Source organism: Ranitomeya imitator, chromosome 3, assembly GCF_032444005.1.
Source record: "Ranitomeya imitator isolate aRanImi1 chromosome 3, aRanImi1.pri, whole genome shotgun sequence".
Taxonomy (NCBI): Eukaryota; Metazoa; Chordata; class Amphibia; order Anura; family Dendrobatidae; genus Ranitomeya; species Ranitomeya imitator.
The window spans coordinates 175,767,016-175,911,194 of NC_091284.1; the positions used below are offsets into that span (position 1 = coordinate 175,767,016).

At 44.6% G+C, this 144,179-nt stretch overlaps 1 protein-coding gene across 2 annotated transcripts; it reads right to left on the reverse strand.

Annotated features, from left to right (window-relative positions):
- Positions 1-460: 460 nt before the first annotated feature.
- MED14 (mediator complex subunit 14) lies at positions 461-88,446 on the reverse strand. 2 transcript variants are annotated; one of them, XM_069761627.1, is made up of 31 exons: positions 88,082-88,428; positions 83,130-83,156; positions 81,307-81,412; positions 77,812-77,985; positions 77,494-77,623; positions 77,249-77,377; positions 76,578-76,685; positions 74,131-74,263; positions 63,499-63,649; positions 63,307-63,418; positions 61,773-61,898; positions 55,878-55,956; positions 47,094-47,253; positions 40,976-41,170; positions 40,718-40,852; positions 37,197-37,273; positions 35,264-35,424; positions 35,028-35,174; positions 34,844-34,935; positions 34,600-34,752; positions 30,460-30,729; positions 29,919-30,053; positions 20,488-20,596; positions 19,920-20,045; positions 10,598-10,780; positions 7,615-7,850; positions 7,267-7,446; positions 7,009-7,116; positions 5,718-5,843; positions 2,422-2,611; positions 461-883 (listed from the first exon to the last, which is right to left on the reverse strand). In XM_069761627.1, exons 1-31 carry the CDS (start codon positions 88,264-88,266, stop codon positions 810-812), a joined length of 4,317 nt encoding a protein of 1,438 aa, XP_069617728.1. In that variant the 5' UTR covers positions 88,267-88,428; the 3' UTR covers positions 461-809. The 2 variants fall into 2 exon arrangements, with proteins under 2 accessions (XP_069617728.1, XP_069617729.1); XM_069761628.1 differs by lacking the exon at positions 10,598-10,780 and having other exon boundaries at positions 88,082-88,446.
- Positions 88,447-144,179: the final 55,733 nt, after the last annotated feature.

The window sequence follows — 144,179 nt, forward strand, 5'->3', positions numbered from 1 at the left end:
AATGCTGCCGGAAGGAATAAAGTTCAATTCCCCTCTAAGAGCAAGCGCCGAGAAGGCTCAGAACGCTATTCACCTGCAGATTAACCCCATATCTGCAGGTTAATAATAGGATTTTTTTCATAGGACAAGTTCTGTTTAAATGCATGACCTACTTTTTTTTTTACCCCCACTGGAACACACTGAAACCAGAGCATGAGTCATGGTCGCAAATAGTATTTGGTTTTTCCCATGGGTCACGACATGTTCAAACTTTTCGCTTTGCCCTAGTTTATTAAATATTGCTATTTTTGAGGGCATGTTCTTAACACGCCCAGATGCTTTTCTATTACGATTTTAAGCAGTCATATTAAAATACAGTTTCAATATAAAGTCTGTCACAGTTTTACAGTATCCAAAATGACAATTGTTCTTTCAAAAAAAAAAATTCTCACACCAAAGAAAACACATTCACAGAAGAAAGAAAAGTTTGGCATTTTCATATTTCATTCAGTATAAAACAGAATATTAAACATGTTCCTGGGAGGTGAATATTAAGTTTTCATCATCACTTGAAATGTGCTATAGTAAAACACACTATACAACAACAATATACAAAAAAAACAAAACAAAAACGTTTTGATCAATTATATATAATTTCTGGTGAAGTGCATCTTTGAAAAATATCTGCTAGTTTTTGCGTCATTTTTCATACAAACAAAAATATCAAATAGGAAGCTGTCCCTTGTCCAATCCATATTTTCATGTCAACGAAAAAAAAATATATATATTACAAAAAAATAATATTAATCCATGCGACTTTTGAATAGTGTTCAAGGTCGTCCACCCGGTGGCAGTGTAAGATTCGCCATAAGATCACGTACTGCAGCAAATATTGTGCATTCCCCTGCGGACAAAGAAGGGCAAAGTGTTACCAGATTATGTGACAAGTATATTGTCAAGTTAGTAGGATAGGAGCCCTGGCTGCTTGTGGGATCACAAGACAGATCCATCACATAGATGGCAGACAAAATAAGTTACACTGACATTCACACAGCTGATTTCTGGTGCGAATCCGGAATGTCAGAGGATTTCATTAGGAGTTTGTTGTTGCCTCCATGCCTAAATATTCAGCAAATCCTGGACCCGTGAAAAAGGCCAAAAAACTCCTCAGAGCAGAGACTCACCGAATTTTTGGATTCAGAGGGTAACAGTTCCTCTGCAAGTAGTAGGGAGACAAAAGATTAACAAATATGGCACTGTAATAATGTTGGGACTAGATTCTACTTAGAGGATCACAAAATGAAAAGCCCTGTTTATTTTATTTTTCGGAAAAAAAAAATTACCCATTTTTGTAAACCTGTCAGGAATTGCAGCCACCTCTGTTGCCAATTTTAAAATGGAATCTCGGAAACTCATAGCAATCCGGCTGCTTTGCTATTAATATAACACATTGACAAAATGACAGGGGATTTTACAATGCTACCATCATGGCTGCCCTGCCTGTAGGCAGTTCCTCACCCATAAAAACCCTTTCTTGGTAAGTTCATTGAAGGATGTAAAACTGTGGTCTAGGCTGCTGCCACCAGGAGGCAGACAATGAACTAAATGCATTAACTTCTGCACTGCCTACTCCCTTTCTGCAGACACTAAACAGACCAGCTTGTACACCAGCATTAGGAGCAACCAGATGTTGCCAATAAAGAGAGAAAAAAAAACACCATCTCTATAAACAGAAAAAAGGATAATTAATTATGCTCTGTATTTACGGTGTTAGCAGAGCAAGTTTATGCCGGGAGATTGCGGTGCATCCATTAATTAGACGCATAGGCGCACACTCATAAGACGTATGTAATAGGAATGCTTTTTAAATTAAAGCAGAAGAATAAGCTATTCCATATAGTGGCATGCAGAGATAGATACAGACAGACAGACAGACAGATAGATATGGGATAGATAGATAGATAGATAGATAGATAGATAGATAGATAGATAGATAGATAGATAGATAGATAGATAGATATGAGAGATAGATAGATAGATAGATAGATAGATATGGGATAGATAGATAGATACATAATAGATAGATAGATAGATAGATATGAGAGATAGATAGATATGAGAGATAGATAGATAGATAGATAGATATGGGATAGATAGATAGATAGATAGATAGATAGATAGATAGATAGATAGATAGATAGATAGATAGATAGATATAGATACATAATAGATAGATAGATAGATAGATAATAGATAGATAGATAATAGATAGATACATAATAGATAGATAGATAGGTAGAGAGATGATAGATAAATAGATAGATACATAGATGATGGGTAGAGAGATGATAGATAGATACATAATAGATAGATAGATAGATAGATAGATAGATAGATAGATGATAGATAGGATAAGCTAAAACTGAATAGCAGCTGGCTCACCTGGACGTGGTTGATTCATCTCCGCAAACCTCTTGAGAATGTTGCTGACCATCAGAGGAGCGGCCACGGAGGAGTTCTGCTGACGAGGGATGTCTGCTTGTTGAGTTGTTCCTGACGCCATGTCGTAGATGATTGGAACAATAATACTAACTGGTTCTGGGGGCACAGACGTCTTTTGGGTTAATTGGAGCTGTGAACAACAAAAAACAACACACAATTACAATCTGTGCCGTTATCAAACTCATAATCAGAAAATAGTCACAAGTCTGTATACGGTATGCAGTAACTTCCATCCTGAACCAGTCCTTTTCCTGACCAGGCACATATCGCGTATGTCCATAAATGTGATTTAAAGGGAATCTGTCAGCAGGTTTTTACTACCTAGCAGAGTAATGTAGGCAAAGACGCCCTGCATACACAGCCAGCACCTGCTTTTAGCAACTGGACCTAGCTCTAATCACTGCTGTTTAACCACGTAACTTCCACTGTTAATGTCTGCTATATTTAGGTCGAGCAAACTCAGTGAAGTGTCAGTTTTGGTGCCCACCGAGCATTTCACCACAATCCAGCAAAAAAAAAAAAAAAAATTATTTTGCTATTCTGAAAATAAAGAAATAAAAACACATTTTCAGTATCAGTGTCCATAAAAGAGCAATCTACCAAAATATATAATTTCTTAACTTGTACAGTAAACTGTGTAAAAGGGAGAAAAAAAAATCATATAGTAAAAAAAAAAGTTGCATGTACCCCAAAATGTACCAATACACACTACAGCCCATCAAAAATAAGTAGGTCCACACAGCTTGATCGACAGGAAAAAAAACGACAGGTCTCAAAAAATCAGAACTTTACAAAGTTCTGAATTTCATTAATCATTAAAATTCTAAAAAATAAAATAAAATAATATATATAAGGAAGATTTTCTGAAAGTGTATTACCCTCAAGAATCATGTTGCCAGGTCATTTTTACCACACTGAACGCCAGAAAAATTAAACCTCCCAAAAAACAAATGGTGGACTTTCATTTTTATTCCACCCCCCCTTTGATTTTTTTTCTCCAATTTTTAGCACATTATATGGTAGAATAAATTATATAATTCAAAACTAAAAACAAAGCATAGACTGTGAATCTATAATGTAACCTGGACCTCCTTAGAGATACCTCATTACTTTAGAAAAATTCTAACATGTTTAGGATTTTTAAACCACTGCAGAGACAGCAGTAACATTCTTTCTTTCAGGAAACATTATATATATACAGTGGGGCAAAAAAGTATTTAGTCAGTCAGCAATAGTGCAAGTTCCACCACTTAAAAAGATGAGAGGCGTCTGTAATTTACATCATAGGTAGACCTCAACTATGGGAGACAAACTGAGAAAAAAAAATCCAGAAAATCACATTGTCTGTTATTTTATCATTTTATTTGCATATTATGGTGGAAAATAAGTATTTGGTCAGAAACAAACAATCAAGATTTCTGGCTCTCAGAGACCTGTAACTTCTTCTTTAAGAGTCTCCTCTTTCCTCCACTCATTACCTGTAGTAATGGCACCTGTTTAAACTTGTTATCAGTATAAAAAGACACCTGTGCACACCCTCAAACAGTCTGACTCCAAACTCCACTATGGTGAAGACCAAAGAGCTGTCAAAGGACACCAGAAACAAAATTGTAGCCCTGCACCAGGCTGGGAAGACTGAATCTGCAATAGCCAACCAGCTTGGAGTGAAGAAATCAACAGTGGGAGCAATAATTAGAAAATGGAAGATATAGAAGACCACTGATAATCTCCCTCGATCTGGGGCTCCACGCAAAATCCCACCCCGTGGGGTCAGAATGATCACAAGAACGGTGAGCAAAAATCCCAGAACCACGCGGGGGGACCTAGTGAATGAACTGCAGAGAGCTGGGACCAATGTAACAAGGCCTACCATAAGTAACACACTACGCTACCATGGACTCAGATCCTGCAGTGCCAGACGTGTCCCACTGCTTAAGCCAGTACATGTCCGGGCCCGTCTGAGGTTTGCTAGAGAGCATTTGGATGGTCCAGAGGAGTTTTGGGAGAATGTCCTATGGTCTGATGAAACCAAACTGGAACTGTTTGGTAGAAACACAACTTGTCGTGTTTGGAGGAAAAAGAATACTGAGTTGCATCCATCAAACACCATACCTACTGTAAAGCATGGTGGTGGAAACATCATGCTTTGGGGCTGTTTCTCTGCAAAGGGGCCAGGACGACTGATCCGGGTACATGAAAGAATGAATGGGGCCATGTATCGTGAGATTTTGAGTGCAAACCTCCTTCCATCAGCAAGGGCATTGAAGATGAAACGTGGCTGGGTCTTTCAACATCACAATGATCCAAAGCACACCGCCAGGGCAACGAAGGAGTGGCTTCGTAAGAAGCATTTCAAGGTCCTGGAGTGGCCTAGCCAGTCTCCAGATCTCAACCCAATAGAAAACCTTTGGAGGGAGTTGAAAGTCCGTGTTGCCAAGCGAAAAGCCAAAAACATCACTGCTCTAGAGGAGATCTGCATGGAGGAATGGGCCAACATACCAACAACAGTGTGTGGCAACCTTGTGAAGACTTACAGAAAACGTTTGACCTCTGTCATTGCCAACAAAGGATATATTACAAAGTATTGAGATTAAATTTTGTTTCTGACCAAATACTTATTTTCCACCATAATATGCAAATAAAATGTTAAAAAAACAGACAATGTGATTTTCTGGATTTTTTTTTCTCAGTTTGTCTCCCATAGTTGAGGTCTACCTATGATGTAAATTACAGACGCCCCTCATCTTTTTAAGTGGTGGAACTTGCACTATTGCTGACTGACTAAATACTTTTTTGCCCCACTGTATATATATATATATATATATATATATATATATATATATGTATATAAACTCAGGATCAAGCCTTTTGACCCAAGCGCAGATGAATTCAAGTTCATAGATTATGATACATGGTTCCACTGATCGATGTACACAAAGTTATTTGTTGTATGAATTGCTATTACTTGAAGAAGGTAAGAATAGCATAGATTATAGACCTTATTAGTCAAAGAATTAGAAATAATTTGTTATGGATGCTGGAAAACCAGAAGCCCATATGGTAGCCTGAAGGCGCCATTAATTTACTGTGGCACAAATAAATGTCACCATTACTACCTGGAGGTTACTGCACTCTACAGGGTAAACTCAATAGATATCAGTACAGTCATACAAATTGTATTTTTTTTCTAGACATTAACAGATCGATCTTCACCTTTACTAATTCCCAATACTTACAAAGAACAGCATTTTAGATTTAAGGACAACCGCAGGAGTCCCTGGAGGAGCAATCGGTGGAGCACTTGGAGGGATGGTCAAACAGAACTGCACATTCCACTTCAGTTGCGTTGCCTGATCTGGAAACTGTTTCACAGAGGAGTTAGAGTCCGTAGAACAATTTTCAAAAATAAAAAATTAACAAATCATGCCCCAACATGCCACTGAATTTTCAGGTCATAGAAGAATGTGCCAGTTTCCATTAGTTCATGAAAAGACCGTGAACAGTCACGCCAGAAAACCTCTAAGTTCCATAGCACTGACCCCAGCGTGGAGTGAGCACTGTCAATTAACCCCTAACATGCCATAGTCATTAGTGACCGCAGAATGTAGAGTTTGACAAAGGAAGAGTTGCTATGGCACAGTCAGACAGTGCAAAGTGGTGATCTGGTTTGGCTTAAAGTCTCCTCACCTCGACATGCTCATCATGTCACTCTCCGCAAGGAGAAACAATACTTCTTGGATCCCGGTCAGACGCCTCTCAATCAGCCAAACCAGATCTCCACTTTGCACTGACAAGGGGCAGTACCCGGAAACACAGTGTCTGCAAATTGAGATTCTGGTTTGGCTATTATCCTAAGTCATGTGACAAGGCTTGTTAAAGAGTCGACATTGACTGTTAGGATTGCTACTTCCAATAGGTGGCACTAGAGTTCTAGTCTTCTTCCTCTCTGAAGAGACAATTTGCATTTTTTAAAAAAAGTAAATATAAAATTGTTCAATCCAATAAGAAACAAAGACACTAATAATAAATGGGGAAAAAAATCTGACATCACCACGTGCACAACGACCAGTACAATAAAACTATACCATTATTTAACTTGTACGCTGAATGGTGCAAAAGAAAATGGAAAACAAAAATCTGAAAACCTTCGCCAGGATTGCCATTTTGTTTATGATGAAAAAGTCTTTTGTATATCAAAATGGTGCCAATAAATCTATGGATCATAATGTAAAATACACACCCTCACATAGCTCTGTAAACAAAACGAATAAGTTATGACTTTTACAGCATAGGTATTTGCTTTTTTTCTATGTTTTGCTAAAGTCACTTCACCTCACAAAACGTATACTACAGCCCACCTGAACTGCAAAACAAGACACAGCTCATGATCTAGAATGGCAGCATTTCTACAACCCCCTTCATTTTTAGATACTATTTACAGAATAGTGTCTTTTATAAAACATACCATGTCTGCCATAATGTACGGTGCGATTGCCCATGGAATAGAGAAAAGCATTGGATTCTTACCAGCTCGAGCTTCATTATGTGCACACAGTCTCGGAGTATGTGCGTCGGTGCTCCTAATAACTTTGTAAAAGCTATAAGTGTGTTTGCTTTGAATGGTGGACCTGCAACCTAAAGTGGTAAAAACAGATTTTATTACGCTTCATTTCAAAACAAAATCCACAACATGTTGAATAAAAACATTTTATATCTGGACAGGCTTTTATCTATATGAACCTTTGCTTGAAAACCATTAATTTGGTGAATACTATAAACACATACCCTGGTCTCAAAGAACTTCTCAAGGACCTGCAGCTCCTCTGGCTTCCACTGTCCGGCATTTTCAGGAGTCACTTTCAGCTGCAGTGTCTGGTTCGTGGTTGGGTTAAGAGCCACGCGACACTTTAGAACTTCTGTCTTGAACATAATAACTCCTGGCTCATTGGAGTTTATGAGCTGCAGCTGAAAAGGATGAAATACATATCGTAAATACACAAACACGTACTGTCTAACATTTCTCAACGTAAAGGAATGACTCCATTTTTATACTTTAATCTAAATAAAAAAAAAACAGTTTTCAGAATTAGATCAGCTCTTAATAGGACCAAATATGTATGAGTGCATACGTACAGTTTCCTGTTGGATTATCCTTTGGAGATGCCGCCTCATGTTTACAGAGCCGAGAAACCTCTCCAGAGGAGAACACAGGTAGCTTCCTGCCAAGGCTGGTGCTAACCCAGGCGTTGGAGACGGTAGTAGAAGTACGTGCAAGGCACTGTGCGTGAGGATCGTAGGGATAGATGCAGCCCAAGGACGTTGAGGTAGCTTGCGAGGTGGAGGCATATTCGTTGGCAAAGTTTGGGAGCCTACAATGAAATAGAAAAAGAAAAAAGATGGATTTAGCTAATTTTTTGTTTAACATGCGGGTAGAATTTGGAGTTCGTTAAAATTTATGATTACCGTATATGATTTCATAGTCATTGTATAAAAGCTCAATACAAGAAAAGGAGACATGAGGAAGCAGAAGGATAAGATAACCTGCCCAGTATGATGTGCTGAAACCAGTTTATATGTCAAAAACCAAAGAGGAAAAATTGAGATCACGCAATAGAATAATAAAAAAAAATATAGTAAGTATATTATATCTACGTTAATGAAACACTTCAGGCAAAGCACCTTAGAAGTCGGCACAAGCGCCAAGTCTTCCCAGGCAAAACCGCTTTGCCATCGTTCCTTAACTCTATACTAGGTAGTAGCAGAAGCTGCCCGAAAAATGAGCATGTCTCTTTTTTTCACTGCTTCACAGTTTCTCTTTGCGGTTTTTATCAATCGATTTAATCAATTGTATATTTTGATCAGATTTTTATTGACAAGTTTTTATTTTTAATGAGGTAACTCAATTTTTATTGTTTTGGTTTTTTATTGTCTCCATAAAAGGACATGAACCTGCTTCATCGCCAATAGCAAATAGTAAAAAAAAAATCATGGTCTGCTATGAAGGTCAGCCACAGGCTGGTCTAAACAGAAGCCTCGTCATGGCAAGCAAGGTGATCTTTAAAAGACACCTGGCTGTCATGGCAAGCACCAAAGGGTGCTTTGAAAGTTGGACCCCTCCCTTGAGCCGCAGAATGTAAATGTTAACAGTAGCAAACAGAGCTCAACTCCACCCGCAGCTGTTAGAGGCAGGTGATGGATGAATAAGACAACAATCATATGCCGGGAATTATATGGGCTCATCTCCAGAGCCATTCCAAACACCTGTTAGAGGGAATCGGACATCAGGAAATGAGGTATTGTTTGAATCAGGTTTTTTTTTTTGTTAAATGTATTTACGGTATTTTAAATTTAAGAATTTCATCAGCAAATCCTCTTGTTCTCCACTGCCAGAAACGTTTGGCAGTGGCTCTTTCATAGAAAACTCAAGAGTGCTCAGCTGAGCCGAACATTCCTGTGTATGGGCAGTCAGGAGAGATAGATGTAGGCTGACAGCTATCTAATGTGTATGGTGCCTTAACAATAATGTTTTATACAGGAAGTATTGTAATCACAGCCAGGATTACAATGAAAGGTAAACATTAAGTATACAGATAACACTGGATCCACCATTCATAATAGCTCACCTCCTCCAACCTCCCAAAAAATCTCTCCTGTAGAAGGTCAATTAATCGGTCTATTGCAGCCTATTGCCCATATGGCTGCTGAAAAAAACAGGAAGTATACTATTATGCTTAGTTGCCAGTATGAAAATGGCAAGATTACTTTACAAAAAAAGGGGGGGAAATTAACCCTTTAAAGACTTGGACATTTTTCTACTTTCATTATTTTTACTGTTGATGGAAGAGCTTTGAATTTTTTTTCCCCCATCAACATTGCCGTATGAAGGCTTGTTTTTTTGTGGGAGGAGTTGCAGTTTTGAATGAATATTTTAACAAATAATAAAACTAAAAGACAAGAAAAAAAATCAAAATTGTGAAGTTTTTAATTGATCTCATTTTGTGTCATATATGACATTTTGCTTCTCACCCTATTTCTTTGTGTGAAGCTTGACAACCAAAACAAAGGCAATCTTTGATCTATGGTTTAAGTGCTTTTAAATTAGACAGATGGAACTTATTCAGACACCACAATTAAAAAAAACAAAAAACATTTGGTCATTTGTTTTTTGAGAGATTAAAATAGGGTAATTTAAACATTTTTTCTTTATTTAAAAAAATAAATGTTTTACTATATTTTTAGTCCTCCTAAGGGTCCTGAACTTGTGATTGTTTAGATTGTATTCAGTAGAACCACAAGATTGATATGGCTGATCTTCACAGGAGGACTAAGATGGCAGAAAGGGACCTTCAGCAGGTCTTCAAATGCCAAGGTAACCCATCAGCTCCCAACGATCGTGTTGCAGGGAGCTGATGGGAAGTAGTGCGCGCATTTAAGTGGTTAAACTGCAGTTATAGTCGGAAGCAAGCTATATAACAGCCAGCATGTGCTGCATCTGAAGCGGGCTCTGCTCCTCACTGGGCATTATACAGCCTTTAGTGACCTATGACGAAATTGTATGGGGCTAATATAGTGAGAACACTGTTCATTTTAAAAGAATTACATTTAACATAAAAACCTGATTTCAAACAGCAGGCCATTTTCTGATGCACATTCCCTTTAAAACAAATCATGGCCCGATGGTATTCAGTATGATAGTATAGGCATTGCACATTACGGTAGCCCACATTGAATGTGTTCTGTTGTCATACAAATCGACTGAACAGGTACAACATGCTGCAGCAGCATGGCGGTGGGCGGTCAACACAGCTAATTGTACTGCAGCTCGATGTGGCAGGCAAGACGGGCAATGGAAAACAGGTTTTTGCATTTATTTTGCATGATCGCATGGGCTGAAATGATTTGAATTATTGTAGCATTTCTATTAAATCTGTGATTTTTCTGGACATGTTATGGTGTAGTGAATGCAATGCTGGAGAGCTGTTAATGCCCTAACATTGAATGGCAAACCGAGATGTAAAGCAAATATGCAATCCTGACAACTGTGCTGTAGAAACATCTCTAGTAGAGCGATGAACTAGAATCACTAAATGAGAGCATGATTGGAACCACAACATACTTGTTCCAGCTCGAGGGGAGTGAGACACATCAGGGACAGGAGAGTGAAGAGATGGATTTGCTGGTGAAATTCCAGGCATGCGAGCAGCTGGAGAAGGACCAGACACTTGCGGAGACCCTGGCCAATTCCCTGCACGCTGGCTGGGTGACATCATGGTGTACGGAGAGCTAGGGTCTAATGTACCTGTGCAGGTTGCAAAATGAGATTTTGTCACATTTCCTCCTCTTCTACTTTCGATTTGTAGGAATTTGGAAAACAATATGCCTTCAGATTCATTTTCAATACATATAACAACTAAGTCTATTAGAAGTTTCTTTGACAATTAAATTATTTCAAAAAGATGTGAAAGATCAAAGTATATGCCACAAGGAGAAAAAAGGACATTCTAGACCATTACTGCAGCATTTCAGACGCTAATGTACACCTGATGTCCAGCAATGAGCGCTGGTTATTGAGTTCCTTGGGAAATACGTGTTCACAAATTTCACACATAATCATATTAGAACATTGATCAAATTTATTTTAAAGTGTCATTTATTTCAGGGAGCTGTGCATATGAAAAAAGGGTTAAAGTGCAAAACAGAAGCTTACCCAGTGACTGAATACTGCAGAAGGGGAGAAGACCCTGCCCATAAGGGCTTACAATCTACAGGGGAGGAGGAGGTAGGTAACAGCAGAAGCTGCTCATATGGCAGTAGGTCTGATTACAATCGATGAGGTATCAAAGAGATTAAGTTAGAGATGTAGGGGGCAGGTGATACACAGCACTAGTCAGAGGTAACATTAAGACTGGTTTCTCTGTACAAAGGCCATGCTTTTAGTCCGTAGCCTTTGGAGTAGGGCCCTTCCAACCTCCTAACTGCCAACACCTCCGACACTTTTGGATTGCTAGGCTCAACATTGCGTCATCACTGTGGTGTGACACAGGCACTGCACCAGGTCAATCAATCACAAAAGGTGACAAAGACCAATGGACCAGGGTTTTTTGCTCAATTCTAGTAGCTGGCGGAAGGTTTGGGAAAGTGAAGAAGTAGAGGAGAAAAAGGGGAGAGAGGGTTAAAGGAAATCTGTCAACATATTTTAGCTACGTAATCTGAGAGCAGCATAATATAGGTCAAGAAAGCCTGATACCAGGGATGTGTCACTTACTGGACTGCTTGGTGTAGTTTTAGTTTTGATAGAATCCCTGTTTTGTTTTTATGTAGATGTAGCAAAGCAAAGACTTCTGGGCTGTTTATAACCCCGCCCCCACCACTGATTGGCAGCTTCCTGTGTACACTGCTAATCGGTGTTGGGGGGCGGGGTTACCAAGGTTAGCCTGACTGGTGTGCACATGAGAACCAGTCAGTCAGTGATAATTTCTGCTGAAATAGCGATTGTATTGAAACTACAACATACAGCCTAATAAGTGATATATCCCTGTAATCAGGCTCTCGTGGCCTATATTATGCTACTCTCAAATCTAATAGCAAAACTGATTCCCTTTAACTGAGCAGCAGGATTGAGGGTAGGTTTAAGGGATGCAATAGTGTTAGATGAGCAGACAGAAAAATGATGCAGTCGTCTTTCCGGGACTCAAACATTAGAAAGGAGTACATTCGAGAAATGCTACGAAATTAAAGATGGCAAACCATCAAAAGGTTTGGATGTAGGTTTTGAAAGCAGTAGAATCAAAAGTTAACCACAGGCAGATGACTTTTGAGACAGAGAAAAGTGTGCAGCTATGACCTTCATTAGGTATGGTAGGGAGTAGAGGAAATGGTAAAAGTATATTAGATTCAAGTTTTTTTCTTTTTTTGGAATTCTGGACAGCAGAGAGGCAACATAAAGGTCCCATATGTTCAACTCTGGCCTGAGGGCTAAATCTGGCAGCCGGAAGAGTATATTTGGCCCACGATGCTGGGCGCGTCACCTGTCCGGCATCACACTTACAACTATATCGGCATCCTAGATACAGATACAGTTGAAAGCAATGATGGATGAGGGAGGACCAGCTAACACTCCCTTCTCCCATCAGCCAACACTCCCACTCCCATCAGCTAACGATCCCTCTCCCATCAGCTAACGATCCCACTCCCATCAGCTAACGCTCTCTTCTCCCATCAGCTAACGCTCCCTTCTCCCATCAGCTAACGCTCCCTCTCCCATCAGCTAACGCTCCCTCTTCCATCAGTTAACGCTCCCTTTCCCATCAGCTAACGCTCCCTCTTCCATCAGCTAACGCTCCCTCTTCCATCAGTTAACGCTCCCTTCTCCCATCAGCTAACGCTCCCTTCTCCCATCAGCTAACGCTCCCTTCTCCCATCAGCTAACGCTCCCTTCTCCCATCAGCTAACGCTCCCTTCTCCCATCAGATTGAATAGAGAAAGCGGAGGGCACCACTGAATGTAAAACTAATGTTGGGGCTCACCGTGGACTGAAGAACAACAGAGATAACCCAAGAAAGAAAAGAACATGTCCACATGAACGGGAGCTCCTCAAACAATTACACAAAAGTTACAAAGTTTTTATTGAAAAAATACCACAATGGTCAAAGATACATCACACAAAAAATAGGACTAAAAACATTTAAAAATGCAATGCACAGAACAAACGTGCACAACAGACATTTCCTAATATAGGGAAAATGCCTAACCACATCCCCTTCCCCTCCCAAAAATTGAAATGGATATATTCAGCGCAATGGCCAATAATTTAGCCATATAGCAGTACATACAGTGCAGATAGTCTCTATACAATACTAATAATAACTGTGAAATACTGCTATATCCCCGCTATCAAAAGATGCAGTGCATACTTATATATGGACTCACCAATATCACAGTGCCATATGGTCCCACAGACAATTAAAGCCAAGGAACAATTGATGAAAGCAAACATGTAACAATCAATGCCTCAATGGCTGCTGGGACAAAAAGCTCATGCCCCATTAATGCAGATGCAAATGTACAAGGTAATCAACATAATGGTCTGAGATTTGCCTGGATAGTACATAATACACCTGTGCCTAGAAAGAGCCGCTGACACAAAATGGATCAGGACCCCAAGACAGCCTAGATAAAGGGGAAAGAGCAGCAAAAAAAGGGGGGGAGGAGGGGATGTGGGGTGCGAACCCACGCGTATCGCCGCAACTATGGCGGCTTCCTCAGGGAAAGAATAGCAGCATGCTATTTCCCCTTTATCTAGGCTGTCTTGGGGTCCTGATCCATTTTGTGTCAGCGGCTCTTTCTAGGCACAGGTATATTATGTACTATCCAGGCAAATCTCAGACCATTATGTTGATTACCTTGTACATTTGCATCTGCATTAATGGGGCATGAGCTTTTTGTCCCAGCAGCCATTGAGGCATTGATTGTTACATGTTTGCTTTCATCAATTGTTCCTTGGCTTTAATTGTCTGTGGGACCATATGGCACTGTGATATTGGTGAGTCCATATATAAGTATGCACTGCATCTTTTGATAGCGGGGATATAGCAGTATTTCACAGTTATTATTAGTATTGTATAGAGACTATCTGCACTGTATGTACTGCTATATGGCTAAATTATTGGCCATTGCGCTGAATATATCCATTTCAATTTTTGGGAGGGGAAGGGGATGTGGTTAGGCATTTTCCCTATATTAGGAAATGTCTGTTGTGCACGTTTGTTCTGTGCATTGCATTTTTAAATGTTTTTAGTCCTATTTTTTGTGTGATGTATCTTTGACCATTGTGGTATTTTTTCAATAAAAACTTTGTAACTTTTGTGTAATTGTTTGAGGAGCTCCCGTTCATGTGGACATGTTCTTTTCTTTCTTGGGTTATCCCTTCTCCCATCAGCTAACACTCCCACTCCCATCAGCTAACGCTCCCTCTCCCATCAGCTAACGCTCCCACTCCCATCAGCTAACGCTCCCTCTCCCATCAGCTAACGCTCCCACTCCCATCAGCTAACGCTCCCACTCCCATCAGCTAACGCTCCCTCTCCCATCAGCTAACGCTCCCACTCCCATCAGCTAACGCTCCCTCTCCCATCAGCTAACGCTCCCTTCTCCCATCAGCTAACGCTCCCACTCCCATCAGCTAACGCTCCCTTCTCCCATCAGCTAACGCTCCCACTCCCATCAGCTAACGCTCCCTTCTCCCATCAGCTAACGCTCCCACTCCCATCAGCTAACGCTCCCACGCCCATCAGCTAACGCTCCCTTCTCCCATCAGCTAACGCTCCCTCTCCCATCAGCTAACGCTCCCACTCCCATCAGCTAACGCTCCCACTCCCATCAGCTAACGCTCCCTCTCCCATCAGCTAACGCTCCCACTCCCATCAGCTAACGCTCCCACTCCCATCAGCTAACGCTCCCTCTCCCATCAGCTAACGCTCCCACTCCCATCAGCTAACGCTCCCACGCCCATCAGCTAACGCTCCCTTCTCCCATCAGCTAACGCTCCCTCTCCCATCAGCTAACGCTCCCACTCCCATCAGCTAACGCTCCCACTCCCATCAGCTAACGCTCCCACGCCCATCAGCTAACGCTCCCTTCTCCCATCAGCTAACGCTCCCTCTCCCATCAGCTAACGCTCCCACTCCCATCAGCTAACGCTCCCACGCCCATCAGCTAACGCTCCCTTCTCCCATCAGCTAACGCTCCCTCTCCCATCAGCTAACGCTCCCTCTCCCATCAGCTAACGCTCCCACTCCCATCAGCTAACGCTCCCATGCCCATCAGCTAACGCTCCCACTCCCATCAGCTAACGCTCCCTTCTCCCATCAGCTAACGCTCCCACTCCCATCAGCTAACGCTCCCTTCTCCCATCAGCTAACGCTCCCTTCTCCCATCAGCTAACGCTCCCTCTCCCATCAGCTAACGCTCCCTCTTCCATCAGCTAACGCTCCCTCTTCCATCAGTTAACGCTCCCTTCTCCCATCAGCTAACGCTCCCTCTCCCATCAGCTGACGCTCCCTCTCCCATCAGCTGACGCTCCCTCTCCCATCAGCTAACGCTCCCACGCCCATCAGCTAACGCTCCCTCTCCCATCAGCTAACGCTCCCACGCCCATCAGCTAACGCTCCCACTCCCATCAGCTAACGCTCCCTTCTCCCATCAGCTAACGCTCCCTCTCCCATCAGCTAACGCTCCCACTCCCATCAGCTAACGCTTCCACACCCATCAGCTAACGCTCCCACTCCCATCAGCTAACGCTCCCTTCTCCCATCAGCTAACGCTCCCTCTCCCATCAGCTAACGCTCCCACTCCCATCAGCTAACGCTCCCACGCCCATCAGCTAACGCTCCCACTCCCATCAGCTAACGCTCCCTTCTCCCATCAGCTAACGCTCCCTCTTCCATCAGCTAACGCTCCCTCTTCCATCAGTTAACGCTCCCTTCTCCCATCAGCTAACGCTCCCTTCTCCCATCAGCTAACGCTCCCTTCTCCCATCAGCTAACGCTCCCTTCTCCCATCAGCTAACGCTCCCTTCTCCCATCAGCTAACGCTCCCTCTCCCATCAACTAACGCTCCCTCTTCCATCAGTTAACGCTCCCTTCTCCCATCAGCTAATGCTCCCTCTCCCATCAGCTAACGCTCCCTCTCCCATCAGCTAACGCTCCCTTCTCCCATCAGCTAACGCTCCCTCTCCCATCAGCTAACGCTCCCTTCTCCCATCAGCTAACGCTCCCTTCTCCCATCATTCCCCCTCTGCGTCTGACGTCTCAGTACAGCGGGCGCGATGACATCATTACAACACAACGAGGTGTGCAGAGGATCTGATCTGAAGAGACTGGTAGAGCAGGGGAACGGGCAGAGGAGAGCTTTTTTGGGGCTCATTATACTGTATGGTTCATTATACTGTATGTAGCACTATATGAGGCAATTATACTGCATGGAGCACTATGTGGGGCCCATTTTACTGTATATATCACTATATGAGGCCTATTATACTTCATAGTGCATTATGTGGGGACATTTTTTAATAAATATCAAGGTTGGCCCATGACTTTGTCCAAGCTTTTCATTTTGGCCCTGTGTGTATTTGAGTTTCACATCCCTAATCTAGGTCAAAGAGTGTTGTCACCATGAAAGAGGTGCTGAAAGGCATACAGAGAGAAGCATAGTGAGTCACAGGACACGAACAGAGAGTCAAAAAGGAGGTGGTGAGCAAAATGTTCAGTTGGTGAGATAGGAGGATGCAGGAGTGAACCTAGCCTGTGACTGGAAGGGGTGAGAACATTTACAACAGAAAAAGAAGGCAGACTATGTTACAAGCAGTGGACAGATCTACCAGGCGCATGGACGAGATGCATGTAAAATTATTTCAAATACAAAAAGGTTTTGCAGTTCCATGTATCAATCTCTCTGGAAGTCTACAGTAGTGACGAGGCTAATGCCTGCTTTCTAGTAGTCCCGGTAATGAAGATATTAACGCCTGCTCACCAAGTAGAGGGGGATATTGCATTTACATTGGGAGTGCACCGATTTCCTTAATTCTCCAAGCACCAGTAATGTCTCGTGTGCTGTGTCTCCCTACCCTGCATTGCTCACAAAAAGCCATCTCTAGGATCTATGGCTTCAGCCTCAAGAATTAAAACTCAAATTATACTAGAAGAATGCAGATGATTTTACTTATTTGATTTTTTTTTATTTTTTAACAAGAAACCAGAAATTCCCTGTCTGTGTATTCTGGCTCTGGAAGAATAATAGTTATTAAAATGTAGACAATTCAATTACTGTGAATTCAGAAACTCTAGATTTCTGCTCTTTAAAATTGTAATCGTGACATTTAAATAAAAATGCTGTGGAATTCGGGGATGATCACACTGCATCTTTTTACGGTAGTCAATAACATGTTTTTCAGGGGAAAGACACTACAGGAACGGCTCTGTGACTCTGACATTTTCTCTGCATTCTTTAATCCCATGAGTATTTTTTAGGGTTTCTGGTGGTTTTCGGGAGGTCTTTGTCAATATTTTCAGATTTTTATTTTTGGTTAACATTTTGCCAACTTTTTGGGAGCATTTAAAAAATAGAATAAAGGGAATCTGTCACCATATTTTTTGCCAGCTTATTGTAGGGGCAGAGACCTCTGATTCCAGTGATGTCAATTACTGGGCTGCTTGCTGTAGTTTTGATAATATCACTTATATCAGCAGGAGATTATCACTAGAGGACTAGTAAACCTGCTGCCATGTAGAGTCCCGCATATTCATGAGCTCTATATAACCACGCCCCCAACAATGGCAGCTTTCTGCCTAGGCACAGTGTACACAGAAAGCTGACAATCAGTGGTGTGGATGGAGTAGCACAGAGCTCTGCATTCAGAGAACGGATAGATCTGCAGCAGAAAAAAACAGTGATTTTATCAAAACTACAGAAAGCTGCTCAGTACTTCATGGTGCCCCTACATCAGGCTGTTCTCAGTTGGGGTAGTAAAACCTGGTGACCGATTGCCTTTAAGGAATTAATAAACTAATTGTGTTTAAGGCGAAAATGCTTACAAAATGCTCAAAAAGATGCCTGTGTATCCAGCATTCCCATTGACTTCTATTGCATGGTGTGTTTCTTCCTAGTAGAAAACATCTGAAGAATGAATATTACTTCTTTTAAACACATGGCACCTTTGAAATTCTCAAGTGTTAAAAAGACGCTCAAAAGCCTGAACATTTACACAGCAAGCAGTTTATACATAAAAATTAAGAGAAAGATTGCTTGAGCGCTCTCTTTACATTTTAGGAATGGAAATACTCAAAAAACACTAGAAAAAGACGCAGCGTGAGCATATTGTAAGATTCACTATAACGCATTGAAAATATTACTCAGCAAAGACACAGACTAACCAGAAATTAAGTATTGAGTTATGTCTACCACGAGCTACTCCTCTGCTAGACAAAGTGCAGCTACAATGAATGAAAGCACCTTGTGATGTCAATATGGTAATGATTTAAAGGGAATCTGTCAGCACGATTTTGCTAAATCATCTGAGAGAAGCCTAATATAGACAAAGAGACCCTGAATCCAATGATGTTTCACTTACTTTACTGGCTGCAGCCGTTCTGACACAATCAGAGCTTTTAGATATAGCAATGCAGCAAAACTAACAAAGCTGACCCCACCCAAACCACAACTGACCCCGCCCACACCACAGCTATCCCCACCCACACCACAGCTGACCCCACCCACACCACAGTTGACCCCGCCCACACCAGGCTCTCAGTGTATATAGCTATAGACAGTGAGCTGCATATCAGAGGGGGCGGAATCGGACGACTGCCCCAGTGCCTGATAGTCACAGCCATGTTAATCACCAGGTGATTATTAATCCTTCAATCTAAGTAAACAGCACACAGCCAGATATGTGACACATCGTTGAATTCAGTGTTTTAACCCCTACATCATGCTATCCTCAGATTACATAGCAAAAGCCTGCTGACAGATTCCGTTTAATTTCACTTCTAGGCACAAAACACAATTCAACTACTACTTCAGCTAAATCAGGTAACTTCTGTTTTCAACAAAGAAACCTACATAAGGTTACATATCTGCTTAATAGTTTTTTTGTTAATAAAAAATAAAAATAAAAAAGCATTTATGGTACTAAGGGTTCATATTGAAGCTCTTCTGATGATGACCGGATGAGTCAATTACCAATTATTGGATCACAGTGTGCGTTTTTTTTTTTTTTGTTGGCCAAACCTAAAAGCGACCCTGCACGGCTACATTAAATATGAATATAGGATTACTAATGTATAGTCACTGTCATAACATTCCATGTTTGGAGATCGATGCCCCATTTAGCTTCCTTCTAAAATGCTTCTGCAGAGGCAGTGAGAGCGCTGTGAAGTCTGAACCATGCTTTCCCTCCCTGTTTCCTGTTGCATCGGCATTGATCCATCCCACACTAATGGAATGGCAGAGGAGGTATGGTTCAGACTATCCACAGGACCTCCCATACTTCTGCAGAAGACTTTTAAGAGATGAAATGTACTCACAAATAGAGATGGAGAAATTCACATTAATATTAAAAGATACATTTATGTTTGCGCATCTTTAAAAAAAAAAATGTTCTGTAAAAGTGAAAAAAAAAAGTAAATAAATAAATATATATATATATATATATATATATATATATATATATATATATATATATATACATACACACACACACAGTTAAAAGGTATTTGCATTCTAGATCTTTATTGTCTCTTGACGGGCTATCCCATAAATGCCTGGAACATGTAGGTCCCATCTCTGGAACCCACACCTATCTTCACAGCATGTTACTGCCAAAAATCTTCAAAGTACAAAAACGGAAACAGAAATGATTAAGTTGTATAATAAATACTCACCATGAGGACTTGAAAAATTAGGCGTTGGAACCATTGTAATTCCAAGGGAGGAAGGAGATTGTGTGGTACCAAATGATGCAGGAGAAGGTGCCCTTAATGCTCCGCTAGGAGAACTCTGTAAGTTCCCTAAAGGGGAAAGACGGGGTACATGTAACATTGACAATGAGATTTAGCACAGCTCTGCACAAGCTACAGACCCTTCATCACGATCCTTATGGCTTCCCCTGCCCGTCATCGGTTATTAGCAAATAAAACTGCGTATAAGATCCCATCCACCCTAAATCAACATTTCTTGTAAAAATAGCTGTCATTACATAAACATTCCCTTACTAAAGCAATCACTGTATCAATCAAGAAAGGTCCACCCACACCCAAATCCACTTTTTAGCAAGGTTTGTGATGTTATATTATGTAATCCTAATAGGACTCGAGGGAAAGTGCCCGCAAACTATGAAACTTTACTTCTGGCAATGAGAGCAACGACACGGGAGTTGGTGGGAGATGGAAGCAAGCATTGCAAGCAGTTTAGAGGACTCATGTGCCCTTGTAGAAGTCCACAGCAGCTCACCTGGCGATTGGGAGTGCATCATTACCGGGGAAGGAGTAACAGTGTTATGGTAAGAAGATGGCGGAGACGTGAGAGGATAAGCACCTGACGTTCCAGACTGCTTTGCAAACTGTTAAAGGGAAATACAGAAAGCCAAAGTTAAACTTGTCCCTGAGAGTTAGTGTTAATCCACCTTTAGAGTACTTTTGGTTCACATGAATATAGAGGACTGCATGAAGGGAATTTGCCTCCTATAAAGTGATGGCATTTGCTTTAGGGTGTGCTAACACGATTATAAATACATGGACATTCTTTGGGACTACCACTCTTAAGGAGAATGAAGAGGTTGCTGTCACACGTCACTGCTGCTTCTTCCCTGCACAGTAGCACTAAGGCTACATTCACACATCAGGTTTTTTGCTTCAGGCAGAATCCGGCAAGTTTTGAAAAAAACAAATCCGTTTCCTTTTTTTTGCGCAAGACCCGTTTTTTTCTCATAGAGTTGTATAAGCGCCGGATTGTGCCTGATGGCCAAACGTTTCATCTGTTTTTTTTTTCCAGATCCGTCAAAATAGTCTTTTCCAATTGTCACGGATCCCTTCTCCGTGATGTCACTTATTCGTCACGTGCCCGCTCTCACACGTGACCTGGGGTTGTGCCTGCAAGGGTTAATCTATCTCCCCACTCTCAGTCCCAGCATTCAACCTCTGCCCTATGCTGTAATGGGAACATAAATCACAGACTGACCCAGGCCACACACCCGCTCATACGCGCTGCCACCACTCATCGAATACACGGGCGATGAGTCCCAGACTAATAATACTAATAAAAATATGTCTATCACTCATAAGGCTCTCACACCTTTAGGCTATGGATTCTTTTAGAACATTCAAGATTCAACTTGTTAAAGTTTTATACTTTATTTACAAAAAGTTCAATGCTTACAATAAGAAAAAGGTATAAAAATATGATAATAAAAAGACATACAACTTATGCAAAACAGTATCAAAATAAACAGGAGAGAACTTACAGAAATTATCTAACTGGTAGTTGCTTTCTGCTCCCTGAGGGGGGGTGAATGGAGTTGGTGGAACACATCAGCTTCTCAGGCTGCCCTCACATGTGAACACAATTCTCTGTCTGCAGCCTAAATTTATAACTTTGGTCTGAGGTCAGGTTTCTAGACCGGCCCCTCAGGCCAATATCATAACTGCTGCCTGTTTGATTGGGCCACGGCCGCGCCCCCAATGAATATATTATTTTCTCTCGTGGAAAGGTTCTCAGGGATAGATTCCCTCAGGCCGCAATTAGCGTCTCCCCTCCAAGACCTAGAAGGTGCCAAATGTTGCTTTTCTTCTCGGCCCTAGCTAGACCCCCTGGTGAGATATGGAGACAGAATTTCTACTAGTCCCAAGGAAGTACCTATTAACAACTAGGTGCGACTTGCCTTCAGAACAGATGTTACATTATCACTAGTCACACATATAACCCTAGACATATGTCCCTACACACATATAGATTTATACACATATTTCACCACACCTCCCTCCTTATGAACGTGCATGGGGGTTGACTTACAGGTCAGCTCCCGAGCACGTATCTGGTTCTGCCCCATCTTGGCGAGACAGGCCATCGGCATTGCCATGATCAACTCCCTTCTTGTGCCGAATTGTGAAATCATATTGCTGAAGTATCAAACTCTATCTAAGCAATTTCCCATTGTCCCCAACTACTCTGTTAAGCCAACTCAATGGGCTATGATCTGTGATCACGGTGAAGTTGCGCCCATAGAGGTATGGTTGCAGCTTCTGCAGAGCCCACACAATTGCCAAACATTCTTTTTCAATGGTGGCATAAGCCACTTCTCTGGGCAGGAGTTTCCTGCTTAGGTACAGAATTGGGTGTTCCCCTCCTTGTTGGTTCACCTGGCTGAGAACTGCACCTAGCCCATAGGTGCTGGCATCTGTCTGCACTACAAACCGGCGAGTGAAATCTGGGGCCTGCAGGACGGGTGAACTAACCAATGCCAACTTTAGGGCAGAAAATGATTCCTCACACTGAGGACTCCAGGAGACAATTTTAGGAAGTCTCTTCCTGGTCAGATCAGTTAATGGTTTGGCCAGAGCACTATAGTTTGGTACAAACCTCCTATAGTAGCCAGCCGTACCCAGGAAGGACAGTACCTGATTCTTGGTTCGTGGGGTGGACCAGGCTGTAATGGCTTCTACTTTCCCTGGCTCAGGTTTTAGCAGCCCTCCCCCCACCCGGTGTCCTAGGTATTGTACCTCCCGCATGGCTATCTGACACTTCCCTGGCTTAACTGTAAGACCTGCAGTTTTAAGCTTTTACAACACCTGAGAAAGATGAACGAGGTGTTCCTCCCAAGAATCATTAAAGATGGCTATATCATCAAGATAAGCGACGGCAAAACCATCACATCCTTCCAATAAGTGATTGACAAACCTCTGGAAGGTCGCAGGGGCATTCTTCATACCAAAGGGCATCACAAGAAACTCAAACAGCCCAAACGGCGTTATAAAGGCAGACCTCTCCTGAGCTTCTCTGGTCAGGGGTATCTGCCAGTATTCCCTACTCAGGTCCATGATGGTAAGGTACAATGCTTTAGCTAGCTGCTCTAACAGCTCATCTATCCTCGGCATGGGGTAGACCTCACATGTAGTCAGTACATTTAATTTCCTGTAGTCTACACAGAACCAGGTAGTACGGTCCTTTTTTGGGACAAGAACCACAAACGAGGCCCAGGCACTCTGGGATTTTTGTATCCCCTTGAGTTTCAGCATCTCCTCTACCTGTTCCCTCATGTGTGCCTTCACCTCTGCTGAAACACGGTACGCAGACTGCCGTACTGGGGAATTAGTACCAGTGTCCACATGGTGAACTGCTAAGTGTGTCCTCCCAGGCTCCCCTGTGAAGACTTCAGTGAACTCGCTGAGCGCCCCCATCAGCTCAGACCTCTGACTGTGGGATAGCTCAGGGTTAAACTCTGCTGACTCCAGGGACTCCATATACTGAGTCCCGGCCCCCGCATCCAGTAACAGATCAGCCTCCCCCTCTTCAGGCAGGCTACAGACAGGAAAGACACAGGCCTCCCTGGCATGATGTGCCTTCAACATATTTACATGAAACACTTTCTGACACTTTGCATGCTCATCTAGTGTCACCACATAATTAACATCATTTAGCCACTTATGTACAGTATATGGTCCCTCCCATGCGACCTGCAATTTATTTTGTAACATAGGTACCAACACCCAAACCTTCTGTCCTTCCTCGTAGGCCCTTAGTCTGGCATTACGGTCGTACCAGACCTTCTGGTTGATTTGGGCCTGGGTCACGTTCTCATGGGCCAGGTTGCTCAGTTTCTGCATTCTCTCTCTGAGCCGCAGTACATATTCGACCATTGAGACTCCAGTAGTTCTGGGGTCGTCCTCCCAACAGTCCTTAATCAAATCAAGTGGCCCTCTGACCCTCCTCCCATAAACCAGTTCAAAGGGGGAGAATCCAGTAGATGCCTGGGGTACCTCTCCTCTCTGTAGGCAAACAGCAGATGGGGGAGGTACCGCTCCCAGTCTCTCACTTCAGTCTCCACCAACATTTTGAGCATTTGCTTTAGTGTTCCATTAAAACGCTCGCAGAGTCCGTTGGTTTGGGGATGATAGGCGCTGGCCACAAAATGCTGTACTTGTATTCTTTCATAGAGGCTTTCCATCAGATCAGACAAGAACTGGTTTCCCTGATCTGTCAACATTTCCCTGGGGAAACTCACACGAGAGAAAACAGTCCGTAAAGCATCCGCCACTTCCTCGGATGGAGGATAGTGCCACAGCTTCCGGGTATCGTGTAGCATAGCCCACCACTGTGAGGATGTACATTTTGCCAGAGCTGCTAGGGATTGCAAGTGGCCCTATGATATCCACAGCCACTCGCTGGAAAGGTTCATCGATCACAGGCAGTGGTATCAATGGAGCTTTCTGTATATTCCCAGACTTTCCAACTCTCTGACAAACTACGCACGATCGGCAGTAATTGGCAATATCTGTCCCCATCTTGGGCCAATAGAAGTTATGTGTCAGGCGAGCTTTAGTCTTTTGTATTCCAAGGTGTCCGGCCAAAGGAATTTCATGGGCAATTCTCAATAATTATTCCCTAAATGGATAAGGGATGATCAGCCGCCGTTCATAGTCCCAAGATTCTGTAGTATCCGTGGGGATAGTCTCTGTATACAGTCTGCCCTGGTCCCAGTATACTCTATCTTTGTCAGAAGCAGCAGGGAGTCGGTCTGCAAGACATCTGAGCTCCTCCAGACTGACATCTGTCTGCAGGACCTCCTGGAAGCTCTGACGATCAGCCTGCAGGCCCTGGCCTAGTGTGACTGCCAGGCCCTGGTCTGAAGCTGAGTTTTCAGTGTCTGTTATCAGGGACCTTGGTGGGTCTGCCATGTATGGAGGCTCCGGGACCACAGTATGGGCCTCCTGTCCTAGCAGTTCTGTCTGAGGCTCATCCTCTAATCTCTGGGCCTGAGTCTGAGCCGCAGCCTGACTCCGGGTCACAGCTGCCACATAATTACAGTCCTGTGCATTGGGACATTTTCCCTCCTCGCACGGGATCTCAGGTGGGTCTCTTTCTTCCACCATCTCTGCATCATTTACTTGCAAGGGAGGAACATAGTGGGACACCATCCTCCCCAGGTCCGTGCCTAGCAACACATTGGTGGGAATAGCCTCTGATACTCCCACTTCTCCCAGTCCTTTCCCTGCTCCCCAGTCCAGGTACACACGGGCCATGGGACGGCAGGGCTGACCCCTCCAATCCCAGTTATAGACATAGTCTTTCCTGGCATGATATCGGCAGGGGTTATCATGGCAGGACGCACCAGGGTCACCTCTGCCCCAGTGTCTCTGAGACCAATGGTGACTTTATTGCCAACAGTGACAGATTGACAGTTCTCATTTGCCCTCGCATCAGAGCCGGCTACAAAGAGGACAGACGGTGCGGACACAGACTGCTTTGTGGTGGCAGTTGGGCGTTTCTCCCTATCAGGGCAGACAGCGCTAAGATGTCCCACTTTGTTGTAGGAGAAGCACCGGCATGCATAGCCTAGAGAATGTCTATTTCCCGGGGCCCCATAGAAGGTGGGCTTGGACAGCACTGGTGATCGGCCGGCAGAGGGAGAAGGGTCCCCGTTTGGCTTACCTCCCCTCCAGCTGAATCCCGATGGCTCCCGCACCTCAGGCATCCTGTTAACCACATAGCTGTCCGCAATCCTTGCAGCCTGATCCGCAGTTTGTGGCTCCTGATCACACACAAATTGTCGTACATCCGTGGGGCACATGTGAAGAAATTGATCCTTGACCATAAGATCCGTTAAGTCCTCAAAACTGTTAACAGAAAGTCCCCTAATCCATTGGTGGAACATGGTCCTCAAGGTGCTCACAACATCCACATAGCTGTCCGTTGATCCACGTTGTAGGTTCCAGAACTTTCTACGATACACTTCTGGTGTCAGGTTGTATTTCCTGATCAGGGCCTCTTTTATGGCCTCATAGTTCGCATCTAGCTCTGGTGGGAGGCCAGCAAAAATTTCCAGGGATTTGCCTTTCAACCCTGGGGTTAGATACTGTGCCCACTGCTCACAGGGTAGATGGTACTGCCTGCAGGTTTTTTCAAATCCCCGCAGGAAAGTATCTAAAGGTACCGTCTCACAGTGGCACTTTGGTCGCTACGACGGCACGATCCGTGACGCTCCAGCATCGCTCCATTATCGCTCCAGCGTCGTACACTGCTGTCACACTTTGCAATGCACGATGCTGGAGCGATAATTTCATGACGTGTTTGCGATGTAGAAGCTGTTGGTTACTATGCGCACATCGTATACAATATCGTGCACACCTTTGTTACACGATGCGATCATGCCGCCACAGCGGGACACTTGACGACGAAAGAAAGTTTCAAACGATCTGCTACGACGTACGATTCTCAGCGGGGTCCCTGATCGCAGTAGCGTGTCAGACACAGCGAGATCGTAAGTATATCGCTGGAACGTCACGGATCGTGCCGTCGTAGCGACCAAAGTGCCACTGTGAGACGGTACCCTAAGTCCGTATCCTTCCCCATCACAGGGAAGTTTTCAAGACATGGCCTCCTTGGATTTATGTCCTGGGAGGGGGGTTATCTGAGGACTGAAAACCCGTTCTATTTGAGCCATCTGAAGCTGGAAAGTGCTCTCCTCCTGGCGTTCTGCAGCCTCTCTCTCAGCCTGACGGTCCCGGCGTTCTACAGCCTCTCTCTCAGCCTGTCGGTGCTGTAGAATCAGCTGCATGCCCAGATTGGGATCACTTGTTCCCAGCCGTTGTAAGTCCATTTGCAAAGTACAGTCCATAGGCTCCTCAGCACTGGCATTGCTGACATTTCCATCAGGTATCTCCGGTGCGAGAGCTGGCATTGCTGGGTCTCTCTGAGATTTCCATCAGGTATCTCCGGTGCTCGACCAGGGCGCGTATCAGCAGCTCCCTGGATCGGTCGGCTGTCTCTATTCCTCTCTGCTCACAGAGGCCGGTCTGCTCACAGAGGCTTCTTTGCTCTGCTTCTTGTACTGGGCTGCCATATCGATGAACAGCCTTTGCCAAATAAAAGATAGAAAAGAAAAACGGGAAGGGGAAACTGTTTGAAAGTATGTCTAAGTAAGCACTGAGTTGAACCTTAAAGAACTGGTGCTCTCCTCGCAAGGATACCAATTCTTTAGTACAGGGAATAATTGCTTAAACCATGCACTAATGCTCTAATAGAAATAATTCTATCCCACCGCTCGCCACCAATTGTTACGTATCCCCTCTCCGTGATGTCACTTATTCGTCACGTGCCCGCTCTCACACGTGACTTGGGGTTGTGCCTGCAAGGGTTAATCTATCTCCCCACTCTCAGTCCCAGCATTCAGCCTCTGCCCTATGCTGTAATGGAAGCATAAATCACAGACTGACCCAGGCCACACACCCGCTCGTACGCGCTGCCACCACTCATCGAATACACGGGAGATGAGTCCCGGACTAATAATACTAATAAAAATATGTCTATCACTCATAAGGCTCACACACCTTTAGGCTATGGATTCTTTTAGAACATTCAAGGTTCAACTTGTTAAAGTTTTATACTTTATTAACAAAAAGTTTAATGCTTACAATAAGAAAAAGGTATAAAAATATGATAATAAAAAGACATACAACTTATGCAAAACAGTACCAAAATAAACAGGAGAAAACTTACTTAGAAATTATCTAACTGGTAGTTGCTTTCTGCTCCCTGAGGGGGGGTGAATGGAGTTGGTGGAACACATCAGCTTCTCAGGCTGCCCTCACATGTGAACACAATTCTCTGTCTGCAGACTAAATTTATAACTTTGGTCTGAGGTCAGGTTTCTAGACCGGCCCCTCAGGCCAATATCATAACTGCTGCCTGTTTGATTGGGCCACGGCCGCGCCCCCAATGAATATATTATTTTCTCTTGTGGAAAGGTTCTCAGGGATAGATTCCCTCAGGCCGCAATTAGTGTCTCCCCTCCAAGACCTAGAAGGTGCCAAATGTTGCTTTTCTTCTCGACCCTAGCTAGACCCCCTGGTGAGATATGGAGACAGAATTTCTACTAGTCTCAAGGAAGTACCTATTAACACCTAGGTGCGACTTGCCTTCAGAACAGATATTACATTATCACTAGTCACACATATAACCCTAGACATATATCCCTATACATATATATATATATATATATATATATATATATATATATTCACATATTTCACCACACCAGTGGACGGAGAAAACGTCCAGATGAACTTTTTTCGTCCGGCAAAAAAAAGTGCACAGTGATGGAACCGGCCAAAAACGTGTGAAACAGATGTGAAAAGATGAATCCAGTTTTCCAAGCATTTTCAATTGAAATCATGCAGTCTCTCTCTCTTAAAACCGGATCCGGCAGAAAAACAGATCACGATTTTTGAGACATTAGCCGGATTCTACCTGAAACAAAAAACCTGATGTGTGAAAGTAGCCTAAGACACCAGCTATGCCAAGGAAAGGATGTATCGCTCCATTCAAGTGAATGGGGGAAGCTGGGGCTCCCTACACATCTGGGTGGCCAAAAGCACGTTGCGTAGGAAGTAATAAACTTACAGCCTCTATATTCTCAGGACTGTGGGGCTCTGAGCATTCAGAACACCAATGATACATACAACAACGGCTTATCCAAGCAGTTACATCGAATTTACATTCTGAGTCTGTTCTCACAAAGTACCATATTTACTCAAGTATAAGCCAAAATTTTCAGCCCATTTTTTAGGCTGAAAGTTCCCCTCTCGGCTTATACTCGAGTCATTGTCCCAGGAGTTGTGGGCGGGGGAGCGGCGGCTGTGACATACTCATCTGCTCTTGGAGTGGTCCCTGCATCTCCGATGGTCTCCGGGAGCTGACAGCTTCTTTCAGCGTTGAACGTTCACGAGGTACCGCTCATTACAGTAATGAATATGGACCCGACTCCACTCCAATAGGTGTGGAGCGCATATTCATTACTGTAATGAGCGGTACCGGTGAAGAAGAAGAAGCTGTCAGCGCCCAGAGAAGACCATCAGGGAAGCTGCCAGGGAGCAGGTGAGTATAATGGGGAGGGTGAGCAGCATTGCGTGATATTCACCTCTCCTCGTTCCACCGCCGGGCTAGGTCTTCTGCGTCCTCTGCTGTGACGCTCAGGTCAGAGGGCGCGATGACGTGGATAGTACACGCCCTCTGCCTGAACGTCAGTTCAGAAGACGCTGAAGACGGAGGTGGTGGTTTCACGGAGGTGAATATTGCAAGTGTCAGGGACCTGAGCGACGAGAGATGAGTATGTCATTTTTTTTTTAATCACAGCAACAGCATATGGGGCAAATATCTCTATGGAGCATCTTATGGGGCCATAATCAGCAAAGTTAGGGGTCTTGGCTTATATTCTGGTATATACAGTAAATGTAATTTTCGCAAACATAGTAATATACAGCATGCCGTCTCTGCTGTGGATGGTTGCTGCAGATTTTAACACAACTGGTGAAATTTGTGGCCAAATTCAATCAGATACTGGTGTATTAGGGACAGCATGCTGCAACCACAACTTCCAGCATGTCCTCACAGCCGTAGGCTGTAATGCGACGGTCAGGGAGCTGGAAGTTATCATTGCAAACCAGCAGAAGTGCCCCAGGTAGCGGACCCTCGGTGTAAGTTTTCAGGCATGACATGGCACATAAATTGACCATTTTGACAATAGAACAGCTAACAACCAAACTTCATAGATCCTTAAAAAAAAAAAAAGATCAAATCTTCAGTCACATGATCGGAATTATTTTTCTCATTGCCTACAATGTAACATAGGCTGACAAATGCACCAGTTTTGTCACTTATGTGTATATTACCTGCTGAGCTGGCTGAAATTGGGATATTAAAGAGTCCATCATATCACCTCCAATCGGTGAAGGTGGATTGTCATCTTCATTAACCGATCGTCGCCTTGCGTCCTGATTGCTGTCCACAAACATGTTTAAGAAAGTCTGAAAAAGAAGAAAAAAATAAATAAATCTACAGTATACACAAATGAAAATGTTTGATTCAAAAGTAACATTAAATGCCTCTTTTGTTCTACTACTTTCTATATATACATATATAATAATTTTCTTTGGGCTTAAGATTTAGGAGACCCAACATGATCCAGCAGTCCGAACTCTCATAGTATGCCCATGTCCTTCTGGGTTACAGAGTCTGATACATACTGATGTGTATTGTACTATAGCAGCAACACAAAGATATGTTCTAATGCTATTTTTTGGCCATTCATATCATGTGTTCAGACTAAAAAGTTTCCCTTTTAATAATACATTCATAGCAGGCTCTCCAAGGCTAATATTAGATGAAAAAATTGTAGAAAAAAACAAACTAAAGCACCCCGACAGTACCCACCTTTAGTCCTGGTGCAGGATAAAAGCCTTCAACAATTTTACTGTTATCAAAGAGACTGTAGGCTCCATCACGTATTGCCACAACGCCTCTGCTCCTACAGTAGATGTCTATACAATACATGTTTCTGAAGGCCAAGCGAATGTGCGTAGGTGACTGGGGAAGTATAGAAAAGCACTGGTATGCAGTATTTATCCGCTGGGTGAGTCCCAGCATCGGCACTGTTGGAAGTTTGTTGATGGCATTTAAAGGAGCTTGAGTATCAAACAATACCTAATCAAAGAAACAAAGGAAAGTGGTCAAATTGCTGATATCACAAAGTTTAATATAACATAAAATGTAACACTACATTGAATTCCCCAATAACAGAACACAAACTAAATTTGAATACAGTGATAAAATGCACACCGACAAAATTATTGCTCAGTGACATAGATTTCATCCATTTTTACCCTACAGGAAGTAAATCCAGGCAAAAACACCGACTGAAACAGGAATGAAGCACCTAAATATGGCCACGTAAGAGAGTACATATGTTTCTGAGTGTGCCTACTATATCATTTATACAGAATTGTATCTTTCTCACTATGTTTGTATAGCTCTATACACCAATCTGTAAATTTCCTTATTCCTTTCTTTCCAGAAGCTTTTACTACCTGCAGCACAGAACTTACAACACACCAGAATCTATCCACTGAGCAAGTAAGGAGAGGAAACCAAAAAATAAGTGAGTCTACACTTACAGCTCATTTTGCTATATTGTCTAGTTCAGTTTTTTTCCCACTTTCTTTATACCACATGCAAAAGATGCGACAGGATGGCTATAACGTTGTGTCCCTGTTGCTACTTAAAAAATAAATAAATCTGGATTCTGGCAGCGTGATCACAGCCGTATAATATACACTGCTCAAAAAAATAAAGGGAACACTATAATCCCACATCCTAGATATCACTGAATGAAATATTCAAGTTGTAAATCTTTATTCATTACATAGTGGAATGTGTTGAGAACAATAAAGCCTAAAAATGATCAACGTAAAACACAACTAATATCGCACGGAGGTCTGGAGTTGGAATGGTGCTCAAAATCAAAGTGGAAAATAAAGTTACAGGCTGATCCAACTTCAGTGGAAATGCCTCAAGACAAGGAAATGATGCTCAGTAGTGTGTGTGGCCTCCGCATGCCTGTATGACCTTCCTACAACGCCTGGCCCTGCTCCTGATGAGGCGGTGGATGGTCTCCTGAGGGATCTCCTCCCAGACCTGGACTAAAGCATCCGCCAACTCCTGGACAGTCTGTGGTGTAACGTGATGTTGGTGGATGGTGCGAGATATGTCCCAGATGTGTTCAATCGGATTCAGGTCTGGGGAACGGGCGGGCCAGTCCATAGCTTCAATGCCTTTATCTTGCAGGAACTGCTGACACACTCCAGCCACATGAGGTCTGGCATTGTCCTGCATTAGGAGGAACCCAGGGCCAACCGCACCAGCATATGGTCTCACAAGGGGTGTAACGATCTCATTTCGGTACCTAATGGCAGTCAGGCTACCTCTGGTGAGCACATGGAGGGGTGTGCGGCCCTCCAAAGAAATGCAACCCCACACGATTACTGACCCACTGCCAAACTGGTCATGATGAAGGATGTTGCAGGCAGCAGATCGCCCTCCACGGCGTCTCCAGACTCTGTCACATGTGCTCAGTGTGAGCCTGCTTTCATCTGTGAAGAGCACAGGGTGCCAGTGGCGAAATTGCCAATCCTGGTGTGCTGTGGCAAATGCCGCGCGTCCTGCACGGTGTTGGGACTGTTTGGGCAGACACATGCACATTTGTGGCCTGCTGGAGGTTATTTTGCATGGCTCTGGCAGTGCTCTTCCTGTTCCTCCTTGCATAAAGGCTGAGGTAGTGGTCCTGCTGCTGGGTTGTTGCCCTCCTACGGCCCTCTCCACGTCTCCTGGTGTACTGGCCTGTCTCCTGGTAGCGCCTCCAGCCTCTGAACACTACACTGACAGACACAGCAAACCTTCTTGCCACAGCTCGCATTGATGTGCCATCCTGGATGACAAACAACCAACAACCCAGCATAGCCAGCCACTAGACTCTAAAACTTAACATTTAATATGTATACCTCTAAAATTATGTGTACTTTAAAAACAATTTGGTGCTCATGTTTAACCGTGCACTAGACAAGAAAAATGGCATGATCTCACCCAATTGCTGTCTCTCTTCTTGTTATAGATTCTTGTGCTTATTGAGAGCACGGCATGGGACGGAGACCAATAGACCTCTTCCAATGGGGGGGGGGAGAAAAAAAAAAAAATATATATATATATATATATATATATATATATATATATATATATATATATATATATATATATATATATATATAGAGGTAGGTGGGGGGGGAAGGGTTTGAAGCTATCTTCCCTGTCGTGCCCCGTGTATAAGACTCCCGCCCTAACAAGGGCAGTCCCCAAGTTTGAGCCTACTTAGTGAAGCCCTTTAGTTAATATAACCACCTTGGATGATATGTCCTCTTTCTCTTCCCAACGCGTTTCCCTCCCTGTTACGGGGGTTCATCAGGGGAATAAAATGTCCAGGTTAAATGTCCAGGTTAGTGGAGGTATTCTGCAGTGGCAGACATAACCTCATTCAGCGGCGTCCTCCATGTGAGGATAAGGCAGGGACTGAATGAGGTTATGTCTGCCACTGCAGAATACCTCCACTAACCTGGACATTTAACCTGGACATTTTATTCCCCTGATGAACCCCCGTAACGGGGAGGGAAACGCGTTGGGAAGAGAAAGAGGACATATCATCCAGGGTGGTTATACTAACTAAAGGGCTTCACTAAGTAGGCTCAAACTTGGGGACTGCCCTTGTTAGGGCGGGAGTCTTATACACGGGGCACGACAGGGAAGATAGCTTCAAACCCTTCCCCCCCCCACCTACCTATATATATATATATATATATATATATATATATTTTTTTTTTTTTTTTCTCCCCCCCCCATTGGAAAAGGTCTATTGGTCTCCGTCCCATGCCGTGCTCTCAATAAGCACAAGAATCTATAACAAGAAGAGAGACAGCAATTGGGTGAGATCATGCCATTTTTCTTGTCTAGTGCACGGTTAAACATGAGCACCAAATTGTTTTTAAAGTACACATAATTTTAGAGGTATACATATTAAATGTTAAGTTTTAGAGTCTAGTGGCTGGCTATGCTGGGTTGTTAGTTAAAAGTGGTCAGACGTGATTAGGAACGATACGTTCTGGTTTCTTTCTTTTTTCCTGCTGAATTCATGCCATCCTGGATGAGATTGTAGAGTCCCGTCTCATGCTATCATGAGTGTGAAAGCACAACCAACATTCAAAAGTGACCAAAACATCAGCCAGAAAGCATTGGTACTGAGATGTGGCCTGTGGTCCCCACCTGCAGAACCACTCCTTTATTGAGTGTGTCTTGATAATTGCCAATAATTTACATCTGTTGCCTATTCCATTTGCACAACAGCATGTGAAATTGATTGTCAATCAGTGTTGCTTCCTAAGTGGACAGTTTGATTTCACAGAAGTTTGATTTACTTGGAGTTATATTCTGTTGTTGAAGTGTTCCCTTTATTTTTTTGAGCAGTGTACATATTACAGCTGCTCAAGATGGACTTACTTTTTTTTTAACAATACATTTTACATAAGCATTCCATTCCAGACATGTATGGAATATCATATGAATATCCCGTAAATGTCTGATAGAAGCTTACTCGACACTCGCATAGAAGTGAATAGAGAGAAGCAGCTTTGAAATTGAGACAGGTGTAGACTTTAGAGGTGGAACCCATCTCAAATTGGACATTTAAGGAATATCATATGATAATGCCATAAATATCCATTATGGGAATACAACCTTCAACAAATATCCAATTCAGAACCAATCCGGGTATAATTGATGTCATTAACCCGGGAGCAGGTTTTTTTTTATCCAAGTAATAATTTAATGGTTCAGCTTCTGACTAAACCTCTCCAGTCCAGTGACTTTGAGCTACTAGTATTTAATTGTCCTGAAGTTACAACCAACTATCCAAAGTCTAAAAAAAACACCCAAAAATTACAAAAAAACACAAACAAAAACACAAGTATATACCTGTAACAACTGCACTACATTTGGTACTTTGTTGAACATTTCCTGCAGCTGGTGAAGGATGATATTATGACAATTACTGCACCCCGAATTAGGTCCCGTTGTCCCAAGTGATATGTGAAATTTATGGTGAACAGAATTCCACTGAATACTTATCTGCAATGTGGATGAAAAGAAATTAAAGTTCAAAACATGTAGGAGAATGCAGCAAAGCATTACGTATGTCAGGTGTGTGCTTTTCACATACCGAGCTTCCCTTGGTTTGCCCGTAGCACAGGATAAGTTTGCGATAATTGTATAATCTGACCTCAGAGAACAGGTTTAGATGGGGTGGTATGTCTGTAAGAGAAAAAGGAGAAAGAAAAATAAAAAAGATAATACACTGTAGAGTTAAATATGCTTCAAAAATAATGCTGAGAAATAAAGATTACCTTGTAAACAGCGTGAAAATTCCAACATGCATTCATACAATCGAGCAATGCTATTCCAGTCATTCAGAAACATTTCCACCACTTTGCGCCCACCCACTGGTTCAGAAAGGGGATTTTCATAGGTCAAGTAGACATGTCGTGTTGGACCTATACATTAAAAAGAAATGATTATAGGGTTACTATTTCTTAAATTTGACACAATAACAATCTACAAAGAGTGCAGGATTTACACCGACCTTGCTCCCTAGAAGTACTGCTGTTTAGAGGACAGTTTGCAAATACAAGTTCGGCTACCCATGTGCGATTATTCCTGCCTTGCAAACGAAAAGTGCAATCGAGAAGTGACTGTTCTAGTGCCTTTTGGGTTTCTTCACAAATTCCTTTACATGGGGGTATTCTTTAAATGTAAAGAGAAAAACGGAAAATAAAAATCAGTCCAACAACGTACAGAAGTGCCAAAGAAAATGCTACTTTAAAAGATCCCAAGATCTGAATGTCAGCTCCGTGGCCCTATATGTAAAATTAATAAGCTTTTCAAATATAATAATAATTTTATTTATATAGCGCCGAGATATTCCGCAGCGCTTTACAATTAAGAGGGGATTTGTACAGACAATAGACATTACAGCATACCAATAATCACAGTTCAAAACCAATACAAGATGAATGAGGGCCCTGCTTACAAGCTTACAATCTATGAATTCTGTAAAGGATCGTTTTGTTTGTCCCTTCCACTGTCAGTCAGGGCACGAGCTCTGAAAGTATACCGTGTGAGTAGTTCTCCAAGTCCAGATTCAGCACATTTACATTCCCTGTTCCCCCTGTGCATGGCGAGTGTATGCCCTGTACAGTGGTCACTACTGCTGAGAATCAGAAGTCCGAGTAACCAGGGGGAAAGGACCTAGCAGGTTTATATGATAATGTAGCAACAAACTGGGCTATAGAAAAACAATATTTGTGAGAAAACCCCTCCAAGGAGGGCTTAGGGCGGGTAACATTGGACCAGTGCAAAAGTTTTGGGGTCGACAACATCAAATTTGATTCTAACAACTGGATTTAAAGTCCACACAGAACATCCGGATGAGCAGCTTCCATTGTAATGATTGGGGAAGACTCCTAAGTGTCGTGGTGCTTTACTGGTAAAACTAGCATTCTGTTTTGCACTTAGTTAAAGGGAGATCATGTCAGCTGCATTTTACTAATAAGTAAAGTACAGACAGAGCCATGTTGGCGCTGTCATACTGATTAAAATGATACCTCATGTGAAATCAGGTTTGTAAATTTTCTTTAATTAGTGTTTGGAGTTTCCTTGTATTCATCTCTTTGTGCATTGGGGCAGGACCTGTGGGTAGGGTCTTCAGCTCTGTTCTGTCCTTGCCACTCTGTCCGCGTGTCTCCTCCACTTTATTTAAAATTTCATGCTGTCGCCGTCCAAGACGCGGGTGGTGCTTGCATAGATTCAGCTCCTGGAAGTCTTTAGGAAAATGGCGCCAGCCGCTGTGCATGCATAGATTGCGAAGTACCACCGGCGCCATTTTACTGTAGCCCATCATTTGTCCTAGCCGCAGATGGAGATTAAGGTCCTGGAAGTCTTCAAGAAAATGGCACAGTAACCTGCGCATGTGTACATTGCTCAGTTCCACCAGCACCATTTTACTGAACCTCACCATTCGGCCTAGCCACAGGCAGCACTGGTGCAGATTGCGCTCGTGGAAGTTTTTAAGGAAAATAGCGCTGGCAGAGGTGCATGCATAGGTTGCTCAGTGCCACTGGCGCCATTTTACTGAAGCCCACCATTAGATCAATCTGTCCATCACCGCTTGCGGCTAGGACGGCGCCAGTGCAAAATTTTAAATAAAGAAGAAAAAAAGAGACACCCAGACCCAGCAAAGGGGACAGAACAAAGCTGAAGACCATACCTGCAGTCCTGCCACTGTCCCGACCCGATGCACGAAGATATGAACACAAGGAAACCTCAAACAATGATTTTAAAAAAATCTACAAAACAGATTGCTTCGCCTGCTCTAACAGTGACTGATTTTTCTTATGCACAATATCAAGAAAGAAAATACAACGGACAAGACCGATTCCTTTCAATGTATTCATAATAAGCAGGCCCTTTTTCACACATGAAATAAATAAAGCAAAAAAAAAAAAATATCAACTTACCTTAGTATTCTAATAGCGTGACTGAAGCCATCCCCTTCTATCTGGACACCTTGATGGGGAATGTCCATGTTGGATAACTGTTTAAAAAAAAATCATGATCAGCTAAAATAAAAAAAAGTGTTCTGCTACAAAACCTGGGGAGTGCTGTGTGTGGGATCATACTGTATAAAGGGGGCTCATACAGTTTATAGGGGGCGGTGTTAGAGCTCATCTACTATATAATTGTCTAAGGGTCACTTCCGTCTGTCCTTCTGTCTGTCTGTCATGGATATTCATTGGTCGCGGCCTCTGTCTGTCATGGAATCTGATTGGTCGCGGCAAACCAGCCACGACCAATCAGCAACGGGCACAGTCCGGAAGAAAATGGCCGCTCCTTACTCCCTGCAGTCAGTGCCCGGCGTCCGCATACTCCCCTCCGGTCACCGCTCACACAGGGTTAATGCCGGCGGTAACGGACCGCGTTATGCTGCAGGTAACGCACTCTGTAACCGCTGCTATTAACCCTGTGTGTCCCCAACTTTTTACTATTGATGCTGCCTATGCGGCATCAATAGTAAAAAAAAATGTAATGTTAAAAAAAAAACAAAAAAACAAAAAAACAACTATTCTCACTCTCCGTAGTCCGCCGAGCCGCACGCGCCTGCCTCCATCTTCCGTTCCCGGCGATGTATTGCGAAATTACCCAGAAGACTTAGCGGTCTCGCATCCTGTGAACGTAAGATGGCGGCAGCCGCGCGCGTATTGCCGGAGTTTTGCTGGTTCCCACGGGTGAGTATGTAACTATTTTTTATTTTACTTATTTTTTTTAACAGGGATACGGTGCCCACACTGCTGTATACTACGTGGGCTGTGTTAGATACTACATAGGCAGTGTTATATACTATGTGGGCAGTGTTATATACTACGTGGCTGTGCTATATACTACGTGGGCTATGTTCTATACTGCATGCTATATACTACGTGGCCACTGTTATATACTGCGTGGGCAGTGTTATATACTACGTGGCTGCTATATACTGCGTGGGCTGTGCTATATATATTACGTGGCCAGTGTTATATACTGCGTGGCCTTTGTTATATACTACCTCGCCTGTGTTATATTCTGCGTGGCTGCTAAATACTGCATGGGCTGTGTTATTTAGTACGTGGCTGTGTTATATACTGCGTGGCCACTGTTATATATTGCATGGCCTGTATTAATGCATTGGGTATTCTACAATATGTATGTATATAGCAGCCACATAGTATATAGCACAGGCCACATAGTATTTGTCTGCTATATACCGTATTTTTCGGACTATAAGACGCACCGGACTATAAGGCGCACCCAGGTTTTAGAGGTGGAAAATAGGGAAAAAAAATATTTGAAGCAAAAAAATGTGGTAAAATATTTAATAACATAAATGACATACTATTATATGTGGTGTTATTATATATAATAGTATGTTATTATGTTGGAAGCTGCGGGACCAGTGTTGTGTCTGTACAGTACTATATGAAGATGCTGGAGGGTGAGTACAAGAATGGGGGCACAGGGCTTATATTTAAACCACCACTCCAGCACTGCAAAATAACACTGGAGTGCTGCTTTAAAATCCCATGGGAGAATTATAACTCCCAGCATGTCCTGCAGATCCTATGACATGCTGGGAGTTATAGTTCACCAAAGGAGTGGCAGAGTGCTTTATTGTGTTTTGTAAAGACTAACCTCTTAAATGTGGCAGCCAGCTACACTGTGGTGAGGTAAAAGCATCCCATGACTGCACACAGAGCCTTCCCTCGTTTCCTTTCCACAGCACAGGTTATGAGGAAGCTGCAGATTCTAGTGGAGAGCCTGAAGGACCTGTGACGATGTCAAGAAGAGGGAGGGCTCTGAGCTGCCATGTGATGCTCCAGCCCGCCCACTCCTGACATCAAACAGGTCCTGTTTGTGCACAGCACTTGGCGTCCAGCCCAGGCATGGCAGGCAGGTATGCAGCGATCTCCTCTCTCCTCTGGCCCCTGCTGCTGCTGCCTCCTCCTCCCCCGGACACACAGACCTCCCCAGCTGCTGCAGGAATCAGCGCTGGAGAAGCCATGTGTGTCCCTGCTTAAGTGCAGTATTCATTTGCTGCTCCCAGCTCACCTCTCAGCTGATAGGTGGGCGGGGAGCCGCTAATGAATATTCACTGCACTTAATAATCGGGACCACATGGTTTCCCCAGCACTGATTCTGGGCAGCGGGGACATCCTGAAGTGCGATCCCACTCACTGCTGCCCCCCTCCCCACATGCTACCTCCGCACCATAAGACGCACCCACACTTTCCTCCCAAATTTGGAGGAAAAAAGTGCGTCTTATGGTCAGAAAAATACGGTACTACATGGCTCCTATATACTACGTGGCCTGTGCTATATACTATGTGGCTGCTATATACATACATAAATGCATATTCTAGAATTCCTGATGCGTTAGAATCGGGCCACCATCTAGTGCTGTATATAAAGAAGCTGTGTGGGGGCTCTTGATGTATACAGGTGGGACGGTTTGGCCTCATACTGTACATAGGGGGTGCAGTGTGTGGACTCATACGGTATATAAGGGCGTGTCAACAATTATTTCTACTCAATAATAAGTGATAGAATTATAAATTTATATTGATATTAATTGTAATTAATATGTTAATATTAATATTGAACAGAATTCATTTTGGCCTATTGGTTCGGCCCTCCACAGCAGTCACGGTCTCATGTGGCCTCTCAGGAAAATGAATAGACCACCCCTATGGTAAACAATATACATCACAGTGCTAAACTCTTCAATATGCCAATGCTGCAAAGCCCTGCCATCTCACTTTACAGCAGCAATCATAGGGCGGTAGCTGCAGCACTACTGGAGCATTACTACATAATTAACCCTTTAACTACCATGAGCTATAGTGACCACACCATTAGTGCCCCATATAACCACAGCCTGCCTGTGGGTTATTAGGGCTGCTGGCGGTCTGACACAAACCCCAGGACTGTAATGGCTTCATTGCTATAGACTATTATCTTTCAGTGGTTCATTAATAGGCTACAATGTTTGCCAATGATTGCACTGCGAAGCTCCCAAGCGTGACCAAATAAACCATTTGATAATGCTAATGAAGTTCTTAAAAAAAAAAAAAAAGGATTTCACTGCAGTAGTGTGAAAATGAAAAATACAAATCATACAAAAAAGAATAGCCTCGTTTTAGCTGTCTGAATGTGCAAATACTAATTTAGTACTAATAAATGAAGTACTAAAATAGGGCTATTCTGGTATTCAGAGGTGATCAGGCAGCATGCTCCATCAAAGGATTTATCACAACCATAATCCCTTCACACTAAAGCCAATGTAGTCAGAAAATAAATATACATAAGTAATTAGTGAATTGCAGGCAAACTGATTGGAATTTGGTGTCTGTATTTAGCTACTCGTGGTAATCTGCTTTTAGTTCTGTAATTAACAAGACTTTTGTACAGGAAATACTGTCTGTTAACGAAGCCCATCATCACTTACTTCAGTTCGAAGTCCAATAAACGGCATGTTGGAGTCACACATGGCCACAAAGTGAGCGAGCACTTTATTAAAGGCACACATTTCTCCTGTCCGCTTTGGCTTCTTAGACGCCGGAGAACCCTGATCACCGGAGAGCTGCAAGAAGTTAATGACATTTAGCAATTTAACAGTGAAAATCTCAATAACGGATGAGAGATTTTTCATGATGCTGCTGTGCTCGGCTTAGCCTATTTTTCTATATGATGCTTAAATATTTACTTTGCGTTTACAGCCTGCTTTGACTTGCTTTCGCCATGTTCCATCGAAAGAGAGCTCATCAACATTTGTCTTGAATCGCTGCAGCAGAAGAGCGGTCGGAGGGTTCTCTTCTCCGTCTGGGTGACTGACCGACAAGTAGTGGTAGCTATATTCCAACTCTGTTGGGTTACTGGGAACCTCGAGCATCTCCACCACCTAGACACACAAAAATAGGGATTTTTGTGTACTCACCGTAAAATCCTTTTCTCCGAACCACTCATTGGGGTACACAGGACCGTGGGTGTATGCTGCTGCCACTAGGAGGCTGACACTAAGTAGATACAAAAAAAGGTTAGCTCCTCCTCTGCAGTATACACCGCCCACTGGCTCCGGATAATACCAGTTCGTAGCCAAGCAGTAGGAGATTAACAAGATTTAAAGGTAGTAACAACATGTCAAAGACTAAAACACTCGTCAAAGGCAACAAGCCAAAAACAATGGTGGGTGCTGTGTCCCCCAATGAGTGGCTCGGAGAAAAGGATTTTACGGTGAGTATACAAAAATCCCTATTTCTCCATCGCCACATTGGGGGACACAGGACCGTGGGACGTCCAAAAGCAGTCCCTGGGTGGAGAAAAACAACCCAACAGTGTAAACTTATGGCACCTGCTGTCTACAGGTGCGCAACCGCTGCCTGCAGAATACACCTGCCAAGGCTTGCATCTGAGGATGCCTGAGTATGGACATTGTAACGCTTTGAACATGTGTGCAGGCTAGACCAGGTTGCAGCTTTGCAAACCTGCTCTGCAGACGCGTGATTCCGAATGGCCCAGGAAGCACCCACCGACCGAGTGGAGTGTGCCCTGAGGCCCGCTGGGATAGGCTTGCCTCTGACTCGGTAAGCCTCTTGAATGGTCGACCAAATCCATCTGGCGATCGTTGACTTAGAAGTGGCCAGTCCCTTCCGGTGTCCCGCCGGGAGCACGAACAGAGTGTCCGTCTGACAAAAGGATGCCATCCTGGAAACGTACTTCCCGAGAGCTCTGACAAGATCAAAGGAGTGAAGAGCCGTCTCCACGCGGTGCGTTGGAGTAGGGCAAAGAGACAGAAGTACGATATCTTCATTGAGGTGGAAGGAAGACACCACCTTCGGGACGAAAGTAGGGGATGTTCTGAGGACCACCTTGTCTCAGTGGAACGTAAGGAACGGCGTCCGACAGGAAAGAGCAGCCAACTCCGAGACTCATCTGATCGAGGTAATAGCGACGAGGAAGGTCACCTTCCATGAAAGAAGAGATAGAGGGATGTCCTGCAACGGCTCGAAAGGAGATTTCTGCAGGACACCTAGGACCAGATTAAGGTTCCAGGCCTCTAGAGGCGCTCTGTAGGGAGGCACCACATGAGAGACTCCCTGAAAAAAAGTTCTGACCAAGCGATTTTTCGTTAAAAAAGGACTGACAAGGCCGAGACCTGCCCTTTAAGGGAACTCGGCAAAAGCCCCAAGTCCAGACCAGATTGGAGGAAATCCAGGATGGTAGGGATGTTGAAAACCATCAGAGGGCGACCTCTGCTTCTGCACCAATCGAAGAAGATCCTCCAGATCCGATGGTCTATATTAGCCACAGCCGTGGCATTGTCCGACTGGATACGGATGGGGCGGCCTGCTAGGAGATGATGGAACCGCATTAGAGATAGACGAATCACACGTATCTCCAGGATATTGATGGGGAAGGCATAACTCGTGATGAGTCCAAGTTACCTGCGCAGGGTGATGGCAAAAAAACGCACCCCAGCCTAGGAGGCTGGCATCGGTAGGGACTACCAACCAATGGACTGGGAGGAAAGACCTCCCTTGGAGGAGAGTGGATCGGAGCATCCACCATTGGAGTGACTGCTTGACCCGAGGAGAGAGAGGACACAGTCGGTCGAGGGAAAAGGGACTCACGTCCCAAGCGTCCAGCAGAGCATGCTGTAAGGGACGGAGGTGCAGTTGCTCAAATGGAATAGCCTCCATTGCGGCCACCATCTTCCCGAGAATCCTCATGCCGAAACGGATGGAACAAGGGGACGGCTGAAGAAGCTTCCCGACCCCTGTTGAAGAGCCAGGACCTTGTCCCGAGGAAGAAGCACCAGGGTCCAGGGTCATGCCCAGAAAGGAGATCCGTTGAGCTGAAACAGGAGATGACTTTTAGGTTGTGCGTGATGACACCGGCTTTCAGGCATTGATCAAGGTGGAAACTACCTCACGGGAGAAACCCGCTTGAGTCAGAACCCAGGATTCAACAGCCATGCCGTCAAACACAGGGCTCCTGAGTTCTGGTGGTAAATCGGGCCCTGAGAAAGTAGATCTGGACAATCTGGTAGGCGCCAAGGAACGTCTGCGAGGAGCTGGATCAGCTCTGCATACCACGCCCTGCAAGGTCAATCCGGGGCAATGAGAATCACCGGGACACCCTCTGCCTTGATCTTCCTGATTACTCTGGGAAGCAGAGTCGGGGGGGAAGAAAGGTAAGGGAGGCAAAACTGACTCCAAGGAAGGACTAGCCCCGATTGCTCTGGGGTCCCGGGACCGGGCTACAAATTGAGGTACCTTGGCATTGAACCCGGAAGCCATCAAGTCTACGTCTGGAGTACTCCAACGATGGCAAATCTGTTGGAATATGTCCTGATGGAGAGACCACTCTCCTGAGGCGAGACCTTGCCGGCTGAGGAAATCCGAGGCCCAGTTCTCCACTCCTGGAATGTGAACTGCCGATATGACCGAGAGGTTGTTTTCGGCCCAACAAAGCATGTGCTCTACCTTGCGCATTGCAGCACTGCTGGGGGTTCCCCCTTGATGGTTTATATCAACCAGCCCAACCGAGAAAGAGTAGCCAAGGAAATGCGGACGCACTCCTCGCAGGCTCGGAAAGATGGGCCTTTGACCAGTAAGTCGTCTAGGTAAGGAAGCACGAGTAGACCCCGAGAATGCAGAATGGCCATGACAGCCGCCATGACCTTTGTGAAAACTCTGGGGGCGGTGGCAAGACCGTGAACTGAAAATGTTCTTCTCCGATGGCGAAGCGAAGGAACCTTTGATGAGGTGGGAAGATTGGGAGGTACGCATCCCGAATGTTGATGGATGCTAAGAATTCGCCTTGTTCCATCGAGGCAATGACGGAACGGAGAGATTCCATCCTGAAATGACGGACTTTGACAAATCTGTTCAAGAGCTTTAGGTCCAGGGTGGGCCTTACCGTTCCATCCTTTTTGGGAACCATAAACATTTGAATAAAAGCCGCGGAACTTTTGGTCTTCTGGGACAAGGACAATCACTCCATCTTGCCGGAGCGATTGAATGGCCTTGGAGAAAGCCCGAGCGCGCATTCTCGCTTCGGGAGGGCGGGAAGTAAAAAAACGGGTCAGGGGGGGGAGGAAAAATCGATTTTGTAACCGGAGGACACCAGATCCCTGACCCACTCGTCGTGAACGACTGCGAGCCAGACATGATGAAACAAGAGAAGGCGTCCGCCTACTTTGCTGGTGTCGTCCATAAGAGATTGTGAGTCATTAAGAGGAAGACTGTTGGGGTCTGGATCCCCTGGACCTAGACTGTGTGGGCGGTCCCTCCAGGAATGGTTGGGCCTGTACGGAGCCTGAGGGCTTTTGTCTCTGCCGGCGCAGCGCCCCGAGCCAGGGGAATTGGCTGAGGAATGCCATGCGTAAGATCCACGAAAGGACCGAAAACGAGCTTACGGCTGTCGTCGGAACGGTTGTCTGAACCTCTGTTGGGGAAGGGAAATACTTTTTCCCCCGTAGTATCTGAAATCAGTTTGTCCAGCTTTTCGCCAAATAGACTGCCACCGATATATGGCAGAAGTGTGAGGGATTTTTTTTTTTTTTTTTTTTTAGAGACGGAGTCCGCTCGCCAATTACTCAGGCATAGCGCTCTTCTAATCGCCACAGCGTTTGAAGCCGTAAGTGCAGAGCAGTTCGCAGCGTCCAGGGAAGCATTTACTAAGTAATCGCCCGCCAGGGAAATTTGATTTGCTAGCTCTACCAAGTCAGAAGGAAGATCACTGCTTTGTAAGGCCTTGTGCAGGGAGTCTGCCCAAGAAGTCACGGCTTTGGCTACCCAGGAAGCGGCGAAGGAGGGAAAGAGTGCCGGGCCTGAAGCCTTGAAAGCTGAACGGGCGAGACTGTCAACTAGGCGGTCTGAGGGATCTTTGATAGAAGATCCGTCCGGCACTGATAGGACAGTTTTAGAGGACAAACGTGAGACAGGAGGATCCACAGGAGGGGATTCTGTCCATTGTTTGCGGTGATCAGGAGAAAAAGAATATTTGGACTCCAGAGATCTCTGGCCCAGAAAATGTTTGTCTGGACGCTCCCTATGGCGCTGGACTATGTCCTGGAACTCCGGGTGATTGGCAAACACCTTGTGAGTACGTTTGGTCCTTTTAAAAAATATTAGAGGTCGCCGGTTCCTCATCAACCTGAAGGGACAACACCTTGTGAGTACGTTTGGTCCTTTTAAAAAATATTAGAGGTCGCCGGTTCCTCATCAACCTGAAGGGACTGGTTGACGGCCTCGATGAGACTATCTATAGTGCTCTGATAACCTGGCGACTCCAGATCTAGAGGCCCATCAGACTCTGGATCAGAGTCCTGGTCAGAAGAGGTACCTGGGGAGTGAGAGCGGGAAGCGGAGCTAATGGACGCCGAGGCACCGGAGGGCCTGGGGGACGAGCTACGGCCGCTTGTGCCTAGAGTGAGAGCGGCCCCTACAGGCTGAAGATTCCGCAGCCGTAGGGGAAGCATCCTGAATAGGCGGATTAGTGGTCCTGCTCCTGGTTGGATCCCGGAGGGACTCGACAGCTTTAGTCAAAGAAGCCATAGATTGCGAAAGTGACAAAGCCCACTCAGGGGGACTGGTCACCACGGGCTCGTTTGCGGCGGGGGGCTCCTGAGCGCATTTAGGGTCACAAGCATTACACAGGGGAGCAGTATGTCTGCTTGGTAGCACAGTCTGACAGGAGGTGCAAGAAGTGAAGAACACTGTGTTTTTGCAGACTTTTTGGGTTTATGCAGAGACATGCTGTCAGTTAACCTCCATGCAGGGCTGTGGGCACCTGTGCAGCTAGTGAGCGGAGCACTGTGTGCAGGAGTAGGAGGGCCTGTGTCAGTGTGCAGCGCACCTACCCAGGTCCTGTGTCCGGATGCCGCAACGAGACCGGAGAGGGACGCACTCCCTGATTTGGTGGCGTTCTGAGGCTCCTGAGAGACACCAAGATGGCCGCAGAGAGGTGCTTCTCGCAGTGTGCGAGAAGCGCTGAAGCGGTGGGCGGGGCCTCGTGCGTGACGCGCGCAGTGGGCGGAACACAGCCTAGCTAAGGCCGAAGCCGGGGACTAAATTAGCGGTGCCCGGCCGCGAAATGCGGCCGAGCCCGCGGTGCGCTTGGGAGCCCCCTTACCCTATCAGACTCACCGCTTGTGGTCCTCTTCAGGTGAGGTACGAGGGAAGGTGCAGTCAACCTCAATCCACCGCCCTCTTGAAGAGGAGGTGGAGAGGGACTGAGGAGCTCCATGCAGCATCGCTGTTCCACAGTGGTGGTGCAGCGGGAGGGCGGCCGGACTGTGTTCATTGAAAGTGCCTCTGTGTATCCTAAGGGTTCACTCCCCTAGGATTTGACAGGGCTAGGTCACGGCCAAACATCCCACATCGCAGGAAAGGATACAGGGAGTAAACTCGCCGTGCTCGCCTGTTGGTGTTTCGGGGGAGATCGGCCCCCTTAAAAGGGTCTGTCGCCCCCTTCATCCTCTTGCGCAAAGACAAAAATAAAAATTTAAAAATGAAACGTCTGGAAAAATTCAGACGCAGTGTGCCTCCTACGGACACTAAGCAAGAACTGGTATTATCCAGAGCCAGTGGGCGGTGTATACTGCAGAGGAGGAGCTAACCTTTTTTTGTATTTACTTAGTGTCAGCCTCCTAGTGGCAGCAGCATACACCGACGGTCCTGTGTCCCCCAATGTGGCGATGGAGAAAGAAGAGATTTGGAGAGCATTTTCTGTTACCATCCTAGTGTGATTGTATCATACATGTACTCTTATTTATGTGACAGAAAGGTGACATAGAATAAAAAAAATAAAGGACTTACTATGTAGTACTGTGGAAGACGAGTAAGTTTGATGAAGAGCTTGTGTTTGGAAAGATTGCTAATAGGATGGTTGGCAAAGTTTGTCAAATGCAAAGATTCACTGCAGACAGTGGGCAGATGCTTCACAGAATGCTTACAACGCTGCTGTCCAAGCCAGAACCTAAAGGAGAGAAGAAAAAAAATCATAGATCCCGAGTGGGCTCCTATAAAGCAAAAGCTCGCCAATGGAACTGACACAGTAAGTATAAAAGATAGCAAGCACAGATCATACACGACATGCCATCAGTAATACAATTAAAGGGAAGGTGCCATCAAAAAAAAAATTTTTTTCAGAAATTGTAAAAATGTAAAGAATTAATGATTACATTTTCTTAAAAAATATTATCATTTGTTTATAATTTAGTAAAATATGAAAAATAATTTGAAAAGTTTTGGAATTTCCACTTTTAAACACTAGGGGGAGCAGCTGCTGAAATTTCAGAAAAACCTAGTGTACAACTAGCTCACATTACTGCACTGCAGTAATTATGGGCGGAGTCTGCTGACCTGTGTGATGTCTCCTCTCCTCTCCTTATGGGTGTTTGCTAAGGGATTAGAGAGGATGATATTCAGGAACCCAGTGAGCAGCCATTTTGTTGGTGACTGCAGAGTATGGCTGCCGTCACACTATCAGTATTTGGTCAGTATTTTACATCAGTATTTGTAGCCAAAACCAGGAGTGGAACAAATAGAGGAAAAGTATAATAGAAACATCTGCTCCACTTCTGTATTTATCACCCACTCCTGGTTTTAGCTACAAATACTGAGGTAAAATACTGACCAAATACTGCTAGTGGACGGCAGCCTTAGGCTACTTTCACACTAGCGTTGCTGGCTGTACGTTGCAATGCGTCGTTCAGGAGAAAAAACGCATCCTGCAAAGTTGTCTGCAGGATGCGTTTTTTCCCCATAGACTAACATTATCGACGTATTGCCACACATCGCAACTGTCGTGCGACGGTTGCGTCATGTGTTGGTGGACCGCCGCCACAAAAAAGTTACATGTAACGTTTGTTTGTGCGTCGAGTCCACCATTTTCGACCGCGCATGCACGGCAGAAACTCCGCCCCATCCTCCCCAGACCTTACAATGGGGCAGCGGAAGCGTCGTAAGACTGCTTCTGCTGCCCACGTCGGACATTTCTTTCACAGCATGCGTCGGTACACGGGCCCGTACCGACGCGTGTGATTATACTTGACAAGTAGACGGTCACCGAGGATGGCAGGCAGCAAGGATTCTGGGAGATATGTGGTGGAGGGAGCAGGGTGACAGCAGCACAGAGTATTTCAGGAGAGCAGTGTGCTGGTCTATAGGGGCCCCCTGTTTGGTGCGCGGAGCAGCCAGGGATTGTACATAGAGCGCTGTCTTTTATACACATAAAACATTTCTGCGGATTGATGGCCTGGTCTGATCCAGACTTTGCATACAGACCCCATTCCCCTCCTCACCTCCTGTCCTGGTGATGTGTGAAAGCGAGGCGACAGGCGCAGTCTGGGGTGACGCTGGGAAGGAAATGTTGCCATATAGTAACGATAAAAATGAGACCCCTCTCTTCAGCCGCCTCACCAGCCTTCCCCTGACTGCATCTAACTGGAGGTCATGCTTTACCCTCTATTACCCTAGACCCGCGTGCAGGTGCTCAGCCAGAACCACCATAGAATGGGTCCGCTTTCTGAAGATAATACTGCCATAGTGTTCTCACATAATACCGCCATACAGATCACACAATACCACCAGTGTTCTCACATACCGCCATATAGATCACACATAATACCACCAGTGTTCTCACATACCGCCATATAGATCACACATAATACTGCCAGTGTTCTCACATAATACCGCCATATAGATCACACATAATACCACCAGTGTTCTCACATACCGCCATATAGATCACACATAATACTGCCAGTGTTCTCACATAATACCGCCATATAGATCACACAATACCACCAGTGTTCTCACATACCGCCATATAGATCACACATAATACCACCAGTGTTCACATACCGCCATATAGATCACACATAATACCACCAGTGTTCACATACCGCCATATAGATCACACATAATACTGCCAGTGTTTTCACAATATCGCCATATAGATCACACACAATACCACCATATAATTCTCACAATACTGATCAAGCATAATACCACCATACAGATCACATAATACCGTCATATAGATCTCACGTAACGCCATAATACAGCATGACGCCCGCAGCTCCTGTTATCGCACGCATTGAGTTGTGTGTGCAATGGGGAAAGATATGCAGGGGGGAGAGGAGTGCATAGGAGAGGATTAGATACACGGTTCACCAGACAGTATCACACAAGAGAGGATTACATACACGGCTCAGCATAATATCACACAGTATAGGATTAGATACACGGCTCAGCATAATATCACACAGTATAGGATTAGATACACGGCTCAGCAGACAGTATCACACAGGAGAGGATTAGATACACGGCTCAGCATAATATCACAGGAGAGGATTAGATACACGGCTCAGCATAATATCACACAGGAGAGGATTAGATACACGGCTCAGCAGACAGTATCACACAGGAGAGGATTAGATACACGGCTCAGCAGACAGTATCACACAGGAGAGGATTAGATACACGGCTCAGCAGACAGTATCACACAGGAGAGGATTAGATACACGGCTCAGCAGACAGTATCACACAGGAGAGGATTAGATACACGGCTCAGTATAATATCACACAGTATAGGATTAGATGCATGGCTCAGCATAGTATCACACAGGAGAGGATTAGATGCATGGCTCAGCATAGTATCACACAGGAGAGGATTAGATACACGGCTCAGTATAATATCACACAGTATAGGATTAGATGCATGGCTCAGCATAGTATCACACTGGAGAGGATTAGATGCATGGCTCAGCATAATATCACACAGTATAGGATTAGATGCATGGCTCAGCAGACAGTATTACACAGGAGAGGATTAGATAGAGGGGCCAGCAGACAGTATTACACAGGAGAGGATTAGATACATGGCTCAGCACAGTATAGTGAGATGCACGGTCTGATGTCCTGTGAGGAGCTACAGTGAGGCAGGGTCGGAGCAGCACAGAGCCTCCCCCATCCCCCTCTGTTACCTCTCTGCAGCTCCAGATAGAGGACATCAGATGGCAGCACTCCTTCACCCTCTCTAGGGATTACAGCCACACACCAGAGGACAGGGAACGCCGCTGAGTGTGAGGGGAGACAGATGGAGCTGCCCCTCTAACAGCACAGCTCTCAGTCACAGTGGAGCTCACAGGTACACTCCACTGTAGGCTGAAGCAAGATGGCGCCGATCTCCTGCCTCTGCTGTGATGTGGAGACAGCCCAGGGGGCGTGGCCACATCACAGCACAATGATAGCTATGGGGTCGGCTCCCGACTGCAGCCTCCTATGTCCAGGGCAGCCGTATTTTGCACAGTGTAAGTGTCGTGCTGGGACTCTTACACTGCTGCAAAGCAAAATGGCGGCGCCCAGTGGCTGCAAAAATAATTAATAATAAAAAATATATTAAAGTTAAAAAAAATAATTTTGTATTAAAAATAATTGTTTATATAAACAATTATTTTTAATACAAAAACAAAATTGCGGCACCTTCCCTTTAAAAGGAATCTGTCAGCAGGTTTTTGCTATGGAATCTGATAGCAGCATAATGTAAAGACGGAGAGCCTGTTTCCACTTTACTGGACTGCTGTAGTTTTGATATAATCCCTGTTTTGTCTGATGTAGATAAAGCAGATCTAAGGCTATGATCACATGCTGCATTTTTTTTCCACAGACAAAACCTGCCCTCCTGGCAGTAAAGAAGCTACTTACAAAAATCAGGTTTTGTCGTCTCTTGTGCAATACTGATAAGGTTTAGTGCCCCCCCAAAAAAGCGTGATTTTACTTCCTTAGGTTTTTGCACCAAAAAGGCAGCAAAAACTGATACCTGTGTTTTTTGCTATGTTTTTGCACCTACCCATTGTTTCCTATGGGTGAATAAATGCTGCAAACATGCAGAAAAAAAACTTTGAAAAAAGTGACATGCTGCAGTTTTCAAAAACGCAGCAGTTTTCCAAATCAGTCAAGAAAATAAAACCTATGTGTATGCAGGAGATTTCCGAAATATCATGAGGTTTAGCTGGTACTGTAAAGTTCAAACTAAAATTGTAATTAAAAAAGGCAGCAAAAACACAACGTGGGAATGTAGCTTAACCCCTTAGTGACAGAGCCAATTTGGTACTTAATGACCAGGCCAATTTTTGCAATTTTGACCACTGTCACTTTATGAGGTTATAACTCTGGAACGCTTCAACGGATCCCGCTGATTCTGAGATTGTTTTTTCGTGACATATTGTACTTCATGTTAGTGGTAACATTTCTTCGATATTACTTGCGATTATTTATGAAAAAAACGGAAATATGGCGAAAATTTTTAAAATTTTGCAATTTTCAAACTTTGTATTTTTATGCCCTTAAATCAGAGAGATATGTCACGAAAAATAGTTAATAAATAACATTTCCCACATGTCTACTTTACATCAGCACAATTTTGGAAACAAAATTTTTTTTTGTTAGGGCGTTATAAGGGTTAAAAGTTGACCAGCAATTTCTCATTTTTACACCACCATTTTTTTTTTAGGGACCACATCACATTTGAAGTCATTTTGAGGGGTCTATATGATAGAAAATAATGAAGTGTGACACCATTCTAAAAACTACACCCCTCAAGGTTCTCAAAACCACATTCAAGAAGTTTATTAACCCTTTACGTGCTTCACAGGAACTGAAACAATGTGGAAGGAAAAAATGAACATTTAACTTTTTTTTGGAAACATCTTAATTCAGAACCATTTTTTTTATTTTCACAAGTGTAAAAACAGAAATGTAACCATAAATTTTGTTATGCAATTTCTCCTGAATACGCCAATACCCCATATGTTGGGGTAAACCACTGTTAGGGCGCACCGCAGAACTTAGAAGTGAAGGAGTGCCGTTTGACTTTTTCAATGCAGAATTGGCTGGAATTGAGATTGGACTCCATGTCGCGTTTGGAGAGCCCCTGATGTGCCTAATCAGTGGAAACCCCCCACAAGTGACACATTTTGGAAACTAGACCCCTTAAGGAACTTATCTAGATGTGTGGCGAGCACTTTGAACCCCCATGTGCTTCACAGAAGTTTATAACGTAGAGCCGTGAAAAAAAAATTGCACTTTTTCTACAAAAATGATCTTTTTGCCCACAAATTTTTATTTTCACAAGGGTAACAGGAGAAATTAGACCACTAAAGTTGTTGTGCAATTTCTCCTGAGTACGTCGATACCCAATATGTGGGGGTAAACCACTGTTTGGGCGCACCGCAGAGCTTGGAAGAGAAAGAGTGCCGTTTTACGTTTTCAATGTAGAATTGGCTGGAATTGAGATCGGACGCCATGTCGCGTTTGGAGAGCCCCTGATGTGCCTAAACAGTAGAAACCCTCCACAAGTGACCCCATTTTGGAAACTAGACCCCCCCAAGGAACTTATCTAGATGTGTGGTGAGAACTTTGAATGCCCAAGTGCTTCACAGAAGTTTAGAATGCAGAGTCGTGAAAATAAAAAATATTTTTTTTTCCACAAAAAAGATATTGTAGCCCCCAAGTTTTTATTTTCACAAGGGTAACAGGAGAAATTGGACTGCAATAGTTGTTGTCCAATTTATCCCGAGTACGCTGATGCGCCATATGTGGGGGTAAACCACTGTTTGGGCGCACGGCAGAGCTCGGAAGGGAAGGAGCGCCTTTTTGGAATGCAGACTTTGATAGAATGGTCTGTGGGCATTATGTTGCGATTGCAGAGCCCCTGATGTAACTAATCTGTAGTAACCCCCCACAAGTGACCCCATTTTGGAAACTAGACCCCCCCCAAGGAACTTATCTAGATGTGTGGTGAGAACTTTGAATGCCCAAGTGCTTCACAGAAGTTTAGAATGCAGAGTCGTGAAAATAAAAAATATTTTTTTTTCCACAAAAAAGATTTTGTAGCACCCAAGTTTTTATGTTCACAAGGGTAACAAGAGAAATTGGACCCCAGAAGTTGTTGTCCAATTTATCCCGAGTACGCTGATGCCCCATATGTGGGGGTAACCCACTGTTTGGGCGCACGGCAGAGCTCAGAAGGGAGGGAGCACCATTTGACTTTTTGAGCGCAAAATTGGCTGTCGTGTTTGGAGACCCCCTGATGTACCTAAACAGTGGAAACCCCCCAATTCTAGCTCCAACCCTAACCCCAACACACCCCTAACCCTAATCCCAACCTGATCCATAATCCTAATCACTAACCCTAACCATAATCACAACCCTTACCCCAAAACAACCCTAATGTCAACCCTAACCATAACCCTAATCAAACCCTAAATCCAACACACCCCTAATCCTAATCTCAACCCTAACCTCAAACCTAACCCTAATCCCAATACACCCCTAATCACAACCCTAACCTTAACCCTAATCCCAAACCTAACCCTAATCCCAAGCGTAACCCTAATGCCAACCCTAACCCTAATACCAACCCTAATCCAAACCCTAATCCCAGCTCTAACCCTAACTTTAGCCCCAACCCTAGCCCTAACTTTAGCCCCAACCCTAACCCTAAGGCTACTTTCACACTTGCGTCGTTTGGCATTCCGTCGCAATCCGTCGTTTTGGACAAGAAACGGATCCTGCAAATGTGCCCGCAGGATGCGTTTTTTGCCCATAGACTTGTATTGCCGACGGATCGTGACGGATGGCCACACGTCGCGTCCGTCGTGCACTGGATCAGTTGTGTTTTGGCGGAGCGTCAGCACAAAAAAACGTTCAATGAAACGTTTTTTTGTACGTCGCATCCGCCATTTCTGACCGCGCATGCGTGGCCGTAACTCCGCCCCCTCCTCCCCAGGACATAGATTGGGCAGCGGATGCGTTGAAAAACTACAGCTGCTGCCCACGTTGTGCACAATTTTCACAACGTGCGTCGGTATGTAGGGCCGACGCATTGCGACGGCCCCGTACCGACGTAAGTGTGAAAGAAGTCTAACCCTAAGTTTAGCCCCAACCCTAACCCTAAATTTAGCCCCAACCCTAACCCTAAATTTAGCCCCAACCCTAGCCCTAACCCTAGCCCTACCCCTAGCCCTACCCCTAACCCTACCCCTAACCCTACCCCTAACCCTAATTTTAGCCCCAACTGCTGTTCTCCTGCCGGCCGGCAGATGGAGGCAGATGGCGGGCGCACTGGGCATGCGTCCGCCATGTTCTTCTGCCGGCGGCCAGGAGGAGCAGCAAGAGGATCCAGGGACCTAGGTGAGTATGCTAGGGTCCCCGAATCCCCCTATTTCTCTGTCCTCTGATGTGCGATCACATCAGAGGACAGAGAATTACACTTTACTTTTTTTTTTTTTTTGCGGTCGCCGGTAAACAGTTAATTACCGGCGATCGCAAAACAAGGGTCGGTAATACCGACCCCGATCATGCTCTTTGGGGTCTCGGCTACCCCCGGCAGCCGAGACCCCAAAGATTCTCCCGGTGCCGGCCGGCGGGCGCACTGCGCATGCGCCCGCCATTTTGAAGATGGCGGCGCCCACCGGGAGACACGAGGAGCATCGGGGGAGCTAGGTGAGTATTGGGGGGCCACCTGGGACCCCTTTTCTCTGTCCTCCGATGTGCGATCACATCGGAGGACAGAGAAATTAAAAAGAGATCGCTTTTTTTTTTTGCGATCGCCGGTAAACGGTTAATTACCGGCGATCGCAAATGCGGTGTGGGTTAAAAACCCCCCGAATCATGTTCTCTGGGGTCTCGGCTACCCTCGGCAGCCGAGACCCCGGAGAAAATTGGCCTCTGGGGGGCGCTATGGACTTTTTCCACAGCGCCGTTAATTAACGGCGCTGTGGTTTAAGCACCCTTAGCGGCCGCCGTTAAAAGGCGTATCGGCGGTCGCTAAGGGGTTAAGACATTTGGGTTGTGGATGACTTCGCCCCCACTAATGATTGGCAGCTTCCGGTGTACACCAAATCAGTGGTGGGGGATGGGTTACACAGATTAGTCTCAATGGCCTGCACAAAACATCTAAAGGTACCGTCACATTTAGCGACGCTGCATCGATATAGACAACGATGCCGATCGCTGCAGCGTCGCGGTTTAGGTCGCTGGAGAGACGTCAAACACTGGCAAGGCAGAACGATGCAGGAGCGATCCAGTGATGTAACGGCGACTCACTTATCGTTCTCGCTGGTTGTTAGCTCCATGTAAAAACATTGCAGGCATCGTTGCTTTTGCTGTCAAACATGACGAATCACGCCGACCTGACGACCAAATAAAGTTCCAGACTTTCAGCGATGACCAGCGATGTCACAGCGGGATCCTGATCGCTGCTGCGTGTCAAACACAACGAGATCGCTATCCAGGACGCTGCAACGTCACGGATCGTTGTCGTTCTCGTTGTAAGGTTGTTGAGTGTGAAGGTACCTTAATCGAGTAGTTTCATCTCCTGCTCATTAAACATTGATTGCATTTAAACTACAGCACACAGCCTAATAAGCGACACATGCCTGGAAACAGGCTCACTGCCTGTACATCATGCTGCTCTCAGATTGAATAGCAAAAACCTGCTGACAGATTCTTTTTAACAAAATAATAACTGAAAAAGATAACATTTCCTTTCTGTATTCTTGATCTAGTAAACTTGATATCGATAACACTTACTTAAGCTGCTGTAGCCAAGGGATTATTTTTTTCATCTCATCATTGATGGATTTCTCAATATCATCTAACGTGGTCTGGTCTACAGTAGAAAATATTATATTTTGTTAATACAATCATTTAACACATGTGTAATATATATATATCTACTATATAATTGTCTAAGGGTCACTTCCGTCTGCCTGTCTGTCCAGGAAATAGGGATTTTTGTGTACTCACCGTAAAATCCTTTTCTCCGAGCCATTCATTGGGGGACACAGACCGTGGGGGGTGTATGCTGCTGCCAATAAGAGGCTGACACTAAGTGATACAAAAAAAAGTTAGCTCCTCCCCTGCAGTATACACCCTCCTGCTGGCTCTCAGCTAACCAGTTCGGTGCAAAAGCAGTAGGAGATCAATAACAATATATGAGCGTATAGCATGTCATATTCTAAAAAACAAGCATAAGCTAATAACAGGGTGGGAGCTGTGTCCCCCAATGAATGGCTCGGAGAAAAGGATTTTACGGTGAGTACACAAAAATCCCTATTTCTCCTTCGCCTCATTGGGGGACACAGACCGTGGGACGTCCCAAAGCAGTCCCTGGGTGGGGACAACAATAGATCAGGCCCTGTTTAACCGCTACTTACAAGTGCGCCACCGCGGCCTGCAGAGTCCGCCTGCCCAGACTCACATCTGTGGAAGTGTGGGAATTATAGTGCTTCAAGAATGCATGCGGACTGGACGAATCCGCAAGCTTGCAGGCGTGCCTTGCTGACGCCTGGTGCCTAGAACCCTTGATAGACAGGGAGATAGGCTGACATCTAGCATGGAAGGACTCTTGGATGGTGAAAAGAATTCACCATGTTATCATGGTCAAGGAAACGGCTAAACACTTCCTGAAAATGTCAGGAAGATTTCCTCTACCGTCAGGAAGCCCAAATAAAACGTCCAACCTTCAGAAGGACGCCGTCCTCAAGACGTACCTACTCAGAGCACTCACTTCGTCCAGAATATGGGTGATCTTATTCTATTTTGTGGACTGGAGCCAGAAGAGATGAGGGAAGAACTATGCCCTCATAACAGTGGTAATACAGTACCACCTTGGTAACAAGGGATGGAGATGGCCTGAGGACAACCTTGCCTCGAAGGTAATAAGGGAAAAAAGTCTGAAAGAGCAGAGAAGCTAGCTCCGAAGACTCGTCAGAGTTAGAATATCGCAGAGGAGAACGGGACGACTTTCCCTGATAGTAAAGTCTGCCCGGATGAAAAACAAGCCTACTGTAAGGCTCCTAGGAATAATAAGGTCCCAATGATCTAACGGTATGCGATAGGGAAGAACTACGTGTGAAAACTCCCTGTGAGAAAGTCCCTACTTGCAGTTGTGCTGCGATAAGGCGAGAAGATACTAGCTCCGCAAACAAAAAACGGACGTGGTCAGTGCGGATCTCTGAGGATCACTGGGGCCCCTTTCTGCTTCCGAAAGGCTTTCGGAAGCAGTGGAAGGGGAGTTATGAAAACTGGTACCACGGCAGAACCAGAGCATGGAGAGCGATGGCTCTTGGATCTCGAGGCCGAACCACGAACTCAAGTACATTGGCCTTCAGTCTGGATGTCATCCCACCTACAACTGGAGATCTCCAGTAAGGACAGATCTGATGGAAGACTTCGGGGTGAAGTTCCCACTGACTTGAGGCGGAACCCTGACGGCTGAATTTGTTTGCCGTTCAGAGTTCTACTTCTGGGGTATATACTGCCGAGATCACCGAATAATAGACTTCGGCCCATCAGAGAAAGTGAGGTACCTCGGTCATGGCGCCTGACCGTGGGTACCTGCTAGATGACTGACGTAAGGCACCGCCGTGGCATTATCCAATTGAATTCGGATAGGGTGACCCGCCAGAAGGCAGTGGACCTGCTGTAAGACTACCGTTCGGATCTCCAGAACAATGATGGGGAGAAGAAGACTGGCATTGGTAGTTACTAATAACCATTGAACCGGGAGAAAGGCCCTGGATGAAGAAGGAGCTCAGAGACTATTGTCTGAAAGTCTGCATGACTTCCGTTTTCTAGATGCCTGTATGTTTCTAGACGCCTGCACGTTTCTAGAATACTTGCGGCCCCTGCTAGCCGACGGCTCCCATGTAGGAAAGGGACCATGTATATTGGTCCTGCGAGCACTCCAAACACAGAGGGTACACAGAGGGATTCAATCTCTTGGTCAGATAACCATGGATTGGTCAGTGAAGAAGTCCACTGAGGGGAACTAGAGGATAAAGCTGGGGTCGGCGGCGGAGGGCTCCTCGGACTGATCAAGCGCCATTAAGACCAGGGAATACGGGTCATGCGCCTTTAAGACCGGGGAATACTGGTCATGCGCCTTTAAGACCGGGGAATACTGGTCATGGGCCTTTAAGACCAGAGAATACTGGTCATGCGCCTTTAAGACCAGAGAATACTGGTCATGCGCCTTTAAGACCAGAGAATACTGGTCATGCGCCTTTAAGACCAGAGAATACTGGCCATGCACCTTTAAGACCAGAGAATACTGGTCATGCACCTTTAAGACCAGAGAATACTGGTCATGCACCTTTAAGACCAGAGAATACTGGTCATGCGCCTTTAAGACCAGAGAACACTGGTCATGCGCCTTTAAGACCAGAGAATACTGGTCATGCACGTTTAAGACCAGAGAATACTGGTCATGCACCTTTAAGACCAGAGAATACTGGTCATGCACCTTTAAGACCAGAGAATACTGGTCATGCACCTTTAAGACCAGAGAATACTGGTCGTGCACCTTTAAGACCAGAGAATACTGGTCGTGCACCTTTAAGACCAGAGAATACTGGTCGTGCACCTTTAAGACCAGAGAATACTGGTCGTGCACCTTTAAGACCAGAGAATACTGGTCGTGCACCTTTAAGACCAGAGAATACTGGTCATACATCTTTAAGACCAGAGAATACTGGTCATGCACCTTTAAGACCAGGGAATACTGGTCATGCGCCTTTAAGACTGGGAATACTGGCCAAATGCCTTTAAGACCAGGAGGTACTTCCTTACCCGGGTACTGATGTAGAGTCGATGTGCCCCTTTAATGCAAAAATACTGACACCCCAGTGTGAGCTGGCCGGGTGGACCAAGATGGCCACCGGGAGCTGCAGAATTGATAAAATCTCGCAGAGAGCGAGAAGCGCCAATTTGGGGGGCGGAGCCACAGACACGATGTTGAATAGGCCTAAGCCGGCGGACGTCACCAGTGGGTCGTTCCAGGCAAGACTTCCAGGATGCGGCCTACAAATCAGCCGAAGCCAGGGGCTACATTTTTGCAGCCATCCAGAGCGTTACCTCAGAGAGGTGGGCCACAGGGAAGTGGCTGAGGCTGCCTGTCAGCATGTGACTATCCCACTGAAGATGGATCCACTCACCATTGGTGCGCGTCCCGGCATGGAGCCGCCGCGGAGGTGGGTTTCAGCGCTGTTCTGTGCAGCGTGGACGGTGCAGGGATAAGCCTCAATCCATCATCCCTTTGTTAGGGAGGTGGAGAGGAACCGTCCGCCTCCTTGTGCCATCCGCTTTCACAGTGGTGGGACAGTGGGGGCCGCTCGGACGCCATAGAGAGGGGCCTCTGTACAGCCACGGAGTTCAGTCCGGGTGGACAGGGCCCGTTGTCCGGCATTAGGCCTGGCTCCAGAAGAGGATACATGGAGGCGACACTCCATGTGGTCACCTGCTGCTGGTGTGGGGAGATCGGGACCATGAAAGGAACCGTCGCCCCTGAAGTGAGCTCAGGCATGGCTTCCCACGTCGCAGGAAAGGGTACGGGAAGGTGACACTCGCCGTGCTCGCCTGTTGATGGTTCGGGGGAGATCGGAACCTTGAAAGGAACCGTCGCCCCCTTCACTCCGTTAATTAAAAAATAAAAATTTACAGAAAAGTAAACAATAAAATAAAAACGTTGGGGTCTGAAACAGACCCATGTGCCTCCTACAGACACTAAGCAAGAACTGGTTAGCTGAGAGCCAGCAGGAGGGTGTATACTGCAGGGGAGATCACTTTTTTTTGTATCACTTAGTGTCAGCCTCCTATTGGCAGCAGCATACACCCCCCACGGTCTGTGTCCCCCAATGAGGCGAAAGAGAAATCCCGCGTCGCTGATTGGTCACAGCGACGGGCACAGTGTGGCGGCAAAATGGCCGCTCCTTCCTCCCCGCAGTCAGTGCCCGCTCCATACTCCCCTCCAGTCAGCACTCACACAGGGTTAATGGCAGCGTTAACGGACCGCGTTATGCCGCGGTGTAACGCACTCCGTTAACGCTGCTATTAACCCTGTGTGACCAACTTTTTACTATTGATGCTGCCTATGTAGCATCAATAGTAAAAAGATCTAATGTTAAAAATAATTAAAAAAATACTTATATACTCACCCTCTGACGGCCCCCGGATCCAGTCCAGGCATTTCCCACTCCTCGCGCGCCGCTACGGTCCTCAGAATGCAATGCAGCAATGACCGGAGATGACGTAGCGGTCTTGCGAGACCGTTACATAATCACGTGTTATTGCCGCTTGGGACCAGAGCGGCGCGCGAGGAGCAGGAAAGGCCTGGGCTGGATCCGGGGGCCGTCGGAGGGTGAGTATAGAACTATTTTTTATTTTAATTCTTTTTTTTTAACAGGGATATGGTGCCCACATTGCTATATACTGCGTGGGCTGTGTTATATACTATGTGGGCAGTGTTATATACTGCGTAGGCTGTGTTATATACTACATCGGCTGTGCAATATAATACGTGCCTGTGCTATATACTACGTGGGCTGTGTAATATACTACGTGGCTGTGTAATATACTGCGTGGGCTGTGTAATATACTGCGTGGGCTGTGTAATATTCTGCGTGGGCTGTGTAATATTCTGCGTGGGCTGTGTAATATACTGCGTTGTGCAATATACTGCGTGGGCTGTGCTATATACTGCGTCGGCTGTGCAATATACTATGTGGCTGTGCAATATACTACATGGGCTGTGCTATAGATGACGGGGACTGTGCAATATACTACGTGGCTGTGCAATATACTGCGTGGCTGTGCAATATACTACTTGGCTGTGCAATATACTACGTGGGACTACGTGGGCTGTGTTATATACTGCATGAGCTGTTTTATATACTACGTCGGCTGTGCAATATACTACGTGGGCTGTGTAATATATTACATGGCTGTAATATACTGCGTAGGCTGTACTATATACTGCGTGGGCTGTGTAATATACTACGTGGGCTGTGCAATATACTACGTGGACTGTGCTACATACTACATGGGCTGTGTTATACACTAAGTGGGCTGTGTTATATACTACGTGGCTGTATTATATACTACGTGAGCTGTTATATACTACGTGGCTGTGTTATATGATATGTGGGCTGCGATATACTACTTGGCTGTGCTATATACTACGTGGCCGGCCGCGAACAATCAGCGACAGGCGCGAATTGGCGCAGGATTTGAACCACGCTTCGCTAATTGGTCGCGCCCTGCCAGCTGAATTCTGTGTATTCATTGTATTATTCTAAAATCTTCATAAATAAACTACACTTATATTCTAGAATACCCGATGCGTTAGAATCGGGCCACCATCTAGTAATATATATATGTAATATATATATGTAGTATATGTTATATATATATATATATATATATATATATATATATATATATATATGAGTATATGTATGTATGTATATGTGTATATATATATATATATATATATATATATATATATATATACATATATATATATATATATATATACATATATATATATATATATATATATATATATATACACACACACACACACACACACACACACACACACACATACACACACACAATCCATACATAAAAGAACCTAATTCTTACCAAATCCATAAAGCATGAGCTGGAACATTCCTGAATGGAGATCTACGAATACATGAAGACACTCTGAACGTCCGCATGGCTCTAGAATGGGGATGACTAGGGTTGGCAGGGCAGTTTCCACAAATGCTGCAAGACAAAAAGAAACCCTTGATAAAAACTATAAGTATATATTATGTATAAATGTAGTCATTGCCAGAACAGATATTCCTACTGGGTTTTAGCTCATCATAACAGCGGATGTTTATTTACTGTACTAAAAAGATGGATTTATGGGGGGGGGGGGAAACAAAAGATTACATTTACATTTTACTAGTTTCTACAGTACAAACATAATCCAATGCCCTTTTCAGGTAAAGGTGTTGACTTTTATTTTTCAATCATTGCAGAAGAATGAAATGAAGTATAGACATCCACATGTGGACAAAATCGTTGGTACCCTTCTGTTAAAGTAGGAAAACTCCACAATTGTCACTGAAATAAACTTGAACCTGACAAAAGTAATTTTCAATTTACATAAATCCAATGAAGGTGGCCTTGACAAAATGAGGATCCCCTAAGTTCTTAAAAAAAAAATAAAAAAAATATATATATGGCACACAATCCCAGCGGCGTACAAGCGCTGGCTTCACTCTCCTCTTCTATGGACATAATTGACTGCAGCCACAGCTCTCACTACCTCCGAAAATCTTGATCTGTCTGAAGGAGAGGGGAGTGAAGTCAGCGTTGATTGACATGTCCCACAAGCCCTGGGAGAGCTAGTACTGGAGTTAGAAGAAGTTGGGACACGGCGAGCCTATGACTGCCCATCAGATTCTTCAAAACTGGTGACGTTTCGTAATCCAGAAAAGTAACTCAAGTCCCTGAATGGAATAACATTTCTGGAGAGAGAGGTGCACACCAATGAATCGCCAACTTTAATTATTTGGGCCAAGGATACTAATGAATTTTTATTAATTGTAAAATAATTCAGGTCTTGGCACCAATTTGGTCAAGTACTGTATATACTCGAGTATAAGCCAACCCGAGTATAAGCCGACCCCTAATTTTGCCACAAAAAACTGGGAAAACTTAATGACTCGAGTATAAGGCTAGGGTGGGAAATGCAGCAGCTACCGGTAAATGTCAAAAGTAAAAATAGATACCAATAAAAGTAAAATTAAGTGAGACATCAGTAGGTTAAGTGTTTTTGAATATCCATATTGAATATCCCCTATGGGAGGTGGAGCCGCATATTCATTACTGTAATGAGCGGAACCATGTGACCGCTCAGTACAGGAAGACGTTGGGGCGCCGAGAAGCCAGGAACTTGCAGGGACCGCGCCAGGAGCAGGTGAGTATAATTAGACAGCCCCCGCTCCCCCACCGACCCCTGGGTATGACTCGAGCATAAGCCAAGAGGGGGACTTTCAGCCAAAAAAAATGGGCTGAAAATCTCGGCTTATACTCGAGTATATATGGTAAACTTGTAGGTGTTATTAAAGGCACATATAAAAATAAAAAGTAAATCAAGAACATTAGGTGTAAAAATACCTACAGTTGTCGTTTGGGTTAAAATTCTTTAAGATGGCTTTTAGCTCCTGTAACTTCTGATGTGATCGAGCATGAACACTGTCAATTAGCAGTTTTTCTATAGACAAATGGTCAATCTATAAAACATGAAAAGATGATTGATAGGTAATCATACTGCATAAATAATAAAGAAAACAACTGATGAGAACCAACGTACCCGCATGGCTCTTTCTATTAATTTAGAATCACAAGTTGGCAGTGGAGGCTCATGGGAAATTTGCAATGGTTTCGAACCATCGCTTTCATCAATCTTTATGGTGACCTTGTGAACAGAAGCTGTCCCTGTTTTTCTTCCCAATACCTGTTGGCTATAAAGAAAAAAAAAACAAAAAAAAACAAACATTATAAAATAAAATGAATTACATGTAAAAAAAATATAATAAATTAACTGATGCATCATATCCTAATACAAAAAAGTACAACTCTGCAGTTTACCTAGAAAAAGCATTAAGCTACTTACTGGTAGCAGCATTTTTCGGAGGCCCATGACAGCACTACGAGAGAGGGGATCCGCCCTTCAGGAACAGGAAACCTACAGATACAAAAGGGCGGCACCTCTCCCCATGCATCAGTTGTATATTAGAGCCTGAGAGGACTACCGCGGTTAGTAGCACACAAACATACATTATATACAGTTTATGTACAAAAATAATCCATCATATTGAACTATATACCACACGTGAGATCTATCTATCTCATTATATATACTATAGGAAGTGCAACCCCCACGTGAATAGGGAGGGAACTAAGGGTGCTGTCATGGGCCTCCGAAAAATGCTGCTACCAGTAAGTAGCTTAATGCTTTATTCGGACTCCCATGACAGCACTACGAGAGAATTACAGAGATGTAAACTGCCTTAGGGAGGGACTATAGCCTGTAGCACCCTTAACCCGAAGGTGAGATCAGAAGAGCACCCCAAGTCCAACCTATAGTGCTTGAAAAAGGTGGAAGGGGATGACCACGTAGCCGCCTTACATATCTGGTCGATGGAAACTCCAGATCTTTCAGCCCAGGATGTAGCCATGGCCCGGGTGGAATGTGCCCTCAGATTCTGCGGAACAGGACTTCCACCTGCAGTATAAGCCAGAGAGATAGCCTCCCTAATCCACTTCGCTAACGTGCACTTTGACACTCTAAGACCTTTTCTGGGACCTTGGAAGGATAGAAACAAAGCCTCCTCTCTCTTCCAAGCATCAGTGACTGATATATATTCTAAGAGACATCTCCTAACATCTAACGTATGGAGTAACTCTTCTTTGGAATTAGAAGGATTAGGGAGAAATGATGGTAGAACTATCTCCTGAGATCTATGAAAATCTGAGGCCACTTTCGGTAAATAAGCTGGATCTGGTCTGAGGACTACTCTGTCCTGTAGAAACTCTGTATAGGGGGACAGCCTAGAAAGAGCCTGTATGTCTCCTACCCTACGAGCAGATGTAATTGCCACCAAAAATGCTGTTTTGAGGGATAGTAATTTAAGTGAGGCTGAATGTAAAGGCTCAAACGGTTCTTTAGTCAAAGCAGAGAGGACTAGATTGAGATCCCAAGGCATTGACCTATTCTTGTGTATAGGTCTGGACCTACTAGCTGCTTTGATGAACCTTGATACCCAATAATTACCAGCAATGTTACAAGAAAATAGGGCCCCTAGGGCTGAGACTTGTACTTTTAGCGTACTCGTGGATAGATTTAGCTCTAGCCCTCTCTGCAGGAATTCTAGAATCTGGTTAATTGGTAAACCCTCTTCGATATTAAAATTTGAAGAGGCCAGAAACTTCCTCCAAGTTCTAGAGTAGATCTTAGTTGTTATGAGTTTTCTACTCTTCATAAGGGTATCAATGAGATTTGGAGAAAATCCTCTGTTTTTTAACAGTGACCTCTCAAAGACCATGCCGTCAAATGGAGACCCTTCACTTGTGGATGGTTGATCGGACCTTGATGAAGTAGGTCCGGGATGTCCGGCAGTACCCAGGGGTCTTCCACCGACATGGTCCTGAGCCAGGAGAACCAAGCTCTTCGGGGCCAGAACGGAGCGATCAGTATGATTCTCGCTTGATCCTCCCTTATCTTTCTGACCACCAGAGGCAACAGGTTTAGCGGGGGGAACGCATAAGCCAACCGGAAATCCCATCTGATCAGGAAGGCATCCACTGCCAGCGGATATTCCCTGGGATTCAAGGAACAGAATATTTTCGTTTTTCTGTTGTCCTTGCTGGCAAATAAGTCCACCTCTGGATGACCCCACCTGCGGACAATTTGGTTGAAGATTTTTGAGTTCAGAGACCATTCTCCTTGTCTTAAGGTGTTTCGACTTAGAAAGTCCGCCCTTATATTTTCCTTCCCTTTTATATGCACTGCTGTTAAAGATAGAAAATGGTTTTCCGCTATCTGGAGCAGGCGGTCCGCTATTTCCATCAGGAACTCGGAGCGTGTTCCACCTTGGTGATTCACGTAGGCCACTGCCACCTGGTTGTCGGAGAGGATTTTGACATGGTGACCCTGTAGATACACGAGGAGTTCCTTAATTGAGAATTCAATTGCCATCAACTCCTTCTGATTGGAAGAGGCTGATGTTTGGGGGTCCCATAGACCCTGGACTACCACGTCACCCATGTGAGCCCCCCACCCCATGGGGCTGGCGTCTGTTGTGATTACCCGAGTCACCTGAGTCACCCAGGGAACTCCTGCTGACAGATTGTCTTCCTCTAGCCACCATCTAAGAGATGTAAGAACCCCTGGACTCAATGTCATCTGACCTTGCAAGGAACCCTGTAAGACCCTATCATAATGTAGTACGTCAAACTGTAAAGGCCTGGAGTGGAACTGGGCCCAACGGACGGCGGGGATACAGGAAGTTAGGGAACCTAACAAAGACATAGCCTGTCTAAGGGTCATGGATGGTTTATTAATTGCTTTTAACACCTGTTGTTGGATATGAAGCAATTTATCAGGCGGAAGACAGCATTGTTGGGACTCGGAATTTAACAGCAGCCCTAGGAACCTCTGGGTCTTTAGGGGTTGCAATCGGGATTTATCATAATTTATGATCCAGCCCAGATTTTCCAGTTTAAATATAGCTGTTTTAACCTGAGCCAGGCAATGGTCTGCTGAGTTCCCCACTATTAGGAAATCATCCAGATAAGGAACAATGAGAATATCGGATTCACGTAAGTGCGCCATAACCTCCGCAACTACTTTAGTAAATACCCGGGGAGACATTGAGAGGCCGAAGGGAAGGGCTCTAAATTGAAAATGGCGAACAATACCTCCCATAGACACCGCCACACGTAGAAACTTCTGGAAGTTTTCGTGGATAGGAACATGATAGTATGCATCCTTTAAGTCCACAACTACCATGAAGCAGTGTTTAAACAACATCTTTATTGCGGAACTGATTGACTCCATTTTAAACGTGTTATTAACCAGGTATTCATTAAGGGATTTAAGATTGATAATAGTCCTGAACGACTTGTCTGGTTTTTGAATCAAAAAAAGAGGAGAGTAGAATCCTCTTCCTCTCTCTGACTCCGGAACCTCAATCAGTACATTTTTACGGCATAAAGTCATGACCTCTGACTCTAAGGCCGTCTGCTCAATAGTGGAGGAACGCAAGGGGGTTAGCATAAACTTATCACGAGGCCAATGAACAAATTCCAATTTTAGGCCTTCCGATACAATACCTCGGACCCAGACACTATTCGTGATGTTAGTCCAAGCGGAAGAGAAGGTTGACAATCTCCCTCCCACAGGGATTGCTAGTCATTGGTCTGGTTTCTTACGTTCTTTTGAGGAACGGCGAAACATGTAACCCGTACCTCTCCTGCGTCTATCCTCCCATCTAAAATTTTCTCTAGAGGGTGAGGATGCGCGCTTCCTTCCACGACCAAATCTCCTTCTGTTAAATGGACGCCGGTAAGAGGCTGATGACAAATTAGGAAATTTCTTCTTATCATCTCCAGCCTTTTCGAGCAGCTCATCCAAGGTTGGCCCAAAGAGATATTCCCCTTTACATGGGATAGCGCATAATTTGGATCTTGACTGGATATCCCCCGACCAACACTTCAACCATAAGGCTCTACGAGCCGCGTTGGAGAGTCCTGCTGCTCTGGCCGCCATTCTGACCGAGTCCACCGACGCGTCCGACAAGAAAGCCGCAGCATCCTGAATCACTGGAAGCGCACCTAGAATAGAATTCCTGGAGGCGCCTTCTTTAAGCTGGGATTCCAACTGTTCCAACCAGACCATTAGGGATCTGGCTGTACAAGTCGCAGCCACTGCTGGCCTCAAGGATCCGGCTGCCATCTCCCACGTACCCTTAAGGAAGATCTCCGCCTTCCTGTCAAGAGGGTCTTTAAGGGACCCCATGTCCTCGAAAGGTAAAGCTGCTTTCTTAGATGCCTTCGCCACCGCCGCATCTAATTTAGGGGCCTTGTCCCAGGTATCCACATCCGTATCTTCAAAGGGATACCTGCGCTTTAAAGCCGGTGGCAAAGAACCTTTCTTCTCCGGTTTTTTCCATTCCCGGAGAATCAGGTCTTGAATCTTATCAATCACCGGGAAGGATCTGCGTTTCTTGTGTTCCAAGCCGCTGAACATTAGCTCCTGACGGGAAAGCTGAGTCTTAGGCTCTTCTAGGCCCATCGTACCTCTGACCGACTTGACTAACTTATCCACCCGGTCCAGAGGCAGACAGAATCGGCCAGATTCCTCTTCTGATGACGAGGAAGAGAGATTTGAGCGAAAAGAACCTTCCTCTTTATCTTCCTCTGACGAATCAGAGATCACCGAGGCTCTCTGTTTTGAACTTCCCGCCTGGGACATAGACCGCAGGGATTCCCTTACTTCTGTACGGATCATCTCACGCAGATTAGCCGTAGAAGCAGATTCTTCCGCTACCTAGGGGAGGACAATAAGGGAGATACCATCTATCTAGCCTGATGTCACTCAACCCTTCCACTCCTGTAAACCTCACCGTCTGTTGTATACAGGAGGCACACAATTTTTTAGGGTAGGAATCTGGTAAGGGAACTTCACATAGGGCACACTCCTTATGTTTCGACTTTGCACTTCTCTTCCCCTAGAATGACAAAGTATAAGGGGCCCGCGTCACTGAGTGAACATTCTCGTAGATCACTTACCAGTGTACGTCAAAGAGGAAGGTACCGGAACACGAGGGGGCTCCTTGCCAGTCGAAGCTCTAGATCCTTGCCTGGACGAGCTTTTACGGCTGGACTGGTCACTTCTGATATGCTCCTTTCCCACGGCTTCCTGCCGTACTTTATCCAGAAGTTGAGGCTGCTGCTCACCATCATCTGCCATGATGAAGCTGTGGCCAAAAGCAGGGTTCTATCGCCAACACCTGCTTATATCCCCCTGTATTCCGGTCAGCAGGCCACCTGGCGTGTTCCCCATTGGTTCCTGATGATCAGGCTGCAGCTGGGAGGTTAGCGGTGGTAGCACAGAAGAACCGGCGACCGGACCATGGGCGCCGCCATTTTGGAAAGACCGCGCATGCGCAGTCAACCCGCAAACCGGAAGCGCCTGCCGGCTCCACCCCCGGCGCCCCAGCGTTCCGGAAACGCTCAGTGAGCGATGCAGGACGCCGGGAATGCCCAGCAGTGCTCCGGACGGCGCTCCACATCCGACGCCGCAACCACACCACCGCACCTCACTGCCGCCGCTGCTCAGGAAGGGGAAATGAACTTACCAACGCCGGCTTCCGGAGACAAGGAATCCTCCGGACCCTGCTCCCTGCTGCCAACGCCACTGACGTGCAGTCCAGCCTGGACCACCGTGGCGTCTCCAGGACTTTCCGCACCGGTCGAGGTAGGAGACCCCCCCGCTACCAGATTCGACCGGCCGGCCTGGGCTCCTTACGAGATGAAATCTGTAGGATCCTGTCCCTCCAGGAACAGGAAACCAACTGATGCATGGGGAGAGGTGCCGCCCTTTTGTATCTGTAGGTTTCCTGTTCCTGAAGGGCGGATCCCCTCTCTCGTAGTGCTGTCATGGGAGTCCGAATAAACACTAAATCAACCCATGGACTATGTGGCATTGCCATTTATGCATATTTAAAAGGGCTGTCCACTACCCAGGCAATCCTTCTTAAAGACTATATTCCTAAGTGTAAAATAAAAATAACAGAAACCCACCTCCCTGTGATGCCAGTGACGTCTGCGCCTGGTTTCTCAGAGCTCACATTAAAGTATGACTCTTGTGCACTGCAGCCAACCAGAGGCAGTTAATTGATTGCAGCACTCACACTTGCTTGGGAATAGAGATGGGCGAACCCGAACAGTAAAGTTCCGAGTCCGTACGAAACACCTTCTGTTCGGGCACAGACCCCGACCATGAACTTCACCAGGAAGCCCGTGTTACTATTCAGGGAAGTAAAAAGTTTACCTACTGTCACAGGTGTCAGCTGATGGGACTACTACTCCCATCAGTCTATGCCTGCTGCCGCTAACAGCAAGATGGCAGGTGATTGGAGTATTCAACGGCCGACACTATATATACATATTTTTTTAAATGGAGTGGGTTACCCTATATTTTTAAAAACCAGCATGGCAAAACTAATAGCTGCGGGCAGCAACCCTCAGCCGTCAGCTTTAGCAAGGCTGGTTTTTTTTAAAAAAAGGGGTCCCCACGGCGTTTTTTTTTTTAAACATTATTTAAATAAATAACTTAAAACAATGCCATGGGGTCCCCTCCCATTATTGACAACCAGCAAAGATAAAGCAGACAGCTGTGGGCTTGTATTCTCAGGCTGGTAAGGTGCCATGGATATTGCTCCCCCGGCCTAAAATTAGCAGCCTGCAGCCACCCCAGAAAGGGCGCATCTACTATATGCGCCAAATCTGGTGCTTTGCCCAGGTGTTTCCACTTGCTCTGTGGCAGTGGAAAGTGGGGTACATATTGTGGGGTTGATGTCATCTTTGTATTGTCCGGTGACATCAAGCCCATGGCTTAGTAATGGAAAGTCGTCTATAAGGGATATCAAAGAGGCAATGGCGTCGGGAGGCACACAGGGTCAATCCACGGCTGGCTAGTGAACAATGTGGAAAACTAGCTCTCTTTTTCTCCATACAGGGATTCGAGCTTCTTATTGGTTTACATAAATGCTTAATATGGTGTGATGAATGTCATAAATGATTTGTTCCCAAAGAGAGAGTTGAATTATCCGCTATCTGTATAATTTGTGTGTTGGTAATATTTGTTCACATAAATTTTATTGAGGTGTTAGTCATCTTTTTAAAAACTGACTAGTAAAGGTTAAGTTTTAAAAACCACGCTGTTGCCATTATTATTTCTTTTTTCATTCTATTTGTACACACTCATACCAGTGGCGGGGGAGGAATATAAGGGTGCGGTCATGGGCTCGGGAAAATACCCATTTCCTTTCCATTAACAGCACCACATGAGAGATTTACAGAGAAAGCAAATTTACCCTACGGCGGGACCACCGCTTGTAGAGCCCTTCCCCCAAAAGATAGATTAGCAGAACAGGTCAGATCAAGCCTATAGTGCTTATAGAAAGTTGAAGGAGAGGGCCATGTTGCCACTTTAAATATGTGGTCGAAAGAATGAGTAGTAGAATGAGCTTTTATGTTCTCTGACACTAAACTACCAATAGAGGAGTAGGCTAACTTAATGGCTTCCCTAATTCATCTAACTGGAGTACTTTTCAAGACTTTTAGACCATTCCTAGGGCCCTAGAAGGAAACCAACGACTCTCCTCCTTTATGTTTTTTTTTTTTTACTAATATGGAAATTCTTAAAGACCTACTAACATCCAAGGTATTAAGTTTTTCCTCCTCCAGGTACCTAGGATTAGAGCAAAAGGAGAGAAGAATAATCTCCTGACTTATATGAAATTTCATGGTTACTTTTGGAAGGTAGGCTGAGAATAACCCTATCTTCCAAAATCTGTGTAAAGGGATTAACTGACAATGCCTGAACCAGACACATCACTTTTATCTCCAGGGCTAACTGTTCCTCCCAAGATTTTCGGGGAATTACAGCAAATGCCTTCAAAGGAACAGCCCGAAATTGTAACCTCAGGCTTGACTCCCCTATACCTAGAATCCAGCCAATGGATGAAATTCTTGCCGATGCAGGGGAGAAGAGCTAAAGCTGTCCTCCTACCCTGGGAGTGGCGTCACTGGGATGACACTCTTTCCCCTGAAAAGAGACCCCAAATATCAATCCTCTCAAATATCATATCAAAACCATCTTTTGTCTTCCCATTTCTCTTGATCCTTGGAAAGGCTTTTCCAGTAGCACATTCTCCTCCGAAAGAAGATTTTATACTTTGGGATAGACAAATTGGAAAATCCCTTCTTCCCATCACCAGCTTTGTCCAGGATGTCATTCGGAACCTAATCAAATACTCTCCATCACACGGGATGTAACAAAATTTGGTTGTAGGGAGGAGATCACCCGACCAGCAGTTGGGCCATAGCACCCTCCGGGCAGCATTAGAAAGGCCCGCTAAAATCAGGCAGCCAACATCATTGCGTCTGTCGAGGCATCTTCAAGAATGGCTACTGGTCCCTGCATTAGTGGTAGATTGGCAAGGATTTTTCTCTCGGAACGTTATCCTTTAGTTGACCCTCCAGTTTGTCCATCCAGTTCATCATGGATCTGGCTGTACAGGTCGCTGAGATAGCTAGTTCCAGGGCCCCCGAGAAGATTCCCAGGTATGGCTTAGGTATCCATCAGCCTTCCTACCTTAGGAATCTTTTAGGATTTCCATGTCTTCAAAAGGACAAAGTAGATTTTCTGGACGATTTGGCCAATGCAACATCTATCTTCGATACTTTATCCCACTGCTGTCTCCTCCTCCTCAAAGTGTACCTCCTTTTTGAAGACGAGGGTAGCCAACCCTTCTTTTCTGGTTTCTTCCATTTCTTATTAATGAGAGCATGAATTTGTTCATTTATTGGTAATGTTCGACATTTCTTCTGCTAACCCGCCAAACATAATATCCTGTACTGATTTGGGGGTATTAACGTCTAAGTTACCCATAGAAGCCCTTACAGTTTTGACCAATCTTCCATGTCTTCTACAGTGAAGCACTGTTTACACCTTTTTACAACCATCAAATGATGAAGAGTAAGAAGTATCAACCCCACATTCACCTTCTGACTTCACGGATTCATCCGAATCAATGGCAACTTCCTGGTTTTCCTTTTAACCAGTCTATCACCTTCTTGATAGATCGGGGTCTTAAGGAAATCTTTAACTTCTGCCCTAATGACTAAGTCCATGGCGAAATTCAGGGATTCCTCACAAATAGTTTTTTGGATACAAGCTGAGCAGTTTCTTCTGCTATGATCTGGGTAATGTAGCCTGCAAAGGCACACTCCTTATTTTTAAGCTTTGAACTACACTAGATCTTTCCTACTAATTAAAGTTGCGCGCTGCAAGTTCGAAGGGCAGTGCAACTGCGTTTTTTTTTTTTTTTTCGGGCATGCGCAATTGAGCTGCCCTTCGAACTTACAACACAGGCGCCGGGGACGCTAATGAAAAAAGAGGAGACGGCGCCCGGCGCGCAGAGGCCCTGAGTGATGGCTGTGGTGCGTCTGTGTTAGAGGGGAAAGACCTGCCCCTGTAGCGATTTCAAGGTATGAGGGACAAATTTGATAAACGATTCTTTCAGCAGTGGCAAGAACAAGATCTAAAATTGCCACCTTGTTAGAATGCAGCATTAGTGCTGCACAAGGTGGCTCTTTTAGATACAAACGCCTGGGGGGGTGACAGGTTCCCTTTAAATAACAAAAGAGACCATGGTAAACGTTGACAAAAATCACTCACTAGTCAGTCGCTTAGTAAGGGTACCAGATCCAGTGGCAGGATCAAATCACACGAGTGTTCTCCCCTGGAGGCAGTGGATCCATCCTGATACACTCTGCTTCTCTAGCTGACCTTACTGTTGTTATCTGTGCTCCTTCTATCACTTGTGTGATTGCCAGTGACGTTGTTCCTGCTGTTGTTGCTCCTCCATAACCCACAGTGGGAGAACGGGCCAGAGCAAAACTCGCTCTCTGGCGCTCAGAACCCCATTTAAATGAGGGACAGGCCAACAACTACTCCCTCCATGAGGATGCCTCCTCTGGATCTCCCCGAAAGTGAAGTTACCACACATAGAATATCTCCGCCATTCACGTCCAACACCAGCACAAGCCCCCACTGGACATGCGGCAGCAAGTCCAGGACCAGACACTGGCGCTACAAGCAGAGCCGTTCTTCCAGGAGACTGGGGAAGACCTGGGCAATCCTTTTTTTCCCCTATCTTCCACACCTAATGTTCAGATATAAATTCTCCTCAAAGGCAGGAAACCAACTGAAGCAGAGTAGAGTTACTGCCCTTTTTATTCAGTAAGCTCCTGTCCTTGATGGGTGGATCCCCTCTCTCGTGTGGTGCTGTCATCAAGGAAAGGGAAAAAAACATCAAAAGTCACAAAGTGCAGTACAACGGGTGAAACCCACAGCGATTCCCCAATATAACTGCCCGTGGAAAGGCCAGTTTATGATGTGGCTTTTCTGTTCTTAAAATCTTATCCACAATGTTGGTGCTGTAAAACGTAGCAGATATTTCCCCCTGAAAATACCCTAAAGGAGTTTTCATAAAAATATATTTATCGTATGAACACAATTTCATCATTGCATGGTTAGTTAGATGCTGCAAGGAATTTACTGAAAAAGAATTTGTTAACCGCAATACAAAGTTAATAAATTTAGGTGAAAATACCATCCTTCCTTTAAATACAAGACGTGAACACGTACTTCCAAACAGCCAGGATCAGACATTTTCCTGCAATGTATCTTTCAATCTGAACAAGATCTCCCCATCGTTCCCGTATTAGCATTTGTGCCTGTGAATGCAGGACTTCCAGTTGAAGTGATAAACAGAAGGAATCTACATAAAATAAAATTAAGGAAACCACAAAGTGCAAAAACAGCAATACACAAAATATAAGAGTACATGGTACTATTTACCACCTTCCCCCAAAAAGCATAGTTTCCTCGCTTTATGAAAATAGACGTTGATCTTGGTATAAGGAGACTATCTTCATTAAAGGGAATCTGTCATCCCAAAAATTGTATCTGGGCTAAGCCCACCGGCATTAGGGGCTTATCTACAGCATTCTGTAATACTGTAGATAAGCCCCCGATGTAACCTGAAAGATGAGAAAAAGAGGTTCGATTATACTCACCCAGGGGCAGTCCGGTCCGATGGGCGTCGCGGTCCGGTCCAGCGCCTCCTATCGTCATTCGATGACATCCTCTTCTTGTCTTCATGCAGCGGCTTCCGCGCAGGCGTACTTTGTCTGCCCTGTTGAGGGCAGAGCAAAGTACTGCAGTGCGCATGCGCTGGGCCTCTCTGACCTTTCCCTGCGCACTGCAGTACTTTGCTCTGCCCTCAACAGGGTAGACAAAGTACGCCTGCGCTGGAGCCGCAGCTTGAAGACAAGAAGAAAACGTCTTCGTAAGAAGATGGGAGGCAAACACATTTTTTGCAGCTCTCTGCTGTATAGCAACAATATTGCAACCCTGTCTGCCTGTGAGATGGAAACAGAGGAACCTGCAGAGGTGTCTGGTATAATCACACAGGTCTGAAGTGAGATCAGGAGAGCAGAGAGCGGCCATCACACATCACACTGGCAACTCCCCCTTATATTGAAATCAAGCTCTGAGGCAGAGTTATCTCCCTGGCACCATCCGCCCCAAAGCCTGGAAGAGGTCATTTACAAAAAGTGATAAAAGAGGATTTCTCAACAAGAATGCATCTGGTATAAGACACACAGGTAGGGCTTTTTTCCGCAGTCTATAACCTGTATGCCCATATAGTTTAGATACGTCAAATGTGGTGACAGAATCCCTTTAACCATTTTCAGCATGCCGTAGAGCCATTAGCACCACATGTGTTGGCTTGTAGAAGTTTAGTGAGATGTGGGCATAGCTTACTGCTTGGACAGAATTTAACCCCTTAATCCCATATGACGTACTATCTCGTCAAGGTGACCAGGGACTTAATTCCTTTGGCTTTTTCGCCGGAGACAAAAAACGTTGCTATGGACGTTTTTTCAAGAAACCGGGAACAGCATATTTGCCCGAATCGGCAAAAACCGGACGAAACGCAAGGTCATCAGGCGCAATCCAGCACCAATACAAGTCTATGGGAAAAAAAACGGATCCGTAGGCAACATTCGCCAGTTCCGGTTTTTTGAAAATTAGCCGGATTGAGCCTGACGCTGAAAACCTGATGTGTTAAAGTAGAGTTAGGAGACGAGTGAAATACCGTAGTACATATGGAGCAGAATAGATTCCAACAGAGGCTGCTCTATCCATGTATCTGTACTCCACTGTTCAGTGGAGACAGCAATAACGCAAAAGAAGCCAGCACTGAAATTCAAGCACGAAGGGGAGGACATGGCCTGAAGACATGTACATGGGAAGGTGCAACAAAACAAGCACCTTCTTCGCATATTGTAATAAAGGACAATTTAGTGAAAATTAGGGAATTTTACAAGAAAACTAAGATTTCACGCAGGACACGGCCTCTACAAGGTGCGGTACTTGGTGTAAAGTCTGATTGGAGCTGAGAGACACCCTTTAAATAGTACGCGATACAATTCAACAGCCCACAGATTCACAAAGGAGATTTTGGTGTGAGTCCAGTCCTTTTCTAACCCTGGCATATGAAGTAGATGACTAATTAATAGGGAAAAATGTCAGGAGCGCTGGTGTGTTAACAATTGTGGTTGTTGGCCCTGGCACAAGCAGATGGTGTGTACCACATATACACCACCATCACAACTATTACAGCAATAGGAGAGTTATAATAGGAGAGTTAGCCCACACATTAGAGACATAGTCCATGTTGTATTTTAAGAATTTAGTGTTGGGCATTTCACGTTATTTCTTTTAAATAATTACTAATAAAAAGTGCTGTATTTATAATGCCAGTGCATTCGGTCCATTTAAACAATTGTATATGCAACTTGTTTACTCCCCGCCACCATTGTAGGGTCCGGACCCTATTGTTATTGTATGTGGAACTCATGGTCAAGCACATTACTTTTCTCAAAAACACTTGCAATGCTCAATACGAATACTACTGGTAAGTCAAAGCATTATGCAAAGTATATACAAAAGTAAAACAAAAAGTGTGAACAAAATACATAAAAAAAAACAAATTACAGAAACTATAAGTTAAATGGAAAGGATACGCAAACACGTGTACATGTCCTGAAGAGGTTTATCGTCAGAGAAGAGCCTGGATTGAACCAACTGGTGAATGAAGTTTATTTGCATGCTATGAACTAGTGCGCGACCATCTGGAAAGGATAAGAAAAATTGTTTATAATCATCATAATATAAAATACAGGACATATGTGTAAAATAGAAAAAAAATAGCATTTTAATAGCTTTGCAAACTGCAAGTAAAAAAAATGCATTCCCTTACTACAGTCATTAGAACAAACAAGAGAATGTACTAGAACATTTCATCACAGACAACATCAGTAAAAGGGTTATCCAGGACTTTTACAGAGAGTATCTTTCCTTCAAGTTTGCTCTGTCAACCGGGCATCATGAGGGGAGCCAGCTACCAATCAGCATGACATCGGCAGTGGTGCCCTGTTAACAAAGCAGAGCGGAAGAGAGGAAACTGCTCTGATTGGTCCGTGAGCACTCTGAGCTGGCAGAGAAGGCAGATAGCGCCATAAGGCTAAATGATAGTCATACAAGTCCAACTGTTGTAAGAGGATATTAAATTGCACTTTGGGACATAAATGCCTCATCACACCAATACACACAGGTAACAAAAAGTTGTTTTGCTGTAAAATGTAGTATTTTATTTTAAGAAATCCATAAAATTCAACATAGGTTTATTAATTACCTCCAGTTTCTTTATCCTCCACCAGAATTTCAAGTTTTAGGAGTCTCCATGGAACATCAGGATCATCTCCCATTACTGTAAGAGTAGCTTCAAACTCTCCCTCGACCCGAAATTTCACTCTTCCATTTGCTATACAGTAATTGTTCACAAAAATGTAGAGAAAATGAGCAAATGTCTATTCTCCTGTAAACCACCTGTAAATAGACATAAAACTACAAATACAATAAAAAGGCAGCCATTCATACCAACTGTCAGATTTGCTAGCTGCGGAGGGAGGTCTGTAGTAACCAGTCGATGCCTCAGGATTTGGTTGAGTTGATGAAGTGTTGATTGTTTTTCAATTTTGGTAATAGGATCAGGAGGAATTATTTTATCCTGTCAGTTAAAAGAGTCAACTAGTTAGGCAACAGGTATGATAATCATAGATAGAACTGAATAGTCATTCCAATAAATAAGATACAATCAGAGAAAAGCAGCGGGCGACGCCGAGCAGTGACAATGCAAATGGGAGAAGCATTGGAGATTGACTATTTGGTCCCTTTTTTTTGTTCTTAGAAACATACCCTGATACACGTTGGCAGTCGTGGATAGGACCCTGTTGTAAGAACATCAATTGCATAAGGAATTGCAAAGCTCGGCAAACGAGCGTGCACCAGGGCATCTCTCGCCAATGAGGCCAATCTGTCGGCAGTGTCAACAAACAAGATGGTTTGCTGATCAAGAAAGCTTGATATCATCTGCAAAAGAAAAGAAGGAACACTTAAAGTAAGAACTAAACAGAAATCATCAAGATTAAATTGCGTCTCTGGGCCTTTAAGGCAACCTGTAACCAAGAATGTGGGTATAACACCATGGACCCCCAAATACCTTTTCACACATCCCAGTGTTCAAATTGCTACCAGGAGGTAGAATCTGAACCCAAAACACGATGCGCACCCCTCTCATCAGGCATCTCGCTTGTGCTTTAGAGGAAACCCAGTCACCGTTTCCTTGCCGTTAGCATGCCCACCCTGATTGCCTTCTTTCCTTCTTTCCTGGCACAGCTGGCATTGACCGTCCAGGCACACCATCAATCAAGGCACAGTGGGAAAGCCAATAACAAGAAGACTGTGGATAGCTCCCCCCGGATGACTAGTGAGAGCGGAGCGTGGCTGTTTAATATGTCCAATTCCTCTCGCCTGAGAAAAAAAGTGATTTTAAACACATCTCCTTTAATTCTGAAAGACTGTGCAAACATTTGGCCAGCATTACATGTAAATGGGGTATTTTATGCTGCATTAACATACCACTAAAAGTATCTGGATGGAATAAGGAATGTGTCACAATCCATAAAATGTCCAGTATTAAGGCCTGATCCACATTTGTACATCTGCAGACCTATGTATCAGGTGTATAGATCAAAAACATAAGCACTTATGTGCCATACATCAAACTAAGGCTCCCTGAATTTTGCCGAATAGATTGAATGTATGGAACACGTCTGTGTGTGTATACAAGGTGGGCCATGTATGGATGCACCTAAATAAAATGGGAATGGTTTGTGATATCAACTTCCTGTTTGTGGCACATTAGTATATGGGAGGGGGGGGAACTTTTCAAGATGGGTGGTGACCATGGCGGCCATTTTGAAGTCAGCCATTTTTTTATGCAACTTTATAAATAAGTGTATCCATATAAATGGCCCACCCTGCATATACATGCGCACACACACACATATCTATACCTACATCTACATATATATATTTAATTTTTTTCTCAAATAATGTATTCATGTCTATGAAAGTAAAAACTGTGTGTTGTGTTACACTTATTGAAAATGTGCTCCTACATGGTTCAGTACATCTCACATTAAGCAAAAACAAAAAAAATGTATAAGTCTCAGACTTTTTTATTTTTACAGAGGGAAGAGGGAGAGGGAATAAAATTCCGTCTAATTAAAAAAAACAATATAACGTAAATTGGAGAAAATGGTCAAAACTGTTTTTTTTCTTTACTATATTTTGAAATGTTTAACTTCTTTTCAAAAATTTACTGTAGATTTACAAGAGAAAGACAGGTCCATACCCAAAACACTATGTGAGGCAACAGATAAAAATGGTAGTCTGACTCCCATTCAAGAAAGAAAGACTGAAAACGTAATATCTGTGCATTATGCCTGACATGCAGTGTATGTGCACACGTCAGGATTTCTTGCAGAATTTTCCTGAACAAAACCGGACATTTTCTGCAAGAAATCCATATGCGTTTTTTTTTCCGCGTTTTTTCTCGCGTTTTGACGCTTTTTTTGTGCGTTTTTTGTGTGTTTTTTTCTGGAGCTTCTCAATGGATTAAAATAGCAGGAAAAACGCAAAAAATCCGCAAAATTAATGAACATGCTGCGTTTTTTACCGCGATGCATTTTTTTTCGCAGAAAAAAAAGCATGTGTGCAAAAATTGCAGAATGCATTAAAAATGATAGGATGCTTATGTATGCGTTTTTTAAGCGTTTTTCCCGTGGAAAACGGCAAAAAAAAAAAGAGAAAAATCCTGAACGTGTGCACATAGCCTAAGGAGGAATACTACACACATGCATATGTGTCCAAATAACAATTTAGTTTTGAAGACCCTTATACCTACTGACAAAAATCACGTTTGGGATCTCAATAATAGTGATAGAGCACAAATATTACTTTTAGGCCGTGGTCAGACTAGCGTATGGCATCTGATGTGAGATCATTGGATGCGATATGCTAACGATCCTTGGCTCCTGTTCTGCTGCGAGCGGGAGTCGAGTGTCATGTGCTCCGAGCCTCTCGCCCAGAGAGAATCGGAGCACAGCAGCGGAGGAGGCGGAAAAAGTAATTTCTCCATCTCCTCCAGATGATATCTCAGAGATGTGCACTGTGTCACTCGCACCCATAGACTTGTATGGGTGCGAGTGAGCTGAGACTCGGCCGAGTCTCGGTGCCAATAGCAGCATGCTGCCATTGTTCTTGCATGCTGATTTGTCATGAGAAAATAGTCGCAGATGTGATCTGCCCCATAGACTAACACTGGGCCGAGTGCTATGTGATGTTTTCTCGCATAGCACTCGTCCGTGTTATACGGTAGTGTGACCCCGGCCTAATACTGAAGATTTGCCTAGTGTGAACATATACCCAGAGTGAACAATTATAATAAACATTACAGAGAGTCCAATTGGGCAAAAGGAAATCTAATGACCATTTAAAACCAGTTTTACTTTTACAAGCTGAAGCCTTCCTATAATAAACCCAATTGAGTTTTTTTTTACCTGTGAGTCAGCAAAATGCAGAGCGGCTTTATGTTGCATATGATACATTATTATCTCGCTCTAATAGGAAACCGGAAAACCACAGCACTTCAGTGGTGAAGGCTGAAGAAAATGAGAATTGCTTTACTGAAATTATCAGCATATGGTGTTCCACAAGACAAGTCAAGGTCCGACATGGACCGAAACATTGGTCAATCTACTTCTTGTGAAGCAAGAACATGCACCATATGCTGACTAGTTCAACAAAGCAATCCTAATTTTCAAGAAACTGCAACACTGGAAAGCTGTGGTTTTCTTTGAAGTGTGTGAAGGAAGATTATCCCTACCACAGCAGCACGCATCCTAGCCAAGAGTGCCAACCATACTGTCAACAGGACAAGAGAAGGTGTCAGAAACCTGAAAATCCCAGAGTTCACTATTGCTATGAAAAGATTCACTTCTCTCCAAAAAGTAGAAATTATGAGGACCAGGACATGTTAGGGAACTGAAGCTTTTATATAATGCCCAAAGAGAAGGCCAGTACAGCTCACAAACTTGTCTGTCCTCTCCTTCTGTCTGGCGATTTTCATTACTTCAGGATTAGACTACATATATACTTGTTTGTAGCCAAAACCACTGAGACAAGCTGTGCACAGGGACTGAGATACAAAAAGGAAGTTTTGAATCAAAACCACTTAAAACGTTACGTTTTTATCATACTTGGTCCATAGCGATGAGATGATACAGAACGCACAGTCTTTGTACCAGAAAGGTGATGGAGGTAAAAGCTTATGTTAGTAATACTCACCGCACATTTCTCAACTTTGCCAGCATTGTTTGCCCATTTCACTAGACCTAGCAATCTAACGAAGAGCTGACGCGTACGGCTAGCAAACTGTACAATTTCAATTTTCCTGGAACACAAAACATTTACATTTGAGACTGTTTATTTCAATGCTGTTAATAGTCCCATGAACTCATTCATATAAAGCACCAGCCCCAATCCCCCCCCCCCATAGTCCACCATGGCAGCGCTAAAAAGAACCTGTCGCCAGGTCAAGAGTGACCAATTATTGCTCTTATTTTATTCCTGCTGCTATCTTGAGTATTCCACTTGTTTGTTTTTTTAATCCGACACACAGTTGTAGAAATATGTTCCTTTTTAACTAAGTGCTACTTCTTGTGGCCTTTACCAAGGCGGGGGCAGTACTCCAGGATTCCGTGGGGCCGTGACTTTAGGCTGCTCTGCATTACTGCCACACGAGCCCCCTTGGTAAACACCATAAGAATTAGTAATAAATAAAAAGGTCCATATCTCTGGAACTGTACAGCAGATTTAAAAAGAAAAAAAACAAAGCGGAATATCTAGGGGAGCAGGGGAAATAAAATAAAAAACCTCCTCTAAGTGTAGGATGGCGCACCGGTAATGCAGCAATACATAGTACAACTACACGCACTTGTATAACTGCACAAACAAGATCAACCTGTGCCATTTTATATTAAAAAAAAAGGGACACACCAAAAAAGAAAAATCAAGATTTGTTTCAAATTTAAACAGATTCGAAATATTTCCATGGAATAATACATTTATTTTTTGGGAAATATATATTTTTTTAATTTTAGCAATAAAATAAACTTTTATAAAATAAATAAAATGTATGTATCAAATTAACAACAAGCTGCTTCTCTACCATCTTTTTTTTTTTAAGAGCCTCTCGGCACGTTTTTGCATTTGGCAGAGATATGGCTGTGTAAACTCTTGCCGCTTCATAAAGATGATACCTTCTTTCTTAAAGGGATGCGCCTGCCAGTCAAGAGAAATCTAACCTAGAAGCCACATGAAAATCAGACTGGAAGACACTGATGTTGTGACAATGTAGTCCTTACGAATACACCGACAAGCCCTCAGTCCATGTCTAGCTTATTTTGCATGAGGCATCTATACTAGACATAAATGGCACATCATTTGTCCCCAAAAAGGTATCATTATTACAAGGGGGACAAGCACAGCCGTACCACTACTTCCTTTAAAAAGCAATGTTCTGACGCAGCATATTTGTTGTGTCAATGACATTTCAAAATGTCATTCACACAATAGAATCATAGAAGGGTAGAGCTGGAAGGGACCTCCTGGGTCATCTGGTCCAACCCCCTGCTCAAAGTAGGATTCACTAAATCATCCCAGACAGATGTCTGTCCATCCTCTCGTGGCAGCCTGTTCCACTCATTGATCACCCTAACTGTCAAAAAGTTTTTCTAAGATCTAATCTGTATCTTCTCCCTTTCAGTTTCATCCCATTGCTTCTCATGTTTCCGTGTGCAAATGAGAATAAAGATGATCCTTCTACAGTGTGACAGTAGATAGCTATGAAGTCTCCTCTCAAGTCTTCTTTTTTGCAAGCTAAACATTCCCAAATCCTGTAACCGTTCCTCATAGGACATGGTTTGCAGACCGGTCACCATTCTGGTCGCTCTTCTCTGAACTTGCTCTAACGAAGAAACCTGGACAAATTTTGGATTATGCTGCATATTTTTAATTCCATATCATTCCTATGAAGTTGAGATTATTGTAACATGTGCAGAGTAATCTGACAACTCACTAAATGTTGGGTCAATCATATAACATCTCACCTTTCCATGTCAGTCTTCCTTGGCAGTCTAAAAGGATGAGAAGATAAGAAGGCAATTACACTCAAGCTGGAAAAGGCCATCAGTTGTAGTACCTACTGAATGTATATCAGGTAACTATTCAGTACAAACACTCTTGGTTTTCCCAAGCTGGTACGTAATGGTACCAGACTTATGACCCATTTAGACGAGCCATTAAACAGACTGGCAACCACCCATGCGTAAAAACAATGGCTATCGGCCGCACTATGCCACGTGTAATCAGATGTGCTACAGTAGCATGAGAATGTATGGGGATAGAGCAAGAGTCTTAGATTTTGTTCTGTCGCCATCACTCATCAATGAGTGTTAACAGTCAAGTTAACGGACGCCGAACGTCTGTGGCTTACTGGCCGAGGTCTGTTCTAAATGGACCATAAAACTACAACAAATCAATACAACATTACATAGAGTACGCATTAATTCCCCCTCCTCCTCCAGTTATTCATTTAATTCCATTGTAAAGTTTAAGGCCTCACACAAATTAGATGAAAGATGGCCTCCTGATTCTATCCGGCAAGATGATGTAGGAGGAGAGAAGGATCGGACAGTTCACATTTCTTTGGTTTTTCAGGGGAGGTGACTGGCAGCTGCTTTTCCCTCTCTCCCCATTGAAAACACATGAATGATTGGCGGAGCAGAGCGCTCATGGAGGAGTCTGGTGAGATAGCTGCCTGACATATAGACAGCCATCTCATGTATACAGTCTTTAGTTAAAGAGGTTGTCAGATCTCTAAGTTTCCATATCTCATATCACGTAGGATATGCCCGTCCATTTATGATCCAACGTTCAGGAACCTCCGCATGTTCTGAGAGTGTAGAGGACGCAGTGCTGGTGTAGAGCAGGGTCCCTTTTATTTTTTCTCCGCACAGCAATGCTTGGCCACCAAGCTGTGGAGGACACTTTAAGGGCTTGTGCCCACATTGCAGATTTGGTGCGTTTTGCCATGCAGATTTGATAGCAAGACCTGAAGCAATCCTGATGCCAGCAATGTGAGTGAGAAACCTGAAGTGTCATGCACACGTGGAGTATTACTGACTTGCAGATTTAGTGCAGAAAATAATCTGCTGCATGTCAATTCTCTGAGCGTTTTTGTCAGTGTTTTTCACCATTCATTTAACTCAAATCAGTCAAAAACCTAGGGCAAAAACACATGTTTTTCAACTGCCTTTTTCCTGCCAAGAGATGCAGAAATGGTGCAGAGATGTCTGCATCCATTTACTCAACATGTGCACATATTGTTACAGGACCCATTCAAGCTGCAACTTGAGGGACAGCTACGCCAGCACTGCACCCCCTTAATATTTTTGAATTAGTGGAATCCTAGAGGTCAAATTCCCACAATTATAGAAGGTTGGCAAATTGTAGCAACTCTCGGTGCCTGGTACAGTAGCTCCTTCCTCTTCACAACTATGGTTTGATGGACACAACTCTTCAACATGGTTGTGCAGCATCTCTCCTTCCTACATCTGATGTTGAGATACCGCTATACACCATGGGGACCAGTTACTGAAGCTCCTGTCAGTCTACCAAAAGGTACAAGGCACCTGTCCTCCCCATCAGAACAGCAGGTGTGTGCATTGTCTGCTGGACATATAATAGTCCCTACTGCAACTCTCCCACCCAGTGTTTCACAGCGTCTAACAGGCAAGTAGTTGCTAAGTCACAGACCACTCCTGTCGGCAACACAGCGACTTTCATTGATGTCACGTCGACAGAGCAGGGGTTTCTCTTCTGCTCTGTTGAATGGGCGTGAATGCTGAGTTGACGGCGTGCCCCTTTCGACAGAGCAGCTAGGAGGAGGAGGTGCTGCTTTCTCGATGTAGAGCAGCTGAATCGCCCGCAGGAGGGGTCGGTGACCTCTATAAGTTGACGCCGGGTACAGCAGGCAAGTAGTTGCCCCTGTTAGCAACTACTTGCCTGTTAGCTTTTAAGCCCATAGTTAAAAAATAAAAAAAAGTCCTAGACAACCTCTAAGGGTATGTGCAGACAATCAGTAATCGCTGCGGTTTGGACGCTGTGTACTTGGGCAGCGCATAGATGTTATAGCATAGTGGATGGGATTTGAAGAAATCCCATGCCCACTATGCGTCCACAGACGCCTGGGGTTCACCTGCCGAGATGAACATAAGGCGCATTTTTCCAGACCGACGCATGTCAATTTCTTTTGCGGAGATGCGAGAAAGAGAAATTTCACAAATACAATGTATTGGACACGTGAATTCGCATGGTTCGGGGAACACATGGGGATTCCCCTGCGTTCAAAAGACGGCAGCACTTTGGACGCAGCGAGCATGCTATGCGTTCAAAGTGCTGCCAGTCACGGACCGTTGGCACATACTCTAGCAGCTGGTGGAGAATGATAGGTGAGATTCATGAGGAAAACAAATGGAAAGAAAATAACAAAAATAAAGACAAAGTCACATCCTTCAGATCCACATCAATCAAAAAAAGCCAATCTTACAAGAATGAGCAGAAAAATGTGACACAAGGTAAAGAGTGAAACTACCATAGCAGAGATGACACATACACTTCAATGGGACTACACAAGATACACCCTTTACACACCAATGTGGAGACAACATGCAAGATGCCACTATTATTAGTGACAAAATATGGAACTACATCTGCAAAGTGATATTATGGGAATTCTGTACAAACACACTGATGCTCCTTTTTCAGATTTCACTGTCTCACCCCATCAACCCCCCACAAAAAAAGAGATAAATAGCTCAGGAAAAAAAGCAAAGAAAAAAACAGGCATAGCTAAGATATTAGGAGGCATCTAGTCCAACCCATAAGCCAATGTGACTATTCTAATGGCCCAGTAACATTTCGGTATATATATACATATTTTCAACTATACTTATAATGAATATGTCACCTCAGCGTACAATGATCTGCATAATCACACTCCGCTTTCATCGTTTATATAGTCACAGAAATCCTAAGTGACTAGCATGCTTATAACAGACAGAAAGGGCAACATTATCTTATGTACGATGCATAGCATCCAGAGAACAATGAGGAAAAAGACTTGTTTGTCATGGGGAAATCATTCACCTGTATTGTCATCGTTAGAAAATATACCAGAACGATCACCAAAAGTCTGCTACATAAGGAGCAGTTGTCACCCACCCCTCCACCACAGCCTGGGGCAAACATCTGGAGCACTTTGTGAGCTGTATATACAGGTGCATCTCACAAAATTAAAATATTATCAAAAAGTTAATTTATTTCAGTTCTTCAATACAAAAAATTAAACTCATTATATAGAGTTATTACAAACAGAGTGATCTATTTCATGTGTTTATTTCTGTTAATGTTGATGATTATGGCTTACAGCCAATGAAAACCCAAAAGTGATTATCTCAGTAAATTAGAATTCTTTATAACACCAGCTTGAAAAAGTTATTTTAAATTCCGAAATGTTGGCCTACTGAAATGTATGTTCAGTAAATGCAGTCATTACTTGGTCTGGGCTCCTTTTGCATCAATTACTGCAGCAATGCAGCCTGGCATGGAGGTGATCAGCCTGTGGCACGGCTGAGGCGATGGAAGCCCAGGTGGCTTTGATAGCAGCCTTCAGCTTGTCTGCATTGTTAGATCTGGTGTCTCTCATCCTCCTCTTTACAATACCCCATTGACTCTCTATGGGGTTAAGGTCAGGCGAATTTGCTGGCCAATCAAGCACAGTGATACTGTTGTTTGTAAACAAGGTATTGGTACTTTTGGCAGTGTGGACAGGTGACAAGTCCTGCTGGAGAATTAAATTTCCATCTGCAAAAAGCTTGTCAGCAGAAGGAAGTATGAAGTGCTCTAAAATTTCCTGGTAGACGGCTGCGCTGACTTTGGTCTTGATAAAACACAGTGGACCTACACCAGCAGATGACATAGCTCCCCAAACCATCACTGATTGTGGATACATCACACTGGGCACGATCAGACAGCGCCAGCGATGGCCGCGATCAGACAGCGCCAGCGATGGCCGCGATCAGACAGCGCCAGCGATGGACGCGATCAGACAGCGCCAGCGATGGACGCGATCAGACAGCGCCAGCGATGGACGCGATCAGACAGCGCCAGCGATGGACGCGATCAGACAGCGCCAGCGATGGACGCGATCAGACAGCGCCAGCGATGGACGCGATCAGACAGCGCCAGAGATGGACGCGATCAGACAGCGCCAGCGATGGACGCGATCAGACAGCGCCAGAGATGGACGCGATCAGACAGCGCCAGCGATGGACGCGATCAGACAGCGCCAGCGATGGACGCGATCAGACAGCGCCAGCGATGGACGCGATCAGACAGCGCCAGCGATGGACGCGATCAGACAGCGCCAGCGATGGACGCGATCAGACAGCGCCAGCGATGGACGCGATCAGACAGCGCCAGCGATGGACGCGATCAGACAGCGCCAGCGATGGACGCGATCAGACAGCGCCAGCGATGGACGCGATCAGACAGCGCCAGCGATGGACGCGATCAGACAGCGCCAGCGATGGACGCGATCAGACAGCGCCAGCGATGGACGCGATCAGACAGCGCCAGCGATGGACGCGATCAGACAGCGCCAGCGATGGACGCGATCAGACAGCGCCAGCGATGGACGCGATCAGACAGCGCCAGCGATGGATGCGATCAGACAGCGCCAGTGATGGCCACGATCAGACCGCACTAGATCAGATAACTGGATATGATCAGACAGCAGCAGGGATGGACATGATCAGATCTCCCAAGGATGCATGCATCCATGTCTACACAGAAAGACACCTGATCACACACAAGCAATGAATGGATCTCCCAATTACCAGATCCTAGTGATCTGCTCCTTCCTGTGGAGGCCACAGCTGACCAGTGAAGGCTCAGCCCCCCACATCCCCAGTATAACACCCCATGCCCTGACACTTACAGGTCGGCCAGCACGTTGATCTCCTGGTAAGTCCTCTGCAGCAGGAAGTCGATGAGGGTGCTGAGGCGATAGCCATGGCTGCTGGAGCTGGCGGCCACTATAGTGCCCGGGGGAGGCGGCTGAGGGGCAGCAGTAGGACCCCCAGTCACCACCAGCTGACTGCTCTCCAGCTGCACAGGAGGCATTCTGCCTGCGGCTCACACTCTACCGTTCACAGAAACCGTGTGTGCGGAGAAGAGGCATAGGACCCGGCTGCCGGGGACCCGTACACTGCCGCCCCTCTAACACTCTATACAACAAATGTGTGAGAACCGGGGCCCTACTGGCGGCCGCCTCCTTCACGCACCGGAAGCGAAAGTAGCATCAGCAGCTGGGGGAAGGGACTAAACCGGAAGAGACTCCATTCCCCCCCGGCAGACACAAAGCGCATGCGCGCTGCTCGCTGATGGGCGTGACTTGTGTTCTACATAAGCTGGTGACGTATGGCTGAGTCACGTCTGGCGCTCGCTCCTGTCATGTGACCTTCACTGTGAGACGTAACGAGGACACTGATAACGTGGTTAGTGATAGAGTCCGTGTCAGCGAGCGCTGGCAGCGACCGCTCTGCGGGGCGGGCACACGGGGCAGCGCACACGGCGGGCGGCCCGGCAGCTCGTGCCCCAGAAAAGTCATTTTTACAGCGTTCGTTCTTCCGTGAATGTGACCCCATGGGTCTGCGGGGCAGTGCGGCGTTACCATTGTGGAGGGTTTGATTTACAGACTTCTCTATCGCCTTTATTTTTTTTTTCAACTGTACAAGTCCAATACCTCTATAGAGTATTGCGTTTGTGAAAAAAACTGAAAATTTGGCAATGTTCAAACTTAATTTTTATGCCCTTGAATCAGCACAATTTTTTTAAAGCATTTTTTTTATTAACCCCTTCAAGTCGCGGCCCTTTTTCGTTTTTGCGTTTTCATTTTTCACTTCCCTCCTTCCCAGAGCCATAACTTTTTTTATTTTTCCATCAATATGGTCATGTGTGGGCTTATTTTTTGCGGGACGAGTTGTACTTTTGAACGACACCATTGGTTTTACCATGTCTTGTACTAGAAAACGGGAAAAAAATTCCAAGTGCGGTGAAATTGCAAAAAAAAACTGCAAACCCACACTTGTTTTTTGTTTGGCTTTTTTGCTAGGTTCACTAAATGCTAAAACTAACCTGCCATTATGATTCTCTAGGTCATTACGAGTTCATAGACATCTAACATGTCTAGGTTATTTTTTATCCAAGTGGTGAAAAGAAATTCAAAACTTTGCTTAAAAAAAAAAAGTGCAATTTTCCAAAACCTGAAGCGTCTCCATTTTTCGTGATCTGGGGTCAGGTGAGGGCTTATTTTTTGCGTGCCGAGCTGACGTTTTTAATGATACCATTTCGGTGCAGATACGTTCTTTTGATCGCCCATTATTGCATTTTAATGTAATGTCACGGCGACCAAAAAAACGTAATTCTGGCGTTTCAGATTTTTTTTTTTTTTTTGTCGCTACGCTGTTTAGCGATCAGGTTAATGCTTTTTTTTTATTGATCGGGCGATTCTGAACGCGGCGATGCCAAATGTGTAGTTTTTTATTATTATTATTGTTTTATTTAGAATGGGGCGAAAGGGGGGTGATTTAAAACTTTTTTTTTTTATATTTTTTTTTCATATTTTTAACCCCTTTCTGCCATTGGACGTAATATTCCGTCCATGTGGGGTGGGCCTTAATTCCCAAGGACGGAATATTACGTCCAGCGCGATCGGCCGCGCTCACGGGGGGAGCGCCGCCGATCGCGGCCGGGTGTCAGCTGCTTATCGCAGCTGACATCCGGCACTATGTGCCAGGAGCGGTCACGGACCGCCCCCGGCACATTAACCCCCGGCACACCGCGATCAAAGATGATCGCAATGTGCCGGCGGGGCAGGGAAGCATCGCGCAGGGAGGGGGCTCCCTGCGGGCTTCCCTGAGACCCCCGCAGCAACGCGATGTGATCGCGTTGCTCCGGGGGTCTCCTACCTCCCTCCCTGCAGTAAGTCCCGGATCCAAAATGGCCGCGGATCCGGGTCCTGCAGGGAGGGAGGTGGCTTACCAAGTGCCTGCTCCGAGCAGGCACTTGGTAACGCTGCACTGCTCTCAGACAGATCGGTGATCTGTCAGAGTGCTGTGCAAACTGGCAGATCACCGATCTGTATTGTCCCCCCCTGGGGCAAAGTAAAAAAGTAAAAAAAAAAAATTCCAAGTGTGTAAAAAAAAAAAAAAAAAAAAATCCTAAATAATGAAAAAAAAAAAAAAATATTATTCCCATAAATACATTTCTTTATCTAAATAAAAAAAACAAAACAATAAAAGTACACATATTTAGTATCGCCACGTCCGTAACGACCCCACCTATAAAACTGGCCCACTAGTTAACCCCTTCAGTAAACAAGAAAAAAAAAAAAAAAACCCAGGCAAAAAACAACGCTTTATTATCATACCACCAAACAAAAAGTGGAATAACACGCGATCAAAAAGACAGATATAAATAACCATGGTACCGCTGAAAACGTCATCTTGTCCCGCAAAAAACGAGCTGCCATACAGCATCATCAGCAAAAAAATAAAAAAGTTATAGTCCTGAGAATAAAGCGATGCCAAAATAATTATTTTTTCTATAAAAGTTTTTATCGTATAAAAGCGCCAAAACATAAAAAATGATATAAATGAGGTGTCGCTGTAATCGTACTGACCCGAAGAATAAAACTGCTTTATCAATTTTACCAAACGCGGAACGGTATAAACGCCTCCCCCAAAAGAAATTCATGAATAGCTGGTTTTTGGTCATTCTGCCTCACAAAAATCGGAATAAAAAGCGATCAAAAAATGTCACGTGCCCGAAAATGTTACCAATAAAAACGTCCACTCGTCCCGCAAAAAACAAGACCTCACATGACTCTGTGGACCAAAATATAGAAAAATTATAGCTCTCAAAATGTGGTAACGCAAAAAATATTTTTTGCAATAAAAAGCGTCTTTCAGTGTGTGACAGCTGCCAATCATAAAAATCCGCTAAAAAACCCGCTATAAAAGTAAATGAAAAAAATGTATTTATTTCCATTTTCCCATTAGGGTTAGGGCTAGGGCTAGGGTTAGGGCTAGGGTTAGGGCTAGGGTTAGGGCTAGGGTTAGGGCTAGGGTTGGGACTAGGGTTAGGGTTAGGGTTGGGGCTAGGGTTAGGGTAAGGGCTAGGGTTAGGGTTAAGGCTACAGTTAGGGTTGGGGCTAAAGTTAGGGTTAGGGTTTGGATTACATTTGGGATTAGGATTAGGGGTGTGTCTGGGTTAGAGGTGTGGTTAGGGTTACCGTTGGGATTAGGGTTAGGGGTGTGTTTGGATTAGGGTTTCAGTTATAATTGGGGGGTTTCCACTGTTTAGGCACATCAGGGGGATCTCCAAACGCGACATGGCGACCGATCTCAATTCTATCCAATTCTGCATTGAAAAAGTAAAACAGTGCTCCTTCCCTTCCGAGCTCTCCCGTGTGCCCAAACAGGAGTTTACCCCAACATATGGGGTATCAGCGTACTCAGGACAAATTGGACAACAACTTTTGGGGTCCAATTTCTCCTGTTACCCTTGGGAAAATACAAAACTGGGGGCTAAAAAATAATTTTTGTGGGAAAAAAAGAGATTTTTTATTTTCACGGCTCTGCGTTATAAACTGTAGTGAAACACTTGGGGGCTCAAAGTTCTCACAACACATCTAGATAAGTTCGTGGGGGGGTCTAGTTTCCAACATGGGGTCACTTGTGGGGGTTTCTACTGTTTAGGTATATTAGGGGCTCCGCAAACGCAATGTGACGCCTGCAGACCATTCCATCTAAGTCTGCATTCCAAATGGCGCTCCTTCCCTTCCGAGCCCTCCCATGCGCCCAAACGCTGGTTCACCCCACATATGGGGTATCAACGCACTCAGGACAAATTGGACAACAACTTTTGGGGTCCAATTTCTCCTTTTACCCTCGAGAAAATACAAAACTGGGGGCTAAAAAATAATTTTGAGGGGAAATTTTTTATTTTATTTTCACGGCTCTGCGTTATAAACTGTAGTGAAATACTTGGGGGCTCAAAGTTCTCACAACACATCTAAATAAGTTCCTTAGGGGGTCTAGTTTCCAATATGGGGTCACTTGTGGGGGGTTTCTACTGTTTAGGTACATTAGGGGCTCTGCAAACACAATGTGACGCCTGCAGACCATTCCATCTAAGTCTGTATTCCAAATGGCGCTCCTTCCCTTCCGAGCCCTCCCATGCGCCCAAACGCTGGTTCTCCCCCACATATAGGGTATCAGCGCACTCAGGACAAATTGCACAACAACTTTTGGGGTCCAATTTCTCCTGTTACCCTCAGGAAAATACAAAACTGGGGGCTAAAAAATTATTTTTGTGGGAAAAAAATTTTGTTTTATTTTTACGGCTCTGCATTATAAACTTCTGTGAAGCTCTTATTGGGTCAAAGTGCTCACCACACATCTAGATAAGTTCCTTAGGGGGTCTACTTTTCAAAATGGTGTCACTTGTGGGGGGTTTCAATGTTTAGGTACATCAGTGGCTCTCCAAACGCAACATGGCGTCCAATCTCAATTCCTATCAATTTTGCATTGAAAGGTCAAACGGCGCTCCTTCCCTTCCGAGCTCTCCCATGCGCCCAAACAATGGTTTACCCCCACATATGGGGTATCAGAGTACTCAGGACAAATTGTGCCACAACTTTTGTGGTCCAATTTCTTCTCTTACCATTGGGAAAATAAAAAATTGGGGGCGAAAAGATAATTTTTGTGAAAAAAAAATGATTTTTTATTTTTACGGTTCTGCATTATAAACTTCTGTGAAGCACTTGGTGGGTCAAAGTGCTCACCACACCTCTAGATAAGTTCCTTAGGGGGTCTACTTTCCAAAATGGGGTCACTTGTGGGGGGTTTCAATGTTTAGCCACATCAGTGGCTCTCCAAACGCAACATGGCGTCCCATCTCAATTCCAGTCAATTTTGCATTGAAAAGTCAAATGGCCCTCCTTCCCTTCCGAGCTCTGCCATGTGCACAAACTGTGGTTAACCCCCACATATGGGGTATCAGCGTACTCAGGACAAATTGTACAACAACTTTTGGGGTCCATTTTCTCCTGTTACCCTTGGTAAAATAAAACAAATTGGAGCTGAAGTAAATTTTTTGTGAAAAAAAGTTAAATGTTCATTTTTATTTAAACATTCCAAAAATTCCTGTGAAGCACCTGAAGGGTTAATAAACTTCTTGAATGTGGTTTTGAGAACCTTGAGGGGTGCAGTTTTTAGAATGGTGTCACACTTGGGTATTTTCTATCATATAGACCCCTCAAAATGACTTCAAATGAGATGTGGTCCCTAAAATAAAATGGTGTTGTGAAAATGAGAAATTGCTGGTCAACTTTTAACCCTTATAACTCTCTAACAAAAAAAAATTTTGGTTCCAAAATTGTGCTGATGTAAAGTAGACATGTGGGAAATGTTACTTATTAAGTATTTTGTGTGACATATCTCTGTGATTTAATTGCATAAAAATTCAAAGTTGGAAAATTGCGAAATTTTCAAAATTTTCGCCAAATTTCCATTTTTTTCACAAATAAACGCAGGTAATATCAAAGAAATTTTACCACTATCATGAAGTACAATATGTCACGAGAAAACAATGTCAGAATCACCGGGATCCGTTGAAGCGTTCCAGAGTTATAACCTCATAAAGGGACAGTGGTCAGAATTGTAAAAATTGACCCGGTCCATAACGTGCAAACCACCCTTGGGGGTAAAGGGGTTAAAAACCATTTTTTTTTTACTTGTGCCATGCTTCAATAGCCTCCATGGGAGGCTAGAAGCTGGCATAGCCTGATCGGCTCTGCTACATAGCAGCGATTATCAGATCGCTGCTATGTAGCTGAAATGCAGGTGTGCTGTGAGCGCCGACCACAGGGGGGCGCTCACAGCAGGCCGGCATCAGTAACCATAGAGGTCTCAAGGACCTCTATGGTTACCTTCCTGATGCATCGCCGACCCCCGATCATGTGACGGGGGTCGGCGATGACGTCATTTCCGGCCGAAAGCGCCGGTTAAATGCCGCTGTCTGAGTTTGACAGCGGCATTTAACAGGTTAATAGCAGCGGGTGAATAGCGATTTCACCCGCCGCTATTGCGCGCACATGTCAGCTGTACAAAACAGCTGACATGTCGTGACTTTGATGTGGGCTCACCGCCGGATCCCACATCAAAGGGGGTGACACGGCATGCGCAGTAATAGTACGGCGCATGTCGTGAAAGGGTTAAGAAAAGCTGATCAGCAATTTTTTTTAATCAAAATTTTCAATTTTTTTTTTTTCAGGTACAGCATCACATTAGAAGTGTCTTTGAGGGGCCTATATGACAGAGAATACCCAAAAGTGACACCATTCTAAAAACTGCACCCCTAAAGTGTTCAAAACCACATTCAAGCAGTTTACTACCCCCCTGATGTGCTTCACAGGAAAAACTAAAAAAAAGTTCAATGTAAACAAAACCTTTACCTTAAGGTACCGTCACATTAAGTGACGCTGCAGCGATATAGACAACGAGCCGGTCGCTAGGAGACGTCAAGCACGGCAACACCAGAACGATGCAGGAGCGATACAGTGACGTACTTATCGTTCTCGCTAGTTGTTGCGTGTCAAACACAACGAGATCACTATCCAGATCGCTGCAACGTCACGGATCGCTGTCGTTCTCGTTGGAAAGTTGCTCAGTGTGAAGGTACCTTTAGACCTAAATTTATTTTCACAAGAGTAACAGGAAAAAGTGGATCGCCAAAACTTATGCAAGTTCTCCTGAGTACGCTGATACACTATATGGAAAAACTACTGCCTGGGTGCATGGCAGCACTCTGAAGGGAAAGTGCATGGTTTGAGTTTTGAACTCAGAATTGTCTGGAATCATTAGTGGATGCCATGTCCCATTTGGAGAGCCCCTGAGGTGTCTAAACAGTAAAATCCCCCACAAGTGACCCCATTTTGAAAACTAGACCTCTCAAGAAATGTATCTAAATGTGTGGTGAGCACCTTGAACCAACAGGTGCTTCACAGACGTTTAAAGGGAACCTGTCAGCAAGATTGTGCTCGGTAACCTTCAGTGTCAGGTCAGTGCCTTTATACTGATTAAAATGATACCTTGGTTGCTTAAATACGTCTTGTGGTTATTTACCGTAATCTTTAACCCCTTTCTGCCTTTGGACGGTATAGTACGTTCCGATGGCAGAACCCCCACTTTGATGCGGGCTTCGGCGGTGAGTATGTATCAAGCCGGGAAATGTCAGCTGTGTTGTACAGCGAACGTGTAGTAACAAAGCAATATCTGTGTAATAAATACAAATAATACAGATAATCACAATACAGCATGAAGGAATAATAAAATGTAACTTTTAATACTACAAAGTAACCTAAAAAACAAATCACCCAAGTGGAAAATCACATAAATTGGGGCCAAGTCTCTACCATATCACGTGATGGTCCATAAAGACTAGTGAGCCCCATAAAGGATAAAAAAGAACTCGCCTGCAAAAACTACAGCCAGAATCCTTATTACTGAGGCAATGAACATGAAAACGCTGTGCCACCCTGTATCATATATGGCCACAGCAAATCCCATACACTCAGTCGCATAAGACCAAAAAGACAGTCATAGCATATATTGTAAACAATGCCTACTGGTACTAATAAATATAAATAAGGAACGGTCTCACCAGTTCCACAACGAGGGCAACGGAGCACCGGATATTCCCCTGTCAGGTAGATATCCAGGGTACGAAGGGATGACAGTCCCTATATCAATCCCTATGGGGCTGTCAATAGTCTATCCCCAAAGCTCCTGCCCTTACAAGGGCAGTCCACAACTACCCCTATGAATAAAAAGCCCTGCACTCTCTTATGGATTCGTCCCTACGCGTTTCATCCAAGCCAACTCTTCAGGGGACATGCAGGACAGCATAGAGGGTGGCAGGACTTTATGTCCCTCTTCTTTAGCATATAGGCACTCCTCCGCAAACAAGCATGTCCCCTGAATTCATAGGGGTAGTTGTAGGCATTGTTTACAATATATGCTATGACTGTCTTTTTGGTCTTATGCGACTGAGTGTATGAGATTTGCTGTGGCCATATATGATTTAGGGTGGCACAGCGTTTTCATGTTCATTGCCTCAGTAATAAGGATTCTGGCTGTAGTTTTTGCAGGCAAGTTCTTTTTTTATCCTTTATAGGGCTCACTAGTCTTTATGGACCATTACGTGATATGGTAGAGACTTGGCCCCAATTTATGTGATTTTCCACTTGGGTGATTTGTTTTTTAGGTTGCTTTGTAGTATTAAAAGTTACGTTTTATTATTCCTTCATGCTGTATTGTGACAGCTAACGTGTACCCGCAATAGGCGCTGGCGACAGCTGTTTTGTACAGCTGACGTGTTCCCGCAATAGGCACTGGCGGAATCGCAATCCACCCGTGCCTATTAACTAGTTAAATGCCGCTGTCAAACTGACAGCGGCATTTAACAAGCGCATCCAGCCGGAAACGCGCGTACTGCTGACACCCATCACATGATCAGGAATCATCGGTGCGTCCGCATAACAACCAGAGGTCTCCAGCAGACCTCTATGGTTGTTGATGCCAGATTGCTATGAGCGCCACCCAGTGGACGGCGCGCATAGCAATGCAGTAATTTTGTTACATAGGGGCGATCTGAGCATCGGCCCCATGCTCTTCCATGGAGGCTATTAAAGCATCGCAAAAGTTAAAAAAAAAAAAAATTTTAAAAATATGAAAAAATATAAAAGTTTGAATCTCCCCTCTTTTGCCCTATTGAAAATAAAATAATAAAAATCAAACATACACATTTGGTATCGCTGCATTCAGAATCGCCCGATATAGCAACATAAAAAAAGGATTAACCTGATCGCTAAACTGTGTCGGGAGAAAAAAATTCAAAATGCCAGAATTACGTTTTTTTTGGTCACCACGACATTGCATTAAAATGCAATAACAGGCGATCAAAAGAACGTATCTGCACCGAAATGGTATCATTAAAAATGTCAGCTCGGCAGGCAAAAAATAAGCCGTCGCCCATCCCGAGATCATGAAAAATGGAGACCCCCTACGTCATTGGGTCATTGTCTCGCGAAGCATTACTGGGAACGGGAGCATCGGGAACGCTGCGGGGGACGCCGGAAGGTGAGAATATCAAGAAATTCTTCCACACATGCTCAGTTTCAAAAGATGGAACTCGACTGCTGGATTCCTGCTTTTGACACACAGCGATGGTTCCTGCGCCCATAGGATTCCATTATAGCCAGTGATGGACGGTGCAGGATCCGTCGCTGCGCGATTTTCCGACATGCACAAAACAGTTCCTCTGCGTTGTCTCTGCCCGACGGATAGCGACTTTTACGACAGATCCAGTGCACGACGGATGAAACGGAAGGCCATCCGTCACTAATACAAGGACCCACCCGGGTCCGGATGGCATACACCCACGAGTACTAAGAGAACTAAGTAATGTAATAGACAAACCATTATTTCTTATTTTTAGGGACTCTATAGCGACGGGGTCTGTTCCGCAGGACTGGCGCATAGCAAATGTGGTGCCAATTTTCAAAAAGGGCTCTAAAAGTGAACCTGGAAATTATAGGCCAGTAAGTCTAACCTCTATTGTTGGTAAAATATTTGAAGGGTTTCTGAGGGATGTTATTCTGGATTATGTCAATGAGAATAACTGTAACTCCATATCAGCATGGGTTTATGAGAAATCGCTCCTGTCAAACCAATCTAATCAGTTTTTATGAAGAGGTAAGCTATAGGCTGGACCACGGTGAGTCATTGAACGTGGTATATCTCGGTTTTTGTTTTTTTTTTTTGTTTGTTTGTTTTTTTTTTTTCCCAAAGCGTTTAATACCGTGCCGCACAAGAGGTTGGTACACAAAATGAGAATGCTTGGTCTGGGGGAAAATGTGTGTAAATGGGTTAGTAACTGGCTTAGTGATAGAAAGCAGAGGGTGGTTATAAATGGTATAGTCTCTAACTGGGTCGCTGTGACCAGTGGGATACCGCAAGGGTCGGTATTGGGACCTGTTCTCTTCAACATATTCATTAATGATCTGGTAGAAGGTTTACACAGTAAAATATCGATATTTGCAGATGATACAAAACTATGTAAAGCAGTTAATACAAGAGAAGATAGTATTCTGCTACAGATGAATCTGGATAAGTTGGAAACTTGGGCTGAAAGGTGGCAGATGAGGTTTAACAATGATAAATGTAAGGTTATACACATGGGAAGAAGGAATCAATATCGCCATTACACACTGAACGGGAAACCACTGGGTAAATCTGACAGGGAGAAGGACTTGGGGATCCTAGTTAATGATAAACTTACCTGGAGCAGCCAGTGCCAGGCAGCAGCTGCCAAGGCAAACAGGATCATGGGGTGCATTAAAAGAATTCTGGATACACATGAGAGCATTATACTGCCTCTGTACAAATCCCTAGTTAGACCGCACATGGAGTACTGTGTCCAGTTTTGGGCACCGGTGCTCAGGAAGGATATAATGGAACTAGAGAGAGTACAAAGGAGGGCAACAAAATTAATAAAGGGGATGGGAGAATACAATACCCAGATTAGCAAAATTAGGATTATTTAGTCTAGAAAAAAGACTGAGGGGCGTTCTAATAACCATGTATAAGTATATAAGGGGACAATACAAATATCTCGCTGAGGATCTGTTTATACCAAGGAAGGTGATGGGCACAAGGGGGCATTCTTTGCGTCTGGAGGAGAAGGTTTTTCCACCAACATAGAAGAGGATTCTTTACTGTTAGGGCGGTGAGAATCTGGAATTGCTTGCCTGAGGAGGTGGTGATGGCGAACTCAGTCGAGGGGTTCAAGAGAGGCCTGGATGTCTTCCTGGAGCAGAACAATATTGTATCATACAATTATTAGGTTCTGTAGAAGGACGTAGATCTGGGGATTTATTATGATGGAATATAGGCTGAACTGGATGGACAAATGTCTTTTTTCGGCCTTACTATGTTACTATGAGGGAAAAAAAAGGGTTCCAGCAGAAACATTTGCTGGATCCATTTTTTTTTTTTTTTTTTTTCACAAAGCGACGGATTTTGGCAGAAACAAGAAGACGGAAGTGTGAAAGAGGCCTTGCTTGGCAAAATCCTGCTGACATGTTCTCTTTCAGCCCGATTACAAGAATCTTCATTGTTTTTGTTCTTAGTTTCTATTTTTATTAAAAATGTTTATGATGCACAGAGGTAATCCAAGACTTGTTGGCCCTGATGCCTCATTTTCGGTTTATTTTTTTTAATCACTTTTTTTTTTTTTTTCTTGTGTTCTGGTAGTAGTTGCTGGTTTTTGTCACCAAATATATCAAAATGGCAAACATGATTCATAAATTTGGCGCAAAGTAAAAAAAAAAAATGGGTTTTCTGTCTTGAACTGGTTTTTTGACTTTTGGCGTACTCTAAAATACACTGGGGAGGGGCTAGAGTGAAATTGTGACTTTTTTTAAAAAAAATGTCACAATTGATGAATCGGGCTAAAACATCTGGAATTTCTGGATTCCGCCCACAAAGTATTAAACCATACAAAAAAAAACCTAAGCGAGCACATTTATACTAGATTTCAACTTAAAAAAAAAGGCATAAATAGAATAACAAATTGGGTTCAAACAAAAAACCAGGTGCAAAACACTTAAAATCAGACAATAAACAGGCCCAAACACAATTACAAATCAGGGCCATTGTTCTGAAACTGAATATACTGTCGTGTGACTCTAGCGTAAGAATAACATCCTTAATAATCCAAACCGCCCACTTCCATCTTTAAGACTTGTCTTGTTCGGTGTCAGTTTTCTAGAATTCACTACCCCAAACAATCCAATTAATACCTAGCCCCCAATATTAAGCATGGTCTAAAAACATCTCTTTAGACAGGCCCGTCACTTCACTTTATTAATCTACACTTACCTGGTCGCCCTTCCTACATTGCCTCAGAATCTGGTCCCTCGTAGGGGCTGAGGTATGTATTATGAGGTTATTCAGCAGTTGAGGTTTGTTGTGATTTTTCTGCAGCGGCTGAGGTGTGCATTATGAAAGGTGTGAGTCGTCTGTGCACTACTTCCAGCACTTTTAAATCATACAGTAGATCAGGGCTGTACTATTACATCCATACCCCTCAACTTTTGAAGATGGGAAAGAGGGACAAAGTTTGCGGCACGCAACGTGGCAAATTTTAGGCCACACCTCTGACCACACCTATTCATAACTAGTCACACCATATCCACATCCCAACCACACCCATTTAGCACTGCTGATCACACTGTTTCATAAAGAATAATTATAAACAAAAACGTATGGTCACACAGTGCTCCATATTGTATAACGGCCACACATGGTGCTCCATACTGTATAATGGCCGCACGTGATACTTCGTACCGTGTAATGGCCACACATAGCTACTCCTACACACGCGGCTGTGCTCCATACACTTTGCACACGGCTCTGATCCGTACATACGCACTCCGCTCCGTACACCTCCATACACATTCAGCTCTGCTACATCCACACTGTAAACACCTCCTGACCCCACACATGAGGCAGCTTACTTACCTCATCCAGCAGCACCATGGCAAGTTGGCAACCAGCATAGCCGAGTCCTGCAATCCACGGAGGTCCCGATCATGTGATCCCTGACTCCTCCCCCCTGTGACCCTCTCACAGGACCTGTGCGCACGAAGCAGCCAATATGTGGTGTGCTGTGCTCAGGCTGCTCTGTGGGTGTGGGATGAGGCTGACCGCCTGATATTGCAGCACACCTCCCAACCACTGCGGGACAACTAATGTCCCGCCCGGGACAGTCCCGCTGGATCCCGGACGGTTGGGAGGTATGTACAGCTCACATATGGACCAGCCTTAGGCTGAAAGGTGCCCTATGCAAAATTGCCCGTTGGTGCCCAACTCCATCCTTTTTTTTTTTTTTTTTTTTTTTTTTTATTCTGTTTTCTCATGAGATGTGTGGGCAGGAGGCTTTTTTTTCTAACCTAGTAAAATTAATTGAGGTCGGATTGCAATGCATAGACTAACCGTGTGTCTCTTGACCAAAACTTGACAGCTCCATACATTATATGCAGCCACTTGGTCGGAGTATGAACCTTGAAGCACTGATATGTGAATCCTCTGTCTTTAACCCCTTCACGCCACGGCCCTTTTTCGTTTTTCGCACCCCTCCTTCCCAGAGCCATAACTTTTTTATTTTTCTGTCAATATGGTCATGTGAGGGCTTATTTTTTGCGGGACGAATTGTACTTTTGAACGACACCATTCGTTTTACCATGTTTTGTACTAGAAAACGAGAAAAAAATTCCAAGTGTGGTGAAATTGCAAAAAAAGTGCAATCCCACACTTGTTTTTTGTTTGGCTTTTTGATAGGTTCACTAAATGCTAAAACTGACTGATTCTCCAGGTCATTACGAGTTCATGGACACCAAATATGTATAGGTTATTTTTTATCTAAGTAGTGAAAAAAAAAAAAAATTCAAAACTTTGCGTAGCGTCTCCATTTTTCGTGATCTGGAGTCGGTTGAGAGCTTATTTTTTGCGTGCCGAGCTGACGTTTATAATGATACCACTTTTTTGCAGATACGTTCTTTTGATCGCCCGTTATTGCATTTTAATGCAATGTTGCGGCGTGCAAAAAAAACGTAATTCTGGCGTTTTTAATTTTTTTTCTCGCTATGCTGTTTAGCGATCAGGTTAATGCTTTTTTGTATTGCTAGATCGGGCGATTCTCGCTCAGATCATCTCAGCTAGATAGCAGCGATCATCAGATCGCTGCTATGTAGCTGAAATGCAGGCTTGCTATGAGCGCCGACAACAGGGTGGCGCTCACAGCAGGCCGGCATCAGTAACCATAGAGGTCTTAAAAACCTCCATGGTTACCATCCTGACGCATTTTCGACCCCCGATCATGTGACTGGGTCGGCGATGTGCTCATTTCCGGCCACGCGGCCAGAAGCGGTAGTTAAATGCCGCTGTCAGCGTTTGACAGCGGCATTTAACAGGTTAATAGTGGCGGGTGAGTCGCAACTTCACCTGCCGCTATTGCGTGCACCTGCCAGCAGTACAAAACAGCTGACATGTTACGACTTTGACGTGGGCTCACCGCCGGAGCCCACATCAAAGGGGGAGACACGACATGCGCCGTACTAGTACAGGGAATGTCGTGAAGGGGTTAGGCTATGTTCACACGCTGTGGATCCGCATTGTTTCCGCAGCTGTGGGTCCGCAGCAGTTTCCCATGGTTTACAGTACAATGTAAACCTATGGGAAACGCAATCTATAGTGCACATGCTGCGGAAAAAACACGCGGAAACGCAGCGGTTTACATTCCGCAGCATGTCAATACTTTGTGCGGAATCCGCAGCGGTTTTACACCTGCTCCATAATAGAAAACTGCAGGTGTAAAACCGCAGTGGAATCCGCACAAAAAACGCAATAAATCCGCAGCCTTTTAGCACTGCGGATTTATCAAATCCACTGCGGGAAAAATCCACAGTGGACCATTCCTACTTGTGCACATAGCCTTACTTCCTCCCACATGTTTATACTGTACAATAAACAACTGCGAACCCGAGGTCATGAATCTAGGACTATATTCTGAGCCACTAGAACTATCACCTTACTTTTTTTTTTTTTTTTTTTTTTTTTTTTATCAAAACCATTTTTATTATGACAATCACAATTTCCCAGCAATACATCTTAGATTCTTGTTTCACACATCACTGTAAATCCATCCATTTTCAAGACCTCGTTATAAGCATACCATGTATTGTATCATGGTATAACCTTAACATTTTATTGTACACCAATTAACAAAACCTTCCCTTCCCCCCTACCCCAATTATACTCTTCCCCCAACAACACACCCCCCTTACCCTTGTCCGGTATTTCTTCTCTACCTAAGTGTTTGTTTCTGCAATATTCACGAATGCATTAATTCTTCAGATTTTAAAATTCATATGCCTTTCTATATCCTACTCTAACATAAATGTATTAAATATCACATCTCCAGCGAGAGCCTCTGAAACAACCCAGGTACATTTGATCCATTTTCCCCATTGTTCCCCAAATTTCTTAACACCTCTCTTAATATATTTTTTTTCTCCATTAGAATGGTGTTATTCAAGTCTCTATTTGTTCAATCAAGATCACCTTACTTAGTATTGGATGAATTCAATGCCACTTCTATTCAAGATACAGTACAGACCAATGTTTGGACGCACCTTCTCATTTAAAGATTTTTCTGTATTTTCATGACTATGAAAATTGTACATTCACACTGAAGGCATCAAAACTATGAATTAACACATGTGGAATTATATACTTAACAAAAAAGTGTGAAATAACTGAAATTTTCTTATATTCTAGGTTCTTCAAAGTAGCCACCTTTTGCGTTGATGACTGCTTTGCACACTCTTGGCATTCTCTTGATTAGCTTCAAGAGGTAGTCACCGGAAATGGTTTTCACTTCACAGGTGTGCCCTGTCAGGTTTAATAAATGGGATTTCTTGCCTTGTAAATGGGGCTGGGACCATCAGTTGTGTTGAGCAGAAGTCTGGTGGATACACAGCTGATAGTCCTACTGAATAGACTGTTAGCTGCTTTTTTCTTTCAATAATACAAATTCTAAGTAAAGAAAAACAAGTGGCCATCATTACTTTAAGAAATGAAGGTCAGTCAGTCCGAAAAATTGGGAAAACTTTGTCCCCACGTGCAATGGCAAAAAACCAACAAGCGCTACAAAGAAATTGTCTCCCATTAGGACAGCCCCAGGAAAGGAAGACCAAGAGTCACCTCTGCTTCTAAGGATAAGTTTATCCGAGTCACCAGCCTCAGAAATCGCAGGTTAACAGCAGATTCAGATTAGAGACCAGGTCAATGCCACACAGAGTTCAAGCAGCAGACACATCGCTACAACAACTGTTAAAGGGACACTGTCACCTGAATTTGGAGGGAACAATCTTCAGCCATGGAGGTGGGGTTTTTGGGTGTTTGATTCACCCTTTCCTTACCCGCTGGCTGCATGCTGGCTGCAATATTGGATTGAAGTTCATTCTCTGTCCTCCGTAGTACATGCCTGCACAAGGCAATCTTGCCTTGCACAGGCGTGTACTATGGAGGACAGAGAGTGAACTTCAATCCAATATTGCAGCCAGTGGGTAAGGAAAGGGTGAATCAAACACCCAAAACCCCCGCCTCCATGGCTGAAGATTGTTCCCTCCAAATTCAGGTGACAATGTCCCTTTTAAGAGGAGACTTTGTGCAGCAGACCTTCATGGTAAAATAGCTGCTAGGAATCCACTGCTAAGGACAGGCAACAAGCAGAAGAGACTTGTTTTGGCTAAAGAACACAAGGAATGGACATTAGACCAGTGGAAATCTGTGCTTTGGTCTGATGAGTCCAAATTTGAGATCTTTGGTTCCAACCACCGTGTCTTTGTGCGATGCAGAAAAGGTGAACGGATGGACTTTACATGATTGGTTCCCACCATGAAGGATGAGGAAGTGTGATGGTGTGGGGGTGCTTTGCTGGTGACACTGTTGGGGATTTATCCAAAATTGAAGGCATACTGAACCAGCATGGCTATCACAGCATCTTGCAGCGGCATGCTATTTCATCCGGTTTGCGTTTAGTTGGACCATCATTTTATTTTTCAACAGGACAATGACCCCAAACACACCTCCAGGCTGTGTAATGGCTATTTGACCAAGAAGGAGAGTGATGGGGTGCTACGCCAGATGACCTGGCCTCCACAGTCACCAGACATGAACCCAATCGAGATGGTTTGGGGTGAGCTGGACCGCAGAGTGAAGGCAAAAGGGCCCACAAGTGCTTAGCATCTCTGGGAACTCCTTCAAGATTCTTGGGAGACCATTCCCGGTGACTACCTCTTGAAGCTCATCAAGAGAATGCCAAGAGTGTGCAAAGCAGTCATCAAAGCAAAAGGTGGCTACTTTGAAGAACCTAGAATATAAGACATAATTTCAGTTGTTTTACACTTTTTTGTTGTATATAATTCCACATGTGTTAATTCATAGTTTGATGTCTTCAGTGTAAATGTACAATTTTCATAGTCATGAAAATACAGAAAAATCTTTAAATGAGAAGGTGTCCAAACTTTTGGTCTGTACTGTATATCAGATACATCTCTAGTTTCTTCCACTTATGAGGATTCCCACTAGTGACTTTTCCATATCAATACTTGATAATTTTAACACTATTCAGGATTCTTCTAAAGACACCACGCAGATTGGGACACCTACCACACATGCCCCATTACCATACAATAAATGTAAGCTTTCATAATCATAGTGACATTGTTAGGGTGGAGATACCTACTATTTTTTTTACTGTACATTTTTATTAAAGTTTTATCAGTTGTTGACAATAATAGAAAAGTCAAAAACATCTTTTACAAAACATTTCAAAAGGGATGGGAAGATTAAAGGGAACCTGTCACCCCGTTTTTTGAGATTGAGCTATAAATACTGTTAAATAGGGCCTGCGCTGTGTGTTCCTATAGTGTATGTAGTGTACCCCGATTCCCTATGTATGCTGAGAAATAACTTACCAAAGTCGCCGTTTTCGCCTGTCAATCAGGCTGGTCAGGTCGGGAGGGCGTGGTGACATCGCTGGTTCTTCCTCAGCTTTACGTTGGTGGCGTAGTGGTGAAGACACAGCGCGCGATCTGCGCTGTCATCCCTTTCGTCGGTGGGGGCGGCCATCTTCCTGGGGCCGCGCGTGCGCAGATCGAGTGCTCTGCTGCACGGGGCTTCAGGAAAATGGCCGCGGGATGCCGCGCGTGCGCATTAGAGATCGCGGCGGCCATTTTCCCAAAGCCGAGATGCAAACTCGGCTTTGGGAAAATGGCCGCCGCGATCTCTAATGCGCACGCGCGGCATCCCGCGGCCATTTTCCTGAAGCCCCGTGCAGCAGAGCACTCGATCTCCACACGCGCGGCCCCAGGAAGATGGCCGCCCCCTCCGACGAAAGGGATGACAGCGCAGATCGCGCGCTGTGTCTTCACCACTACGCCACCAACGTAAAGCTGAGGAAGAACCAGCGATGTCACCACGCCCTCCCGACCTGACCAGCCTGATTGACAGGCGAAAACGGCGACTTTGGTAAGTTATTTCTCAGCATACATGGGGAATCGGGGTACACTACATACACTATAGGAACACACAGCGCAGGCCCTATTTAACAGTATTTATAGCTCAATCTCAAAAAACGGGGTGACAGGTTCCCTTTAACAAAATCCCTCCAACCTGCTTAATGGGAAGACCTATAACCATTTATCAAGCATGAATCTTTAGTATGGACGTACAAAAATACTAGACCTACACCAAGGGGAAGGAAAGGGAAGGGAGAAAGCAAAAACTAGGGGGGGGGGAAGAGTCAAGTTTCCGATATTAATCTACTTTGGTCTCTGTGCCCAGTAGTAGTCCCGGGGAGCCCAGACCGAGTCAAATTTTTCCACAGTTGCATTTAGGATAGTGGTCATATACTTCATCCTGCGAATATCGTTAATTCTATGTAGTAGATGGGGAAGGGCGGCAAAGCAACTTCTTCCAGTTAAGGGCGATCAGACATCTAGCCGTGGTAAGAATGTGCAAGAGCAGTTTAGCTGACCTTTTCCCCATCCCTTTAGGGGTAAGATTTTGCAGGTATATAGACGGGTCTAAACACACCTCAACATAGAGCACCTTAGATATCAATGTACCCACCTCCCTCCAATAATTCTGAATCCTTGGGCACGTCCGTCCAGAAAATATATTATAAATATTTTAGAGCGTACCCACTTCTAGGCCTCAACGCCAACACACATCTGGTATTGCGGGGTGCAGTCTGTGTAGGAGGTCAGGGGTGTGATACCAGAACATTAAAATCTTAAACTAGCCACCTTTTCCCATATGATATGCCATGTTTGTGGCGAGAGTTCTTTTCCCAGGATAGATTCCCACCTGCTCATATAGGGATGTTTTAGTTGACGACCATCTCGAGGGGAACAGAGAATTTTATAAATATCTAAAATTAAGCCTTTGGTCGAAGACCTTCCCCTTTAAAGCCTTTCAAAGTCTGGCAGGGAGATTCCTGAAGAGCTGAAAAGGGAAAGGGCAAAGTTTTAATCTGTAAATACTGGTAGAATTGTTTGTTAGAAATGTAGAATCTACAACCCCTAGCAAAAATTATGGAATCATCGGCCTTGGAGGATGTTCATTCAGTTACTAGATGGTGGCCCGATTCTAACGTATCGGGTATTCTAGAATATGCATGTCCACATAGTATATTGCACAGCCCACGTAGTATATTGCACAGCCACGTAGTATATTGCCCAGCGACAGAGTATACACCACAGAACCACGTATTATATTGCACAGCGACGGAGTATACAGCACAGATCCACGTAATATAGAGACTTAAAATTAAAAAAAAAACATACTCGCCTTCCGAAGGCCCGTTGAAGTCCTGCTATACTCACCATCCGCCGCCTTTCCCGCTCCTCTGGACGTTCGGGTGACGGCTCCATTGCAAGCGGCAGCTTCCGGTCCCAGGGCTGGTATGAGCGCATGACCTGTGATGACGTCGCGGTCACATGACCGTGATGTCATGGCAGGTCCTTGTCGCATACAATCCTTGGCACCGGAACCTGCCGCTTGCATGGAGCAGTCACTGGAGCATCCCAAGGAGCGGGAAAGGCGGTGGATGGTGAGTATAGCAGGTTTTATCTTTTTTTTATTATTTTTAACATGACATTTTTACTATTGTTGCTGCATGGGCAGCATCAATAGTAAATGGTTGGGAACACACAGGGTTAATAGCAGCCCGTTACCACTGCCATTAACCCTGTGTGAGCCGTGACTGGAGGGTAGTATGCGGGCGCCGGGCACTGACTGCTGGGGAGTAGGTGAGGAACTAATCGGACTGTGTCCGTTGCTGATTGGTCGCGGCAGCTGCCTGTCATGGCTGCCATGACCAATCAGCAACGTGGGATTTCCGGGACAGAAAGACGGAAGTACCCCTTAGACAATTATATGTAGAGATTTAATTTTCTAGAAGGAAAGCAAATCACAGAAATGGCACAAAACTGAAGTCAATTCAAATGGCAACTTTCTGGCTTTAAGAAACACTAAAAGAAATCAAGAACAAAAATTGTGGTAGTCAGTAATGGTTACTTTTTTTACCCAAGCATAGGGGAAAAAATATGGAATCACTCAATTCTGAGGAAAAAAATTATGGAATCATGAAAAACAAACAAAAAAAATACTCCAAAACATCACTAGTATTTTGTTGCATCACCTCTGGCTTTTAGAACAGCATGCAGTCTCTGAGGCATGGACTTAATGAGTGTCAAACAGTACTCTTCATCAATCTGGCATTTTTTGTTTTTGATTTCTTTGTGTTCTTTAAAGCCAGAAAGTTGCCATTTGAAATGAATTTAGTTTTGTGCCATGTCTGTGATTTTGCTTTTTTTTCTACAAAATTAAACAACTGAATGAACATCCTCCAAGGCCGGTGATTCCATAATTTTTGCCAGGGGTTCTAGATTTGACCTCATCAAATGAAAGAAGCCTGTGCACCACGTCCGCAAATCTAAACAGGCCCGCAAAGGACCAAGGATGAGCCATTGCATGTTCTAGACCAGGGGTCCCCAACTCCAGTCCTCAAGGCCCACCAACATGTCATGTTTTCAGGCCTCACCTGTTGGTGGGCCTTGAGGACTGGAGTTGGGGACCCCTGTTCTAGACTGCTTGGAAGCAGAGGTTGGAGTATAATAGTAAGCATAGGTGAGTTTGGAGAAGCCAAGTGAAAATTCTTCATATATGAGAGCCAGACTTCCCTTGTGAACCGGATGAGGCCCAAAATGGGCTCTTGGATTGTTGCAGGTTTTTTCAGCCATAATAAAGAATTTGGATGGATTGGTGCTAGCCATAGTTTCTCAATTTCAGTCCATTTATTGAATGCCCAAAACGAGGCCCATGAAGGGATTCTACAAATAGTATATAATATTTGGGACCAATAGACCCCCAGAGACTTAGGGGAGACGAGGACATGCCTAGAAATCCGGTGATGCCCATCACTCCAGAGGAACCTCATCATGGAAGAGATTTGAGCTCACTCATGGGAACCCTGATCGGCAAGGTCTCAAAATATAAAAGCAGTTTAGGAAGAAGGGACATCTTTATAGAAGAGATCCTTCCTAATAATGAAAGTGGGTGCAACTTCCATTTATCTAGCAATCTCTTCAACTCGATCAGTAGTGGGGGAAAATTAGAGCTATATAAGTTACCATAGGAGGAGAGCATTTTACCCCGTAGGTATTTAATATCGTCTACTTTCCATCTGAATTTGAAATTCAGTTTTTTAGATGGTCTAGTACTTCAGGCGGGATGTTCAGTGGTAGGGCCTCTGTTTTTGAAGTGTTCAACTTATATCCTGAAAATTCTCCATATTTTTTTAAGAACATCTAAGAGATTAGGTAGCGCAATATGGGGGTTGGTCAGGGTTAAAAGGACATCGTCCGCAAATAAGGATTTCTTAAACATCTTATCACGAACTTCTATCCCCGAGATGTTTGGGTTTTGCCTAATCATTGCAGCTAACTGCTCAATGTATAAGACATATAAAAGGGGCAATAAAGGTAAACCCTGCCAGGTCCCATTATATATTTTAAAGGAAGAGGACTTGTGGAACAGAAGCCTAAATGAGGCAGAAGGGGTGCTGTACAGTACTCTTAAATCTGCCAAAAAAGGGCCCGAAAAGCCAAAGGCCTCTAAAGTCTCAAACCTGAAGGACCAGTTGACAGTCAAATGCCTTTTCAGCATCAAAACTCAGTATTAGGGACTTTATTATTGACCTCTATCAAGTCTATGGCCCTTCTTCAATCTATTAGCCAATAAGCGAGTGAACACCTTAAAGTCTGAATTTAATAACGCTATCGGACGATAGTTTGAACAGTCCAGAGGATCCCTTCCCTCTTTTGGGACAAGGGCCAGGTAGGAATGAGCCATTGTATCTGGCATGGGGGAGCCCTCCAAGAAAGAGTTGAAGAGAATAACCATGTGAGGGGAGAGCTCTTCTGCAAAGGTTTTAGGCTATGTGCACACTTTGCAGATTCCACTGCGGATTTTTCCGCAGCAGAATTCCTAAATCCGCAGTGAAAACCCGTCGCGGTTTTTACTGCAGATTTATCGCGGTTTTTACTGCGGTTTCTTCTGCGGATTTTCATCTGCAGTTTTCTATTGGAGCAGGTGAAAATCCGCAGAAAAGAAGTGACATGCTGCGGAATGTAATCCGCAGCGTTTCCGCGCGGTTTTTTTCCGCAGCATGTGCACTGCGTTTTTTGTTTCCCATAGGTTTACATTGTTCTGTAAACTCATGGGAAACTGCTGCGGATCCGCAGCGGTCAAATCCGCTGCGGATCCGCAGCAAAATCCGCAAAGTGTGAATATAGCCTTATAGTACAGGTATGTCAGGACCAGGAGACTTGCCCAGAGGGAGATCAGCCAAATTGTCCATAACCTTCTCCCCCCATCATACTCTGATTAAGGAACGACAAGGCCTCAGTAGGGAGAGTTGGGAGATTTAAACCTGAGGGGAATTGTCACAGAGGTCCCTTTGTATCGGTCCTATTTGAGGTTGTAGGATCCTGTCAATTGTATAATTTACACTAGAATTTATAGAATAGGTCTGCATTTACGGTAGGGTCATAATGAATCATGCCGTCAGAGCCTCTAAGAGCCTGAGGATGGAAATTTAGGGCTCTATCAGCAACCTTTGTGGTTCTTTTTAATTGATTATTAAATTAATGAACTTTATTGTTAACAGTCATTTTTTAAGACACTATTTTTTGGTGTTGCTTTCAGCAACCTGGCTAAAAGGGGGGCTTTGTTACCCTTTTCGAAGTATTTTTGTTTAGTGTAAAGGAGTTTTTCAATCCAATGTGATGCTATATCTTTCAGTTTATTTCTAAGCGCCACTACTTTGTTCAGGGTCTGGACGGTGGGCGAGGCCACCAACTTGCGTTCTTCACCTGCTAGTTGAAAGGTCAATTTATTAAACTCCGCTTTAAAGTTTCTTTTTATTCTAGAGCCTTCCTTCATACAGAACCCTCCCATAACGGTTTTATGGGCCTCCCATAGTACTGCAGGGGGAGAAACCGAACCCTTGTTCAGACGGAAAAAGTCAGAGAGATGGTTCAGCAAGGTCCTCCTAATTGTTGGATCCTTTACCAAAAACTCATTCAACCACCAGTGACATCTTCTAGAAACCGGTTGAGAGGATTTAAGGTCCAAAATCACTGGGGCATGATCGGACCAGATGATGTGTCCCATCTCTGCCCTGCCTTCGCCATCATCCTGAGGATCGGGGTATTCGCCAAAAAGTAATCTATTCTAGAATGGGTGTGATGAGGGGAAGAGTAGAAAGAGAAGGTCCTGTCCCTGGGGTTGTCTATTCTCCACAAGTCAAATAGGGAGTTAATCCTGACTAGTTTTCTAAAATCCAGATTGATCAAATTTTGTGTAGGGAATTTGCCATCTAATGAGAATCTGACAAAATGCCCAGAGAAAGGGACTTTGAAGTCTCCCTCCTCCAGTAAGGCAGACGGAAAAAGTTCTTGGATTAAGGTCCCGGCGCCTGCGCCCTGCAGTACTTTGCTCTGCTCTCAACAGGGCAGACAAAGTACGCCTGAGCCGCAGCGTAAAGACAAGAATAGGATGTCATCGTAAGAAGATGGGAGTCCCCGGACCGGACCACAACGCCTATCGAACCAGAACTGGACCGGGACCGCCCCTGGGTGAGTATAATCTAACCTCTTATTCTCATCAGGGGGCTTGTCTACAGCATTCCAGAATGCTGTAGATAAGCCCCTGACAGGTTCCCTTTAACCTGGGTTTCTACAATAGAATTAGATGCATGACAAGTCAAAGGGGTAATTAGTTGGATCCTACTTGATGCCACATGATTTTTCAAATGTATGCTTTTGAAGATAATATTGGGGTTTTTTTTTTAGTAATATTCTCTGAATAGTATCACTAAACTCATCCAATGCTTTCTCAAAACATTTCTTATCTGTGTGGGACTGATTAAACGTGATTATAAAATTACTAGCTATTGAACCCGTTCTACTCCTGGGTGGCCAGTATTTATCTCCTGCGCTCTGTGGGTAGTTGTAGTTGGAGCTGCCTCCCTTGTACGTCTCTGTCCATGTGCTGCATACGTCCGTACATTCAGCCAGTGAGGACTTGGCCTCCATCATCCGGTGTCGGGGATGGGCACATTGTGGCTTGTTCTGGTGTGTAACTGCAGACTGAGAATACACTGCCCATCATTGTGCCGATAGCCGGACTCTCCTGCCGTCTTGTGTGGAGAGGTGTGCACGGTCCGGGCTGTGGGAAGCTGTCTGCGTTGAGGGAGGCTGTCCGTGATCTCCAGGGCCACAATCCTCATCCCCAATGTGTAACTCTGTGGAGTGCAGGCGTGTAACGCTTGCGCAGTCTATAAAGGCTTCAGACAGAGTGACGCTCCTAGCATTATATTATAGATTTTTATTTTTTTTTATTTTTCCTCTGTGGTTGCCAGTCTTACCGTGTTATTACTCTTTACATGAGAAATCAATTCATTTTTGAAACAATACATCTGGTTCAATTTTTTTTTTTCTGTATGCTGAAACACATCCTTAAAATTTTTTGGGGGGGTATTTCTCTTACCTGAAACATTATTTTTTAAATGGCAGCTTCCTTAACCTCTTCATAACTGTTGGCATTGTAGTTTTCTTTTTTTGCTCCCCTTCTTCACAGAGCCATAACTTTTTTTATTTTTCTGTCAATATGGGCTTGTTTTTTTTTTTGCAGGACGAGTTGTACTTTTGAACAACACCATTGGTTTTAGCATATCTTGTACGGGAAACGGGGAAAAAAATTCCAAGTGCGGTGAAATTGCAAAATAAGTGCCATCCTACAGTTGTTTTTTTGTTATGTTCACTAAATGCTAAAACTGACCAGTCATTATGATTCTGCAACATGTTTAGGTTCTTTTTTATCTAAGTGGTGAAAAAAAAATTCCAAACTTGTTAAAAAAAAAATTGCACCATTTTCCGATACTCGTTGCGTCTTCATTTTTTGTGATCCTGGGTTGGGTGAGGGCTTATTTGTTGCGTGACTACCTTTTTAATGATACCATTGTAACGAATGGAAACGGAGGCACAGATGTAGAAATTCATTCGTATTTATTAAGGTGTGTTGTGGAACCACTAGACCACAATCCCGGGGGCTCCGAAGGGGGTGTTACTGCGTGAGCCCCAGACACCCGTAGTAAGTCCCCTCGAACAGGGACAGGATGGAATGCCTGGAGGACACGGGTGCTACCTTCAGTTAGACCCCGTACTCGTGGCGGCTGTCCCAGCGGAACAGACGGACCAGCAAGGTTAGAGGGTATTGCAGAGCCGACTGGAGGATACCGGGTGTAGAAGCTGGCACCGAGGGTACTGGCGTGGTCCGGAAGTGAGGCTGGTGGACTGGCAGGACTAGACGGGTCCAGTGTAGATACTGCGGATGCAGTCCAGCATAACCGGGTTACTGGTAGCAGAAGATCTGTGGAGACAGACAGAATAAGCGAAGTTCCTTGCAGATACTTCAGAAACGGTTCAGCGCAACATAACAGGAACCGAAAGTCAGCAACAGTAGATACTTGTTGCTCCGGCGCCCTCTCTATGGAGGAAGGGCTAGAAATAATAGCTAAACACACGCCATTGGTTAGAGGCAACATTTGGAAAATGCACACTGTCTCTTTAAGAGACCGGGAGCGAGCGCGCGTGTGGCCTAAGAACCCTGCCAGGGAACCTGCTGGTCGCACGCCAGGAAGCAGGAGAGGGAGGAGGGGTGGGGGCCATGTCCAGACAGCGTGAAGCCAGCACAGAGTGAGAGTCCTGATGGAGACGCCCTGGAGGTACAGTAAACAGACCGGGTGTAACAACCATTTTGGTGCAGATGCAATCTTTTGATTGCCCGTTATTGCATTTTAATGTAGTGTCGTTGCCACCAAAAAAAGGTAATTCTGACATTTTTAGTTTTGTTTTTTTCTCACTATGCCGTTTAGCGATCAGGTTAAACTTTTCTTTTTATTAATCGAATGATTCTGAACAGGCAATACCAAATGTGTGTATTTTTTTTATTGTTTTATTTTGAATGGGGCAAAAGGAGGGTGATTTAAACTTTTTTTTTTTATATATACTGTATATACTCGAGTATAAGCCGACCCCCCCTAATTTTGCCACAAAAAACTGGGAAAACTTACTGACTCGAGTATAAGCCTAGGGTGGAAAATGCAGCAGCTACTCGTAAATTTCAAAAATAAAAATAGATGCTCCATACCGTTCATTATTGCCCCATAGATGCTCCATATACAACTGTGCTATATAGAATGCTCTATACCGTTCATTATGGCTCCATATAAAGCTGTGCCACATATAATGCTCTGCACCGTTCATTATGGCCTCATAGATGCTCCTTATAAAGCTGTGCCATATATATATTGCTCTGCACCGTTGATTATGGCCCCATAGATGCTCCTTATAAAGCTGTGCCCCATATACGGTATATTGCTCTGCACCGTTCATTATTTCCCCATAGATGCTCCTTATATAATGCTGTGCCATATATAATGCTCTGCACCGTTCTTTATGGCCCCATAGATGCTCATTATATAATGCTGCTGGTGCTGCCATAAAAAATAAAAAAAATCACATACTCGCCTCTCTTGCTCAGGGTGCCGGCGCTTTCAATATTTACCTGCTCCTCGTGCTGCTCCGTCTCCAGCACTGATGCTCAGCAGAGGGCGCGCACTGACTACGTCACAGCGCCCTCTAACCTGAGCGTCACTGCTAGAGGACGCTGCAGACGGAGCCGCATCGGAGCGAGGAGCAGGTAAATATCGTGCAGCGCTCCCCGTATACTTACCTGCTCCTGGCGCCGTCCCTGCAGTCCTTGCTTCCCCGGGGCTGCAGCTTCTTCCTGTAATTGAGCGGTCACCGTTACCGATCATTTACAGCAATGAATATGCGGCTCCTCCCCTATGGGAGGTGGAGCCGCCTATTCACTTCTGTAATGAGCGGTGCCATGTGACCACTCAGTACAGGAAGAATCTGCAGCGCCGGGGAAGCCAGGAACTGCAGGGACCGCGCCGCAGCAGGTAAGTATAACTACACAGCCCCCGCTCCCCCTCACCTGCCGACCCCCGGGTATATGACTCGAGTATAAGCCGAGAGGGGGACTTTCAGCCCAAAAAAGTGGGCTGAAAATCTCGGCTTATACTCGAGTATATATGGTATTTTTAAAACTTTCTAAAAAATTTTGGCATGCTTCAATAGTCTCCATGGGAGGCTAGAAGCTGCCATAACCCAATCAGCACTGCTACATACAGGCGATGATCAGATTGTCTGTATGTAGCAGAATTACTCACTTGCTATGAGTGAGGATCACCGGGCGGCGCTCATAGCAATCCGGCAGTGACAACCATAGAGGTCTGCATGCAGGAGACCTCTGGTTGTCATGCCAACCCAACAGTGATCCGCGATCATGTGACGAGGGTCACCGATGGGCGGATTTCAAGCGCGCTTGCTGGAAGCGTGTGTGCTATTTTTATTAATCTGCCTGCATTGGCCGTAAGGTAAGTTTTTAAGTTATTTAGGGTATTGATCACTGGAGAATTACAGGCAACTATTCACATCAACATCTTCTTTGTAGATGGCTAAATCCAGAAATCCAATCCTCATTGTGGAAAAAAATGAAAACTGTAAGAATTGATTATTTAGTCAATGTACAAAAGATGTTTCTTTTTCAGGTGTTCCTGTTGAAATGAAAAATAAATTGTCTATAAATCTTTTGTAAAATTGGATGTGACTCACCGGTAAGGGTGGGTGAGCAATATGATGGGACTCAAAAAGCCTTATAAAAAGATCTGCAAAACGATTACCCATCGCACAGCCCCTCAACTGCCGGTAGGTCACATCCTCAAAAGAAAACATGTTATGTTCTAATACAAACTGAATGCTAAATAATAATAATAGTAGTAATAATAATAATGTCTCTCACGTAGGGATTGATCCTGATCGAGGAAATGTTTAATGGCTGTGAGATGCAAGTCATATGTTTTAATATTCGAGTATAGTGAACTTACATCCAATGTAAAGAATGAAAAATCGCAGGGTAATTCAAGCTGTCTTAGTTCCGAAATGAGATGACAAGAATCACGTAGGTAGGAGGGTAACTGGGTGATGTAGGGCTGCAAAGATAAATCAATGTAATGTGACAAATTGGTCATTATGCAATTAATCTCAGAAATGATAGTATGATCTGGAGGATTTGTGAGGCTTTTAACCCCTTTCTGCCACTGGATGTACTATTCCATCCATGTGGGGTGGGCCCTACTTCCCAAGGACGGAATAGTACGTCCAGCGCGATCGGCCGCGCTCACGGGGGAATCGCGGCCGGGTGTCAGCTGCCTATCGCAGCTGACATCCGGCGCTATGTGCCAGGAGCGGTCTCGGACCGCCCCCGGCACATTAACCCCCGGCACACCGCGATCAAACATGATCGCGGTGTGCCAGCGGTACAGGGAAGCATCGCGCAGGGAGGGGGCTCCCTGTGGGCTTCCCTGAGACCCCCGCAGCAACGCGATGTGATCGTGTTGCTGCGAGGGTCTCCTTACCTCCTTCCCTGCTCCAGGCCCGGATCCAAGATGGCCGCGGCATCCGGGTCCTTCAGGGAGGGAGGTGGCATACCAAGTGCCTGCTCAGAGCAGGCGCTTGGTAAGCCTGCAGCGCTGTAAGTCAGATCAGTGATCTGACAGAGTGCTGTGCAAACTGTCAGATCACCGATCTGTGATGTCCCCCCCCCCGGGACAAAGTAAAAAAGTTTAAAAAAAATAATAATTTCCACACGTGGAAAAAAAAAAAAACTAAATAATGAAAAAAAAATATTATTCCCATAAATACATTTCTTTAAATAAAAAAAACCAAACCATAAAAGTACACATATTTAGTATCGCCGCGTCCGTAACGAACCAACCTATAAAACTGTCCCACTAGTTAACCCCTTCAGTAAACACCGTAAGAAAAAAAAAGAGGCAAAAAACAATGCTTTATTATCATACCGCCGAACAAAAAGTGGAATAACACGTGATTAAAAAGACAGATATAAATAACCATGGTACCTCTGAAAGTGTCATCTTGTCCCGCAAAAAATGAGCCACCATACAACATCATCAGCAAAAAAATAAAAGCTATAGTCCTCAGAATAAAGCGATACAAAAATAAATATTTTTTCTGTAAAATAGTTTTTATCGTATAAAAGCGCCAAAACATATGATATAAATGAGGTAATGCTGTAATCGTACTGACCCGAAGAATAAAACTGCTTTATCCATTTTACCAAACTTGGAACGGTATAAACGCCTCCCCCAAAAGAAATTCATGAATAGCTGGTTTTTGGTCATTCTGCCTCACAAAAATCGGAATAAAAAGCAATCAAAAAATGTCACGTGCCCGAAAATGTTACCATTAAAAACGTCAACTCATCCAGCAAAAAAACAAGACCTCACATGACTCTGTGGACCAAAATATGGAAATAATTATAGCTCTCAAAATGTGGTAACGCTAAAAATATTTTTTGCAATAAAAAACGTCTTTTAGTGTGTGACTGCTGCCAATCATAAAAATCCGCTAAAAAAACCCGCTATAAAAGTAAATCAAACCCCTCTTAGTTAGGGAAAAATTAAAAAATATTATTTATTTCCATTTTCCCATTAGGGTTAGGGTTGGGGTTAGGGCTAGGGTTAGGGTTAAGGCTACAGTTAGGGTTGGGGCTAAAGTTAGGGTTGGGGCTAAAGTTAGGGTTAGGGTTTGGATTACATTTACGGTTGGGAATAGGGTTGGAATTAGGGATAGGAGTGTGTTTGGATTAGGGTTTCAGGTAGAATTGGGGAGTTTCCACTGTTTAGGCACCTCAGGGGCTCTCCAAACGCGACATGGCGTCCGATCTCAATTCCAGCCAAATCTGCGTTGAAAAAGTAAAACAGTGCTCCTTCACTTCCGAGCTCTCCCGTTTGCCCAAACAGGGGTTTACCCCAACATATGGGGTATCAAAGTACTCAGGACAAATAGGACAACAACTTTCGGGGTGCAATTTCTCCTGTTACCCTCGGGAAAATACAAAACTAGGGGCTAAAAAATAATTTTGGGGGGAAAATGTTTTATTTTTATTTTCACGGCTCTGCATTATAAACTTCTGTGAAGCCCTTCGTGGGTCAAAGTGCTCACCACACATCTAGATAAGTTCCTTAGGGGGTCTACTTTCCAAAATGGTGTCACTTGTGGGGTGTTTCAATGTTTAGGCACGTCAGTGGCTCTCCAAACGCAACATGGTGTCCCATCTCAATTCCTGTAAATTTTGCATTGAAAAGTCAAACTGTGCTCCTTCCCTTCCGAGCTCTCACATGCGCCCAAACAGTGGTTTACTCCCACATATGTGGTATCAGCGTACTCAGGACAAATTGTACAACAACTTTTGGGGTCCAATTTCTTCTCTTACCCTTGGGAAAATAAAAAATTGGGGGCGAAAAATAATTTTTGTGAAGGAAAAAATAAAAAAAAAAAGCCCTTGGTGGGTCAAAGTGCTCACCACACCTCTAGATAAGTTCCTTAGGGGGTCTACTTTCCAAAATGGTGTCACTTGTGGGGGGTTTCAATGTTTAGGCACATCAGTGGCTCTCCAAACGCAACATGGCATCCCATCTCCATTCCAGTCAATTTTGCATTGAGAAGTCAAATGGCGCTCCCTCGCTTCCGAGCTCCGTCATGCGCCCAAACAGTGGTTTACCCCCACATGTGGGGTATCGGCGTACACGGGACAAATTGTACAACAACTTTTGGGGTCCATTTTCTCCTGTTACCCTTGGTAAAATAAAACAAATTGGAGCTGAAGTAAATTTTTTGTGAAAAAAAGTTAAATGATCATTTTTATTTAAACATTCCAAAAATTCCTGTTAAGCACCAGAAGGGTTAATAAACTTCTTGAATGTGGTTTTGAGCACCTTGAGGGGTGCAGTTTTTAGAATGGTGTCACACTTGGGTATTTTCTATCATATAGACCCCTCAAAATGACTTCAAATGAGATGTGGTCCCTAAAAAAAAAAAATGGTGTTGTAAAAATGAGAAATTGCTGGTCAACTTTTAACCCTTATAACTCCATAACAAAAAAAAAAATGTTGGTTCGAAAATTGTGCTGATGTGAAGTAGACATGTGGGAAATGTTACTTATTAAGTATGTTGTGTGACATATCTGTGATTTAATTGCATAAAAAATTCAAAGTTGGAAAATTGCGAAATTTTCAAAATTTTTGCCAAATTTCAGTTTTTTTCATAAACGCAGGTAATATCAAAGAAATTTTACCACTATCCTGAAGTACAATATGTCACGAGAAAACAGTGTCAGAATCACCGGGATCCGTTGAAGCGTTCCAGAGTTATAACCTCATAAAGGGACAGTGGTCAGAATTGTAAAAATTGGCCCGGTCCATAACGTGCAAACCACCTTTGGGGGTTAAGGGTGTTGGGGAAAAAAATAAAAAAAAGTAAGTAATATTTTGGTTAATAAAAGACCTTTCTTCTTTATATTTAAAACATTTTCTTCATTGCCTGCATTTATCAAGGATAGTTAGTGCTTGTTTTGTAGACGGATCCTCATTGAGTTTAGAATAATAATGACTATCTGAGGAGTCTAAACCCTTCCTCCAAGTAGGCTGCACAATTCATGATTACTACTCCCCTTCTCTTATCAGCTGCTCTAATAATAATCTTGAAATTAATTTCACCCTTACTGAGATTGTGTCTTACCTCAGATTGTGGGGTCATTTTTAATTCTTTTAATACCAGGTGATGAAAGGTTTCAATATGACTGCCTCGATGATGGGTTGGGTAGAATTGGGATTTTGGTCGGACAAGTACATGTAATGAAATAAGCCCTGAATTAACCTCCAAAAAGGATGTATCGGAATTCTTAAAGATATTGTGATTTTTCTCTTCCAATAAAAAATTGTCCTACATGACCTAGAAACACGTTGACTTAAGCCTGTTTAACCCCTTAGTGACAGAGCCAATTTGGTACTTAATGACCAGGCCAATTTTTGCAATTCTGACCACTGTCACTTTATGAGGTTATAACTCTGGAACGCTTCAACGGATCCCGCTGATTCTGAGATTGTTTTCTCGTGACATATTGTACTTCATGTTAGTGGTAACATTTCTTCGATATTACTTGCGATTATTTATGAAAAAAACGGAAATATGGCGAAAATTTTTAAAATTTTGCAGTTTTCAAACTTTGTATTTTTATGCCCTTAAATCAGAGAGATATGTCATAAAAAATAGTTAATAAATAACATTTCCCACATGTCTACTTTACATCAGCACAATTTTGGAAACAAAATTTTTTTTTGTTAGGGAGTTATAAGGGTTAAAAGTTGACCAGCAATTTCTCATTTTTACAACACCATTTTTTTTTAGGGACCACATCACATTTGAAGTCATTTTGAGGGGTCTATATGATAGAAAATAATGAAGTGACACCATTCTAAAAACTACACCCCTCAAGGTTCTCAAAACCACATTCAAGAAGTTTATTAACCCTTTACGTGCTTCACAGGAACTGAAACAATGTGGAAGGAAAAAATGAACATTTAACTTTTTTTTGCAAATATCTTAATTCAGAACCATTTTTTTTATTTTCACAAGTGTAAAAACAGAAACGTAACCATAAATTTTGTTATGCAATTTCTCCTGAATACGCCAATACCCCATATGTGGGGGTAAACCACTGTTAGGGCGCACCGCAGAACTTAGAAGTGAAGGAGCGCCGTTTGACTTTTTCAATGCAGAATTGGCTGGAATTGAGATCGGACACCATGTCACATTTAGAGAGCCCCTGATGTACCTAAACAGTAGAAATCCCCCACAAGTGACCCCATTTTGGAAACTAGACCCCCCATGGAACTTATCTAGATGTGTGGTGAGAACCTTGAATGCCCAAGTGCTTCACAGAAGTTTATAATGCAGAGCCGTGAAAATAAAAAATATTTTTTTTTTTCCACAAAAAAGATTTTTTTACCACCAAATTTTTATTTTCACAAGGCTAACAAGAGAAACTGGACCCCAAAAGTTGTTGTCCAATTTGTCCTGAGTATGCTGGTACCCCATATGTGGGGGTAAACCACTGTTTGGGCGCACGGCAGAGCTCGGAAGGAAGGAGCGCGGTTTTGGAATGCAGACTTTGATAGAATGGTCTGCGGGTATTATGTTGCGTTTGCAGAGCCCCTGATGTACCTAACCAGTAGAAACCCTCCACAAGTGACCCCATTTTGGAAACTAGACCCCCCAAGGAACTTATCTAGATGTGTGGTGAGAACTTTGAATGCCCAAGTGCTTCACAGAAGTTTAGAATGCAGAGTCGTGAAAATAAAAAATATTATTTTTTTCACAAAAAAAGATTTTGTAGCCCCCAAGTTTTTATTTTCACAAGGGTAACAAGAGAAATTGGACCCCAGAAGTTGTTGTCCAATTTATCCCGAGTACGCTGATGCCCCATATGTGGGGGTAACCCACTGTTTGGGCGCACGGCAGAGCTCAGAAGGGAGGGAGCACCATTTGACTTTTTGAGCGCAAAATTGGCTGTCGTGTTTGGAGACCCACTGATGTACCTAAACAGTGGAAACCCCCCAATTCTAGCTCCAACCCTAACCCCAACACACCCCTAACCCTAATCCCAACCTCATCCATAATCCTAATCACTAACCCTAACCATAATCACAACCCTTACCCCAAAACAACCCTAATGTCAACCCTAACCATAACCCTAATCAAAACCCTAAATCCAACACACCCCTAATCCTAATCTCAACCCTAACCTCAAACCTAACCCTAATCCCAATACACCCCTAATCACAACCCTAACCTTAACCCTAATCCCAAACCTAACCCTAATCCCAAGCGTAACCCTAATGCCAACCCTAACCCTAATACGAACCCTAATCCAAACCCTAACCCTAATCCCAGCTCTAACCCTAACTTTAGCCCCAACCCTAACCCTAGCCCTAGGGCTACTTTCACACTTGCGTCGTTTGGCATTCCGTCGCAATCCGTCGTTTTGGACAAGAAACGGATCCTGCAAATGTGCCCGCAGGATGCGTTTTTTGCCCATAGACTTGTATTGCCGACGGATCGTGACGGATGGCCACACGTCGCGTCCGTCGTGCACTGGATCAGTTGTGTTTTGGCGGAGCGTCGGCACAAAAAAACGTTCAATGAAACGTTTTTTTGTACGTCGCATCCGCCATTTCTGACCGTGCATGCGTGGCCGTAACTCCGCCCCCTCCTCCCCAGGACATAGATTGGGCAGCGGATGTGTTGAAAAACTACAGCTGCTGCCCACGCTGTGCACAATTTTCACAACGTGCGTCGGTATGTCGGGCCGACGCATTGCGACGGCCCCGTACCGACGTAAGTGTGAAAGAAGCCTAACCCTAAGTTTAGCCCCAACCCTAACCCTAAATTTAGCCCCAACCCTAACCCTAAATTTAGCCCCAACCCTAACCCTAAATTTAGCCCCAACCCTAGCCCTACCCCTAACCTAACCCTACCCCTAACCTAACCCTACCCCTAACCTAACCCTACCCCTAACCCTACCCCTAACCTAACCCTACCCCTAACCCTACCCCTAACCCTACCCCTAACCTAACCCTACACCTAACCCTACCCCTAACCTAACCCTACCCCTAACCTAACCCTACCCCTAACCTAACCCTACCCCTAACCTAACCCTACCCCTAACCTACCCCTAACCCTAACCCTACCCCTAACCCTAACCCTACCCCTAACCTAACCCTACCCCTAACCTAACCCTACCCCTAACCTAACCCTACCCCTAACCTACCCCTACCCCTAACCTAACCCTACCCCTAACCTACCCCTACCCCTACCCCTAACCCTAACCCTACCCCTAACCCTAACCCTACCCCTAACCCTAACCCTACCCCTAACCTAACCCTACCCCTAACCTAACCCTAACCTACCCCTAACCCTACCCCTAACCCTACCCCTAATTTTAGCCCCAACTGCTGTTCTCCTGCCGGCCGGCAGATGGAGACAGATGGCGGGCGCACTGGGCATGCGTCCGCCATGTTCTGCTGCCGGCGGCCAGGAGGAGCAGCAAGAGGATCCAGGGACCTAGGTGAGTATGCTAGGGTCCCCGAATCCCCCTATTTCTCTGTCCTCTGATGTGCGATCACATCAGAGGACAGAGAATTACACTTTACTTTTTTTTTTTTTGCGGTCGCCGGTAAACAGTTAATTACCGGCGATCGCAAAACAGGGGTCGGTAATACCGACCCCGATCGTGCTCTTTGGGGTCTCGGCTACCCCCGGCAGCCGAGACCCCCAAAGATTCTTCCGGTGCCGGCCGGCGGGCGCACTGCGCATGCGCCCGCCATTTTGAAGATGGCGGCGCCCACCGGGAGACACGAGGAGCATCGGGGGAGCTAGGTGAGTATTGGGGGGCCTCCTGGGACCCCTTTTCTCTGTCCTCCGATGTGCGATCACATCGGAGGACAGAGAAATTAAAAAAAGATCGCTTTTTTTTTTTTTTTTTTTGCGATCGCCGGTAAACGGTTAATTACCGGCGATCGCAAATGCGGGGTGGGTTAAAAACCCCCCGAATCATGTTCTCTGGGGTCTCGGCTACCCTCGGCAGCCGAGACCCCGGAGAAAATCGGCCTCTGGGGGGCGCTATGGACTTTTTCCACAGCGCCGTTAATTAACGGCGCTGTGGTTTAAGTACCCTTAGCGGCCGCCGTTAAAAGGCGTATCGGCGGTCGCTAAGGGGTTAAATAAATGTTTTAACTTCACCGATATTTTGATATTAGCAGCGCATGAGTGATACCTCCGTCTTCTCTCTGTATTCATGGTCGTTTCCTTGACCGGTATATGTGCAGCAGCTATTATATGCCAGTTATGTGTTGCCATTCAGCAACCTAGGAAAGTGAGTGTATTCTCTCCTTCACCTGACAGCCCTTTGTCATCGGATAAGACCCTATTGTGCTTTTTCTTTCCTAGTTTCTTCTTTCCGCTATTAGCAATACAATATTTTTTGTATATTTTTTTTTTTTTTATCTTTATACATATTTAAAATGGAATTTCTCTTCTGTTGTGTTTTTATTACATATCCAAAGATGATATCGATGGAATTCTACGGATAAGAATATAGAATACAGCTATAAATATTTTACCCACTGATATCATCTACTATATAATTGTCTAAGGGTCACTTCCGTCTGTCTGTCCTTCTGTCTGTCACGGATATTCATTGGTCGTGGCCTCTGTCTGTCATGGAATCTAAGTCGCTGATTGGTCTCGCCAGCTGCCTGTCATGGCTGCCGCAACCAATCAGTGACGACCACAGTCCGATTAGTCCCTCCCTACTCCCCTGCAGTCGGCGCCAGCTCCATACTCCCCGCAGTGACCGCTCACACAGGATTAATGCCAGCGGTAACGGACCGTGTTATGCCTCGGGTAACTCACTCCGTTACAGCCGCAATTAACCCTGTGTGACCATGTTTTTACTATTGATGCTGCCTGTGCAGCATCAATAGTAAAAACATCTAATGTTAAAAATAATAAAAAAAATAAAAAATCATTATATACTCGCCTTCCGCCGCTTTTCCCCGCTCCTGGCTACGCTCCGGTGACCGCTCCATGCAAGCGGCAGGTTCCGGTGGTATGGTAGAAGGACCTGCCATGACGTCACGGTCATGTGACCACAACGTCATCACAGGCCCTGTGCCAGAAGGACCTGCCATGACGTCACGGTCATGTGATCGAACTACAGTGGCCCTTGGAAGGTGAGTATATGTTTATTTTATTTTTTTAACCTGACATATACATGGCTGGGCAATATACTACTTGGCTCTGTGCTGTATACTACGTGGCTGGGCAGTATACTACGTGGCTGGGCAATATACTACGTGGCTGGGCAATATACTACGTGGGCTGTGCAATATACTACGTGGACATGCATATTCTAGAATACCCGATGCGTTAGAATCGGGCCACCATCTAGTTTTCTAATATATCTATGTCACATGCTAGAAGGATTAAGTAAAAAGGGCAGCACACTGCAGCGCCAAAACATGCAAACTTGAAAACACGAAATTTGAACTGCATTACTGCACTACAAATATGAAAAATGAGAGCGTTTAGCGCATAAAAATGGCCATATTTATGTGTACCTCGTAGCCACTTTACGGCATCTCTCTTATACGAGGTCCTATTTAAAAAATACATGCTAGAAGGAGGCTGGTAAAATTGGGGCTTGAAAAAACAACAACCTATTTTTCACTTTGTAACTCTCACTCTCCCAACCCTGAAAGTGAGGGGAAAACTTATGCATCTTATAAAGCAAATATGGCCATATTCTGCATTATGACACATTTACATGAAAGGCGTAAACTGCACTATCACTCACCGTGGACCAGTAGGAGCCTGGTGCTTCCCAACTTTAAAGGCTTTTGATTCATATGCAAATAAGCCAAATACGAAATATCATCACAATAGTTTTGGTAATTTTTTTTCAATCCTACTAAAATCCACCAGCATGTAGAATACTGTCTTCAGTTTTAGTTTTTCCTGTTGAGGAATTCACTTATTTCTTCTTTCCTCAAATAAGCTTGGACAACTTTGTAAAATGAGTTCAGAAACCTAGAGAAATTGGAGAGCAGACAATTTATATTGGCATATTGCTGCTTAATGGGAACTAAAATCAGCAGGAAGCCTGGAGCATTTGCAGTGACTCAAGCTGCTAAACAAAGCTTCTTTAGAGGTATTATAAAACCCTGAAATATGAAAAAGACCTAGCCTGCGGGAAGGTTGTGAGTGGGTGCATTCTGAAAATACATGGGGCTGTAAGAACTGTCTAAAATCTAATCAGAGTACTCCCATACATTACACTCAACTGTCCATTAGCTCTTGATTTTATAATTTCTTGAGTATCCATTTAACTAAGTGTAGGAAATGATTGCAAGGACTTCTTTCTCCTGGAAAAAAGGAATAATAAGTCCAGAAATGTGCTAGAAAAGAGAATGGACAGCACCTCCAAAAATCATACATTGCTCTAATGCCGCAAAAATTTATATAACGGAGCATGAAGTTCTTAGTTTAACATTCTGATCAGATTGTATGAAGTCCACTGCCACGTCACGGCGAACCTCTCAGTGGGTCCCTATCAACTTAACGGAGGGGATTCGTGCACTGACCAATTGAACCACCGATGTAGCAACAATGCACTAGCAGGGTGTACATCCTGGTGTCTCACAGCGTCCATGCTGCAAGACAGAGTCCCATTGACTCCAGACTGCACCGCCCCACCAGCACAAAATCACAGAAACAATGGGCGCCACACAGCACAAATGATCTTTTAATATATAGCGGGTGAAATAAGTATTGAATTTGTCACAAATTTTCTAACTAAATATGTTTCTATGGGCATGAAATTCTCATCAGATGTCAGTAACAACCCATCCAATCAGGGCCGCATTTGCCACTAGGCACGTGCCTAGGGCGCCAGGATGTGGGGGGCGGCACCTGAGCAAGGTTTTGTTTTTTTTTTAAGTCTGGGGTCAATCGTCCGCCCTCCCCCCCCCCCCCCCCCCCTCTCCCTTCCCCCTTGAAGACTACATACTCACCCTCCTCCAGCGGTGCCTGCAGCTCCGATGGTCTCAGCACCAGCGGCTCGTCCTGTTCTCAGCGGTCACATGGCACCGCTCATTAAGGTGATGAATATGGACGCATATTCATGACCTTAGTGAGCGGTACCATGTTACCGCTCACACCGGAAGAAGCTGCCGCGCCGGGAGTCGGGACATAGATGCAGGCAGGGAGTTCAGCACGCTGTGAGGGGGGTGAGTATGAAGGAGGATGGGGGAGTATGAAGGAGGATGGGGAGGAGGAAGGGAGCCACGCATATAAGGATGTGAGGGGAGAGCAGAGCAACACATGTAAGGATGTGAGGGGGAGCAGAGCCACGCATACAAGGATGTGAGGGGGGAGCAGAGCCACGCATACAAGGATGTGAGGGGGAGCAGAGCCACGCATACAAGATGGGAGGGGGGTGCCACACATGATGGACCGTGATGAGGGGACAATACATACCCGGCTTATACTCGAGTTGATAAACTTACCCAGTTTTTTTGTGGCAAAATTAGGTGCCTCGGTTTATACTCGGGTCGGCTTATACTCGCGTGTATATACAGTATGTAATATATACACGTGTGTGTGGCTATATCTATATAGCTTTGTCGCCATAAAACGAGGGGGGCCCAGACACAGTTCTTGCACAGGGGCCCCAAGCTGTCAGTGTCTTACAGAAGTGAGTACAATTAAGGCTCTGACTGCCAGGTCAGAGCGATGTGAGCAGCATGATCAGATCATGTGATCACGCTGCTGGCGCTGTTCGCTCGAGCTTCAGAGGCAAACAATGGTGGTAAGTGCTCCAGTGGAGCAGAAGACACCGAAGATTAAGTGCACGGGAGGGGGGGGACAATTTGAGTGGGGATGTGGGGATTTATTATGTGTGGGGATGGGGGTGCTTAATGTGTGGGGTGAGATTTAAGGGCACAAAATGAAGAGCAAAGGGGGAGATGGGGAAACAATACTGGGGGAATGGGGGCATGTATGAGTAAACAGTACTGGGGGAATGGGGGCATGTATGAGGAAACAGTACTGGGGGAATGAGGGGCATGTATGAGGAAACGGTATGGGGGATGGGTGCAGACCTTATGGGGAGCGACGGGGGAATGTATGTGGACACAGTATGAGTAGCGATGTGAAAAATGTATGTGGACAGAGTACGGGGAGTGAGGGTGATTGGATGTGTGCAGTCACAGTATGGGGAGTCAGGTGAGCAGGCAGTATAGAAAGTGAGAGGGGGACGTATACGAGGAGACAGTATGGTGAACAGGAGGGATGTGAGAGGAGACAGTATGAGGAGGGAGGGGTATAGTGTGATGAGATAGTATGGGGGGAGAAAAGTGAGTGGGCACAGATTAGAAACTGAGTAGTGGGTTCGTAGCATGGGGGACAGTATACAAAGGAGTGGGGGTGTGATGAGAGTACAGTATAAATACTGGGCCCTATAGGGGGGGAAACAGTGTGAGAGGACAGTGAAGAGGGGGCCGGTATGGAAAGGAGAGGTCAGTGTGAAGAGCATGTACCATAAGAGGGACAGTGTGGGGGTCATATTTTGTGCAGACAATATAGTGAGGGGCAATTTTTTATTCAGGAGCATTATAATTACACTTGTATTTTTAAGGGCATCATGTGGAGATTTTCTGCAAAAGAGCGGAGAAGATGGAAGTCTGCAGAGACGGCTGTGGATGAAAACTCATCATGGAGTCTGGACAAGATGAAGAAAAGAACGACTCCTGAGATGACGTCATCTATAAGGTACCTGGATGTAAATGTTATTTGTGATACTAACTAACTCTCATGTTTTTATTTATATTAGGAGCATTAAAGGGGATGTCCAGGTTTGTGATGAGTCTGCAGTCATTCTTTGTGACTGCAGACTTCTGAATTATCACAGTGCGCATTGCACGCTGTCAGGATTCCCTTGTGCTGGTGATTTACCTACATGTGGTCACGTGCTGACTAGACGTGTGGCCTCACTCAATGAAGGTGAACTGAGCGAGGTCGGGCACGTCTAGTTGGAATGTGGTCAGAAGTATACAAATCACATGCTTGTGCTGACATGACCGTCCACCGGCAAGGGAGAATCCTAAAAGTGCAGTGCATTAGTTGTGAGAATTCAGAAGCCTGCGATGTCAGGATTCAGCTCTGCAGGTTCCACTAGTCGGCACATGGACACTTCACTTATATGCGATTTTCATACTTGGGGTCTTGTGACAACGAGCTTCTCTGTTTTTCACTGATCATTGAGAACATTAGGGAGACGAGGTCGTTGGTACATGATTAAGTGTGCAAATCGCATATGTCCTTGGGAAGGGGGGGCACCAAAATGAATTCTTGCCCCTGGTGCCAGAAAACCTAGCTACACCTCTGCTGGTATGCTACTACGAGCAGTGATTACCAGGTCCGGTGGAGGGATGTCTGTGCATAGTGCAGCACAGGCAGGGACTGAGGGTGTGCACAGAGAGAGAATGGAGACCTGCAGACTGCCCGTCCTAGTCTACGCCGTAGCCTGGAGTCCTCATTATCAGAGGAATATGTCAGTTAAAGGGAGTCTGTCACCCCAAAAATCGTATATGAGATAAGGCCACCGGCATCAGGGGCTTATCTACAGCATTCTGTAATGCTGTAGATAAGCCCCGATGTAAGAAAAACAGGTTATATTATACTCACCCAGGGGCGGTCCCGCTGCAGTCCGGTCCGATGGGCGTCGCGGTGCGGGTCCAGCGCCTCCCATCTTCATACGATGATGTCCTCTAGTCTTCCTGCCGCAGCTCCGGCGCAGGCGTACTTTGCCCTGTTGAGGACAGAGCAAAGTACTGCAGTGCGCAGGCGCCGGGCCTCTCTGACCTTTCCCCGCGGCAGGAAAACAAGAAGAGGACATGATCGTATGAAGATGGGAGGCGCCGGACCGCCCCTGGGTGAGTATAATATAACCTGTTTTTCTTACCTTTCAGGATACATCGGGGGCTTATCTACAGCATTACAGATTGCTGTAGATAAGCCCCTGATGCCTGTAGCCTTATCTCATATACAATTTTTTTGGGTGACAGATTCCCTTTAATAAATTGTTTTTCTAAAGCATTATAGTGTAGTTTTAGGTCAGGGAGGCATGGCTAGGGATGAGCTAGCAAGGTGCAGGGACAGGTAGTGATGGCTACTTGCGGACATGTGCGGCACTTGCAGATTTGCACTTGCGGTGAGACAAAAACACTGCTTGCAGCGATTTTCCCATTGCTGCAAGTACTGCATTTGCCGGATCGCCGCAAAACCGCAAGTGCTGCACATGTCCGCAAGTCCCATAGGGAATGAATGAGGCCAAAGGCAGTGTTGCCGTAAGTGATCCGTTACACAGCAGATGCAGAAAAACTGCTGGATCTGCTGCAAAAGGCTACTTTCACATCAGCGATTTTTGACAAAGTCACTGTCATACTCACCAATGGGGGAGGCAAAACTAAAAGTGCCTAGGGCAGCAGAAACTCTAAATACGGCCCTGCATCCAATCAACACAGGCAAAAAAAAATTATGGACGTCCATAAATTAAGTTGTGTAATAATGATAAATGACACAGGAAAAAAGTATTCTTTTTACTCGGGCTCCCATGACAGCACGACGAGAGAGGGGATCCGCCCATTAGGAACAGGAAACCTACAGATACAAAAGGGCGGCACCTCTCCCTTGCCTCAGTTGATTTCCTGTTCTTGAAGGGGACGGATGCCTACAGAAGGAGCCCAGGCCGGCCGGCCGAATACGGTAGCGGGGGGGTCTCCTACCTCGGCCGGTGCGGAGATCCCTGGAGACGCCACGGTGGTCCTTGCTGGATTTCACGGCAGTGGCGTTCGCAGCAGGGAGCGGAGTCCGGAGGATTTCCTGCCTCCATCAGCGTCGGCGCAGGTAAGTATTCCCATTGGTGGTGCAGCGGTATGGTGTGGCTGCGGGTGCCGGGCTCAGGCGTGTGGGTGAGCTCCCGGAGCGCTGCGCTCCATCCCCGGCGTCCTGCACCGCTCTTAGCGCGTGCTGGAGCGTTTCCGGGTGCAGTGACGTAAGGGGGCGGGGTTAGTAGCCGCTTCCGGGTCGCCGGACGTCTGCGCATGCGCAGTCGTTCCAAGATGGCGGCGCCCATCGCGTCTGAGCGGCGGTTTTGACCGCAAGATCTCCTGCCCTCTGCTGTATCCTGGACCAATAGGGACAGCGCTGGCCCATCTGCTGACCGGATCCAAGGGGTATTTAAGCAGGTGGAGATGTTAGATCCCTGCTTTTGGTCGCATTTCGTCATGGAGAGTGGTGGTGAGCAGCAGCAGCTGCCAGACGAGGTACGTCAGAAGCCCAAACAGAAAGATAGAGGCGACCAGCCCAGTCGTAAGAGCTCTTCCGAACAAGGATCCAGAGCTTCGACTAGCAAAGAACCCCCTCGGATTCCGGTACTTTACTTTGGCGCACGGGTAAGTGATCTACGTGAAAGTTCACTCTGTGACGCGGGCCCCTTATACTTTATCATTCCAGGGGAAGAAGAGTACGGGAAAGTCAAAACATAAGGAGTGTGCCCTCTGTGGAGTCCCTCTACCTGACTCTTGTTCAAAAAAATTATGTGCCCCCTGTATACAGCAGACGGTGAGGTCTACAGGAGTGGGTTGGTGGTAGTGACATTAGGTCAGATATTAGTTATCTCCTATATTGTCCTCCCCTAGGTAGCAGAAGAGTCCGTAACTCCGGCAAACCTGAGGGAAATGATCCGGCTGGATGTAAGGGAATCCCTACGGTCCCTATCCCAAGCGGAAGGCTCAAAGCATAGGACTCTCTTGGACTCTAATTCTTCAGAGGAAGAAAGAGGAAAATACCTATCTCTCCAGTCCTCTCTCCTCTTCATCAGATGAGGAGTCAGGACGATTCTGTCTACCCTTGGATAAAATTGACAAGGTGGTCAAATCAGTTAGAGGCACGATGGGTATTGAGGAACCTAAATCACAACCCTCGAAACAGGAGTTGATGTTTAGCGGACTTGATCGTAAAAAACATAGATCTTTCCCGGTAAACGAGAAGATTCAGGACTTGATCCTTAGAGAATGGAAGAAACCGGAAAAAAAGTGGGCCTTACCACCGGCATTAAAACGCAGGTATCCCTTTGACGATCCGGTTGTGGATACATGGGATAAAGCTCCTAAATTGGACGCGGCTGTAGCAAAAGCGTCAAAGAAAGCCTCATTACCCTTTGAGGATATGGGGACCCTCAAGGATCCTCTGGACAGGAAGGCAGATATCTTCCTTAAAGGTACCTGGGAGATGGCGGCTGGATCTCTCAGACCAGCCGTGGCGGCAACATGTACGGCCAGATCATTAATGGTCTGGCTAGATCAGTTAAGGTACCGTCACACTAAGCGATGCTGCAGCGATACCGACAACGATCCGGATCGCTGCAGCGTCGCTGTTTGGTCGCTGGAGAGCTGTCACACAGACAGCTCTCCAGCGACCAACGATCCCGAGGTCCCCGGTAACCAGGGTAAACATCGGGTTACTAAGCGCAGGGCCGCGCTTAGTAACCCGATGTTTACCCTGGTTACCATCCTAAAAAGTAAAAAAACAAACGCTACATACTTACCTACCGCTGTCTGTCCTCGGCGCTCTGCTTCTCTGGTCTGGCTGTGAGTGCCGGGCAGCCGGAAAGCAGAGCGGTGACGTCACCGCTCTGCTTTCCGGCCGCTGTGCTCACAGCCAGACCAGAGAAGCAGAGCGCCGAGGACAGACAGCGGTAGGTAAGTATGTAGCGTTTGTTTTTTTACTTTTTAGGATGGTAACCAGGGTAAACATCGGGTTACTAAGCGCGGCCCTGCGCTTAGTTACCCGATGTTTACCCTGGTTACCAGCGAAGACATCGCTGAATCGGTGTCACACACGCCGATTCAGCGATGTCTACGGGGAGTCCAGCGACCAAATAAAGTTCTGGACTTTCTTCCCCGACCAACGACAGCACAGCAGGGGCCTGATCGCTGCTGCCTGTCACACTGGACGATATCGCTAGCGAGGACGCTGCAATGTCACGGATCGCTAGCGATATCGTCTAGTGTGACGGTACCTTTAAGAGTCTCAGCTTAAGGACGGTGCATCCAGAGACACTATTCTGAAGGCTCTACCAACAATCCAGAATGCTGCAGCCTTCCTATCGGACGCATCCGTGGACTCTGTTAGAATGGCGGCTAGAGCGGCAGGACTATCTAACGCGGCTCGCAGGGCCTTGTGGTTGAAATGCTGGCCAGGTGACATTCAGTCTAGAACTAAGCTCTGCGCCATTCCGTGTGAAGGACAATACCTCTTCGTTCCAACTCTGGACGAGTTGTTGGAAAAAGCAGGGGATGACAAAAAGAAACTCCCCAATCTATATTCATCTTACCGCCGGCCCTTCAATCGAAGGAGATTTGGTCGCGGGAAGAAACGCAGGTCCTCTCCCACTAGAGAAAGTTTCAGATGGGAAGACAGACGCGGTAGAGGTACGGGCTATATGTTTCGCCGTTCCTCAAAGGATCAGAAAAAACCGGACCAATGACTAGCGATCCCTGTGGGGGGTAGACTGTCAGCATTCTCCTTAGCATGGCTTGACATTACAAACAGTAAATGGGTCAGAGGCATCATTACTGAAGGTCTAAAACTGGACTTCAATCACTGGCCTCGTGAAAAATTTAAATGAACCCCTTTACGTTCCTCCCCCCTTGAGCAAGCAGCTCTGGAAGCAGAGGTTATGAACTTATGTTCCAAGAACGTGCTGATTGAAATTCCAGAATAAGAAAGAGGAAGGGGATTTTATTCTCCTCTTTTTCTGATTAAGAAACCAGACGGATCTTTTAGAATGATCATTAATCTCAAATGCCTTAATGAGTTCCTGGTCAATGAATCATTTAAAATGGAAACAATTCAGCAATAAAAATGTTGTTTTAATCACTGTTTCATGGTAGTTGTAGATCTAAAAGATGCATACTATCATGTTCCGATACATGAACACTTCCAGAGATTCCTTAAGGTACCTTCACACATAACGATATTGTTAACGATATCGTTGCTATTTGTGACGTAGCAACGATATCGTTAATGAAATCGTTCTGTGTGACAGCGACCAACGATCAGGCCCCTGCTGGGAGATCGTTGGTCGCTGAATAAAGTCCAGAACTTTATTTCGTCGCTGGATCTCCCGCTGACATCGCTGGATCGGCGTGTGTGACACCGATCCAGCGATGTCTTCACTGGTAACCAGGGTAAACATCGGGTAACTAAGCGCAGGGCCGCGCTTAGTAACCCGATGTTTACCCTGGTTACCATGCTAAAAGTAAAAAAAAAAAAAACACTAGATACTTACCTAACGCTGTCTGTCCTCCAGCGCTGTGCTCTGCACTCCTCCTGTGCTGTCTGTGAGCCGGAAAGCAGAGCGGTGACGTCACCGCTCTGCTTTCCGGCTCACAGACAGTACAGGAGGAGAGCAGAGAAGCAGAGCACAGCGCTGGAGGACAGACAGCGGTAGGTAAGTATCTAGTGTTTGTTTTTTTTTACTTTTAGCATGGTATCCAGGTTAAACATCGGGTTACTAAGCGCGGCCCTGCGCTTAGTTACCCGATGTTTACCCTGGTTACCGGCATCGTTGGTAGCTGGAGAGCGGTCTGTGTGACAGCTCTCCAGCGACCAAACAGCGACGCTGCAGCGATCCGGATCGTTGTCGGTATCGCTGCAGCGTCGCTTAATGTGAAGGGGCCTTTAGAGTAGTTGTGTCAATGGGGGGCCAGATTCGCCATTTCCAGTTCAGAGCTCTTCCCTTTGGCTTATCAGCAGCTCCTAGGGTGTTTACAAAGTTAGTGGCCGAAGTCATGGCGCACTTACGAGAGTCTGACATCCTAATTATTCCCTACTTGGATGACTTTCTTATAGTAGGGAGCTCTGCAGACCATTGGCTTTCTCAGCTAGAGACAGCCACATCCAAACTTGAGCATCTGGGGTGGATCGTAAATTATGAAAAATCTCGTTTACAGCCCCAGAAAATACAAAGATTTAACTATTGTTAAACTCAGAATCCCAACAACAGGTGTCTAGGGCAATTGATAAACCATCCATGACCCTTAGACAGGCTATGTCACTCTTAGGATCCCTAACCTCTTGCATTCCCGCTGTCCGTTGGGCCCAGTTCCACACCAGACCGTTACAATCCGAGGTGCTGGTTAATGATAGAATCTTACGGGGGTCCCTGCAGAGTCAGATTACCTTGAGTCCAAAAGCACTCACATCTCTTAAGTGGTGGCTAGTCAGTGAAAATTTATCGCCGGGAGTTCCCTGGGTGTCTCAGGTAACACGTGTGGTAACAACAGATGCTAGCCCTTCGGGTTGGGGAGCACACATGGATGACATGATGGTTCAGGGTCTATGGCCCCCTCCCCTAACATCAGCCTCCTCCAACCAGAAAGAGTTAATGGCAGTAGAGCTTTCAGTGAAAAAATTCCTCATATATCTGCAGAGTCATCATGTCAAGATCCTATCGGACAACCAGGTGGCGGTCGCATACATAAATCATCAGGGTGGAACTCATTCCGAGTCACTGATGAGAGTGGCGGATCGTCTGTTCCAGACAGCAGAAAATCACTTCTTATCCCTAACCACTCTACACATAAGAGGAAAAGAAAACATCAAAGCGGACTTTCTAAGCCGCAACACCTTGAGGCAAGGGGAGTGGTCCCTAAACAATTGCGTGTTCGATCAGATTGTCCACAAATGGGGACATCCAGAAGTAGATTTATTTGCTACCAGGGACAACCGGAAGACAACAAAATTCTGTTCCCTAAATCCCAGGGAAAATCCTCTGACGGTAGACGCCTTTCTGATCAAATGGGATTTTCAGCTGGCGTATGCATTTCCTCCACTAGGCCTGTTACCCTTAGTAGTCAGGAAGATAAGAGAAGATCGAGCCAGAGTTATATTGATTGCCCCATTCTGGCCCAGAAGGGCCTGGTTCACTTGGCTCAGGATCATGTCAGTGGAGGACCCCTGGGTACTTCCGGACATTCCAGATCTGCTCTACCAGGGTCCGATCAGCCATCCTCAAGTAAAGAATCTCCTTTTAACGGCATGGATTTTGAAAGGGCGTTACTAAAAAGCAAAGGGTTCTCCCCGAGTCTAATTGAGACCCTTATGAAAAGTAGAAAGCAAATAACCACAACAATTTACGCTAGAACCTGGCGGAAATTTCTGGCCTCTTCTGATTTTAATTTAGAAGAGGGATTACCTATAAAACAAATCTTAGAATTTCTGCAAAGAGGCTTAGAGCTAGATCTATCCACTAGTACTCTAAGGGTACAAGTCTCGGCCCTAGGGGCTCTATTTTCATGTAACATCGCCAATAATTATTGGATCTCAAGGTTCATTAAAGCATCTTAGATCTCTACCCATACATAAAGATAGATCTATGCCTTGGGATCTCAACCTAGTACTGTCAGCATTGACTAGAGAGCCGTTTGAACCTTTACAATCAGCTTCAATTAAGGCCCTATCCCTTAAGACAGCTTTTCTTGTGGCAATTACATCTGCCCGTAGAGTGGGAGACATTCAAGCGCTCTCCAGGCTTTCCCCTTATACAGAGTTTCTGCCGGATAGAGTAGTCCTCAGACCGGACCCAGCCTATTTACCAAAAGTGTCATCACGGTTTCACAGGACACAGGAGATAGTTTTACCATCCTTCCTTCCCAATCCCTCCAACCCTAAAGAAGAACTAATTCCATACATTAGATGTTAGGAGATGCCTGCTAGAATACATCTCTATTACTGACACATGGAAGAAAGATGATGCGTTATTTTTATCTTTCCAAAACCCTAGAAAGGGACTCAGGGTATCAAAGTACACACTAGCAAAGTGGATTAGGGAGGCTATCTCTTTGGCTTACACTGCAGGTGGAGGTCCGGCTCCGCAGAATCTGAGGGTGCATTCCACCAGGGCCATGGCTACATCCTGGGCGGAAAAGTCTGGAGTATCAATCGACCAGATATGTAAGGCGGCCACATGGTCATCCCCGTCCACCTTCTTTAAGCACTATAGGTTGGATTTGGGGGCTTCCTCTGATCTCGCATTCGGGTTAAGGGTGCTACAGGCCATAGTCCCTCCCTAAGGAAGCTTACATCTCTGTAATTCTCTCGTCGTGCTGTCATGGGAGTCCGAGTAAAGCATTAAGCTACTTACTGGTAGCGGCATTTCTCGGAGGCCCATGACAGCACCCTTAGTTCCCTCCCTATTCACGTGGGGGTTGCACTCCCTATAAATGTATATATATTTCACAATATGATACCAGTTCCAATAGATGTCTGATATTTTGTATATAATCTGTATATAGTGTATATTTTTGTGTACCACTAACCGCGGTAGTCCTCTCAAGACTCTGAAATACAACTGAGGCAAGGGAGAGGTGCCGCCCTTTTGTATCTGTAGGTTTCCTGTTCCTAATGGGCGGATCCCCTCTCTCGTCGTGCTGTCATGGGCCTCCGAGAAATGCCGCTACCAGTAAGTAAGCTTAATGCTTTCTTTCCACTCCTCTGTCTGAAATCTTGCGGAGAGCACCTGGTCATGTCCGGTTTATGGTGAAATGATCTTTCCACTTCCAAATTATCGCCCCAACGCTGCTCAATGGAACCTGCAGTAGCTGAGAAATTCCTTTGTCAATGCCATCAATATGTTTTGCAGCAATAAGGTTACAAAGATATTGAGGCAGCTCGCTGGTTTTACACATCATGAGATGTTTCTTGTGTGGCACCTTGGTAATGAGACTCCTTTTTTATAGGCCATCAGTTGAACTAGCTGATATTATTATTCACTAAGTAGCAGTATTGCTTTCTATTTACAGATACACACGATTTACAGAGTTCACCTGGTGTCATGACTTTCCATGGCTTTTTGCACCTCTCTTGCTTTATTTGTTCAGTACTTTTTCACGTGTCATTTCTCATTATTGTATTTATTTCTCATCATTATTATTATTATTATTATTAATACCTATATCTATGGTTTGATTTCTTTTCCTCTGTGGATTGGATGCGTTGTTACCAATGTCTGTTAAGAATTTCATGTCAATAGCACCTTTAGAAATATATTTAATTTGACAATTGGTGACGTGTTCAATGCTTATTTCACCAACTGTACTTGCCAATCACTGCCTCCATTTCTAGCTCCATTCCGACCCTCTTCTACAGCACGTGTTTTCACTATTAGCTCATATCTTCGTCTTTTGTGTGGACAAGAAATTGCTTTCTCAACACAGGTCTATGAGACTTAAATCAAAGTTGTGTGAGCAGGCACAGGATGCAGAAAAGGAAAATCGGAATGGGACTTAAAAAAAAAAGAAGGAAGCAGTGATTAGGTAGTATTTTAAAAAATTTAAAATTTAAAAAGGAATTTCTTTTAGTCTTTGCCTGATGAAGATACCTGTGTAGTCTCGAAAGCTTGCAATTTGTTACCATCTTTTCAGTTAGCCATTAAAAGGGATCAACCACTGAGGAGTCTCAATTCTAAATATTTTTCTTTCTACTGGCTAACACGGTACCAAGATATATATCTTTCCTGTATTTTAAAAAATGCACTATACAAATAATATTATGGGGTAGATAAAAAAAACATTGAAGTAGTACTTTAAATCTAAAACTCATACCATGTTAACCTTATATGAGGGTATTTACAGATTTATACACACTGAAGCATAATACGCCCAGATTGGGTGACAATATTTACATGCCTTCCCTAATTATGAGAAATATATAGGAACGTATTTAATAAAATATTGGAGGAAGAGAACAGGAGTTGATTTGCAGTACCCAGCAGCAGCCACCACACACTGAATGGATCATCATATTGCAGCTCCTTTCAATCTGTTTTCATCTAGCCACCACAGATTATAACAGCTGATCGCTGAGGGTGCCTGGTGACCGACCCCCACAGATACAGATTAAATTTTCTGATGATACTGTTACAGACTGAACATGAGTCAACATTGTGATGCAGAAGCAAAAAAGGCAAAAACAATTCTGAGTTGCATTAACCCCTCTCTGACCTTAGACGTACTATCCCGTCGAGGTGCCCTGGGCCTATCTGACCCTCGACGGGATAGTACGTCATAGCGATCGGCCGCGCTCACGGAGGGAGCACGGCCGGGTGTCAGCTGCCTATCGCAGCTGACATCCGGCACAATGTGCCAGGAGCGGTCACGGACCGCTCCCTGCACATTAACCCCAGGCACACCGCGATCAAACATGATCGCGGTGTGCCGGCGGTATAGGGAAGTGTCACGCAGGGAGGGGGCTCCCTGCGGGCTTCCCTGAGACCCCGCAGCAACGCGATGTGATGGCGTTGTTGCGAGGGCTCCTTACCTCCCTCCCTGCTCCAGGCCCGGATCCAAGATGGCCGCGGCATCCGGGTCCTGCAGGGAGGGAGGTGGCTTACCAAGCGCCTGCTCAGAGCAGGCGCTTGGTAAGCCTGCAGCCCTGTAAGTCAGATCGACCAATCAGAGACGGGCACAGTATCGACGTAAAAATCCCGCGCCTCTGATTGGTCGAGTGTTGAGTTCTGTTTTTGGGCTCCCTCTGGTGGTTACTGATGGTACTGGGTGATTTGTGTTCTGCTGTCTGTGGTGTCCACCTGTTCTATTAGGATTTGGGAGTTTCCTATTTAACCGGGCTTTCTTGTCATTTCCCCGCCGGCTATCAAGGTTTTCAGAGTGTTTTGTTACCTCAGCTTCTGGCTTCAGTAATCTTCAGGACAAGCTAAGTTTTGATTTTCTTGTTCCACGTTTTGCTTTATTTTTGTCTTGTCCAGCTTGCATATAATTGCCTCTTTGCTGCTGGTTGCTTTAGTGGGCTGTAATTGCTCCTCATGTTCCATGAGTTGGAACATGAGTTCAAGTAATTACAGGATGGTTTTTTGAAGGGTTTTTTGCTGACCGTGCAGTTTACTTTTGTATCCTCTGCTATCTAGTTTTAGCGGGCCTCATTTTGCTGAATCTGTTTTCATACTGTGTATGTGCCTTCTCATTTCACCGTCATTATATGTGGGGGGCTGCTATTTCTGTGGGGGATTTCTCTGGAGGCAAGAGAGGTCTGTGTTTCTTCTAATAGGGGAAGTTAGATCTTCGGCTGGTGCGAGACGTCTAGGATCAACGTACGCACGTTCCCCGGCTATTGTTATTTGTGTGTTCAGGTTTAGGGTCGCGGTCAGCTCAGGTTCCATCACCCTAGAGCTCGTTGGTGCTTGTCCTTTTGTGATTCCCTGCCATTGGAATCATGACAGTCGAGGCCGCCAGGCCTCGACCAATCAGCGATGGACACAGCGACGATGATGTCATAATGGCTGCCATGGCGACAATGATGTCAAAGGTTGCCTCGACCAATCAGCGACGGGTACAGCGACAATGATGTTGTAATGGTTGTCATGGCGACAATGATGTCATAAAGGTTGCCTCGACCAATCAGCGACGGGTACAGTCTGCCGCGAATTCTGGAATCATCATTGTCCATATACTACGGGGACATGCATATTCTAGAATACCCGATGCGTTAGAATCGGGCCACAATCTAGTATATATGTATAGTATGGGTAGATGGACTTTCCCCTTCTGACAGCACTGACTAAACTTTCCATCTGAAGGCGTCTCAGCTCCAAAATTCAAAGACTAACAACTTTAGCAAAAATGGTTCATGGGGACCGCAACTGTGTTCGTGCATTGTGTTTTCATCATGGGTTACATTTTTTGCTTGTAGTTGAAGTTCATGTCTTTCTTTTTTTATGTGACTTATTTGCAGGAGGATGTTGATTTGTCATAGCTGTTGTAGTCACACTTCTCTCTGGCTTTGTGTTTCAACTTGTTGCTGTAGACGGTGTGCTTCTGCATCGTGTGACAGTCTTCTTGCTGTGGCCAATGGACATTGTTCCTAAAGTATAAAGACACAAAAGAGCACAGTGAGGTCAAAAATACTCTGTTGTAAAAAAATCGCAGTAATAAGCAAGTGCTAATCAAAAGATGGAAATACAGGGTATTTAGTTGATACGTTTTTTTGCAAAAAATGTATACTAAGCTGCTCCACCAATCGTCAAGGTATACCCATATAGAGCAGTCCTACCTAATGTATATAATCCCTATCTGATGTATTTAAAAAAAACTGATCATCAGTATAGTACCTGTATAAGCAGGGTTCATAGAGGGAATATCCATGTGGACATGCTGGATGGAACAGCTTTGATGCAAATGACCCATAAGGAGTGGTGGACTCCCTAGTCTTGTAGAAACAAGAGAACATTTATAGAACCAGAAACAGATGGGCTACTTGCACATTGAACAAGTCTGTAGGAACCTGTTCACACACCACCAAGAAACTTGAAGACACAAAAGAGGTCAAAAATACTCTTGTAAAAAAAAATCACAGTAATAAGCAAGTGCTGGTCAAAAGATGGAAAAAGCAGGGTATTTAGTCGATACATTTTTTTGCAAAAAAAAAAGCATTAAGCTACTCACCGGTAGCAGTTTTTTTGGAGGCCCATGACGGCACTACGAGAGAGGGGATCCGCCCATTAGGAACAGGAAACCTACAGATACAAAAGGGCGGCACCTCTCCCACGTATCCGTTGTTTTACAGAGCCTGAGAGGACTACTGCGGTTAATGACGAGCATAATATACAATATGACATTTTTAATACATTAACAATTCAAATATCACCCGGTGGAAAAACACACTTTTTTTTTTTTTACTTTAAGGACGTGCAACCCCCACGTGAAAAGGGAGGGAACTAAGGGTGCCGTCATGGGCCTACAAAAAAACTGCTACCGGTGAGTAGCTTAATGCTTTATTCGGACTCCCATGACGGCACCACGAGAGATTTTAGAGACGTAAACCATCTTAGGGAGGGACTACAGCCTGAAGCACCCTTAGCCCGAAGGTGAGATCAGAAGAGAACCCCAAGTCCAACTGATAGTGTTTAAAAAAGGTGGAAGGGGATGACCATGTGGCTGCCTTACATATCTGATCTACTGACGCTCCAGACTTTTCCGCCCAAGACGACGCCATGGCCCGGGTGGAATGTGCCTTCAGATTCTGCAGAGCTGGACCCCCACCTGCTGTGTATGCGAGAGAGATAGCTTCCCTAATCCATCTAGCTAGTGTATACTTCGAGGCTCTACCCCGTTAACTATAACCTAGGAAGGAAAGAAATAGTGCATTATCTTTTAACGTCCAGTGTATGAAGCTCTTCCTCTTTAGGATTAGCAGGATTAGGTATAAATGATGGTAGAACTATCTCTTGTGATCTATGAAATCGCGTTACTACTTTCAGCAAGTACGCAGGGTCTGGCCTATGGATTACTCTGATAAAAATTCTGTGTATGGGGGCTGTCTGGAAAGCACTCGGATGTCCCCTATTCTGCGAGCTGATGTTATGGCCATTAGAAAAGTCGTCTTGAGGGACAACATTTTGATTGCGGCTTCTTGTTAGAGGTTCAAAGGGAGGGTTTCGTTAGAGATGAAAGAACTAAATTTAGATCCCACAGAACCATCCTGTCTTTATGTAATTGTCTAGTTCTATGGGCTGCCTTAATGAATCTTGATACCCAATAGTTATCAAAAAAAGTCTGCGGCATTGATGGGATACACCTGGGTATTAGAGGTGGTGACCTCAAGAAAGTTCTGGCTCAGATGGAATGCCGCTGGATAGTTTCCCTGGGCACTATGTCGCCTCACGGGTTGAATGAGAAACTCTCTTTTGTACCCTTTTTGCGATCTCGTTTTGGCACCTTTGCCTAAATGTTTACCTTTCTCTGTTTTTTCATTTTATTTCTATTTGGTTCTCCATTTTTCTTTTCAGTTTTCCCCCCTTTCCTTCTTTTCTTTGGTCCTTCTTTTATTGTCACCCTTGTTTTTAATCTTGGATGCTGTTATTTATTTTAACCATTTTTGTATTTTCAGTATATATGTATTGGACTTGTGCTGAGATGGTCTTGTTTGGAGGGACTATTTGGTTATCCAACACAATGAATCTAGGATCGCATTGGAGCGTTTCTATGACTACCAACTTAAGTGCAGGACTGTGGATTAACACAATGAAGAATCCTCTCCACATCATAACTTTACATAATTTTACAAATTGTTATTGTATTTGGATGGATTCTGTTCACATAGATTCGATTTGATGTGTCCGCTTAGTACTGGGGGATTTGACAAAGTATATCGGTCCTGGCTTATACTCACGGTACTCTTGCCCTGCTTGCAGTCAGTAAGTAGGATGGCGGTATGCGCATGCGAGGTAGACTTGGATCTTGCACACACCTCTCGATGGCGTCCTATCAGCACTGATGGGATCACGGACGTCACGGAGAGCTTTCTTCATTATCCTGTTTAGTGCTGGGACTGCCAGACGTGACGCTGATGCAGTCCAAGATCTGCCCCTCATGGAGCGACGCCGATTACGATCAGCTGTTGGAGCCCATTATAAGAGCCCCTCCAACTCAGCAACTCACACAAGCCTCCCGAGGAAGCAAATTATTGTGAAACGTACTTCGTTGTTACGAACCCGGCGGGCACCATTCCCACATGGGTAAGCACTTTATGCAGTATAGATGTTGAGCACTTGGCACTTTATTTCAGTGGCATTACATGGGTTTCCCTGCAGGGTGTCATTTTGTATCTATTTGGGGTAACGCTGGGGCCTTGTGTGTGCTTGGTAGATCTGTCTGCATGACGTGCAGTTTAGATTTTCACACTGAGGTCAGAAATTCAGAATCTATGTTGCTATCAGGTGCTAAAATTGATTGTTATGGTACCGCTGTGTTTGTTTATTGTGTCATCACCAACTATCCATCTTTTTACTGACTTTTTATGATGTTTTGTATTCTTTAATAAAGCTATATGTGTTTTTCACTATATTGTGTACATTGTAAAATACTTTCTGGGGCATTATACTCCGGTGTTCTTTATAGGTCTAATTGATAATGGGAGTTGTCCTGCGGTCCAGTAATTATTTGGACATCTTTCCTGCATTGGGTACTAATTGATGTCCTAAATATGTCGGTTTATGTTAAAATACAATGAGACTTTGTTCACAGGAAGTCACAAAGTAAATGCAGATGAATAAAGACCGGACTTGGGGCCCGATTCATCAAAG

What these genes read in the sequence shown, in the direction of transcription:
- MED14 (XM_069761627.1), bottom strand. Translation starts at nt 88,266, where the DNA reads ATGCCTCCTGTGCAGCTGGAGAGCAGTCAGCTGGTGGTGACTGGGGGT. An exon ending in ATTTTCACGCTGTTTACAAG is followed by an intron (nt 34,936 to 35,027) that starts GTAATCTTTATT and finishes TTTCTCTTACAG; the next exon opens with ACATACCACCCCATCTAAAC. An exon ending in GGATAATCCAACAGGAAACT is followed by an intron (nt 7,447 to 7,614) that starts GTACGTATGCAC and finishes CATCCTTTTCAG; the next exon opens with CTGCAGCTCATAAACTCCAA.